Genomic DNA, 144179 nt, shown 5'->3' on the forward strand with positions numbered 1-144179 from the left:
ACATTAACATTTCTGAATTGCATCTACGAGAATAAGTTAGAAGCTGTTTGACCGGAATCAGTGAAACTATGCGAATTAATTGTACAATACAACAGCGGAAAGCAAGAGCTGTTTCTGCACAGTGAAAAGATTGAGTTTCACCAGAAATACAATGAGAGAATGACTGAGTGTGTTAGCTACGTGCTCTATAAAAAAAGAACTATTGAATGTGCATACTTTTAATAAGCTTGTAACTGATCGCTTTGCTGAAACGGTTCAAATGGCTCTGTGCACCATGGGACTTAACATCTGAGGTCATCAGTCGCATAGAATTTAGAACTACGTAAACCTAACTATCCTAAGGACATCACACGCATCCATGCCCGAGGCAGGATTCGAACCTGCGACCGTATCGTTCGCGTGCTTGCAGACTGAAGCGCCTAGAACCGCTCGGTCACAGTGGCCGGCTCGCTTTGCTGAAGGGAAGGACAGGAGAATAGACTTCGTCTTCAAACCTATTTATTAAGATAAGAACATCGTTTTAATTTTATGCCATGAATTAGTTTTGCCTGCAGAAAATATTGAAAACTGTATAATTGTGCCTATTATTTTATACATATATTGGTATCAGACCAAAATGTTGTGTTAGATGGAGATTTGACTCACGTCACTTGCCAGTACACTAAAATCTGTATTTTCGTCTTTCAAGAAACGTTCTGAAGAGATAAAATGTTGCATGCGATTGTTTGGACAGACGTGCCGAAGCTTTTACTCTACAGGCCACCGGTGCCCACTGCTGTGTAGACGAGGTTGCTAAGGCCGGTATTACGCTATCAAATTTCTTTGTCAAAGATTTGATCACAGATTTGTTCAAATATTCGTCATATATATTTGACAGAGATCTTTGACTTGGCGCTGAAAAGGGGTATTACACCGTCATCATATTTTTCGTCAAAGTTCAAGATGGCTGACAACAACAATTTGTTATTAACCGCAGCAGTTGCATGTACCACAATTGCACTGTGTGCATATGCGGAAGAGAAGCGGGGCGCAAAAAGGAAACATACCTGGGTGAAGCCATGGGTTTTAAGACGACACGATAAAAGCATTCAACGAAAGTTATTAGTGGAGGACGTCAAGTGGTACAGCAATTACTTAAGAATGGATGAGCATACATTTCATTGTGTTCTCAGTGTATCCTCACATCATAAAGCACAATACTCACTTAAGCACTCTGTATCTTCGGAAGACAGGATCATAGTAACACTCCGATTCCTTGCTACAGGAGAGTGTTAGGTTAGTTGAGGTTAGGTCAAGTCTCCAATCTTCTTAATCTGTTTTTGTATTCAGGGTACCTCATGTTGTAAAGTGCCTCATCAGCTTCATACATCTCTATTAATTTTGTAGTTGTCGGTACACACCAATTGTATTTACCGGCAATGTTCATAAAATCACTACAGACGACAGAACGCTGCAGCAATGCTAGGGCTCCACGTGGTTACATGTCACATTGCAGTGAACAGAAGAGAAGCGACTTCTTTGATTAAATCTACAGCGAGGTCCTTGATTTGATCAAATTTATTTGACGGCAGACGAGATTTAACAAAGTTCCCTATTACACCATCAAATTTCTTTGACAAAGATATTTGACAAAGAAATTTGATAGTATAAAACCGGCCTAAGGTACGGTAGTGTTTCAGCGATTTACTTGCAGATGGCTTTCTATTCTTGTGATTGATGACATTGTTTACTGCTAGTATTCGGTATGGAAGAACAGGAGAGGCGGCGGCATAAACTTCCTAATCATCAGTCTTTGCCCCAATGTCTTGGATTAAATGGCAAAACACTCCGCAGCGTCTCATGAAATGACAGTATGAGACAGTCTTTATAGTGATTTCTCCATCGTGTAGGGACATTAAGGTCGGCTGTCCCCACGGAGTTATTGGAGACGAGTAGGCTATGTGCTGGCACCGGGTTTTACCGTCTTCCTTCTTTCAATGTCGTCATACAACACCAACACGTCACTATACTATACATCCATCCATTACTCTCATCTATACTGTCAAAATACACATACATCACACCTCGCACATGTCTGCAAAAGAAGGGGTCACCGTATGCGGAGGAAGAGTACCCTTTCCGACAGGCGGCTGAAACCACCCCGAGGGACATCCCTGACAACAATATCGTACGACATATACTCATTTGTTTTCATATTCTACAAAACAAAAGAAACGTCTGATGACGAGCAAAACATATTTGAAACGTATATCACTGAATAAATTAATAAAAATTAACTGGTAGCAATATAAAACAATTAATTTAAACTTGCTAACAACTTCAGCGCCGTATTTCAAATGTAATCATTATTCATCTTCAACAACCCACTAAGACACGTCCGAATCTTAATCGAATGTCGCCTTAGATGTAAACTTTACATTTTTATTTAGGAGATTTTGCTTTTATCATAAAGCTATGAAATGCCACATACTGCCACGTTACCACAGGTCACCACACTGTCGGTTGCCATGGACCGTTATTCACACCAGTATCCAACTAGTGAAAGAGCTATTAATAGCAGGTTGTGGAATAATAAGTTCGCACATCCAAACGGCTACTATCAATTCAGTCGTCATCTCCCCGACACCAGTTGGGCATTTTATTTTACCCGTCAGCATCCTCAGTATAGTATATACTCTAACATCCCCACAGTAGACAATCTTACCAGACGTACAAGAGCCGACCGAAACAGAGCCAAACTTCCTTTAATGCTGGGCCTCGTACGGTGAAACCACGGATTTGCTGCCCAGAACGAACAGAGTTTGCAGGTGACGTACACTGTTAAGACTAAGGTGTTAGCAGTGTATAAGGGCTGAGAAAATTTCGCCAACCCCAAGAAAGGCCAAAAGGTCAGAACTGTAAGAAAACCAGCATAAGCCTCTCCACGGCGTTTTCTGTCACTGGTCACCTCTTACATTTCTTTCAGTTAACCCGAGAACCACAAGTTGACCTCCTCTTCTCCTGCCCGATCATTTATCTTACAGAGGGCGAAAAGAAAACTGGCCCAGAATCCATTTAATGTAGCTGGTGATAGGCAACTCAACCTACATCAGTCGCCCTACTTGTGCAACTCGGGCAGATAACGTAATTTGGGTCGCCTATACTTTCTGTGCCAGTTTTATTTTGCGCACAGTCAACAAAATTGAAATAAATAGTACAGGGTACAAATTAATAAAATGATAGATGATCCGAAAGTATAAATTTTGATATAAAGAACTGTAGATCGTAATGAATGACAAATTTTTTTTGTGATGTAAAGATCATACCACTAAAACAGTCGCTCATTTTCTGTGGTACGTTGCCTATCTAAAGGCTTCTAGTGGCAACAAATATGTGATTTTCAGCAATTTATATGGTTAATGACCGAATCTAAAAATTTGAATTGCTGTCATAATCCATTCATTAACAAATATAATCTTACGTTAGTGGTTTAACAAAATACAAGTAAATAAGTCAGAAACTGTGCATACGTCTTGATACAGCGTTAATCACGGCTCGTAAATTACACGGAATATATTCATCCAGTATTCGGTAATGAGAGCACTCAGTGTCATCAACACTCATTACATACAGTTTCAAACCATTCAGAATTGTTTCCCCTCACGGGGAGCAAAAAGTGTCCAAGAGAAAAAATGGTTTGTCGCATACTACATTTTATCTGGTCATGGAGTGAAACTTGAGCGTAAGGCGTGATGTTTCAATTAATCACTTCTTTACTACTAATTGTATTCGCAACCCCACTTTGCGAACAGTATCAACATATACCACTAAATGTACCTGCATAATTGTGTGGCTATACGTCACGTAGTTCAGGAGGAATAACGCGATAAACATTGAGGCGCGAGAAAGAACTAGTTTTCCTTAAAATGGTGTGCAAATTACCCAGACTACACTGTTTAATAATGAAAGCACTTAGCAAATTTCAACCAGTTTTGAACACAATTTGAAAATTTACATCCCCACGAGATAATGAAAGGAAATCGATTTATCCGTTTTTAACACAATTACTCTTGTGTAATGAGACGTTTGAAAGTGTTTTATACTTTCATGGGAGTTCGATTCTTAAAAGATTCTCTGGTGGGAGGGTATTGCCGGTTGCTTCCTAAATGACACATGATATTTCAGAGTAAAGCTCAAGTTCTGATTGTTGCGTTCCAAAGACACATTTCTTACCAGCCATCGCAAGAGCTTGGACACTTATATACGTCTCTGTTAAGATAAATCAGCCAACTGTTAACTTAAATACTGTGTTGTTCTCCTCGCTGTATGGCAGGTAAAGCCGTCGCACTGAAACATTCAGAGTATCCTAGGGAACTTCAAAATATTTCAGTTGATGTGTTACCAGAAAGTACTTATTTCGCAGCTGAGTGGTCACTATTCATCTTTAGAGACGCACGATCAAATTCACTTTTTCGGCACAAAATTCACTAAAATCTACTTTGAACATCCCTCTGCTCCACACACAGGGACGGCACACAGTAGGACAGTATTTGGGATGAGTGACTTTCGAATCTCCATTCTGCTGTCCACATGTACGTTGACCGAGATATCTCTAAATCACATAACCATTTCTCTATCCGTTTTATTCGTAATCAAAGACATTAATGTAAGGTTATTTTAACTAATGTCAAGATCAGAAGTAACAATATGCAAGAATATTTTTCCCCTCTGTTTTTCATAGTAGGAAGGGGTCGGCGGACAGGGTTAGTGATAGTTATTTCGGTGGTTTCAGAAGACTGCTGTGCACAAACAACAAGACACACAGGAAACAGACACGCATCAGTGGACAGAGATTCTCTCCAAGTTTATAACTGAAATTGCAGTTGCTCAATGTGGGCAGTGTTTGTGACTTCGAAAACGGCAGTACGTACACTATGCGACAAAAAGTATCCGGACACCTCCAAAAATATACAATTTTCATATAAGGTACATTGTGCTGCCACCCCTTGCCAGGTATTTCATATCAGTGGCCTCAGTAGTCATGAGACATCGTGAGAGAGCAGAATGGGGAGCTCCACGGAACTCGCGGACTTCGAACGTGGTCAGGTGATTGGGTGTCACTTGTGTCATACGTCTGTACGCGAGAATTCCACACTCCTAAATATCCCTAGATCCACTGTTTCCCATGTGATAGTGAAGTGGATACGTGAAGGGACACGTACAGCACAAAAGCCTACAGTCCGAACTCGTCTGTTCACTGAGAGATACCGCCGACAGTTGAAGAGGGTGGTAATGTGTAGTAGCCAGACATTTATCAGGGCTGTCACACAGGAATTCCAAACTGCATCAGGATCCACTGCAGGTAGTATGACAGTAAGGCGGGAGGTGACAAAACTTGGATTGCAAGTCGAGCGGCTGCTCATAAGTCACACATCACGCCGGTAAATGCCTAACGACGCCTTGCTTGGTGTAAGGAGCGTAAACATTGGACAATGAAAAGACGTTGTGTGAAGTGACGAATCACGGTACACAGTGTGGCCATCCGATGGCAGGTTGTGGGCAAGACGAATGCCTAGTGAACGTCATCTGCCAGCGTGTGTAGTGTCAGCAGTATAATTCGGAGGCGCTGGTGTTATGGTGTGGTCGTGGTTTTCATGGAGGGGGCTTGCAATCCTTCTGTTTTCGGTGGCACTATCACAGCAAAGGCCTACATTGATATTTTATTCACCTTCCTGCTTCCCACTGTAGAAGAGCAATTCGGGGATGGCGATTGCATGTTTCAACACAATCGAGCACCTGTTCATAATGCACGGCCTGTGGCGGAGAGGTTACACGACATAACATCCCTATAATGGAGTGGCCTGCACAGAGTCCTGACCTGAATCCTAAAGATCAACTCTGGGATGTTTTGGAACGCCGACTTCGTGTCAATCCTCACCGACCGACATCAGTACCTTTCCTCAGTGCTGCACTCCCCAAGAAACCTTCCAGCACCTGATTCAACGTATCCTGCGAAGATTGAATCTGTCATCAAGGCTAAGGATGGGCTTACACAATATTGAATTCTAGCGTTATCGATGGAGGGTGCCACGAACTTGTAAGTCATTTTCAGCCAGGTACCCGGATACTTTTGATCACATAGTATATGTGCAATACGTTGACACGAATTGTCCAAGGAGACGGAATAGTAACCCGCTTTGAAAATCTGTTCATAGTGAAGCCTATCTGTAGGTGGGAAATAATTCGGTGCTGGAATAAGGAGCAGATGGTAAGCAATGAAACTTGAAGACGGTGCAATCTGCAAGTGCAATGCGTGATTATAAGAATTGTGCAGACATCTAGCAGGCTTTCCTGTATGACTGGTACATAGCAAGAAAATGCAGCAAATTCTCACTGACACTCTGATAACCTGTCGTGAGACACCGAAAGGGCACATCCGATTTCCTTCGCCATCCTTGACGCAATCCGAGCTTGTGCTCCGTTTCTAATGACCTCGATGTCTACGGAACGTTAAATCAAATCTTCCTTCCTTCCTTTCGTGAGACACAGGAAACACCCGCAAAATCACGCTGGGCTAACAGGTAATTAGGACTGTGGAAAGGGCCAAGGGAGTTGCGGTCGGATACATTTTACAGTTGTAATATATTATCATTTAGTTCACAAATACACCTTTGAAAGAATTAAATTTGCTTCGCGGCTGAAGGCCTCCAAACACATGCTTCAGAATAAGTTCAATTTTGAAAAGACATAACACACAGCTAAATTTACGAATAAGATAAATCGTATACATATATGTGGTCAGCATGCGGAGCGGCTGAAGCCCGCCGCGTTAAATCTTCAAAATTACAAAAAATGGTTCAAATGGCTCTGAGCACTATGGGACTTAACTTCTAAGGTCATCAGTCCCCTAGAACTTAGAACTACTTAAACCTAACTAACCTAAGGACAGCACACACATCCATGCCCGAAGCAGGATTCGAACCTGCGACCGTAGCGGTCACGCGGTTCCAGACTGTAGCGCCTTTAACCGCTTGGCCATCCCGGCCGGCTCAAAATTACAAATACACCATGATGATTACTGAAGGTAGAAGGCCACAATGTTTTAAGATGCTAACAGTGCTGATGGCCTACAAGGTGCACAAAAGGAGATAAAGAAACGCAATAAGATGGTTGAAGGCCACAATGTTAAATTCTGCAAGTTAAGGTTCAAAATGGTTCAAATGGCTCTGAGCACTATGGGACTTACCTTCTGTGGTCATCAGTCCCCTAGAACTTACAACTACATAAACGTAACTAACCTAAGGACATCACACACATCCATGCCCGAGGCAGGATTCGAACCTGCGACCGTAGCAGTCCCGCGGTTCTGGACTGCGCGCCTAGAACCACTAGACCACCGCGGCCGGCGCAAATTAAGGAAATATATGTTACAACAACCGGTAAAACAGTACATTAAGTTTAAAAATTTCCTTTTTGCAACTCCAAAGGCGGAATTTTACAATAACTTGTAAAATTTTTCGGAGGAAATTACAGTAACCTTTCAAGAGCAGAAGGCGATAATGTTTGGACTTGAAGGAAACTCAGAGAACATGTTTCCAGGATTGAAGGCCCACAGCTAACCTTGACAAATTATAAATATAAAATAAAGTTAAATTACAACAACATTAACACTGCCAAAAGGATAATTAAGAGAACGACACTCAGGAGTCTCCAGTGGATCGGTCTGCCCTCCTTCACTTACGCGAGACAGGCGGTGATCCCAACTACACTCGTTTCATCTGAACCTAACGAAGGGACAGTCACGGAACGACCGACCAAACGCTTGCTTGCCACGGTGGAGTACACGAGAATTGAAAGCCCCAAAAGTTTACAAGTATCCCCAAAAAAACGCGTATGTGAACTGAGCTGCCAAAACTGCATATCACGTTGGGCAGCAACAACCGTTGAGGAAAATACACTCCCTAAAAATTACGTCAGCGGACAGGGCAGGTAACAAGAACACTAACGGCAACAAGGCAGAAAATTCCGCTGGTGCACTTAACTATGGATAAATTAATTTAATCAGTTCCACCTGACGGCGGCTATCTCGATCACTTCACTCATTGTCGCTCACAGGTAACTCCACAACAGCCACGCTGGAACCAACAACATAATGCTCAAAACCAGTTAACCTTCACGTCCTGGTTTGGCGAGCGACGATGCTCGTATTGATCGGACAACTCGAGACAGAGTCCGACACTCCGCCGAGAGCGCCAGCGGCCTAGTCGAATAAGGCGCAGAGAGATGTCCTCGGACCAATCGACCGACCAACAATCCACCAAAGGTTAGGCCCGGCTTAAGTGATGTGTTGCGGCAACGAACGGGCGGGCGATGTCCGCGCAGGGCTCACTTCTGCCACAAGCCGGTGACTGGCTGGTCCAGGCTGCGCTCCAGACGTCTTGCAACTCCCTGGCAGGGCCCAACTCACGACCCCAACTGCCGTCGTGAATTCCCCTCCTAGCACGTTCCGACTCACACCTCTGAGAATGCCGACAACATCTAAAATCGTCGTCAGTGGAACTAATGCCAACCACACACACAACCTGACAAACACTTGTACAAAGTGCCTATTGGCTTCTGTTTCGGGTTTTTCGGCCGACGTTCATCTAGTGATTTTACTGACGTTTCGACAGCACGAGAGGCTGGTATTCCCAAAGCCTCACCCTCCATTGCCAGTGGTAAACTGGAGCCGAGCTCGCGGCCGCAGACTGCATGTTCCTGGCGCGCCAACGCCCGAGGGTTTCTCCTCGGTCATTGCCGGAGCGGTTCTCCTCTTGCTACCTGCGACGGTCGTTCGCTGCAGTACGGGAAGCCAGGATCCGTTTACCATAAGACATTCTTCCTTCTTGTTGAAAATGTTCGCGTGTTTTTGTATTTCTACAGCGTCTCTGAACAAGCGCGTGTGATAGTGCTTCTCTACAGCCAGAACTTCCGTGTCGGCGAATTTTATTATGTGGTCGGTCTCACTCAGTGAGTGCACTGCCATTGCCGTTTTCTCCACCTGCCCCAACCTGCAATGTCGCTTATGTTCTTTGAACCTGGTGCCGATTAATGGTCCAGTCATTACGACATCAACTTTTCCGCATTTGGAAGGTATTCGGTATATTCCTGATATTGCAAGTGGGTCCCTTCTCTCTTTTGCCGATGTAAGGCACCCTTCGATGTTCCTTGTCGGTTTGAAAATCGTCTTTACGTCGTGTCTGCGCAATATACGGCCGAATCTGTCCGTCACTCTGGGAATATATGGCAGAAATTCCGTACCCGACATTTCTTTTTCTGATTCCTTAAGTCACCGAGTGTTTGATTCTGATACACTTGTAATATAACTTGTGGAGTACCCATTGCTCCTCAGAACACTTTCCAGGTGTTGTATTTCGCGTCTGAGGTGCTGCGGCTCACATATTCGTCCTGCTCGCGTTACGAGCGTATTAATCATGCCGCTTTTCTAGCTCAGGTGGTGGTCTGCTAGTTGGTGCAGGTATCGGTCCGAGTGTGTCCGTTTCCGATACACGCTGTGTCGGAAGTTTTTCACCATTCCTTGTGACCAGCACATCTAGAAATTGCAGTTTTTTGTCCTTTTCTACTTCCAAAGTAAATTTTATGTTGCCATGGAGACTGTTCAAGTGTCTTAGGAAGTCACCGATCTGTTCTTCACCATGGATCCACACCACGAAAGTAATATCGACGTACCTGTACCACACCTTAGGTTTGCAAGTCGTCCAGTCCAGTGCCTGAGCTTCGAACTGTTCCATGAAGAAGTGTACCACCACTAGACTAAGACAACGCCTTCCAGCTGTTCGTAGAAATTGAAATTCCATGTAAAATAGCTCGTGGTGAGACATGCGTGGAAGAGCTTTGTGGTGTCTTGCGGGAAAATGGAACCGAAGTGCTCCAGAGCGTCACTGAGTGGCACTTTCTTAAACAAAAAAACACCATGGAAGCTGACCAGGATGTCGTTTGATGCAAGTTTCAATTTATTCAGCTTCTCAATGAAACCTCCTGAGGTCTTTATGTATGTGGCTGTCTTCCCCACGTGTGGCTGGAGCAGAGAGGCCAAGTGTTTTGCCAGTTTATACGTCGGTGAGCCAAGAGCGCTAACAATCGGTCTTAGTGGAACGTTGTCCTTATGGATCTTGGGTAATCCATACAGCTGAGGTGATAGGGCTTCTGTGTTGCACAGGTTTCTCTGTATGTAGGCCGGCAGAGAAGACGCCTTGATTAATGGATTCGTATTCCGTGTGATACGCTTCTATTCGGACCCTTCCTTGTGAAAGGGCGGAGGAAATACGCACTGAAACAGCCAGGATACTGCGCCGAGCAAAACCACCAGCTTGCAACCTGAAGAAAGAAGAGCTACAAGCCATTAAGAATCTCAACGCCGACAAGAGTAAATTGGTAATGCCTGCCGATAAGGGGAATGCGACTGCCGTAATGAAGACACGAGATTATGAGCAAAAGATCCGAGACCTATTGGATCCGTCGACATACAAAAAACTAAGCGCAGATCCGACGCAGCGTATCAGACGGAATACGAATCGATTAATCAAGGTGTCTTCTCTGCCGGCCTACATACAGAGAAACCTGTGCAACACAGAAGCCCTAAACGCATGCAATGAATAAAAGCAAATTAACATTCAAACCGCTTAGTACGCATTTGTGATTGTGACTCATATTGCAGTTACTGCTACTAATTAATGTAAAATACTAATTTATGAAGGTTACTAATTAATAGTATGATAGGTAGAGGAAGGTGGTGGTAAAGCGACTACAAGGGGAAAAGTGGACATTCCATACATTTAGCCGTGAACAGTGCTGCTGCTTGCCGAAAGCACGTCAGACTAGTTCTAATATACGTCGCTATCGTTATCAATGAGACTGGCAGAAAAAGCTTGTTCCGTTGCTTTTTAGTAAAATCTTTTTTGCTTTTGAGTCATCTGATGTATTGCAAGACATTTATATTATTTTTTTACCTCACCTGTAAGTAGAGTAATAATGTTTTCACAATATCTGTTAAGGTGTAAAGTGAAGCGCTGGCCCGCTAGTCGGGAACGATAGAAAAGAGATGGCTGTGAGAAGACGTCAGCCAATCGCACGCTGACTGACCCATCTCCAGGACGACAACGCGACAGCAACGGCCCCTAAGTGAAGAGGAGATAAGCGCCGCGACCGACTGGTGACGCCCAGTTGAATAGGCAATTGCCAAGTTAAGTATTGTCTCTTTTCATTTTGTAATAAAACTCATTAATACGATTTATTTGCATGTTGTCTAGTGATCTGAGTAAGCAGGCTTCCTAGAAACCCCATATTTGACGACGAGCATAGAGACCTAATATTTGACTACAAGACGTAATGATATCAATATTTAAAAACAACGTCTTTTGACCTACAAATGTAGTTACTTGTTATTTGCTTGAGTCCGATAATTTCTTCTCTGGATCGCTAATGCTGATATGCATCCGATCGGGAAAAACAGACAAAGTACCCGTCGGGAAAAGCGGACGAGGTTTTCACTCCAATAGAGTTAGCTATGTTTTTCGAAAAAAAAAAAACAACAGGACAACAGGCACAACTGACTTCTAAACCCTTCAATATACAAACTGTTATCCGCCGTTCTATCCCTTTGTGACAATTACAACGTATGAATTAAGTCGTGTTGTTTAAAACAGTCTCTGTTCTCTTATCTTTGACCTAGTACAAAAGTCTGATTGAAAACGGTTTGCTACACCCGCTTGGTATTCTTTCAGGTACTAGATTATCAAAAGGCCTAGAAAATGTTTCCGGAAGTTAGAGAAATAAACGTGGGATCCTGCTGCGTTGGGAGTGGCCATACTCCCCGCTTGGATACAGAAATTGGTATCTATGTAAGCCTTTTGAAAAACGCATGTTGTTCCAGTGTGTCGTTTTCTTTTTCACTTAAAAATGTTTGGTGTGATACTTTAAGATGTACAAAATATGTAAGTGGCAAGCTGCTGCCAATAAGCGTGGTGTAGTGAAAATTGAAATAGTCTTTGAGCAGCCACATTAGCACACCTCCCAAAATCCCTCCCATCTCACACGGCCCGAGATGTCACCCTACAGTGCCAGCATTGGCTCTTAAGGAAAAACGTCTGACGATCATTGGTTTAAAGTGAATGCTGGGATAGTAGCTTTGGAATGTTCTCAGCTGATTTCCCATTCCTCCCTTATCCAAGCTGAATTTTTCCTCCCTATTTGTTGACCTTGTTATTGATGGCGTATGTAACCTCCCCCTCACTTACCGACCTTAATGACAGTGAAAAATGAAACCGCGTGTACCTAATGGGAGTTTTGGAAAAGCAATCGTCACCGAAGTTAACCTGTCGGTAAAGAGGGAGGAAAGGGTTACATCTAAATGAAAGGAAATGTGCTAATGAAACTGGTGGAAATTAATTTTGAAAAGGGGTAAAGTTAATAAAGAAAGTAAATGTGCAGCCGTTACGTTAACAATTAACTAGCGGTAATTAGGCATTTGAGATTTGGGGGAATCACGGTCGCCAGTCCTAAGGACAATTACTATAGTAACTGAAAAAGAAAGGTTATTACACATATAATTAGCACTAGAAGCGTGGCAACTGAAGGTTGACACGTGTAGTGTGAAAACTGAAAGTTTGTCAGAAGTAATAAATTTCGCTACACCCTGACTTAATTTAGCAAAAGAATTAATAAAACTGGAAAATCGAAAGTTAATTTAGTGACTGAATTTAATAGTGAGCTTCCTTTCTGAAGCACATCGAAATTCAGTAAAATACGGTTAGTATTGGACTACCTCAACAATCATTTAAAAAAAAACTACTTGAATCTACGCAATTTAGAAATAAGAGATTTAACTTTGAACTTGAATTAAATGATTCTGAACAATTAACAATAGTAAAATTTAGTACGTACCAAGCTGAGCTGCAGTCACATGTATGCTAAAATATGGTAACAAAACTCGCACTCTTAATTTGTGCTTGTGTAATCTGAGTATTGTAGCCAGCTAACTGAACTTTGAAATTAAAGCAGTGAAATAGAATTAGCTATATTACTTTAGTGCTGGCGTTTAAATTTCAACGACACTCGGGTTCATTTCGGAAAAGGAAGGGACTCTGCTTGGTAATGCAATTGGGACAATGAGCAACAAACGTTCATGCTAAGTTGCTGTAATTATAGTGACGAAAATGGAACAAGATTAAAAGCTGAGGTCTGCCATACAGCTCTAAAACTTTACGTGCTTCCAGTCTTCCTTGTTGGTTGATTGAAGGTTTGAAGCCGTCGATCGAGGAGGTGGCGACAGTCACTCATTGTCGGCCGTCGCTGTTGCAGATGCTGGATGTTGGCGCGCCTTCTTCTCGACACGGTCACCAGACGAAACGGGCTCTTGATGTGCACTAGTTAATGTTTCCCGTCCGCGACACCATGTCGGAAACTATCATCGCAAGTCGAGCGCAATTACATGCTGCCAAACCCCGAAAGCGCGGCAACTCACGGGAGCGTCACACAACACACCTGCTCCACTCGCTACTCCCGCCACACTCCTTCTCTCAGCCCGCGCTCCACGCGGCAGAGTTAACACTACCAAAGATCCTACACACTTTGATTCTTCACACGACCTATCGACGTAATCGTTCGATAGCAGTTTTCCCTAGGCAAGACCCAGCGTAAAAATACAAATAATATTTACGAAACAAACCAATTATACATCGACATAAATGCATAAATATACAAATAGTAAAACAATTACAATATACAAAGAGACAGAAATGTCATATCTTGAGGTAACAAAGCAAGGAAAAAAAATAGTACAATAGATGGAAATAGGAGGATATGCATTTCCGGCGTTACACGTATACTTACATTTATTACGAAAAAGATTACTTGTGATTAGTCGATACCTCAGTTACTAATTACGTAAGCTGACTGTACACACGAAAGATCGGAAAGCGGTGTATATTAATGCTTCTATGTTCACACGATTATTGGAAAATGATTAATTCGGTAAGTGAGAGATAAACGTGTAGAAGTTCCACGCATTTCAGGAAAACTTACTGGCGGTAGGTGGTGAAAATAATAATGAATTCCTTAAACGTTAAAGTAGGCTTCCGCGAGCGTCGTCACAGTCAATAAAATCCTTCTGAGTTTGAGGCCTCATTGGCAACTATAAAATTCCGACGTTTCGGCGACAATTGCACGAAGCCTTCCTCAGGATGTGTTGCTAACTGCTAATTCATTGGATTATCTCACTGGTAATCCTTCAGACACGGTAAGACAGCAGCTGGACATAAAGTACTTACATACTGAAAATTGACTGCAACAGATGTTTTGTAATTCAAACGTTGATTAATATATACGTGCCACCTGCATCTCCAGGTGCCAAGAGTAATATTCCAGCAACGTACGAACCACAATGACAATGACCAACGCAGTCTTCCAATCGACTTTGTTGGTTGCACATGCATGCGTAACATGCTTAACAAGTTGTACTGCTTCCATTTTAAGACTCCGTTGCTCTTTGTGTTTGTGGTCCGTACGTTGATAGCTTGGGACCTGAACATGACGCTTTTCGCGTCGAATCTAACAATTTTTCGAATAAACGATGTGTGAATTGCAATACAGTTAATAGTTTCAGTTTCCATTATTCACGTACTTCGCTGGATTGTCATGGCTCCAGGGCACACTAAACATTTTGAAGCCTCTGATAAGTAACCATGTCGTAACGAATAAGAAAACATTTATACAGTGCCTAGCTACTATCAACAAGAAAACTTATTTTTAGTTATTTTTTGAGCTAGGAATGTAGAGTGTTATCTAAGATTTTAGTACTGAGAGGAAAATTCAAAACGTAAATTAGAAAGTATTACGGCAGGCCAAGTAACTGTTACTGAATGCTGCACTGCTCCTCACAGTGACACAGATACATGAAACTGTTTTGCGACGAAGACACCGAGTGTTTGTTAACTTTGTAGCAAATGGAATTTCAGTATTTTGTGTATGGTTCTTATAGGGCAGTCGCATAATCTGCTTAACAGGGTTTAATTATGTGAAACATCAGATTTTAGTGGTTCTCATCTGTATCTACATCTTTACTACTGGAACCTCTGGGCTTTATGCTCCTTTCTGTTTCAGTCACTAATTATAAGTAGAATTAACAACTACCAGCAGTATATCTCTGTATTACAACGAGTTTCTCTAATTTTCCCTTCTTCGCCTTTTAGTGAGTTTTATGTGGGAGAAAATAATGTGTTGCCTTGCTATTCTTGGAACACCCGCTATCGAAATTTTAAAGGTAGATTCAGAGGGATACACGAAGACACTCTTGAAACGTCTGCTGTTGGAGTCTGATGATGGTACAGTTCCACTCTCGCTCTTATTAATTCAGCTCCTCACTGAATTTTCTCCAGCACCTCTATTAATCCTACCTGGTGATGCTCCCAGGTTGAATAGCTATACCGAAGAAATTGATGAATAAGTGATTTGTAAAGCGCTTCTTTTCTAGTTAAGTTGTTTTTTCTGCCATAACTGCGCTGCAGAGTGGACTACCCTGTCAGTGTAGACTTCCTGCTTTGCATCCAGAAGTCAGCACTTCAGTTTTTGACCTGCCACCCAGAGGAAAATAAAGATAAATGACTTGGTTGTGCCACACACACTTGGAGCTACTAACCAGCTTCAAAACGTACTACTAGAAATAGCTACAAATATTAGTTTGCAAATGAAGTAAATACAGATCTTATTAAGTATTTTATTATTTCTTGATATTTCTATACACAATGTGTTGTTGTTACGGTCTTCAGTTCAGAGACTGGTTTCATGCAACTCTCCATGCTACTCTATCCCGTGCGAGCTTCTTCATCTCCCAATACCTACTGCAAACTACATCCTTCTGAATCTGTTTAGTGTATTCATCTCTTGGTCTCCCTCTACGATTTTTACCCTCCAAGCTGCCCTCCAATACTAAATTGGTGATCCCTTGATGCGTCAGAATATGTCCTACCAAGTGATCCCTTCTTCTAGTCTAGCTGTGCAACAAATTTCTCCTCTCCCCAATTCTATTCAATACCTCATCATTAGTTATGCGATCTACTCATGTAATCTTCAGCATTCTTTTGTAGCACTACATTTCGAAAGATTCAATTCTCATCTTGTCTAAACTATTTATCGTCCACGTTTCACTTCAATAAATGGCTACACTCCATACAAATACTTTCAGAAAAGACTTTCTGACACTTAAAGCTATACTCGATGTTAACAAATTTCTCTTCTTCAGAAACGCTTTCCTTGCCATTGCCAGCCTACAATTTAATATCCTTTCTACTTCGACCTTCTTCAATTATTTTACTCCTCAAATAGCAAAACTCATTTACTACTTTGAGCGTCTCATTTCCTGATCTGATTCCCTCAGAATCACCCGATTTAATGCGTCTACATTCCATTATCCTCGTTTTGCTTTTGATGATGTCCATCTTATATCCTCCTTTCAAGACTCTGTCCATTCCGTTCAGCTGCTCTTCCAGGTCCTTCGCTGTCTCTGACAGAATTACAATGTGATCGGCGAACCTCAACGTTTTTATTTCTTCTCCATGAATTTTATAACTCCTACTTTTGTTTCCTTTACTGCTTGCTTAAAACACAGATTGAATAACATCGGGGATAGGGTACAACCCTGTCTCACTCCTTCCCAACCACAGCCTCCCTTTCATGCCCCTCGAATCTTATAACTGGCATCTGCTTTCTCTACAAATTAGAAACAGCCTTTCGCTCCCTGTATTTTACCCCTGCCACTTTCAGAATTTGAAAGAGAGTATTCCAGTCAAAATTGTCAAAAGTTTTCTGTAAGTCTACAAATGCTAGAAACGTAGGTTTTCTTTCCTTAATCTAATTTCTAAGGCAAGTTGAAGGGTTTGCACTGCATCACGTTTTCCAACATTTCTAGGAATCCAAACTGATCTTCCCCGAGGTGGGCATCTACCAGTTTTTCCCTTCATCTGTAACCGAGCGAGGTGGCGCAGTGGTTAGCACAATGAACTCGCATTCAGGAGGACGACGGTTCAATCCCGCATCCGGTGATCCTGATTCAGGTTTTCCGTGATTTCCCTAAATTGCTCCAGGCAAATGGCGGGATGGTTCCTTTGAAAGGGCACGGCCGACTTCCTTCCCCATCCTTACCTAATCCAATGAGACCGATGACCTCGCAGTTGGTCTCTTCCCCCAAACAACCCAACCCAACTTTCGTGTGTAAGGAATTCGCGTTAGTGTTTTGAGCCGTAGCTTATTACACTGATAGTTCGGTAGTTTTCACATCTGTCAACACCGGCTTCCTTTGGGTTTTAGATTATTATATTCTTCTTGAAGTCTGAGGTTATTTCTCCTGTCTCATACATCTTGCTCACCAGATGGTAGAGTTTGTCAGGGCTGGCTCTCCGAAGGTTATCCGTAGTTCTAATGGAATGTTGTCTGCTCCCGGGGCCTTGTTTCGACTTAGCACTTTCAGTGCTCTGTCAAACTCTTCACGCAGTATCATATCTCCCATTTCATCTTCATCTACATCCTCTTCCATTTCCATAATATTGTCCTCAAGAACATCGCCCTTGTATAGACCCTCTAAATACTCCTTCCACGTTTCTGCTTTGCCTTCTGTGCTTAGAACTGGGTCTCCATCTGAGCTCTTGATATCCATGGAAGTGGTCCTCTTTTCTCCAAAGGTCTCTTTAATTTTCCTGAGGCAAAATCTATCTTACTCTTAGCTTTATACGCCTCTACATCCTTACATTAGTCCTCTAGCCATCCCTGCTTAGCCATTTAGCACTTCCAGTCGCGATCATTTTTGAGACGTTTGTATTCCTTTTTCCTGCTTTATTTACTGCGTTTTTGTATTTGCTCCTTTCATCAATTGAATTCAATAGCTCTTACGTTACTTAAGGATTTCTATTAGCCCTCTTCTTTTTAGGTACTTGATGCTCTGCTGCCTTCACCTTTTCATTTCTCAAAGCTACCCATTCTTCTTCTACTGTACTTCTTTCCCCCATTTTTGTCAAAGGTTCCCTAATGCTCTTCCTGAAACTCTCTACAGCCTCTGGTTCTGTCATTTTATCCAGGTCCCATCTCCTTAAATTCCCACCTTTTTGCAGTTTCTTCAGTTTTAACCTACAGTTAATAACCAATAGATTGTGGTCAGAGTCCACATCTGTCCCTGGAAATGTCTCACAATTTAAAACATGGTTCCTAAATCTCTGTCTTACCATTATAAAATATATCTGATACCTTTTAGTATCTCCAGGGTTCTTCCATGTATACAACCTTCTTTCATGATTCTTAAACCAAGTGTTAGCTATGATTAACTTATGCTCTGCGCAAAATTCTACCAGGCGTCTTCCTCTTTCATTTCTTTGCCCCAATCCAAATTTACCTACTATGATTCCTAATCTCCCTTTTCCTACTCTTGAATTTAAGTCACCCATGACTATTAAATTTTCGTCTCTTTTCACTACCTGAATAATTTCTTTTATCTCATCATACATTTCATCAATTTCTTCGTCATCTGCAGAGCTAGTTGGCATATAAACTTCTACTACTGTTGTAGGCGTGGGCTTCGTATTTATCTTGGCCACAATAATGCGTTCACTATGCTGTTTGTACTAGCTTACCCACATTCCTATTTTTTTCCTCATTATTAAACCTACTCCTCCATTACCCCTATTTGAATATGTATTTATAACCCTGTATTCACCTGACCATAAGTCTTGTTCCTCCTGCAACCGAATACACTAATTCCCACTACATCTATCTAAAACCTATCCATTTTCCCTTTTTAAATTTTCTAACCTACCTGCCCGATTAAGAGATCTGACATTCCACGCTCCGATCCGTAGAACGCCAGTTTCTTACTCCTGATAACGATGTCCTCTTGAGTAGTCCCCGCCCGGAGAATATTTTACCTCCGGAATATTTTACCCAAGAGGACACCATCATCATTTAACCATACAGTAAAGCTGCATGCCCTCGGGAAAAATTACGGCCGTTGTTTCCCGTTGCTTTCAGCCGTTCGCAGAACCAGAACAGCAAGGCCGTTTTGGTTAGTGTTACAAGGCCAGATCAGTCAATCAGCCAGACTGTTGTCCCTGCAACTACTGAAAAGGCTGCTGCCCCTCTTCAGGAACCATACGTGTGTCTGGCATCTCAACAGATACCCCTCCGTTGTGGTTGCACCTACGGTACGGCTATCTGTATTGCCGAGGCACGCAAGACTCCCCACCAACGGCAAGGTGCATGGTTAATGTGTGTGCGTGTGCGTGTGGGCCGGCCAGAGTGGCCGAGCGGTTCTAGGCGCTACAGTCTGGAACCGTTCGAAGGCTACGGTCGCAGGTTCAAATCCTGCCTCGGGCATGGATGCGTGTGTTGTACTTAGGTTAGTTAAGCTTAAATAAATCTAAGTTCTAGGGGACTGATGACCTCAGTCCCATAGTGCTCAGGGCCATTTGAACAATTTTGTGTGTGTGTGTGGGGGGGACAATGCATTGGACCGTATTCTTTTAAGTGGAAAAGAGAGATGGTGGGAACAGCTTCACAGACCTGTTCCAACCAACTTATTAGCCTACTACTTCTCATACTGTCTATGTATCCCAAAAGTGGACTATTTTAATCTGGTCTTAAGCTGCTCGACAGTCGATTTTTAAATGATATGTTACTAAATTAGATTCTCACATCTTTTTAGTCGGCATAGTAACCCTGAAACCGCTGTCTGCATATGACCTTCCTCTCCCGAATTCATAGAGCTACTCCATAAAAAAATGCTTTCTTTCTTTATTAATGATGGAAAATATACCGTTTTATTGTTCATTATTCACACATCCTATATCGGAAGAGTCCTGAATGTGCAAGAGCGTTTAATTAGATCAGAGCGATGTTTCCCACTCCCTTTTAAATTTGGCATACATTATATTCGTGCTATTTAATCTATACATAGCCCTTTACAAAATTGGTATTTGTTTTAGAAACCTATTGGGGTTTGTTAAATGCATTTGACTTTTATATAGATGCCTTGGTTTCCCTTCCTATTTTTAGATGCGTAATTGTATTATCAATATTTGCTAGGAGAATTAAATTAAATTTCTGTTGGGTACATTGCAAATTATAGGGCTACTCACTGTAATTGATTTTTTAATATTTTCTACAGTAATTAGAAAAATTGTTTTGTATTTGTTGCAAATTGCTCCTGCAGTCACTACTCGACTATAGGTATTTGAAATAATCTGAACTTTAAGATTTCGGAAGTAATTAATTTTTCTCAAATTTTTTTTCTAATTTTGTAAGACTAGATTGAAATCCTCGCATGTAGTGTCTTATTTCACTGACAAGGGAAACCTAATTTTTTTTCTTTAAAATATTTAAGTTTTATTTAGTTTGTTGGTGACCTTCCCTGTTACTTAATCCAGCATTCAGTGTAGTTTGGGAAGCCAATATTTTCATGCACGCTTCTTTCTTTGGTTGATCATAGGATTGAGACGAAAACTAACAACCTCCTGAAGAAAACTTCCTTTATGGAACAAACTACAAAAAAATCTTAACACTTATTGTGCTGTCCCCCCAAGATTATATGATCTTCTAAAGCTCCACAAGAGAGAGATTCGTCTTAACCCTATTATAACATCGGTGCCTGGACGTAGGGAGCAGCAAAAGAAATTGTTACTCTGTTGAGACCACGAGTAGGTAGTTGTGTGGATCACTTTTCTAACTCTGGTGATTTCTTACTTCGTTCAGAGGGGTTGCATCTAAATTAATCTGATATTTTAGTAAGCTTTGATGTGGTCTCTCTTTGTATTCCTCTGCCTAATTTGTTACAGTCAGTAGAGGTTAAGTTTGTCGTTGAACTGACGAACCTGTTTCGAAATGGGCTGACTTCCATTGACTTTCTTTTCAAGGACCTAATGATTAACATTTTCATTATTGTTGATTGATCGTCATGTGTTTGCCATCACAATCATCAGATCTGTGGTACAAAACTGTAACATAAGACAGAATAGGGAAAAGGTTATTATAATAACGTAGTGCTGCTGAGTTACATACTTTACTTCGATATACAGTGTCTTGTCCATTCATAAAAATTTCTTCTTAGCGACTGTGCGCAAAACATCTAATGCTCTAGGGCATGTAACAAAGCAACATCGTTGTCACTAGGCAGAGTAACTGATATTTTCACTACCGGTAACCAAAGAACATAACTATGGAATGTAACTCGTTTAATGCAATTGTATGTAATTTTAAAAATCTATTTATATATATGGTACGTCAATTATATAACATACTGCGAACGAAAATCACATTGCAATATGTAACTCCTCATTATATTGACACTAAAATTTTATCAAGTGCAGTACATTTTTAACCAACGATAAGCCATGAAAACACACACATTTGTATAAACAAACGTAAAACATAATATTCAAAGTTATACGAACAACGTGTTTACAAATCGCAAAGTTTTAGTTCGTGACAGTGTACGCGAATCGTAGCAATATGAAATATAGGAAGAAGGGAGCAAACGCGTTTATTATGACATATCAGTTGGATACCGTCATTATTGATGGAGTGCACGCCTTCATGGAAAAATATTTGCAGTGCCTACGGAGCAATGATTCTATCCAGGTCAGCCCACTTGCTGCCAAGGTTCTTTCGAGTACGTTGCAGAAGTTTCAGTGGGAAGCCCTCACACATCCTCCATTCAGTCCAGTTCCCTCCAAATACGATTTCCATATTTTTCGAGCCTTGAAGAAAGACACTCGTGTGCGTCACTTTTTTCAGAGCCAGAGGAATATGCTGGGCGCAATCATGTTTCCGTAGGCAATCGCAAACATTTGTAGATGAGGACATTGATCGTCTGGTCTCACAGTGGGGTAAATGTATGAACGGTTATGGCGATTACTTTTTCAATAATAAACAGCTCACTTATTGTTTTCCCAAAAGTCTCTTTTTCATTTTATTACCCCTTACATATGGAAACGTGGCAACCATAGGACACACGGCGTTCTAGGGCGGTCATCATGATGCAGTTATTATCTAGATCTATAAAATATTGAAATGAATTAATTTATGTTGCATCAATTAAAAAACTGAAAGAGCTGTAAAAAGCGCTGTCAAAATATTACAGTGAGTTAATTTATGTTACATTAATTAAAAAACTGAAAGAACTATACATAGTGCTGTCACAAGGTATCACGTTACAGTTAGTAGCAAGGAAAAAAAATTTAAAGAATTTGAAGGGGGGAATCAGGACCATTTAATACAACAGCATGGAATGCCACTATTTCGTTTGAAAAGGGATGTGACGCACATAAAACACTGCTAAGTCTGAAATATTCTCTAACAGCACAAAATCAAAAGTAAAGCTGCGCGGGGTAGCCGAGCGGTCTTGGACACATTGTCACGGTTCGCGCAGTTCTCCCACGTCGGAGGTTCGAGATCTCCCTCGGGCCTGGGTATGTGTGTTTTCCTTAGTGTAAGTTAGTTTACGTTAGATTAAGTAGTGTGTAAGCTTAGGGACCGATGACCTCAGCCAGTTGGTCTCATAAGACCTTACCACAAATTTCGAAAAATTTGATAAGTAAAGTCAGTGTAAAAATATTACACACATTTTTGAGTACCAATGAAATATTAAAAAAAAAAAGAAAAAAGGGATATCTGCAACGTTTGTTACGACGCATAATGAGATGCGACTATTCCATTTGGAAAAGTGTGTGATGCGTACGAAACACTTCTCGGGGTAAAAATACTACATCACGTAATATAAAATCAGCAATCTAGGTACTTTAATATACAGCAGGAAGTAAAATGAGTTATTGACAAGTGTTATTATGATGACCGTCACTGTGCAGTACAACTTAATGACGATTAAAAATCTACAATGATAACATGTTTAAAAAGCAGTTCTATGTTCATACAGACGGAGTTGAGATGGGTAGCTGTTTGTCACTTCTCACTACCATTCTGCTTGCGGAAAATTTCAAGGAACGTGCCCTCATGTCGGCGGAAATGTGGCCTGTGTGGTCCTTCAGATATGTAGACGATACTTCCCTTGTTTAGCCTCATCGTAGTAAGAATATAAACAGTTTTGTAAAACATCTGTATTCATTCAACTTGAATATTCGTTTCACCATAGGCCTGTTGGTCGGGACTATGGTTGACAGTACTCTGCGACATGCAGTTTATAGGAAGACAGCTCACACTGATCTCTGTCTGCATGCTGCTAGCTGTCGCCATCTCGATCAGCGTGATAGGGTAAGTCAGATCTTGGTTCATGGGGCGAACGTCATCTCAGGCCCTGCAAGTTTATCAGCTGAGCTATACCACCTGAAAGTCACCTTCTACAGAATGATTATAGCTGGAAACAGAACAGACGCACGTAGCACCAGCGACCTATCATGAATCGTGCGAGTGATGGAAGTAACGAGGTGGCAGCAAAGTGTACAGCCTTTTCGTCTTACGTACGTTCCATTTCCAACAGCACTGGTAGTATTCCGCGGAAACATCACCTGAAATGTCCTTTCGGACCATTTTACAGGATTATGGCCCTCTGAGTTTCTATGTTCAATGATCTTGGTTTGTAAGAGGTAGACGTCTGCCGCACAGTATAAAAGTGGGGCCCTTTGTGTGTCTGTGATGGGTGATCTTGATTTGTGGATGGCCGGGTTTGCAATACCTTTAGCGGTTGTGGCATCTCGCTCGTTGGTCAAACCGTCAGAATCGAGGAGAACCCACGTATCGAGCATAAGCACTATAGAGGCCTAGAAGAGACGACTAGTCAGATATTCCAAGAGATTTTCTTGGCAAACGTCATCCTATGGAATATAACAACACAGAAATTCTGGCATGCGCTTCCAGCTAATCTGTTGGTTTTATTAAGGAAGTAGTTAAGATCAAATTAGCGAGTGACCGTCTAAACATGAATGGAACTTTTCGCTTGGTTCAAATGGTTCTGAGCACTATGGGTCTTAACATCTGAGGTCATCAGTCCCCTCGAACTAAAAACTACTTAAACCTAACTAACCAAAAGACATCACACAGCCATGCCCGATGCAGAATTCCAGACTGACGCGCCTAGAACAGCTCGGCCACACCGGTTGGCAGCTTTTTGCTTAAATTCTGCTTGGAAACCTACTGCCTCTATGGTCAGACAACAGAGTGACGGAGTTACTTACAAGTAACTCATCTGTTGGTTAATAATATTCACTATCAATAACTTCCCACGTTCGTTATCTGCGATTGTGTGTTGGCGCTAGTGTTTACAGTTTGTATGTATGTATTTTGTCTTTCGGCATGTAGCCCGCATACCGAGGATTTATATTTCTTTTCCCAGGGGTCTATCGACGCACTCGTGGCTTGAAAGTGACGAGGAGTGTACCTGTCGAAATTCCGGCGGTTGTCGAAGATGTATCCCGGCTGCATTAGCGTTAGGTGTTTCAGCATCTTATATGCCGGGAGAAATTCAGGTTTCACAAAGATCAGAATTTCGTGATTTTCTTTATACAGGGTGTTACAAAAAGGTACGACCAAACTTTCAGGAAACATTCCTTGAAACTAAACTGACACACAATATTCCGACCAGCCTCAGACTGCACACAGCACAGTCAGTGATTTCCATATAGAGCGCTACATGTCGTTACCAATATAAAAACCTAAACAGCCTACTTACATCCTCACACACAAAGAAAGAAAATATGTTAAGTGGACATGTGTCCGGAAACACTTACTTTCAATTTTAGAGCTCGTTTTATTATTTCTCTTCAAATCACATGAATCATGGAATGGAAACACACAGAAACAGAACGTACCAGCGTGACTTCAAACACTTTGTTACAGGAAATGTTCAAAATGTCCTCCGTTAGCGAGGATACATGCATCCACCCTTCGTCGCATGGAATCCCTGATGCGGTGATGCAGCCCTGGAGAATGGCGTATTGTATCACAGCCGTCCACAATACGAGCATGAAGAGTCTCTACATTTGGTACCGGGGTTGCGTAGACAAGAGCTTTCAGATGCCCCTATAAATGAAAATCAAGAGGGTTGAGGTCAAGAGAGCGTGGAGGTCATGGAATTGGTCCGCCTCTACCAATCCATCGGTCACCGAATCTGTTGTTGAGAAGCGTACGAACACTTCGACTGAAATGTACAGGAGCTCCATCGTGCATGAACCACATGTTGTGTCGTACTTGTAAAGGTACATGTTCTAGCAGCGCAGGTAGAGTTTTTCAAATGGCTCTGAGCACTATAGGACTTACCATCTGTGGTCATCAGTCCCTTAGAACTTAGAACTACTTAAACCTAACTAATCTAAGGACATCACACACATCCATGCCCGAAGCAGGATTCGAACCTGCGACCGTAGCGGTCACGCGGTTCCCGACTGAAGCACCTAGAACCGCACGGCCACACCGGCCGGCCACACAGGTGGAGTATCCCGCATGAAATCTTGGGGTTGAATTGAGGAAGTACAGTACATACTGACGAAACTAAAATGTGCTCTAACATGGAAATTAAGCTTTTCCGGACACATGTCCACATAACATCTTTTTTTTATTTGTGTGTGAGGAATGTTTCCTGAAAGTTTGGTCGTACCTTTTTGTAACACTCTGTAGGCTTGCACAAATCAATTGCAATAAAGCTACTTGTCAGCATGACTCGTATGGTATGGAGAAATGTCGAAGTAGAAAATGGTTACCTCATCACCTGCTTCCTTGATTTGTTACTGGTAGATTAATGAAGAGATGACATTTGATAAGTGTTATACATTGCATTAGAAGTCGTCGAAATAGACAATTGTTACTTACCTGATTGAACATCAGGTTATTTATTCAAGGTAAAAAGGTCGCGGAACAATAGCAACTTGCAGAGGTACGCTTTGAGTGTAGGTGTTTGAAAGCTGGCAGGTGGGGCGGATCATATGACGCATGCTTACGAGACTCGGGTTATCATCGTGCCCGGTGGAGCCTGCGGGATTGCCTGACGATGAAGGCTGCCTACTCGAGGCTATTAGCGCGGAGGGGGTGGGGGTGAGAGGCTACGCAAGACGTTGGGTTGGCTGTGGTGGGAGGTACGTCTAAGTGTCAAGGAGCTGCCATAACTTTAGGAAATTTACGCCATTAAAAGTTAACCGTGGCGGGGCGGGGTCACGTTAGGGTGGGTGGGCCGTGAAGGGGATGGGAGACTCCCAGGCGTCGTTATGGGAGTGGGAGGGCTGAGGGAAGCGCTGCCGCAGGGGACGACGAGTTTCTGAGGCATCGCATTGCTAGCCGGTAGCAGTCGTCAGTAGTAGTTACGGAAAACCAGGTGTCGTTGCACGGTTGTTGCTTGCACTTCGTAGAAGAACACGTTTACATGAAGGGTCAGTTAAACATGACTATTAAAGAAACCAACATATCTAAGCTGTTGTTTCAATTAACTTGGCGAAAAATTATTTATATCTGTATTAAAAATTCTCTGGGATCACTTTCAGACTCGTTTATTTATTTACACCTTTGTTATTTATGTCATCTACATCTACATCTACATGATTACTCTGCAATTCACACTTAAGTGCTTGGCAGAGGGTTCATCGAACCACAATCATACTATCTCTCTACCATTCCACTCCCGAACAGCGCGCGGGAAAAACCAACACCTAAACCTTTCTGTTCGAGATCTGATTTCTCTTATTTTATTTTGATGATCATTCCTACCTATGTAGGTTGGGCTCAACAAAATATTTTCCCATTCGGAAGAGAAAATTGGTGACTGAAATTTCGTAAATAGATCTCGCCGCGACGAAAAACGTCTTTGCTGTAATGACTTCCATCCCAACTCGCATATCATATCTGCCACAATCTCTCCCCTATTACGTGATAATACAAAACGATCTGCCCTATTTTACACCCTTTCGATGTCCTCCGTCAATCTCACCTGGTAAGGGTCCCACACCGCGCAGCAATATTCTAACAGAGGACGAACGAGTGTAGTGTAAGCTGTCTCTTAAGTGGACTTGTTGCATCTTCTAAGTGTCCTGCCAATGAAACGCAACCTTTGGCTCGCCTTCCCCACAATATTATCTATGTGGTCTTTCCATCTGAAATTGTTCGTAATTTTAACACCCAGGTACTTAGTTGAATTGACAGCCTTGAGAATTGTACTATTTATCAAGTAATCGAATTCCAACGGATTTATTTTGGAACTCATGTGGATCACCTCACACTTTTCGTTATTTATCGTCAACTGCCACCTGCCACACCATACAGCAATCTTTTCTAAATCGCTTTGCAACTGATTGTAGCCTGTTATCTGTAAGTTACACGCAGGCTGTATGCATTACTACACAAATCATTACTATCAGTATTAAATTTTTCCTATCACCATAACTAATTCTACTATTAACAAAAACTACACAGTACTACTTCCCATCGCCATAATTGCTTCTAATATTAATAATAACTACACCAACTACTAAATCTACATCTATTACAATCATAAGGGGCAGTCAAATGAAAACGAAACAGATGAAAAACAGGAAATAGTTCTCAAAGAGTACGTGATAAATTGTTCCAGTTTCCTCACTCTGTTCCTGGGGCAAGTGGTCGTTTGTGGCTATCGAATATGCTGTCACATTCAAACCAGACAATATGAACGTGACTACAGCTACTTACTGTTTAGATAATTTCAGTAGATGCCGGTGTGCATCTTGTAATATGCAGCATCTTCTACAAAATCAAAGCTCGATCTGTTTAAAGACAAATGTTGGTGTTGGGACCGCAACCAGCCACAAATTTACTTTCAGTTGCTTTATTCAAAGGGTACCGTTACCGGTTTCGAATTGTTATCATTCATCTTCAGACGGTTTACACGCTTTCCTTACAACATGTGGCACGTTTTTTACAGATTAATTGTCATAAAATATAAATAATACGCAATATGGGTTGCAAATGCATTAATCAATGATGTAAATACCTCCAAGACTCCCTACCGTAAATCAGGAATATACGAACTCAAACGTGATACATGCCCAAAATTCTACATTGGACAGACAGTCAGAAGCTTTAAAATTAGATACAAAGAAGACATTGATGCTTTAAAACTTGGAAACTTGAACCAATCTGCATTTGCAGCCCACATTGCTGAAGAAAACCATTCAGTGAGAAACACTGAGAATAACTTAAAAACTTTACATCTAGCAGAAAAAGGAGCCACTATGAATATATTAGAAGAAATAGAAATACACACACACAAAAACAGCACCTCCGACTATATCCTTAATGAACAAACAGAGTTAGCTAACACCCCTTTCCTGAAAAATTTGCAACAGTTGTTTTCCAACCTCCAAAGCAAATAATATTCCTACGCCTATCTGCAGATCAAGTAGAAAATTTATACGTTACTATAATCCTCATGATGCCAAATGTAATTAAATAATGTATTATTTTACCTATACAGTAGCAAAAAAACAGAGGAATAAGTTTGTAATTAATGTAACAGTGAATATATGATCCTTTTCCAAACATAGGACATCTTCAAATGTTACGATATATCATAGCATCTTTGATACTCTTATGTTTTTAAGCTCTTTGTATGTATAAGTATGTATCAAACATGTGGTGCGTAGTAGAAACCTTTTCAGTGACAAATCTAAAGTGTTCAGTGAGAAAAAATTACGTGTGCAACAATAAAAATGCAGTGGGAATGTATCCACATCTGTTGGACGAATGTCATGAATACAAACACTCCAAACCGACATTTCACGTAAGTCACATCCAACGAAAATCTGTAACGCAACCATCTGTGTGTGGCGTGCTTATAATTATGTATTATTTATATTTTAGGACAATTAATCTGTAAAAAACTAACCACATGTTATAAGGAATGCGAATAAACCGTCTGAAGATGAATCATAACGATTCGAAACCGGTAGCGGTAGCCTTTGAATAAAGGAACTGAAAGTAAATTTGTGGCTGGTTGCTGTCCAAACGTCAATATTTGTCTTCAAAGTACAGCCACGGTCTCCAACCATGTCATCATATGACAAAACTGCATCGATTTGTTTACTCTGTTTATTTCAAAAGTAATCACTGTACCTGTTAACACATTTATACCACTGTGATACAAGGCGGTGAAAGCCTTCGAGGAAAAACGTTTGCGGTTGCCTGCGGAACCGTGATTGCACCCAGGCGCGCACCTCTTCTTCCGAAGGAAATGGACGGCCGCGACTTTTTTCTTCGGGTCTCCGAAAATGTCGAAATGGCATAGAGAGAGATCGGGACTCTATAAAGGCAGTGTAGCGTCTGCCCAGAGGAATTTCTGGGACGTAGTCGAAAGAACATTGGCAACATGTGCGCGGACATTACAGTACAGCAGAATGATGCGGTCCATCAACATTGCTGTACAACTTGATCGTGCCCTTCAGTTTTTGGTAAGTGTCCACTGTGTGTCACCTGACACAGCGCGAAAAGCTCCCTTCAACCGAAGAAACACTTCACTTTGCACCCTGTTAGAAACACTTCAAAAGTCCGTACGCACAGTATACTATGATTGCAGTTACAATAGCGTTTTGTTACTTTCTTATCGTTTCCATTAATAGTTTATAATTGTAGTTGGCTAGACTTGTAACGTTTTTCGTCATGTTCCTGTCTATCTAGCTCATTTCTGCTATATTTACACTGTAGTTTTATCGCTCGCCCACGAAGATGCCTAAGTAGGTGGAAACTGACTTTCCATTAACAGAGTTGGTGACTGGTGATTCATTTCATGGTCGTGTTTTTTTTTAAAATGTTCCGTTTTAACAATATCTACGTCGTATTTTCAGGTTTTGACCCATTGGCACCACTGATGTGGGACTATGTTACATTTGTCTCTGAGCTTCCCTTTACAACCATCACCAGGTCGTCGGCGTATGCTACTTTTCTTACGACCTCTTTCTTATTCTACAGCTGTCTTAATTCCGGATCGAGTACCAGCTCAAAGTGCACAGGGCCAGTAATGGATCCCTGTGGGCAGCCTTTCGAAATTTCTTTTTTAAAGATCTGTCTTTGGCACTACAATGTTTCTTCCTGCTTCCATAGTATTTCTTAAAACAGTTATATAAAACTACAGGGTTACCCAAGTACCTCATGCGGTCAAAAGATGCTGACCACCATAACAGACTGACAGACCCTACTACATATTTATGCGGAGCGATTATCGCAAGTTTCATCGCCTCATTTACAGCGTCTTCGGTTAACTTCCCGCTTCCGAATCCTTATTGGTGCGAATTCGTTCCAAGAAGAGTTCGTTTCTCCTGTACCGCATAGCAGCTTCTTCAGCATTTTCCCTGAGATATCGAGAAGGCATTTTGGTTGTAGAACTTTAAATAAAGAGGCTCCTTGTCTGCACTTTTTACTGTCAAGACACATTTGCTTCCTTATATATCTAGTATTCTTCCCTGAACTTAAGAGGACCACACCCTGCTTATCTAACCCATGTTAATTTAGGCAAGTATTGACCCATTTCTGAAAAAAACTATTTGATGCAAGACCTTAATGTTTTTACTGTATGTTACATGATGCTAATAGAGTCATTTGTACTAACCATTTTATAGCTTTTAAGAAATAAGTTTTTAAATTTATTAACAAAAAATATTAACGTTTTTCTGCAGAAAATATTTTCGTGAACTTCCTAATGGGGGAATATGAATTAATGTAGTACCACAGGTGGCTTTTTGTGTTATACAGAGTCTCTGAAAATTACATTCATTTATCTATGGTAGTTTCTGATATAATGGGGCATATGTACTGAACATTTTAGTTTGCGGGAAACTGACTTTAAAGAAAAAACCTTTGAAATTTGTTACTTAGAGTTGATTAAAACTGTCCTGCTGCATATGATGGCCCTTCTTTGGCTTCTAGCAGGTCTTCCAACTTCTTTTTCACCTTCCTGGATGTTTTTCTTGCTTTCTTGGCCATATTAGACGCAGACCTGTCTGCTTCGGCTATTCTCATTTTGTCGCAGTGTTGCAGCCTAGTGATCATATATTCACCAGCATTAATTCCCAGCTTTTCCAGTACCCAACACTTTCCAATATTACCACAGTTGAATGTAATAACAGCATCATGAACTCCTTGTTTCATTGTATGCATGCCTACAAATACAGTTTTAAGAAGGCTGTTCCAAATTAAGCTGTTGTAACATTCATTTGGGTTCTGTGTCTGTCAATGCAGACATTTCCTTAGAATTTAAGGATGAGCTAAGTCTCTGAAAATAGGTTTAATTGCTGTAATAACAGCAGCAGGAAGAGAATGCTGGTGAGAATAAGATTCTCCAGTTGCCTGAGCCCTATTGTTATTGCACCACGAGTTTTCTCTTGATGGACACAATCCATGACATGGCTTATCATCAGCAGAGGACTTATGGAAGAGTGTACCTGCAAGTTTTCTATAACAACTACTCGCAATCACACTTGAACAAAACTAACCGTGTGTTTGAAAGCGTGTTCTTTACAAACAGCAGAAACAAAAGAGTACCGACCATTGCATTACAAGGATAGCCAACACACTCGAGATTTAAAAAAATCCCTAACGTGCAATGTAGGGGATATAAAAATCAAAAATGTATGCAGAAAAGTGGGTGACAGAAAAGTGGGCGTGGCACATAAACACACGTAGCAGGAAAATGCTCTTAAATGCTGAAAAAAAAAAGTTTTCTGCAAAATCCTTTTCAGAGTACTTAACTAAAAGCTCAATCTATCGAAATATGATGAAAACTGAAAATTGATTTTCTTTCGACCTGAACCACAGTGTGGTGCCCTTAACTTACGTGCATGTGAAAGGCATGTAAAACATGTTTGGCGATGTCGTTAGGACTAGGTGATTTATTTCTTTTCACATCAGGATTTCTTTCCTCTCTTTCTCTTCTTAAACTGGGTTAACTATCCCGTCTCCACACTTGCTTCCCTACTTTTGTTCCGAAATTCTATGTATTCATTAAATTCGTCCTCTCTAGTGTAATCTGCAAGGTGTGTGTCCATTAATAATAGTGCAAATTGCCTCCAGTTTTCTGTCATACTGCCATCTGTTCATTTAGAGAACCGGCATTTGAGACTGACTGCAGGACGATTCTGCTGCCGCCAACGTATATTTGGCTTGGGGCCCATTAAAGGTTAAGGTTCGTACAGAGGCATATAGACAGTCGCTTCCCTTTCGCTCTATTTGCGAGTGCAACAGGAAAGGAAATGTTTAATAGTGGTACCGGATACCCTCCGCCACGCACCATGGAGTATATATGTAGTTGTATATTTAACCAACATGTAAACAATGTCTGCGGAGATTTTGTCTTTCGTAGACGATTTTGTACCGTGTATGTCATGTATCAAGATATAGGTTCTGTGAAACGATTCAGTTTCAGCTTACTGTTCTTGCCTTCCGCATGCGATCTTTAAATTTCTGCTTGAGGTCTCATTATGTGCGCAGTGTGCGAGCTCTCTGCTCCGCAATGCAGCCATTCTGGTGGAATCTTTTTGCCCTTGTGACTTCTGTTCTGAGTCTTTGCAGACCCTCGTTCCATGGTACCTGTGGACTCCAGCCCATTTGTCTCATGACTGACGATGCAACTTTCATGACGTATTGTATTGTGGTGACGCGGCTTCAGCTATAGTACCTATGTTGTCACCCATTTCCATCTGATACGGATAGTGGAAAATACTCCTCAGATGGATTCAATTGTCCTTCCGTGTTTTTTTACAGTGTTTAACGCTTGGCTATAACGTTATGGTTAGACGTGGTGACGGTTTCAGCCTTCCACCTTCTGACCCACATGACCAGATTGTCATTAACTATTCCGAAGTCTACACTGGATTACGCACCAGCGCTCCCTTCACGCTTGTATGGATTTCTACTTCTGTTTTCTACTTCCATAATTAATTTCATTATGGTTTCCTGTAGTATAAAGTCTCTTTTATTCTGTACTGAACTGAACCATATCTAACTGGCTTAGCGATCTAGTGTATGGTATAGATTAATGGATTCTTTTGCTCTTGGTGCCTCAGCTCTTTGTCTGTTCTGCGTACTATTTTATGGTGGCACTGGGTAGGAAATACATTAAGACAAAATTCAAATTTCCCTGGACTGTCGGAACCTCAATATAGGTCACGTCTAAGAGTCAGTATTGTCCTATTTTCGTAGATGAGATGTTCCTGTTGTATATGGCATTGGCTGTCATCGGTTTACAACAGTATAGGAAGATCTGAGCTGTGACTGGCATTCCACGGATTTTTCCACCTTTTGTGTGCGGTTCCTGTCAGTACAGACTGTCGAACTGCAACTACTTTGCAAATTCCATGATCAATGCCATGAATTCTCATACAATTTAGATGGGCAAGTTTTAAACATCATCAGTCCATCTGTGATTAGTAATCAGTTCTGTTTCACTGACTGGCATCTGAATCCTAAGCCTCAAAAACTATTACTTACTACTTCTATTCAAATCTGCGTCATCGCCTTCGTGGTTCAGATCTACAAAATTATTACAGACCCTTTTTTTAGGGATGTTGCGATCTTTACTGTCTCATTGTGTGTTCCGCCACAAGCTTTGGCTGTTCTGGGTCTAGGTGATTCTGCAATTCTTGTAGTCATTCATCTACTTTTCAGTCCAGCACATCTTTGAAGAACTGGAAAACCGAATCTTCTCTAGTTTCTTAAATTCAAAACACTATCGACAGCACTATATCTCGGAAATCTATTAGTATTGTACTTGGTAATTTGAAGCATGAAGAGTGCTCTTTCCAAAAGTCCTCGCCGATGCTGATGGGAATGTCATATTCAAAACCAAGCTAGTGAACAAATGTCATGACAGGAGACCATTTTAGTTAACTGTTGGAGAATGAGTGGAACAGCTCCTTATGAAATTTCTTGGCAGCCATGCATTTGTGTGCTTGAGGAGCCGACTAGGCAGCTAGCATGTTTGCTACAGGTAACACTCTGGACACACGTGAGTTATCACTTGAAGGTCAGCCAGGGGCCAGAAAGTGGGTACCCCTTGCCGAAACGCCAAGTAAAGTGAAAGTCGAAACCATGCTCATGATAAGAAGCACTCAGTAACAATTCTTTGCTGTTAGACGGAAATTAAGATGATAACTTGTAGACAGAATTTTACAGAAAGATAATGAAGCAGATACGTGTGGAAAATGTTTCTTAATAAGATTACGAGCAGTTTAAAAGCAACAATGGAGTATCGAGCATTAGAGGAGTGCAGTGACGCACTGGAATGGCCTAGTATCTAAGAAGTATCCAGAAGGAGCCACGTACACTGATTGACAACAGCCGTTACTGATAGAGCGGTAATTGCTTCATCCACGAGAAGTGCCTTACATGTGTTTCATTGAATAATGATGAAGAGATATAGCCTATCTTTCTGTCAATAATCAGTGCAGAGCATTTCATTTGCTATTAGGAATTATTAGCTGCATAGTACATGTCCCCTGTGAATTAGGCCAACAGACGTGCGGGGTAGCCACGCGGGGTAGCTGCGCGGTCTAGTGCGTATTGCAGTCGGACGTTCGAGTTCTTCCTCGGGCATGGGTGTGTGTGTGTTGTCCTTAGCGTAAGTTAGTTAGTTAGTAAGTTAGATTAAGTAGTGTGTAAGCCTAGGGACCGATGACCTCAGCAGTTTGGTCCCATAGGAACGTACCACAAATTTCCAAATTAGGTCAAGGGGCCGTTGCTTTAATAGCTAGGCCAAGCTACCAATGATTCAGTGTACGGCGGAGGTAGTGGGAACAATTGCTCTTATCTTTGAGATACGCACCCAAGATAGTACACGTAATAGTGACTAGTACAAGAAACCAGGTGACTCTTGATAGTGGAGAAGCTATACAAAACACGTTTAAGGGTTTTTGATAGTAAACATTTGGTACCAAGTGTGGTAAATAAACCTGTTTAAAGAGTTCACATCATTTTGTTACTTGGCGGATAACCATCCCTGTCAAAGACCCATCTCTGATCCCAACACCAACCCTGAACAACTTACGACTAATTAGTGGTACTGCAACAGAACAACATTGTCGTTAACATCCTGATTGACCACTCAGGCCACACCAACTCTATGTTGGCAATCTGGACCTGTCCTGGGACCAACTTGAAGTGCTAATGTCAGATGTGAGGCGTGTGTTAAAATAGGTGGGTGGAACATAAGAGAAAATGTATCACTTGTGTGCTTGGGTAGTACTGCAAGAAGAATAAGCCCACACTAGAAGCAGTGCCCAAGAAACAAATGATCGGAAGAGACCATGAACTAGCTGAAGCGTGTCAAGACTCCAGAAAAGACAAGGCAACCCATCGAATTACGTATAAGATCTCTTCTGATTTTGTGAAACGTCATTCTCCAGTCGTGGTAAGAGTCGTATAAGGGCTAAGGATAACATTTCGAGAATATTTGAGGATAACGAAAGGAAATGCTGGTATACATTGAGAACGTGAGTGTCATATTTGAGGTTGTTAACGCTGAGTACATATAATTATTATTCTGCATTGTAAAATCGGTAATTACTGGAAATACAGTGTGCAAGTTGATACAGAAAATACGAGCAGTTGCCTGGATGTACGAAATATTTGAGGAGAAAACTATTAAAGTAAGCGGATGCCTGGCTTTAACGCATGTCAACTGTCTCCAGCCAAATCGTTTGCCTTAACATGATGTCAAAATGACAATTAAAAGGAGTGACAGAACTGATTTATGTGGTTGAATTTACCTGTTTCATTCTGGGAGTTGCAAACAACAGAATAAAGACTAATGTGCATAGCAGAGTTGAGAACATCAGAACCCTTTCACCTGTCACACATAGGCTCTCCATTATCAAGGGCCATCTGGTTTCTTGTTCTAGTCCTTATTGAATGCGCTTCCTTGGGTGCTTAGCCCAAAGACAAGAGCAATAGTAGCCACTTGTTCTGCCGTCTATTGAATCATTCCTAACCTGACGTAGCTACTAAATCAATGGCCCCTTGGCCTAATCCACTGGGGACAAGTACTATGCAGCTACTTATTCCTAATAGTAAATTAAATGTGCTACACTGACCCTTGACAGAAAGATAAGCTATCTCTTATCACCACTATTCAATGAAATTTGTAAAACTGCTACTCATATATCAGCCGTAGCTGCGCCATTTGTGGGAAACTGGGGCGTGTATTCAGACAGTGTGATAAGCACCGAAATAACGCCAAAATAAGATGGATGCAAACAGCCACCAGTGCAGAAGAAGCTAGGAAATTTTACAACATTTTGTTACCACTGCGATGAATCATGACAGGCACATGCGTAATATACTAAAATAATAATCTGTGAAAAATGTCAGAAAAAGGAGTATTGCTCACTTGGCACAGCGAGCATGCTTGGAACCATGAGGCTGACGCTGAAGAGAGCTGGAAACGTATTAGGAGCGTACAAACTCCACATTTTGAGGAAGGGAACAGATGTCTGTTATAATGGTTTGGTGGGACGTGTTGTCCTCACAAGTCAGAGAGCGGTCATTGACTGTAGAAACAGTTGCACGTGAACAGGCGTGCCACCTGAAGGTGAAATGCTGAGAGAACAAACCATCCAGAAAAAGTTATAGTACAGATGGATGTACGAAAAGACCTTAAGAGTAGAGGATACACGTATAATGGAAAGAACAAATGGGTCGAGCGGGACAAAAAGAATTTGAAGTGGCAGAATATTGGCAGTGAAAGTGACAGATCAAAGCTGTTATCAATTGACAGGGAATCATCCTATATGGCGCGCAGATAGGAAAACAAACCTTACGGGCCGGCCGCGGTGGTCGAGCGTTTCTAGGCGCTTCAGTCCGGAACCACGCGACTGCTATGGTCGCAGGTTCGAATCCTGCCTCGGGCATGTATGTGTGTGATGCCCTTAGGCTAGTTAGGTTTAAGTAGTTCTAAGTTCTAGGGGACGGATGACCTCCGATATTAAGTCCCATAGTGCTCAGAGCCATTTGAAATCTTACGGCGAAGAGACAACGTTCGGACCAAGGGAAGAGATGGTAATGAAAATTCTAACAAAGAAACACGTGATAATTCCGGACGTCGATTTGAAGTGGTAATGGTGGCAAACATTTCAGAAACTCTAGTACGAAATATACGTGAAGAATGTACTACCAGTATTATAAAAACAAATGGAAAAGAGTGTAACGTAAGTTCTCTACGGTAATTATTGAAGCACTATGCAGAGAATCAACTGTAAGGGGCGTAAGAGAAACGCCAAAACTGTGAAGCACACACTTCCGATAATATCGGAACATACAGGCAAAGTTATAATAGCTTTCTATTTGTGTCGGTTAATGTATGTAATCAAGTACATTGTTGTATTGTTTTTGTGCCTCGTGCACAGGAATACGGTGTATACATCTACATCTACATCTACATCTACATCTACATGAGTACTCTGCAATTCACATTTAAGTGCTTGGCGGAGGGTTCATTGAACCACAATCATACTATCTCTCTACCATTCCACTCCCGAACAGCGCGCGGGAAAAACCAACACCTAAATCTTTCTGTTCGAGCCCTGATTTCTCTTATTTTATTTTGATGATCATTCCTACCTATGTAGGTTGGGCTCAACAAAATATTTTCGCATTCGGAAGAGAAAGTCGCTGACTGACATTTCGTAAATAGATCTCGCTGCAACGAAAAACGTCTTTGCTGTAATGACTTCCATCCCAACTCGCGTATCATATCTGCCACCCTCTCTCCCCTATTACGTGATAATACTAAACGAGCTGCCCTTTTTTGCACTCTTTCGATGTCCTCCGTCAATCCCACCTGGCAAGGATCCCACACCGCGCAGAAATATTCTAACAGAGGACGAACGAGTGTAGTGTATTCTGTCTCTTTAGTGGACTTGTTGCATCTTCTAAGTGTCCTGCCAACAACCTTTGGCTCGTCTTCCCCACAATATTATCTATGTGGGCTTTCCAACTGAAATTGTTCGTAATTTTAACACCCAGGTACTTAGTTGAATTGACAGCCTTGAGAATTGTACTATTTATCAAGTAATCGAAATCCAACGGATTTATTTTGGAACTCATGTGGATCACCTCACACTTTTCGTTATTTATCGTCAACTGCCACCTGCCACACCATACAGCAATCTTTTCTAAATCGCTTTGCAACCGATACTGGTCTTCGGATGACCTTACTAGACGGCAAAATTACAGCATCATCTGCGAACAACGTAAGAGAACTGCTCAGATTGTCACCCAGGTCATTTATATAGATCAGGAACAGCAGAGGTCCCACGACGCTTCCCTGGGGAACACCTGATATCACTTCAGTTTTACTCAATGATTTGCCGTCTATTAGTACGAACTGCGACCTTCCTGACAGGAAATCACGAATCCAGTCGCACAACTGAGACGATATCCCATAGGCCCGCAGCTTGATTAGAAGTCGCTTGTGAGGAAAGGTGTCAAAAGCTTTCCGGAAATCCAGAAATACGGAATCAACCTGAGATCCCCTGTCGATAGCGGCCATTACTTCGTGCGAATAAAGAGCTAGCTGCGTTGCACAAGAACGATGTTTTCTGAAACCATGCTGATTACGTATCAATAGATCGTTCCCTTCGAGGTGATTCATAATGTTTGAATGCAGTATATGCTCCAAAACCCTACTGCAAACTGACGTCAATGATATAGGTCTGTAGTTCGATGGATTACTCCTACTACCCTTATTAAACACTGGTGCGACCTGCGCAATTTTCCAATCTGTAGGCACAGATCTATCGGTGAGCGAGCAGTTGTATATGATTGCTAAGTAGGGAGCTATTGTATCAGCGTAATCTGAAAGGAACCTAATCGGTATACAATCTGGACCTGCAGACTTGCCCGTATCAAGCGATTTGAGTTGCTTCGCAACCCCTAAGGTATCTACTTCTAAGAAACATGCTAGCAGCTCTTCGTGTTTCAAATTCTGGAATATTCCATTCGTCTTCCCTGGTGAAGGAATTTCGGAAAACTGCGTTCAATAACTCCGCTTTAGCAGCACAGTCGTCGGTAACAGTACCATCGGCACTGCGCAGCGAAGGTATTGACTGAGTCTTGCCGCTTGTGTACTTTACATACGAGCAGAATTTCTTCGGATTTTCTACCAAATTTCGAGACAATGTTTCGTTGTGGAACCTATTAAAGGCATCTCGCATTGAAGTCCGTGCCAAATTTTGCGCTTCTGTAAATTTTAGCCAACCTTCGGGATTTCGCGTTCTTCTGAACTTCGCATGCTTTTTCCGTTGCATCTGCAACAGCGTTCGGACCTGTTTTGTGTACCATGGGGGTCAGTTCCATCTCTTACCAATTTAAGAGTTATGAATCTCTCAATTGCTGTTGCTACTATATCTTTGAATTTGAGCCACATCTCGTCTACATTTGCATAGTTAGTTCGGAAGGAATGGAGATTATCTCTTAGGAAGGCTTCTAGTGACACTTAATCCACTTTTTTAAATAAAATTATTTTGCGTTTGTTTCTGGTGGATTTGGAAGAAACGGTATTGAGCCTAGCTACAACGACCTTGTGATCACTAATCCCTGTATCAGTCATGATGCCCTCTATTAGCTCTGGATTGTTTGTGGCTAAGAAGTCAAGTGTGTTTTCGCAACCATTTACAATTCGCGTGGGTTCGTGGACTAACTGTTCGAAATAATTTTCGGAGAAAGCATTTAGGACAATCTCGGAAGATGTTTTCTGCCTACCACCGGTTTTGAACAAGTATTTTTGCCAACATATCGAGGGAAAGTTGAAGTCCCCACCAACTATAACCGTATGAGTGGGGTATTTATTTGTTACGACACTCAAATTTTCTCTGAACTGTTCAGCAACTATATCATCGGAGTCTGGGGTCGGTAGAAGGAGCCAATTATTAACTTATTTCGGCTGTTAAGTATAACATCCACCCATACCAATTCGCACTGAGTATCTACTTCGACTCCACTACAACCTTAGAGAACATGTCCAATTGTACTAGCGGTGTATTAGAATATGAGATGAAGCTGGAAGCTTAAGATATTATTACGGGGGTTTGCAAATGACCCACAGTTGAAATTGGCCTTTTTTACGGGTGTTGAGAAGAACAAAGGCTACCCGGACCTTGTTTTCATTCTCAAAACACGTTGAGCCTGTGGACACTTATAAAAATAAAATTTTTAATTAGTTTGTCATTTTATGATTAGATACAGTAACCATCACGCTAAAACGTCAAGGCGCCGATACAGTAGCGAGAAAGTTTATAGAAAAAAATTATGTTAAGGTACTGTGTTCCGTCAGTGGTGTTAACGGAGAAATTCTGTAATTCTGCAAATAAGGTATTTAAGACAGTATATAAAATATTACGGTAAAGAAGATATGGAAATAATCTTCCAATCCCCTAACGATTGGAGCGTTGGAGGGTACTCATAGGGCGTTTGTAGAATGTTTGAGCGACTGGCTTTTAAGGGTTCCCTGTAGCACCTTTCTTTTCAATACCACATCACGTAATAGTACAGGATATACACATTTGTAGTTGTAGTTTGGGAGACTAGTAAATCTACCAAAAGACAGCTGCAGTAAGAGTCAGTTATGGTGATTATATGTATCAGTTCAGAACTAGGATACAGAAAGAGCATAGAGTGGTAAGAAGAATAGTAAAAGAGATCAAGAAGCCAGAAAAGCCCATTACAACAAGACAGAGCACTCAGGAACATTTCAGATAGGTGACAAAATATTGCTGCATGATGAGACAGTAGGGCGAGAGTGACTAAAGAAGCTTGACTCCCAATTTAGAGGATCATAATTATGAAGTTGTAAGGGTAGTGTTGTCTCATGTAATTGTGGTATCGTCCGAAGGGCGAAATGCCAAGGCAAGGTTGGTACCGCGCGACGGAACCACGAGAAAACATAGTCACTGCGAGAAGCAAAGACGAATGATAGACGGTGCCACCCAGAAGAGTATCCATACGCCACTGCATCAGCTCGCTCGCTCACGTCTGAGCGGAGTGCCGCTCATCCAGTTATCAGTCATTGACGATGAGATTAGCATCGACTCTTCACCGATCCAGTAGTGGGACAATTATATTTAACAGAACTCTGCATGAAAGTTCATAGCCCACTGTACTCTGTGGGAAGAGGCTAGTTCCTTGCTTGGTATCAAGTGGTAGAGCAATGGTCACTGACTGTAATGAAGACTCATGACGTTCCTGTGAACATGAATTGAAACAGAGTTAAGTATTTCACCTTGATCATGTTATAATAAAGTGATTTAATATTTTATGGGTTATAGTATCACAGGTGCCCTCCAGGAGGAAAGGTAAAAACCCACCACTGTACCGACGGGTGTTATTTCGCCCGTTACAACAGTAATAATAAAAAGAAGTAGGAGGCTAGTGTTAAAGGTACACGCAACAGGTTGAAGCCATATTATAAATGAAGTAAAGAGGAAACAAATTACAAGAGCGACACAGAAGTTCGTAGCATATATAAATCTGAAACAATGGATGAAAAATTTAGTAGGGTCTGAGTGTACTTAAACGAGGTAAGCGTAAAGTAATTGATTGATGAAAGTTGTCTCACTCAGTGAAGAGGAACTACAATCAAAGAAGTGCCTAAATAATCAGTTAACAACGTATGATGACAGAATAAACTGATGTAGTCTTGATTTTGTAGAAGAAATTAGAAAACTACTGTTTGGAACCTTGGATGTTGCAGATGCTGCGTGTTATGATACGCACACTGACATGATGGAGTCTAGATCAGAATAACTATTGAAATTATCTAAAGAGCAAATGGCTATAATCAGGATCAATTCGATTTGCTTTGAATGAGACGGTATATTCGATCGCATCAAACGACCACTTGCTCAAGAACGGAGTGACGAAACTGGAGCAATTCGTCACATACTCTTTGAGAACTTCATATGTGGATTTGAAGAGACTTGCAGCTTTCATGAAAAGCAGCGAACAGCTCTTACAGTCAGATATCCTATTTAGAGAATTAATTGTAAAATATGAACTAATAGTGAGAGCAATAATTCATGCAGAAAAAGGCATTCTGACACAACTTATTGTGAATGGAGCACAATTTGTTATATACCCAAGGCTAATCAAAGCTGAAGTAACAGATTAAGATTTCCAATACCTCTAATGGTAGAATATGGACATATACTACTGCGAGTCATGACTAGACGTATTTGTAAACAATGGAGTGTTAGGCAACGTATTAATATTCCATTAATTGGGAGTAAATAGTTCGGTCTACATAAAATGTTACCTTTACCAGTCAAAGTGAGGACTGACAAGATGCAGTATGTATATATAGAACTAGAGTGATTATTTGAAGATAGCTCTACAAAGTTATTTGCATAGTTGCCAACGGATCAAATTGAATGGAAGGAGATAGAAGAAAGAGAATATGTAAACAAAATCGCATATTTATTTCGAGGTACGGCCAAGAAGACTATAAAGTAAGTTTATTGTAAGATAAGTACATACTTAATAACTGTATAAAAATGATTTCATTACTTAAGAGTTTATTGACACACTTAAGTGCAGCGAATAGTTGTATGTAGTCCCTATATAGGAAGCTATGAGGGTATTATGTAATACATATTGATATCGAGATATTAAAGCAACTGTAATGAGAATCATTAAATTCTGGAAGAATTACAAAGGCGACAAAGTGGTCCAGCCCAATTACACTAAGAGAGATGTAACACCAAATGTGGATTTCAATATAGATTTTTGCGAGGACCCGCAAACAAACATAAATACTTAAACAAGAACCCTAAATTTATCAATGAAACATGTAACATCAAATCAAGAGTACTTAAGAAGAGCTGTTAAGAGACTAGAGGAAATTGACAAGTTCAGAGAAACAGAAAAACTAGAAATGGAATGTGAAAGAAAGAACCAAATATGTTCCAGTGCTACGCATGTATAAATACGTTTAATTAGTTACTCCATTTCTGTATTTATCCTAATGTAATTTTTGCAAATATTTGTATAATAATTTATCTGACATACCTGTAGGAGGTAACTAAGGTCATTCTCTTCATGAGAGGACAGCTGCAGTGAGTTCACCAGAGACATCTACACTATCTCAGCAACAGCTTACTACAAAATGTATGGCTAGTATGTATGAATGTATGTGAAGAGACAGCCAAGTGGCCAAGAAGTTTACAACAGATAACGCAACAAACAGATATATTTTAGAAGCACCTGTAATACTGGAAAGTGTATCATTTATATAAATAAGGAACAGGTGTGGCCTCAGCACTGATCCCTGAGGCATCCTCCATTTAACTTTTAACCCCACTTCACAGGCATTCGCAATACCTTCTGCTGTCTGTTCTTAAAGCAAGAGACGAACCAATTGTGAGCTACTCCCTGTATTCCATAATGGTCCCACTTCTGGGGCTATATTTTGTGATTAACACAAACAAATGCCTTAGTTAAATAAGAAAAATGCTTAGCTTTCGAAACCTTTTGTTTAATCCATCCAGTATCTCACAGAGAAAAGAGAATATAGCATTTTCAGCTGTTAAACCACTTCTATAACTAAATTGTACAATTGATAGCAAATTATGTGAAGTCAAATGATAAATTATCCTTACATATACAGCATTTACAAAAGCTTTAGCGAATATTAACGGTGTGGAAATAGATGTAAAATTTATACATTATGCCTGTTATAGAGGTCACCCCTTTTTATAGAGTTGCTTTAATACTGAGCATTTTAATTGTTCAGAAAACTGGTCATTCGTAAAGGAAAATTTACAAATATGGCAAACTAGAGGGCTACCATGTGAAACACAGTACTTAAGTATTCTGCTAGATGCTCCAACATATCCATGAGAGTCCTTAGTCTCCAGTGATTTCTTTGTTGACTCAATCTCCCCCTTGTCAGTATCACAGAGGAGTATTTCAGATATCAGTCTGCGAAAGGCATTTTCAAAGAGATTTATATGATTCCCTGCAGATACTAAATGTTCAGATGTGTGTGAATTCCTAAGGGACCAAACTGCTTAAGTCATCGGTTCCTAGACTTACACACTACTTAAAATAACTTATGCTAAGAACAACACACACCCATGCCCGTAAGAGGACTCGAACCTACAGCGTGACGGGCCGTGCAGTCCGTGACATGACGCCTGAAACCGCGCGGCCACTCGGCGCGGCGTAGATACTATTTTTTGGCTTAATTCACCAGCTATGTACAGGAAGTGTCGATTAAATACTGTACATATAGCAGACTTATCAGTAACTGAAACATTTTCACTATGCACTAGTTTTATAACCTCGACCTTATGCTGCTGGCCAGACACTTCCTTCAAGATTGACCATATGGTTTTAATTTTATCCTTTGAATTAGCTATTGTATTTGTGTGCCACATACTATTTGCCTTCCTAATAATATTTTTAAGCACCTCACAGTGCTGTTTGTAATGGGCTACTGCAGGTCAATAGCGACTACTTTTACCGTTTTGATATAATGCCCTCTTTTTTCCCCATGATATCCTTATCCTACTAGTCAGCCACACAGAGAGCCTTTTACTGTTAGTACCCTATCTTGGACGTTGTAATGGAAAGCAACTTTCAAAGAGTAAGAAAAATGTGTTAAGGAAAGCATTATATTTGTGATCTATGTTACCAGTACTGTAAACATCCTGCCACTCTTGTTCCTTAATGAGGCTTAAAATCTCTCTTGCCGTTGGATTACCTTTTCTACATAGTTTGCAATTAAATTTAACATTTGTTTGGGTACAAAAACCTTTTACTGTTAAAATTTATGCATCATTATCTGAAAGGCCATTCACAATTTTGTTAAGAGAATGTCCATATAGTAATGAAGAAGCAATAGAAGTATTCCCTGTGGTTGTGCTACTGTTCACTTGCACCATGATTGGAAATCACAATTATGTACAAAATTAATACTGAAATCATCGCATACAACTAATTTTTGGTGTTTACTATAAAGAGAACCAAAAACCCTCTGTAGCTTGAGCAGAATTACTCTGAAGTCAGAGTTAGGAGGCTTCTAAACAACAAGCATTAAAAGCTTAGTTTCACTAAATTCAACTTCCCCTGCACAACATTCAGATACCTGTTCAGTGCAGTGTTAATACATCTGTGAACTCAAATGCAATACTGTTTTTAAGTACATGGTCACTCTCCCATTCCACAAAGAACTCCTTGAGAAACAATCAGCTAATGTGTATCCTCGCAAAGGAATCATTAGAATTGTCAAATTATTTAAGTGGTGTTTTGGTGTAATAATGTTGGAGTGAATGTCTATAAGCAGATCACTAACTTTATCTCTACTATTTCTTATATTTTGATGAAATATGTTACATATATATGTATACTGCGAATGAGAAGTGTCGAAAAAACGACTGCTTAAAACCATCTGTGCGCAAGTAATTATTCCAGTCACGTCTTCGCAGTCCCTATGACAGCGTTACATAGGAGCTGCAGTATATTCCTAGATTCTCCACAATTAGTTCTTGAATCGTTATACGTAGATTTTCCTGGCGTAGATGGCGTCAGTGTTCAAGTGTCTGCCAGGTCTGTTTTCTTAGCATTTCCGTGACACTCACCCTTGAGTAAACAAACAAGTGACCACTCGTCCTGCCCTTCATTGACTGTGTTTATTATCCGCTAGTATGTAGTATGAGTCGCACGAGTGTTTATTACGTAAAGGCCTTTGTAGAGTGACTGAATTTTCAAAGTATCCTACAAATCACTGATCTTTCACCTGCTTTACCTATGACTAAACCCATGTGTTCATACCATTTCATATTCCCACCAACTGTAACACACAGTTACTTTTATGAAGTGTCTGATTCTATCTCTGATAGACTGATATTGTAAGCGTCGGGTAATACATTTAATTGTTTGGTAATGTGAATATCTTTACTTTACATTGTTGGATATGCAAAGGAAATTGCAAATCAGTGCGCCAGTTTGAAACCACATCAAGACCTGACGGTATTTATGAACCTCCGTCTCAAATAATACCTCGTTATGGGTCACAACACCCTCTGCAAAAAGTTCTACGGCTACTGTTAATATTATCTGAGACGTCATTAATATTCCACGTGAACAGTAAGGGTTTCAACACACATTCCTGTCAAACACCTGTATTTACTCCCGGATCTGTCGTTGACTCTCAGCCTAAAATAACATGTGGGGCAATGAGAAGCAAGTGCAATGACAGCATTTAGTTTGATATCCAACAATATCGCACATTCGTCAGTAATTCTTCTGGAAGTCAGAAAATACTACATTCACTGGCTGCTTTGGTCGATGACTTCAGGGATGTCGCGTGAGACAAGCACGAGCTGGATTTTGCATGACCAGTGGTCTTGGAATCCATGCTAATTGGTATAAAGGATGTCATATAATTTGAGATACCCCGTTACGTTTGAGCTCAGAACATATATTTTAAGATTTTACAAGAAATGTACGTCATTTGGTACTGGACATGAAGTTAACGATGACAAGAAAATGAGGGAAATGGGAACAGAGAAAGTCAGCGATCTCTGCCACTTACTGCTACGATTTACTTACATATATAAAATCTACTGTCTAGAGCGTAATTCATTTAAGCTGCGTCTTTGAAGAATTTCTAAAACTATGTATTCCACAAGAAAACACTAAAGACTAAATCTGTACTAATTACACTGACCTACAAGACTATAAAAGAATTTCCATTATACGAAGATTGCCCAGAAATTAATGCGCCTCATTTTTTTCTGAGGTGAAAACAATGTTTCGAATGCGAAACATTACGTGTGTGTTATTTTAAGTCCCCTAAATGAGCGCATCAAATTTCCGTCACTTCCGACAGATAGCGTAGCTGCAGGAGAGTTTCGAAATGGCGTCTATAGGTGATGTACGTTACAAGCAGCGTGCCATCATTGAATTTCTAACTGAAGAGAAAGAAACTGTGAGGAACATTCGAAAATGCTTGTGCAAAGTGTATGGAGCACCTGCTGTCGACAGATGTACAGTTAGTCGCTGGGCTAGGAATCTGAGGTCATCAGAAGGCGGTTCGGCGGAGCTCCACGACTTGCAGCGGTCGGGGAGACCATCCAGGGCTGTCACACCTGACTTGTTTCAGCAAGTTGATGTTGTCAATTGCCATTAAAGGATGACACTCGTGGAAGACATTGTTAGGACGATGTGGAGGTGATTTACACTGTGGAGCACTGGCTCCGCCACCAGGAAAAGGGTTGGTACCGACAGAGCATACAGGCCCTTGGTCGCGCTGGAGGAAGGCCATAGAAAGGGATGGAGATTGCGTGGAAAGTTGAGTGTGTAGATAAAACACCACTATTTCGTTGCATAATTCTCATTATGTTCAATGCAGAATTGCTGAAGAAAAAAATTCGGTGCATTACTTTCTGGGTAACTCTTTGTTGGATTCGATTTATGTAAAAAAATCGGTTTTTACACAACAGGAGTGTTGCACAGAGCACAATTATGCTAATAGATGGTCAAAGTAGTGATTTGCAATCTCGGCGCATTTCTAGATCTTTCTTTTAAAAGATGGATAAATGGAACACTACTTCATTATTGTATCAGCAAGTGGTTGTTATACGTATAGAACTAATATCTTCGAAACGATGACATATAAAAATAATTTATATACAAGTTGATATTTAAGTAACTTTCTTCAGAACTGTAGAATCAACTTCTGTAATACTTTGAAGGGCTTATTTCAATAGTGGTACAAGTCTATTTTTATTTATTTTGAGATACAGAGCCCTAAAGTTAAATGAGCGCTGAAAAATCTGCAGTTGAGATACCAGAAATATTCGCGCAAATGGCTTCTTGCTAGAGATGAACCTTTCTTTCTCTTTGTTTGGATTATGAATTTCAGAAGCATTATAGGCAGAAAAGTGGAGGTAATAGACTTGTACCACTATTGAAATAAGCCCTTCATTTGAAATTTTGCAAAACACCTCAATACCGATAATTAATTTTGAAAAATAAAAAAATTGTTACAACATAAATATTTCTGTTATTCCTGTAATAAAGTGAACTATATTTCATAGGTAGTACTTCCAGTCAGCCATCTTGCATAGCAATCAAAGTAACCACGGCTGTGGCCGGACGACTGTAGTTTCGTCTGCTCATAACGAAGTGTACATGTATCGACAGGGTAACAACCAGAAACCAGAGGTCCCTCGTACCAGAGTAACCAGAAAATAGAACTTAACAAAAATCAAAAATTTTCTCTGTGGAGTTCCAGTTAAAGCTGTATAGGAACACAGACATGACTGTTCTACAGATGGCAACGATGGAAGTGTACAGGTCGCTAAATGTAAAATAGATGATTTCCTGGAAGTGCGTCTCCTCGATTTGCAATCATATTGCAGTGATGCACCAGCTGCGAGATTTGGCCCGCCCGTAGCGCTAAAGTCATTTGGCAAAGGATCGGGGGTTTGCATATCGCCGCGCTGGCTTCGTGGCTCCTCTGGGAGGGGAGGGGGAGCCCGCAGTGAGGCGAGCGGCCCGCCTAATTGACGGAGCGGATTATGCATTCGCATGCGGGACACGGCAGTAAACGGCAGCTGACGTCGATGGGATTATTTCGACCCATCGTGGGCTGCTGTTTGCAGCCAAAACCTCTCTGTCACATGCTGGCCACGAACGGAATTATCTCCACGCTGCACCTCACCGCAGAATGTGAGAGGGAACAGAAGTTTCAGCGTTGTCTCACGGGAAGGAATTGTTTCTAATATTATTATCTATAGTCTGAACAATTTTCTTTGTTAAGAAACCGGTTTTGCCATTTCGTTATTGAACCATAATGGACTAGACTGTAACAAAAATAAAGTGAGGCACTTTTACGAAGGCGTGCGGAAAAGTAATGCTTCCGAATTTTTTATGTGGAAACTATTAAAGCTTTATCAGGTTACCTTCCATTCAGAAAACTGTTACACTCAGTGAGTGTTACATTGACCCGTAAATTATAGATTGCAGCGATCAGTCGTCCTTTTTAAATTTTATTGTGCAGATCTAGATTTTGGCTAGAATCTAGCCATTCTCAATGCTAAGGATACAAGAAGTACATAGTTAGACGATGTAATAAAAAGTTACAGGTAATGGCTTGAATCATATGGTTTGTATATTACATACCAGTATTATTTTCGCTCAGTGCATGTAATTCCCTGTTGGTCGGCCTTCATCCACAGTTAATTGAGTACAACTGGTTGCGGAAGGCAGGCTGTATTTAGAACACATCGGATGGGTACATGGCACCATTTACGTGAACTACGTACATCAACTTCAAGGGAAGTAAACCACTTCAAATTTGCATGAGAATTACCTAAAATGAAACATAAATAAAATTCTTACTCACAAGGAGTGAACATGCAAATTTTATTACTTGCTGGCAAATATGAAATAAGGCGGACGACTATGTAAGAATTTTACTTATGTTCTATTTTATGTAAATCTCATGCAAATTTGAAGTGGTTTACTTCCCTTAAAGTTTATATGCGTAGTTCGCGTAGATGGCGCCATGTACCCATCCGATGTGTTCTTCATACAGCCTGCCTTCCGCAAACTGTAGTATTCAATGAACTGTGGATGAAGCCTGAACAACAGGAAAAATTACATGCATTGCGCAAAAATAATAGTGGTATGTATTATACGAACAATAGGAGTTAAGCCATTACCTGTAATTTTTTATGACATTATCTAACTATGTACTTCTAGTATTCTTATCATTTAGAATGGCTAGATTCTAGCCGGAATCTAGATCTGCACAATAAAATTTAAAAAGGACGACTGATCGCTGCAATCTATAATTTACAAGTATTAAACCTTTGTAAATAAAATAAAAACTACTCACATTCTACATATATACTTCTGTGGCAATGAACACATTTCACCAAAAGAGAATCAGTTTAATGATACTATCACTGTAGAAAGTATGACTTTGTTGACCGTGATGGCTGGGTGTTGTGTGCTGTCCTTAGGTTAGTTAGGTTTAAGTAGTTCTAAGTTCTAGGGGACTGATGACCATAGATGTTAAGTCCCATAGTGCTCAGAGCCATTTTTGAACTTCGTTGACGGAGCCATAACTTTGTTTGTGGTTGCACTGCTTCACTAGTGTCAAAATGACGCCATCGAAGGCGTTCTTTATGTTTCAGAAATACATGAAAATCGGACGTGGTTTAGTCGGTAGTGTATAATGATCGATGACAGTGAACACAAGGGGTCAGATTACTGTCTTACTGCTCGTGTGTGTCATTATGCTGAAGGAGAGGGTGCTCCATGTATGGAGAAATCTTCGAATTTGAAATTCTAATTCTATTACAGATCAGTGTTTCTCATGCAGTGACGTATTTGAATTAAACACCTCCATGTTACGTAATCGGCAGAGGGGTACAAATAGAATGATGGAAAAAATGGCATCACCAGAAAACAGTTAACGTGGAGCAGTGAAATTACGCCGAAACATGTGTCTAGATGACATATTTAATTGATTAACATTGCAAGACCACAGGTTGAAATAAGCACGGAATAAAACGTTGCAAATGTGTCATGCTGATACATTAGTAACCGATGTATCCGCGAAAATATTTAATCCAAGCATATATACGTGAATGCATTGTGTTCTACTGGTGCCAAACTTCAGTTCGTGGGACAGAGTTCCATGGCTGTTGCACTTGGTCGGTCAGTACAGAGATGGCTAATGGATGACGCTGGAACTGTCATCCGATGAAGTCCTACCAGTTCTCGATTGTAGTCGAATCTGGTGATCGAGCAGGCCAAGACAACATCTCGACATTGTGTAGAGTATATTATTTTACATGAGAAGTATTTTGGCGAGCATTATATCACTGGAATACAGCCCCTGGAATGGTGTCCATGAACGACAGCACAATATATCGAATAGCTTACTTACGTACAGTTTGGTAGTCAGGATGTGTGGCAAAACCTCAGCCCACATCATAGCTCCAGGTGTAGATCCAGTGTGACTAGTATGCAGGCAGGTTGGTTAGAGGCTCTCAACTGGCCTCCGTCTAATCAACGTCTGGCTATCACTGGCACTGACGCAAAACCTCCACTACTACAGGTACTACTTGTACTCCCTACATGAGGACTGGAATGCAAAGGTAATGGATGGGCTCAAGAAGAATACTTGGCAGCAAATAATGGTGATGGGCTGAAGACGCATTTCACAAGCTGCGCACATGACTGCTTATGCTATGACGCTCTATATTTTTTAAAATTCCCTATCAATAAGTCTAAAAGAGATGGATGTGACATCTTCACCGAAAATCCCATACTGACTGAGCTAGTTTACAGAAATGCCACAGCGAGTACCTGAGGTGGGATTTTCTCCCCGACCACGTCCTCTCAGGGAGCCAATAGGAACACAGAATTTCCCCTTTCTTACTCGAAAATTGGTGGAAGCCAACAGGAATGCAGGAACGCTACATCCAATTACTTGATTGTGATGACAGGGGTGATATAAGGCGAACATGGCACTCCACCAGTGTCAGTCAATGGAAAAGTAGCTACGAAGCGTCAACGGCATCTGAGATCTCCATTCACCTCCATCTCGCATAAAAAGTGGAAGTTTAAGTACTAATCACATGTCTTTGCAACTATTACTGCACATAATTTTTTGTTCAACTCTGTACCTTTGTTTTTGGAAGCTTATTGTTTCTTATTTTTCTTTATTCAGTGGATTTCTGCATGTCCAGACCAGCAGCGGCACCCACCGGGTTGTCAGAACCAACAACGACCTCCATGTGCAGTCTGACCAGTAGCAGTGGCAGCCAGCAGAGTGTCAGGACTTGCAGCAACAAAAGCCTCTTAGGATCTGCAGCACTGTGGGATGCTCTAGCACACCTGGCTACCATGTTGGAGCGGGATAACAAGTTGTTATCCATCCCTATCATCGTTGATAAAACCATGCATGGTAAAATTAAGTTGGCTTGGGAGTGAATTTCAAACAAGTTATGAACTCTGCACGTCATGCACTGAAGAAGAAGAGGAAGAAGAAGAATATGACAGCGATGAAGAAGAAGCAGCGAGGGCAGAGGTGTTTAAAAAACTGTGTTCTAAGAGCGATGAATGCAGCTAAAAGTGACCTGAAGCATAAAGAACTGGTTAAAGCACCCTGGATTCTGCCAATACGCAAGACGTTTGGCTGAATTATCTCCTTCCTCATTCCTGCCCTCGCAACTCTCTCAGCGATGGGTTCACTGGCTGGTGCTGCTGTGGCTATTGCCAGAACTCACCGAACTCAGAGGAGCAGCTAGAGAAGCAAGGAGACGTACCCGCATGATGAAAGCGGCAGCCATCGAAAAAAGACTACACCTGAATCCGTACAAGAGAGGACTAGGTCTCTTTATAAATGAAAAAAGCCCCTTAGCCGTCATATCGGATAGACAGCTTACAAACGGAAAAAATCAGTATTCCAAGCTTCTGAGGTGTGTTTATGTGGGATACATCACTGAAGACTATGTTGGAGTCCAAAGAATGTGGTATTGTCAATTTGAATGTTGCTGGAGGACGTGGAACACACTGTGTGGCGTAAGTTAAGCAAAATACAAATAACGTCTACTATTTCGACTTATTTGAAGACCTGCAACCACCAGTAGAGTTACAACGATCCTTCACCAATAAAAGGCGTGTATTTCACAATTTTCAGCGCTACCAAGACATTGATAATTACCTGTGCAGACGTAAATGCATCATGTTCCTCCTAATATTTACAAATAAGGTATACAAAGAGATTCATTATGTACCCACTTGTCTACATCAGATGAAATGTCCTATACCTTAACTTTAAAAAAAAACCGATCGTCTGCATTATGCGCAAATTTTTTTCATCGATTGATTTAAGCAATGGAGAGTCGATTATGGAGTTGATTGGACTGGAGACGTACAAAAGCATTCTTATTATAACAGAGGCTAACAATACACTTTATCTGGAAGTTAATGGTAGAAAAGAAATTGTGGAAATAAAACCTGGAGTGTTAGATAATCATGATTTCAATGAAGTTTTAAAATAGTCTGGAAAAGGAATTGCGCTATGTCCAAACATCAATACACTTACATCTAAAATAAAGACAGAAAATGCAACGATTCACTTTAACGAGATAGGTTCAGTAAGATGACTACTGGGTCTTGCGAAAGGACAGATTTGATGAAACGTTGAAATTTTACAGATCTGATTAGTCAGTGGATATACTTCCTATGAGTACAACATTTGTCCATTGTGACATTACACCAAACTCCTATGTCAACGGGTGATTGATTCATACAATTTAAAGATTCTTCCAATTAGTTGGACCTGGTTACAAGATTACTGAGGTTCCTACCAACGCTAATACCTCCCATTAACGGTCCAAGTATTGGACTATCTGTAGCTGCTTATTGTGGAACAAGATAATCAGTTTGTCGACTTTTGTGTTGAGGAAATCATTGCATGACTCCATCTAAAGTGGGACCATCAGTGACCTAGAACATGCAGAGATCATCATTGGCCGTCAAATAGTCGGGAATTGCAGTGGACCCACTGGCAACCTCTTGGTGAGAACTTAGACACCACTTTTCTGGGAGACCGGAAGCGGCAGTGGTGAACTTCAACCAGCCAGTACTAGAGGCTTGCAAGCGGTCAGAAAGTAACTATGTGAATATGATACAAAATCGATGTGCTGCACAGTGTAACACCTCACAATAGAACTGCAAGGTGATGTCATGTGTGACTTATGAGTTTCTCAAATCAGTAGGCCTGAGAGCTGTCAATGAAATCATTCAATATAACTATGATGAGCATGTTATACATCAGGAATACATCTCGCTTAAACCTTATGCTTCATCCAAATTTAACAAGAACGATGAAATCAGGATTTTAATCACACACCAAAATACCCTAACACTCCCATGCACGGATTTTGTATTTCTTGATGGGTCATTTACAAAAACGGATGGTACTGCTACAGTGGGATCAAAGATTATGTTTTAGCATTCCTGTTTCATGATATACAGTATGATCGAGATTGACCATACACACAATATAGGCATAGCATCTATTCTTAAAACTTATTTCTGTGCTACCCCCTCGGATGTTAAGGATTTACAGAATGCTGGACAGGTCGTAGGTGAGCCATGGGTAGAACAGCGGAGGAGTACTGGAAATTTACTGCATGTACACAACTCAAACCACTAATGGGACACTTTGAAGATGTGCAATGACTTATTCTCGATGCTAAAGAGGAACTTATTATGGTACAGGGTGCAACAGATAACAGCTCTTACAATCAGGAAGCACAAGAGTTGAACAAGATTACCATCAATAAAATAATATGGGAAATGTCACACGTCACTGTAATAGACTAGCAGCCTTAACGATTTTATAAGTTTTGAGTGCAGGTGTATTTCTACCGTTATCTCCCCATTAATGGGACCTTTTTGAATACCCAGTTCTACCGAATGCAGGCAGAAAATCATGGGCTATTAAAATCTGTGGTCAATTGGAGGCATCTAGACCCATCATACTTCCGTTCCAGAAAAACAGAAGAGGGAATATAGCAAATCATTAAACCTAATTGTAACTGTGGGTTGATCAATGCCACAGTCTACATGAACTCTGAATACTACTCACATGATGATTTACAACTGCAGTGGATTAAAATGTATACAGTCTAGCGTTTCGCAAGTATGTACAGTTTCGTGCTTCTTACTATGATGAGCCCACGTAAATTCAAGGAGCTGGCACCAATCATCGTAATATTGCTCAAAACAGAAGGAGATTCTTAAATCAGGGGCTACAAATGTGAGAAATGCATTTCAGTCTTCGGAAAATTTCGCTGAACACACTGCTGTGTTACGCTCAAGTGCAACATGACCATGTGATTAACGGTTACCTACTGACTGGTGTTGTGCAACAACCTGTGTAAATGAACAAGTGCTGTGCCATACTCAAAGCATTTCACAGTAGTTTCTCATGGTGTAAACATTATTGTGGACGTTCAGGGCTTCCATGATGAAGAGCATGGACAGTTCACATTTAAAAATGTTGCTTTCATAGAGTATACAGAAGATACTGGTATAATACATTCTCAGCATGCATTACTACGTCACCAAAGTGTTTCAAGGATGTGAAGTGTTTTAAAATACAGAGGAGTGCAAAGTGGCTATTACATTTCTACCATGGAATTCACTGAGATGATCATGGTATACCATATAAAGAGATGATAATATCGCTTCGATTATTTGCTCACACAGATACCATCATCTACGTTAAAGGTCAGGAGAAGGTCACCTGGATGTTTGCTGCTACTCAAGACCTCGAATTCTATGGGGCCATCGACACAATAAAAACTTGGTGTTCCTATGTCTGCTTATGAAAATGTAAAATTAAATTACTTTTAAGTTACAGGAGAAACAAATGTATTTTCCCCTCATAATCTGTGTGTACTTTGTTTCTTTCACAGTTTTTCAGCATGTCACTTTACCTATATACCACGTCTGCGGTTCTCCTGAAGCACGAGATATAATTTTAGACATGTTCGCTACACATCCTTGGAAGTGGATATGGTTAAGTGAAACATGCTCAAACAATTCAACATGTGAAACACGATAGGCGTAGTCCCATGCAATCATTACATATATTTCGTTATTCTCCATCTGAAGTGGCCGAGCGGGTCTAGGCGCTTCAGTCTGGAACCGCAGACTGTTACGGTCGCAGGTTCGAATCCTGCCTCGGGCATGGATGTGTGTGATGTCCTTAGATTAGTTAGGTTTAAGTTCTAGGGGACTGATGACCTCGAATGTTAAGTCCCATAGTGCTCAGAGCCATTAAAACCATTTTTTTCCTTCTTAAACTTCGCCTCCTTAATAGGACTCCTCCTCGAAACTAATATCACTTTTCTCCTGCACATCCTGTTACATATACAAATGGATAAGTTTTCTGTAAATAACAGCAGCAAAGATATACGTTAATGAATTTTTTCGTTTATTCAAATCTCACAGATACGATTTCATTCTTGAGGTACAATAGTTTTCTGGAGATACAAATCGGCTTTCAACACAGACGCAGATGCATGTCTATGTTAAGTGATACAATTTGGTTCTTTGTTCACAGTGGTTCCTGAGATACACTTCATAGATAGAATTTGTTTCACGTGATACAATTTGATTCTTTTAGAAAACAAATACATTTCTGATACTTTGCAAAATAGTTACAATTTGGTTTTTTTAGAGAGCAGATATTTTTATATTTTATAATGAGATTCAGTAGTCAAGCAGAACCACTTTTTTGTTTCATTAAGCCATTACTATTACGAATAATAACTACAACCTACAGTCCGAGAATTTTTAAGCAAATGAGAATTTTTTACAATGGGCTATATTACACTAGTAACACTGGATGTATCCGAAATATCTACAAGCTGCATTAGACTGGGAAAAGGAAATACTTAAAAACTAGTTGTACCGACATGGCTAGTAGCAGGTGAAACTTAAAAGTTAGGCTATTTAGATATGTACCTGATACATATTTTATATGACATATTGCCAGATAGTTCACGAAAATAAAATACGTTATAGTTCAATTTTTCGCACAACTTATTTCTTTAGCAATATTTTTATAATTTCATATTTTTTTCTTAGACACACCAAAACTATACAGGGTGTTTGGCGAGTAAAGGTCTATAATTTATAAAGTGATAGTATAGGTAATTCTAAACAAAAAATGTGGTATGAACATAGGTCCGCAAATGCTTCGTTAGGGAGGTTTAGATATTGAAAGGAACTTTAATTCTGCAAAATTGATGTGCACAACGTGAACATATACGCAATAAAACTGGACCGTAACGTGATTTTCTTGCAAACAATTCACTGGTATATGCCATGTTTACACTATGGAACGTACCACGTATTATGGTCATGTGACGTACGTAGTACAATCACCCGTTGTCTGCGCAAATGTACCGTGTAAGCCTCATTCTGTAATGTACCGGCGACCGTTCGGTTATCTGTATAGTGTATGATGTTAACTGTGTTCATACAAGCGCTGCTGACAGTGCCACAAGTCTACAGTAATGAGGAATACGCAGATATGGGGTATGTTTTGGCTTCTGGGACGGTAGTGCTACCTCTGCAAGAGAAGAGTACAATAGGCGCTTTCTGACTCGACGATACCCCATCGCAGTGTGTTTACCAAAGTGTATCACTTTGTATGCAACAGGCTCTCTTCCAAGTAGGCGTTATTCGACCTAGAGTGCACATCAAGAAACTTTGCAACAACTGGAAGAAATTATCGCAAGTGTTGAGCGAAGTCCCAATACGAGCATACGAAGAATGCCTCTGCGTATGAATCTCCCACAGACCCGTGTATGGGAAACATTACATGCGGAAAATCTGTATCCATTTCACATACAGCATGTCCAAAATCTCCATGTTGGCAACAATGCCCAACGATTACAATTCTGTCATTTGTTTCCATACATACTGTTTACTGACGAAGTCCAGTTTCCACGACTTGGAATAAACAACACACGCAATAATCATCGATGCTCACGGGAACATACACACGCGTCAGTGGATAGCACTTTCGAAGTTCGTTTTGCCATAATTGTTTGGTGCGGCATGATAGGTCCATTTTTGATAAGTCCATTCATTATCAATCAACGATTGACGGAAGAGAGGTATCGGCATTTTTTGGAAAATTCATTTTTGGAACTATTGGAAGAAGTTCCTTTAACCAAGCGAACTGGAATATATGACGGTGCCCCTACACATGTCACTTTATGGGTGAGTGACCATCACTACCTCACCTACTGTAATCGCTGAATTGGCCATAGCGGTGCTATTAACTGGCCTTCATCATCATCTGACCTTAAACCTTTACATTTCTGCTTATGGGGTTGGATGAAATCAGAAGTGCACAAAGTGAAGGTAAATACATGAGATGAACTGGTTCGTCGCATCATGGACGCTGCTGAATTGATTAGGAACCAACCACAGGCAACTGAAGAAACAACACAACACGTTATCGCTAGAGCTCAAAGACGCATTGACGTTCATGGTGGGATATTCGAAGCTCTTTTTAAAAGACGTAGACCGTCTTTTTCAACTGGATACATGTAACATGCATGTAATGCATTATGTACTAAATGCAAAGTTAAAAAACATTATGTAAAAATGTGTAACGTAACTGTACTTCTCTGTAACACTGTTTTCAAGAAAATCACGTTACGGTCCAATTGTATTGGGTATACGTTCACGTTGTGCACATCAATTTGCATAATTAAAGTTCCTTTCAATACCCATACCTCCCTCACGAAGCATCTGCGGACTTATGTTCATATAACATTTTTTGTTCAGAATTACTTATACTGTCACTGTGTAAAATATTGACCTTCCCGCCCCAAACACCCTGTATACACCCATCAAAAAAAGTTTTTTATCACCTTGGTTCCGACACTTCTGGAACCTGTACAGGGAATTAGTATAGAGCTCAACATAAACATCATTTCCGCCCTTTTTATTACTCATGAAAACCACACATTGCATGTTGCACCACCATACAGCGAAACCTTCAGAGGTGGTCGCCCAGACTGTTGTAAAATTGTTCAAATGTGTGTGAAATCTTATGGGACTTAACTGCTAAGGTCGTCAGTCCCTAAGCTTACACACTACTTAACCTCAATTATCCCAAGGACAAACACACACACCCATGCCCAAGGGAGGACTCGAACCTCCGCCGGGACCAGCGGCACAGTCCACGACTGCAGCGCCGTAGACCGCTCGGCTAACCCCGCGCGGCAGACTGCTGTACACAGTGGTTCCTCCAATACCCAGTAGCACGCCCTCTTTCATTGATGCATGCCTCTATTCGTCTTGGCACACTAATCGCAAATTCATCAAGGAACTGTTGGTCCAGATTGTCTAACTCCTCAATGGCGATTCGGCGTAGCTCCCTCACAGTGGATGGTGGGTCACATCGTTCATAAACAGCCCTTTTCAGTCTATCCCTGGCACGTTCTGTAGGGTTCATGTCTGGAGAACATGCTGGCCACTCTAGTCGAGCGATGTCGTTATCCTGAAGGAAGTCATTCACAAGATGTGCACGATGGGGTCGCGAATTGTCGTCCATAAAGACGAATGACTCACCAATATGCTGACGATATGGTCGCACTATTGGTCGGAGGATCGCATTCACGTATCATACAGCCGTTACGGCGCCTTCCATGACCATCAGCGGGGTACGTCGGCCCCACGTAACGCCACCCCAAAACAGCAGGGAACCTCCACCTTGCTGCACTCTCTGGCCAGTGTGTCTAAGGCGTTCAGCCTGAACGGGTTGCCTTCAAACAGGTCTCCAACGATTGTCTGGATGAAGGCATATGCGACACTAATCGGTGAAGAGACCGTTATGCCAATTCTGAGGGGTCCATTCGGCATGTTATTGGGTCCATCTGCACCGCGCTGCATGGTGTCGTGGTTGCAAAGATGGACCTCGCCATGGACGTCGGGAGTGAAGTTGCTCGGCATGCAGCCTATTGCGCACAGTTGGAGTCATAATACGACGTCCTGTGGCTGCACGGAAAACATTATTCAACATGGTGGCGTTGCTGTCAGGGTTCCTCCGAACCATAATCCATAGGTAGCGGTCATCCACTGCAGTAGTAGCCCTTGGGCGACGTGAGGGAGGCACGTCATCGATAGTTCCCGTTTCCCTGTATCTCCTCCATGTCCGAACATCATCGCTTTGGTTCACCCTGAGACGACTGGACACTTCCTTTGTTGACAGCCCTTCGTGGCACAAAGTAACAATGTGGACGGGATAGAGTCGCCGTATTGACCGTGTAGGCGCGATTGAACTACAGACAACACGCGCTGTGTATCTCCTTCATGGTGGAATGACTGGAAATGTTCGGCTGTTGGACCTCGTCCTTCTAATAGGTGCTGCTCATGCATGGTTGTTTACATCTTTGGATAGGTTTAGTGACATATATGAACAGTCAAAGAGACTGTGTCTGTGGTACAATGTCCACGTCTACTTTCAGCAGTTCTGGGAACTGGGGTGATGCAAAACATTTTTTCGTTCAAATGGGTGTGAGCACTATGGGACTTAACATCTGAGGTCATCAGTCCCCTAGAACTTAGAACTACTTAAACCTAACTAACCTACGGACATCTCACACATCCATTCCCAAGGCAAGATTCGAACCTGCGTCCGTAGCGGCCGCGCGGTTCCAGACCGAAGCGCCTAGAACCGCTTGGCCACACCGGCCGGCCAAAACACTTTTTGATGTGAGTACAAGACACACATAGCGTGGAAGCAAATTGTGACACCCATGGTGTGCATAAGAAAAGAAATATTCACATGGTATGGTGTGCATGAAAAAAAAAGTATTTACACTACAGCACGACTATTTATTCCCTACGATCAATGGGTCATACTATCCCACATACATACATTCCTCTTACACCATGATTCACTCACTTTCGTTCCCTAAAGCCATGTCATGAAATGAATAGTACAGGTACAGGAGAGTTTCTATTCTATCCTCCTTATCATCATGAGGTGACAGGTGATTTTAGACTACCACACAGTGTATACCTCGTGGCCTCAAGACTGAATACTAGTTTGCCACACCATATGCCTCAGCTGTGGCAGAGCACCAGACGTCGGACATCAGGCAGTCCATTCACTTTCATTAGGTCAATAACCTTCTTCTTCTTCTGCAGAACAATATTTTAAGCATTAAAGGCCGTGTATGAATAAATGTTGAATTCATCTTTTTGGTGCCTAATTACTTTATATGGCTTGCAGTTCTTCACCCAGTATGTGAAACTATTTGTATCCATGTAAAGTAACTTTGGACTGTCGAAATAAGTTTTTGCGAATGTGCAATGAAAGTAATACATGTGGAGTTTGTATAGGTCTAATACACACATTCCCATATAGAGCGGTTTTGTGAACTCTACTGCAACTTTCGCTATCTCTACAGTGACAAACTTCTTATTGAAAATAGTGACCAGTATGAAATTTTGTATGGTAATGTTTTTTCTTCCAGCATATCACCCATCCCATTCGGTTCTTAGTAGGTTCTTAAATTATCCATAGTTCTGCAGAAAAGTTGCATCATTAATTAATTCAAAAATATTTTTCAAAGTCACACCCTGTGGAATCCCTCTCTCTCGTGTTCAAAGCAATATATGCCTTCAACCAGGTATCCTCCCTGAAGGGGACAGCATTCCCAATTCCAATCGGAACCACCATAACTGAAGACACTGCTGGAGGTTGGTGCAATGTATAACATACCTCTGCTTGTACGCCAGCATTGTCATCAGCTTTGGTACGAAACCTGTGCCTAACCAACTAGTTGAACTGGACAGATCTGCAAATAATTGGCATGTGCATCATTCAGACTAATAGGGCATGCAAGGTCTGCCTCCACATCATGTCCTACATCACGTTCATCTGCCACACCACTTTTTTTAAGTACCTAACTTAATCCTTTGAGATTTCTTCGGGCACCCACTGAAACATGCCAATCGGCAAGGATTGTTGCATGTCGTGCCTGTGTAAGTCATTGAGATTCAAATACATCATATTACTAAACTCATCGGATTTGTTGAACAACTTACCCATCTGTGGGTTATTTGCCTTGGTGTCGTGCCTATGGAAACACTGGCAAAGAAACACGTCTACATTAGTCAATAGGTCGGACATTTTCTTCGTTTTCGTGGACATGGCATCCCAAGGCAACCAGAGTGCAGTGTAATGAAAGGCAGAATAGATTTAGTATGTGGCCATGCACACAGTCTGGAATTTTTCGAAAACGCCCACAAGCAGACATATATCAATGTACATGTACAGTTTTGCTTAATGGCCCAAAGATGAGAAATTAAATTCCTGCCTAACATTGACAGTATTCTCATACTCTGTATCCAGTATGGTATCACCCGTGAGATTACTGAAGAATGCAGCAATGTTGGGTAGTCTTCTCTTGTTGAGTTTTGCAGTACTATCCACACACTAGTAAGAGAAACTCCTTCCTAGTTACAAGTTGAAATTTTTTCCCATCGGAAAATTCAGATCAGGTGATGTGCATTTACTTTGGAGATAGAGTTTCAGCAAGTTTCTGGAATGGTGCTTGCATAAAATGTAGTGATTCGAGGAAGCACAGCGTATTTCTAGGTATCGTTCGTTTGGAGAGTGAAATACATTTCCCAGCGCTCTTAGAGTGGACACCAACTTTATCCTTCCTCTTACCGAATTTAAGACAACTGCCCAACAAGAAATTGAGTATCATATCCGCTCAAATTGTGGAGAAAAACGGCTATATGTCGTGGCAATTCATGCTACACGTTGCTTTCACTGTAAGGTGCACCACAGAATTTCCCCATAATACGACAATGGTCCCTATGTAGAGTTTCATCTTTTCAGTCTAACGGAACACACATATGTGACAGTCAACCACTTTGCTGTACATATCCTGCAATTCAGCCATGGGAACATAGATATTGTAAATCTTATCTACCTCCCATGAAAGTTCCTTGAGCTCAGTGACCAACCAAATTGCAGGATTATCACCGACATATGACTTGTGGTTGCTGAGACTGGAATCATAATTACACACCACCTTGTACGCCACTGTTTACAGTACATGTTTCTCAGTGAAGGTCGTATGAATCTAGGATCTACTTCACATCGCGTCACAGGCTCTCAGAGTCAGCATACACTATAAAGGGATATTACTCCTGGTGTAGATGGTCCATAATTAATAGTATGCTTTGAAAATGACGCGCTTGAGGTAAAGTAGTTATGGCACCTATAGAAAATATAATTTTTATTATTGTGTTTATCCTGTTGGGAGGAAAGGAGTTGGGACATAGAATGATGATTTTCATTCCCATCTGAGATTAGCAGCATGCTGACCTGCAGCTTGCGCTGACCTACAAAATCGGATAAATGTAGTGGTATGGTGACTTTGTGGATGATTTCACAATTGTTATATCATCATCATCATCAGGCTTGTTTTTCTTCAGGCCGAAAATGTTAACCGAAATATACACAATTTACCTCTCGAATTTGGGTTTGTCCTGAAGTTTTATAGGGAAATCAATGCCATGAAAGTTATAATGCCCATGAATATTATCACCTACACTGTATTTTTAGGACGCTCCAAATGTTGATTATAATTTTTTTTTCAAAAGCCAGGATTGACTGTGGGAAAAAGCACTTTCTGTTATATTTTCGAGTGTAGTACACACTTTCTTGTCAGTTATACCTTTCGGTAGCTTGATATAGCTGGACCGTCCATTTATTGAGTCATGGAAAACAATGTGTGTGAATTCCTAAGGCATCGAACTGCTAAGGTTATCGGTCCCTAGACTTGTGAAATGAAATGAAGTCCCATGCTTCTTTACAGAGCGTAGGGGAACGATGCGGGAGACCCGCACCGCCTTACTAGGCATGGTCCTATTGGAGGTGGTTTGCCGTTGCCTTCCTCCGACCGTAATGGGAATGAATGATGATGATGAAGACGACACAACAACACCCAGTCATCTCGAGGCAGGAAAAATCCCTGACCCCGCCGGGAATCGAACCCGGGACCCCGTGTTCGGGAAGCGAGAACGCTACCGCGAGACCACGAGGCTAGACTTACACACTACTTAAACTAATTTATACTGAGAACAACACGCACACCCGTTCCCGATGGAGAACTTGAACCTCCAGAGGGAGGGGCCACGCAATTCGTTACATGTCGCCTCTAACCTCACGGCCACTCCGCGTGGCTTGGGTCATGGAAATATGAATGTATGTCGACATGTAGAACATGGCTGAGTGCTTTACTGGATCCTCTACCAGCCATCCCTGAAAGCTTGATCCTAATAGCATCCGAGGTGAGGTCATAGAACCACTCAGTTGTCGAGGTGCTCCTCAGTATCACACCTTTCCTCCCCCCCCCCCCCCCCTCCAGATGTGCGATACTTTTGTCTTCAGGAGTGCCTTCCACTTTTTTTGGGGGGGGGGGGGGGAGGGGTGATAGTTCGCAACCTAGTAGAGTACTGCATTTCAAGGAGGGATTCATGGGCCATTTACAAGTTTGTTGAGCTGTTTTTCCATGACAGGGTGGCACGCCAACAGGAAACTTGTAACGTCCTTATACCACACTGCTGTAGTTTACAAGGATCGAGATCCTCGTAAACTACAGGGTTATTACAAATGATTGAAGCGATTTCACAGCTCTACAATAACTTTATTATTTGAGATATTTTCACAATGCTTTGCACACACATACAAAAACTCAAAAAGTTTTTTTAGGCATTCACAAATATTCGATATGTACCCCTTTAGTGATTCGGCAGACATCAAGCCGATAATCCTCCCACACTTAGCGCAGCATGTCCCCATCAATGAGTTCGAAAGCATCGTTGATGTGACCTCGCAGTTCTGGCACGTTTCTTGGTAGAGGAGGTTTAAACACTGAATCTTTCACATAACCCCACAGAAAGAAATCGCATGGGGTTAAGTCGGGAGAGCGTGGAGGCCATGACATGAATTGCTGATCATGATCTCCACCATGACCGATCCATCGGTTTTCCAATCTCCTGTTTAAGAAATGCCGAACATCATGATGGAAGTGCGGTGGAGCACCATCCTGTTGAAAGATGAAGTCGGCGCTGTCAGTCTCCAGTTGTGGCATTAGCCAATTTTCCAGCATGTTCAGATACACGTGTTCAACCGTTTCTTCGCTCACTGCAGGCCGACCCGTTGATTTCCCTTTACAGAGGCATCCAGAAGCTTTAAACTGCGCCTACCATCGCCGAATGGAGTTAGCAGTTGGTGGATCTTTGTTGAACTTCGTCCTGAAGTGTCGTTGCACTGTTATGACTGACTGATGTGAGTGCATTTCAAGCACGACATACGCTTTCTCGGCTCCTGTCGCCATTTTGTCTCACTGCGCTCTCGAGCGCTCTGGCGGCAGAAACCTGAAGTGCGCTTCAGCCGGACAAAACTTTATGAGTTTTTCTACGTATCTGTAGTGTGTCGTGACCATTAGTCAATGAATGGAGCTACAGTGAATTTATGAAATCGCTTCAATCATTTGTAATAGCCCTGTACAGTACATAGTCTAGTTCTTGCATGGGGTTTGTAATCTGACGTCCTGTAAAAGAATGAGGGAGGACTGCTACTAGCCATTACTTCTGCTGCTACTACTACTACTACAATTACAACTAATCGAAGACGATGGTAGTGGCGGTGACATAGAACGCAGGGGCGGAGCACCAGCCCCCTGGCCAGGCCAGAACAAACAGCCACGTTGAGGAGATGTGGGTTGTGTCGCCGCTGTTTCTCTGGGTGAAGGCAGGCTTGGTGCAGTGCAGTGCAGTGCAGAGGTAGCCTGCCTCCTGATACTTCGGAAACTTCCCGCTGACTAGCTGTAGAATGAAAAGGTTCATTAATTAAACACATACATGTCGGCTGTAGAGTGAGGATTAAAAATAAATTAATTAAAAAAAGCACAGATGCCGCAGACAGAGAAAACATGTGAATATATTAATTTACCTGGATCAGCCGCGCTGATACTGCCATCGTTTTGATGCCAGGAAGCGATCATCTTCCTTAAATCCTCAGGCACTTCTTGGACCCATTCAACTATGCCAAAATTGGGGATAGGAAAATTATACCGATTTGTTAGAGAAAGACACTCTCCTCTACTAGGAACAAAACCGAAATATATTTTAACACTACAGATATCTTATTATTTCTAATTAGAAGGCTGCTCCGACGTTTCATTGTCTGCTGGATGCTGTTCCAGCACCTGTTGTTGAGAATGAACTGTCTCCAGTTTTTTGGGCCAGATACGTAGATGACATCATTCTACTATACAAGGATTCATTTCAAGACTGATACCTTCTTAGGTAAATTGAACAAACTGCATGACATTATCCAATTAACTATGGAATAAACTTATAATGGGGCATCGCCTTTTTGGATCCATCTGCCAAAATTATTGGTGATTTGATTAGTTATGATATATTTAGGAAGCCGACCACTTCTGACATCGTTATACACAAGACATCTAAGCACCCAAAGCAGTTCAAAACGGCAGTGTTCAGGGCTCTTCTCCACAGATTTAATAGTGGCCCATTATCCCGAGAAGCTCACGACTGGGAATTCAAAGCAATACAGCTCAAAACAAATTCAAATGGGAGTGGCACTCACTTTGTTGGTAAGATTAAAAAAAAGTATTACATAAGTTGAACGCAATGCCATTGTATTACTGCTCCTGCTCCACTGACTTCTGGAGCATAAACCCTCCTTTCCCCAAAAAATAGCGTATCATTTGGTGATAATAAATACCATAGGATATCATTTCAAGGGTAATATTTATATCAGAATCGGCAAATCTTTTACTAGGAAGGATATAACTCCTGCCTCCTTCAGCCCAAAGAATAATGGCGAAAAATTCAGGTACAGGTTGACAGCAACACGGGAAAAATTTATGTCAGCAAGGATATGCAGTATCACTTGCGATAATTGCACTGCTACACACACAGAGCAAACGAGAAGAAATTTCGGAACCCGCTTTAAAGAACACGTCTACGATTCCAGCTCTTAAGTTGCCAATAAGCGCGCATTGCGCGAAACTCGTCGCCTTATCACCGGCGTCCGAAGGAATATACCGATACTGCAGTACGAAAGCAAGGCAATACCTGTAACATTTCGGAAGAAGTAGATATTTATCGTGTTCTAAAAAGATTCCCTGACTCTACCTTGAAAGCGCAGACATATCTGCGACACAAGTATCTTTTGGCAATCCTGTCTGTCTAAACAGATAGGCTTTACTCCTATAGCCCACTATATTATTATCACCAGTCTTCAGTTTCCCAGACTAGCCCTTTGCATTTGTCCACAACAGCACTGCAGTTGTGAAAGAGAGAATTTGTACCACAACACTGGCCTTATTAATATTTAAATTTTAGATAGCCATTTTCGGTATTTTATAAATTGTATTTGTGAAAGAGAGAATTTATGTCATCACTCAGGTTTTAGTAATATGTTGCATTTTAATCGTCCACTTTCAGTATTTTTATAAATCGGACACATCTTTTCAAATATTTTATTAGTAGTTTAGCATATGTACAGCAGCCCTCTATGGCGTCGGTTTTGTTCCCGTCGCCTCTGAGGTCACCTGCAAACATCTTCCCCATTACAAAGCGGTCAGCACTGCATCGCCTGCTACCTCTCAACCGCCGTCCTGCTTGTGGCGCGGTAAGGCTCTTCTCATTCACTAGGTACGTACGTTGATACCGTCTCGATGCATTATCAGTTACAGTTTGGCTTGGTCCGATTAATTTTCATCCCGATATTATTTTTACAGGTTCTGCTACCCTTTCGTTTTAAATAAGGACTACTTATTTTAGCGCACTATTTTTTACATGGCGTGAATGAGAGGTAGTGGCTTTAAGACGTTACCTTTCGAAGATCACCTATTAAAAAGAATCTTTGTCAGTGCCCTTCAAGCATAGCTCTATAATACTACTTTTCATTATCCCTTTACCGAGCGAGGTGGCGCAGTGGTTAGACACTGGAGTCGCATTCGCGAGGACGACGGTTCAATCCCGCGTCCGGCCATCCTGATTTGGATTTTCCGTGATTTCCCTAAATCGCTCCAGGCAAATGCCGGGATGGTTCCTTTCAAAGGGCACGGCCGACTTCCTTCCCCGTCCCTCCCTAATCCGATGAGACCGATGACCACGCTGTCTGGTCTCCTTCCCCGAAGCAACCAACCAACCAACCAACCAACCATTATCCCTTTGTTATTTACACCATCGTTAAGGATTCTTTGGAAGAGAATTTTTCCTTATTATTTCTACAGATCTCCCGAGGATGCGTCTTCTAGTGGCACAAAGCCGATCGTGACTTTTAATAAAAAGTATTCTACAGCCAGTGCGGATTATTTCTTTCAAAATGCTGGTCTGCGCGCAAGTGCTGCGATACGCGGGGCGCTGGTGTTAGACATGTAGCGTGCGGCAATGCTCCACGTGTAAGAATAATGGAGAATACGCTATTACTGTCTCCTCTCACTGCTTCCCAGGCACGAACACGACGGCACTACAGCCCCTGAAAATGTCTTCAATTCCAGTATAATTGGGTTCATTAGTCAACAGCGATTGTTTACGACCTGAGCTTTCCGTTCACTTACTCAGGCCTTGAACTGCGCAATCTACAGTTCATCAAATTGCATGCCATTTATCAATTTAACTGCAGTGCAGATGCACTTACACAAAAGAGGAGCCATCAATTAATTGAAGCCGTGGCCTAATTTCTTTTATGATACCTATCTTAGATGTTCACCCTCTAAAATCGGTGCAACCAGAAACTGCAATTTCGCAGTTAAAATTTTGAAATAGTCAGCAACCAATATCCCGCTAGTAATTCGGCTACCTAATTAGGGTGTTAAATACTACAACGTACATGTAACGCACATATTTAATGTAGCCTGTTCCAGAAAAATACTAATTTTTTGTGAGTCATCTGTCCTCTGACTCCAGGCGGAGGTTCGAGTCCTCCCTCTGGCATGGGTGTGTGCGTTTGTCCTTAGGGTACTTTAGGTTAAGTAGTGTGTAAGCTTAAGCACTGATGACCTTAGCAGTTAAGTCCCATAACATTTCACACACATTTGAACATTTGTCCTCTTGACTGTTTTGATGTGGCTCGCCGCGAATTACACTCCCCTGCTCACTTCTTCATCTCGGACTACTATTTGCATCATACATTCCCAGTGTTGATGTTGAATGCAAATTATTGTTTGCTGTTGCAATCTTATGAAATTACAAAATATATATAGAAATATTCATTGGTTCAAATGTCTGTGAGCGCTATGGGACTTAACATCTGAGGTCCCCTAGACTTAGAACTACTTAAACCTAAGGACATCACACACACCCATGCCGGAGCAGGATTCGAAGCTACGACCGGAGCGATCGCGCGGTTCCAGGCTGTAGCGTCTAGAATCGCTCGGCCACACCGGCAGGCTGACTTACATTTTTCAGCAATGAGTTTAACACTGGAAGAAATCTTTTCTTCTGTTGTAAATAACTACATAAAATATCTTTCATGGTAGCAGACAACCTCATGGAAGCAAACATACTCCTACAGGGGCAGTTCGCTACTTTTACAGAAGGACAACACGAAGACCATCCTGTTGTATTTATTAATGCTTTTACAGGAGTTTATTTATTTAATCGTATGCCTAGGGACCCCCGTCAGGTAGCCCGTACGCCGGGTGCCCATCTTCCAATTTGACGCCACTTTGGCGACCTGCAGTCGATGAGGATGTTAGGATGATGAGGAGGACAGCGTAACACCCAGTCCCTGAGAGGAGAAAATTCCTCGACGCAGCCTTTAATCGAACCCGGACCCAGAGGTGTGACAATCTATCATGCATTTAGAGGAGTCATTTCGTCGGGTGAAACGAAATATTCAGATTGTATTAGATTAATGCAGGGCGACCCAGCACTTCGGGCCATCAGAGTCTCAGAGGAGTGTTCAGAATATGACAGTTTCTAAAAGCCATTCCTAGCTAAATACTGCTTTAAGGGTCGTCAGGAAAGGTTAAGAACAGAAGTGTTAAAGCAAACTGCATACAATGCGAAGCAAGGCACATTGTACGCCTAGTTTGATAAACAGGATTTTTACGAGGGTTATTCAGTAAGCAATGCAACGCATTTCTTCACGGTTCTTTTCGATTGCAAAAAGGAGGAATATGTTGTGCGACGTCGTGGAACTTTCCCGCTTCAACCCCCATAGCTTCATGAATTTACAACAGGTGGCGGCACTATACGTAGGCTTCAAAGTGGCATCTGTAACGAAGGTGCGTTCCCAACAGTGAGCTATCATTGAGTTTCTTATGACGGAAAACGAGACTATTACAAGATAATCATAGACGCTTGCATAATGTCTACGGAGACCTGGCAGTGAACGAGAGCACGGTGAGTCTTTGGGCGAGGCCCTTGTCATCATCGCAACAACGTTGCGTAAACCTGTCCGATTTCCTGCGAGCCCGACAGCTGGACACAGCTGCGACTTCTGCAGTTTTGGAACGTGCGGACACTCTCACTCGAAATGATCTACGGATCACAATCAAAAACCTCGCGACTCAGTTGGACGTCTGTGTTGGCAGTGCCGAAACACTCATCCACCAGATGGGGTGTTTCAAAGAGTGTGCCCGTAGGGTTCCTCGCCACCTAACGAAAAACCGTAAAGAACAATGAAGCACCATTTGTGCAGAATAACTTGGGCGTTACGAGGCTGATCATGACAAATTTTACCGAACAACGTCTCATGTGACGAAACATCCTGAAACAAAACGGCAATCCATTGAGTGGCACCACACCACCTCACATCTGAAGGAAGAATTCGAATCCAGACCCTCAGCCAGTTAAATCATGGTGACGGTCTTCTGAGGCTCTGAAGGGGTTACTCTGTATGGTGTCCTCTCTCTTGCTGTGAAGACGACTCGGAATTGTATTGTGCTATCATCAGGAAACTGAATAAAGGACTTAAGCGTGTTAGTCACCATCAAAATGCAAAGGACCTTCTCTTTGAAAACCCCGGTAAGCCCTCACAAAACTTCGTTGGACTGTTCTTCCCCATCCATCCTGCAACCCAGAGCTCTCAACTTCCGTATTCTATCTGCTTAGCCTAGTGAATGATGCACTCCATGGATAATGGGGAGGTTACTGATGCAGCAAGACGATGTCTCTGGCGCCGACCGAAACACCGGCCTCTACCCACATGAAGCAGCCGATACATGGAGCGAATGTTATATTGAAAAATAGAATTTTATAGCCAAAAGAGTGGGGAATAATATGGTGTCCTGGAATCCTGAATGAAACAGACCAGCTTTCGGAAAAAAGGGTGTTCAATTACTTATCGAACGTTCTTCGTGTAAATAAAAAAAAGACCAAGTACTTGGGTTAAGAAATGGCACCCATTGATGTGTTAAAAACTCTAAAGAGAACGCTACCACTGAACATCACAAGAAAGCTAATTACTGTTCCTGACATATTGGGGACGAATTTTTATCTGCTGATAATGACGTAATAATTCATAACATCGATGGTCGTCGCCAACGTGATAAAGTATGCAGAGCGACTGTAACAAAATGATAATGAAAATGAAAAGAAGTCAAGGAAAAAAAACAACAGAAGCTGGAAAAATAAGTACAATGGCTGTTACCAACCCAGCTGTGACAATAGAGAGCACGACCAGGATCGTGGGTTAAATGAAATGATGGGTTGTGAGCACCAACAAAACTAACGTCGACCATAAAAAAACTAGCCCCAATGTAAATGTCGAAAGAGAGGCGATGGGCGCAGACGCTGAAGTCCACTTACTACAATAATATTGGCAGTGTGGACATACGTAATGATTTACAAGATATTACTGAAAGTTGTCTACATTTGCAACCAAATAATAAGTGATCGTTAGTACCTGTACAAATTGAAGGAATAGATATAACACAGTTATTGATTCTGGTCTGGAAATGACAAATTTCTTCCAAACTGTTGAGACAAGTCGCTAGGCCTAATACGCTGCTACCGACAGAGGTGGTGCAATGGTTATCACACTGGACACACATTCGGTAGGACGACGGTTCAAACCCGCGTCTGGCCATCCTGATTTAGGTTTTGCGTGGCTTCCCTAAATCGCTTTAGGCTATTGCAGGGATCGTTCGATTGAAAGAGCAGAGCCGACTACCTTAAAGTCGATTTCTTCCCCCACCCTTCCCTAATCCCTGTTTGATTCCCTACCCAAATCAACCAAACACCAACCTAAGAAACTGCTGGCATTACACGTCAGCACATACAGAATTATTGTTAGTGTAGGCACATGTGCTAAGGCTTTCAAGTTGCAGATGTGTTTGCTCGTAAAACCTAAGGGGTGTGAAGTCCCAATAGTCGACAACCAGGTTGAAAACTGCATATTCAACGCCGATTTCCTTGCAGAAACGATGCTATAATAGATTTTTCTGCAGGAATGTTGGTTTTATGTCCCAGAGGCTTATCGTCGGGATACCACTGTTAACCACAGCTGAAAGCTATGAGCGATTCTGTCCATAGGTGATGAAGCACATAGAGGGTACTAATCGTAGTCTAACATGCCTTAGCACCAGAGATGCTTGGAATGACAAGGATTCAACATAAACCATTGAAGACAATGTTAATGACTCAGCGCAGATTAATAACCAACAAAGAGCCAGTCTGCCCAAAGTCATCACTAGTTATGCTGAAATTTTCGAACTAGACGTTGTGCCTCCTCATCTGTTTAATCTGACATCATTCTCGAGCCCTACGTTAAACAGAGCTGCAACAACTGAAGAAATAAACCAAATGCTTAATTGGGGCATTACGGATTATCTAAGGAAAATTCATAGCAAACCTTTACGAAATCGTTGGTCCTGATTTACTGCAACCAGTCACTCTTTATGTAGATGATTTATTGACTGCCATTTCCAGTTTGACTGAACATGTTACCCCAATTCATAAGATTTTGCAAGTATTTAGGTAAGTGTGTGATGCTCCTGTACTGCAGAAGCTAAATTTGGACAACCTGATCTCAGATTTCTTGGCCATACGGTAAAACAGCAGGGCGTATTACCTGATATGGAAAAAACATAAGCCGTCACTAATTTTCCACAGCCACAGAAACAGTTTAAACCATTCCTAGGATTATGTTTATCTTATAGATATTTGGATGACACTAGACTCTAAAGAGAGACATTCTAACCAACCCTTCATTGAAGTATGTACTGTGTTATTGGTCATCTGAGTGACCAGCGACCTCTGACTTAATTAACACTAGTTTGTCAGGAGAATTTTATTCCACCATAATATGAAATTAAATTTTTGTCTCACCACTGATGCTTCGCAACTTGAATTAGGTTATTGTCTTTTCCAGTCTAAACAAGTGTACGATAAAGCTATGATGAGAACCACTGGTTTCGCGAATCACATTCAAATAATTGTGAATGCACCTACTCCACCACAGAATTAGTAGAATCAGCAGTTGTGTGGCCATTGAATCACATCCGCTATTACATGTGTGATATCATATCAATGTTTATTGTGACAACAAAGTCTTAAGCTGTCTACCAAATTTGAAACGTCCCCTTAGAACAATTGTACACGACTGTGCTTAACCTGACACACAATATTATTTAGCGCAACGCAATCTGACTTTCAAAAATCCCTACAAAAGAATGGCCCTGACTAACATTAAACTATACCTTTCAGAAATCACTTACCTCACAAAAATCTTCGTTACTCGAACTACTGCAATACAGCGAGCACCACTACTGCCAGCTAAATAAAAGATTCAAACTACGGAAGGCACTAACTACTGATAGGGATAGTTAGCAAATGAAAGATTTTAATAGAGAACAAACACTGTATTTACCTTAATATCATCACAAGTCATAATATATGTAATTTCAAAACTCCGCCATCTCTCTCCTCACATCCACCACTGCTGGCGGCTCACCTCCAACTGCAATATATGTAATTTCAAAACTCCGCCATCTCTCTCCTCACATCCACCACTGCTGGTGGCTCACCTCCAACTGCGCAACGCTACGCGCTGTTAACATCCAGCTGCCCCTCTACAATGGCAGACAACAATGCAAACTAGCCACAGACTGCACACAGCACAGCCAGTGATTTTCATACAGAGAGCGCTACGTGGCGGCGGCGTTACCAATATAAGAACCTAAACAGCCTACTTACAAATTGTACACCATCATAGCCTAGAGCGGTGCCCACTGTCCTTACAAAGACATTATTTTAAAATAATATTCGTAAAAGGAATTGATAATAGTTCCTGACACATTATTAAGTTTGCCTTGAGTATTAAACAATGTCAAGCATCACTTGGCCGACAAATGTGAAATACAAATGCCAGTTACCCAGAATACAGCCCACCAAAAATATTCTGTTGACACTTGCTGCAAAGTGTCAGATATGTAACATACCAATCCTATGTGCAGAACCATAAAGGAAAAGTTAACAGAAGGGAATCAACCATGCACAATCCGTATCGCATTACTTAATAGAAGAATTATAATATTGGGGAGTCTAAATAGTGAATTGCGGCGAGTTTGTATTTCCCAAAGAGCAGTTGAGTAACGAATTTGAGACATGTTTTGTACGGGGCCATTTTGGTGTATTAAAATACGCTAGCTGTGTTAGTATTGCTATTTCAAAAATATGTGCCAAAAGGGTCTATGGACATTTAAGACTTGTCCTATCTGTTAAAATACTCAACTGCTGCCTTCTGGTTATTTATATCCAATTATTCCAAAAAAAAAAAAAAAACACTGGAGCTTCTGGGAATCCCCACAAGCAAAAGCGGGAGTGACTGATGGTAAGCCTGTACGATGTTTTCTTTAAATATTTGCATTTTTTGCTGCTATTTCAAATCATTTCACCCTCTCAAACTGCAACCAGTCATACAGCAGCGTAAAGTGTGTGACCTACACAGCAACACAGCAGCCGGCAGCCAGAAGGTTCCAGGCGTCCAACAGGCCAGCAGGACTTAGCACGAACGCCACAAGAGATCACCAGCCCTGTGGACCTAGTTGCCTCTGCGGGCTCACATGGCCACAAATACACCTGGCAGTACCCTGGCATCTTCACGGTATTTAGGACAATGTCCTGCCTGTGCTACACCAGTTAGTTCCTAACGAGTTTTTCGGTCAAGGCAACGACTGCAGTAGCATTTTGTCAATCATAGTCTCACTAAGGAACCATCAGCAGCAGCCAGTGCTGTCACCAGGCTTTCGGGGGGTATTGCCTCTGCAGTGGGGACATATGGTCGACTCAGGTGTTGTCCACTGTAGTACTTCAAGTCATTAACGTTTTTTCAATCCAAAGTGAAATCAGAATCTAAATTTAATATTAATAGGTGCCATCAGCCCAATAAACAGTTAGAGTGCCATTCAAGAGCGGCTCTGACTTCACTTCGTACTGTCAATGCATAAACTTACTTCAAGGAGGAGATGAGTTCATCTGTTTACTAATAAACTTGTCTTGCATTGTTTACCTGTGCTGTGTTCTTATTGCACCTCCAGGGCCGCGATACATACCAGTTGCTGCGCTTAATGTGATGACGGTGTCTATCATTTGACACATACAATCGGGTTACTTAGTGAGAGTTGGCAAGCCTGAGAAGTTGCTATTTGATAATGGCAGTCATTATACTAGACATAAGTGGAAAAATTGTTTAAGGGACAATAGCAGCAACCAAATTTTCATCTCTAAGTACCATCTGGAAAATAATCCTGTAGTTTGATGCTTTCAAGAATTACCTCACTTTATGCGAATGCACGTGTCATGTTAGAACATCCACGATATATATATATATATATATATATATATATATATATATATATATATATATATATATATATATATATATATATATATTATTCATTCAATTATATAACCATTTCTTAAAAAGATGATAATATTGTAAAACAGACAATATTTGTCTCACATTCTTTGTTAATCTGTGTCATTGTTTTCTTTTGTTTTGTACCCTTTTATCATCTTCTTCTGATGTGCATCGCCGACGCAAAACGCGAATCGATTTGAGGTCTGTTAAATGAAAATCATTTAATGTAAAATTATTGTACTTTTATGTTCATTTGCTGGTAAAACAAATAGAGCCAAATGCGTTAAAACTATTTATGATTAATTATTGAAAATTCACTTCCTCTTTTAATTATAATTTTGTATTAATTGTTTCATCATAGCTGCAAGAAGCGCAGCCATTGTTAGTTGCGATTAAATAGCAACTTCGTCTGTACTGCTAGTTGAAAATAGCATGGGTTCGTGACAAACTAATTTGCAAAAAATTTAATATTTTTTTTTATTGGTGGCATCAGTTTAAATGATTAAATAGTTATTGGGAAAATGAAAATCTTAATTAAAAAGAAATCCTCTATCTTTTGTTGGCTGCCATCTTAACTTTTATCACAGTGGCAAATTTAAATTACTTGAAACAGCAAACTTTCAATATTACGATGTGTAAGAAATAAATGTGCACCGGTGGTACTGAAGTCTATTTATAAAAGAAAAATTAATCGAATCAGACTGCATTTTCTAAGAACAGTGCTGATGGTATTTATTGTTGAACAAGATTTCATTGCTGATGTATGGGCCAAAATTAAACTACGCACGAATCACAGAGAAAAATATTTTTTGGTAGCATACGTCAGTGTTATCTGCGGGTGGTATTCTGTGGTTCCTTTTCATGATCAATTTGCTAAGAATAATTAAATCCACTGAAGACAAAAAAATTATAAAAGCTCTGATGTACTACCTGTAATTTTAGTGATATGAACACAGCTTACAGTCAACATTATTACACTACCTCAGGTGGAATTCTTGTGCAATTTGAACAAAATAATTATCCGGGAGAAGTTGTAGTTTGAATAATGCATTATACATGTGTATAATATTGTCAGTGTCATTTACAAAATAAAATCAATGCAACTGCTAAAAAAACTGTATAATATTGTCAGTGTCATTTAAAAAATCAAATCAATCCACCTGTAAAAAAAATAAAAAAAGAGGGAATTCAAACCGCAGAATACCATAGAGTATCGTATCATCCATATTCAGTGCACTTGTCGATGTTGATGATACACAAAAACCGCCACAATGTGCGTAGCAGATGGCCTGAGTATTTAGTACCATTTCAGGAAACTGTACATCAGCCGGAAACCACACTCAATGTGAATTGTTTTTTGACGACATGGAAGATAACAAATAGTGCAAACCCATTCTGTAGGTCGACAGAGGCAGACATGTGCAGAAAGCTAGACAGCCTGTGATTAACTTATCCACAAAATCGATTGATATGGTTACAAATATATTTATTGCTCTCTGGACTTCCATCTATCTTCCTCATATGGAGCCGAAGACGACGCCAGAGAGATACGTTAGGTCAGCTTACTCCTTTAATTAACAAGACGCAATAACGATTTGTTCTGCCACTATGCATGATCGATTCTATTGCAGTTTGGTGGCTATTTGAGTGGTTATTATGATCACATATTAAAAATAACCGTTCATGGTTTCAGAGGTACTGCCAGAGGTAAAGCCGTGAGGAGGGGCCTAAGTCGTGCTTGGGTAGCTCAGATGCTGTAGCACTTGCCCGAGAAAGGCAAAGGTCCCGAGTTCGAGTCTCGGTCCGGCACACAGTTTTAATCTGCCAGGAAGTTTCAACTAATCATGGTGTTGCAAAAAAAAAAAAAAAGTACGAAAGCTAAAGGACAATCTACATTTATTGTTTTTTCTATATAATTAATCAAAAGACCTTTCATGCTCCATAGTAAAAATACACTCCTGGAAATTGAAATAAGAACACCGTGAATTCATTGTCCCAGGAAGGGGAAACTTTATTGACACATTCCTGGGGTCAGATACATCACATGATCACACTGACAGAACCACAGGCACATAGACACAGGCAACAGAGCATGCACAATGTCGGCACTAGTACAGTGTATATCCACCTTTCGCAGCAATGCAGGCTGCTATTCTCCCATGGAGACGATCGTAGAGATGCTGGATGTAGTCCTGTGGAACGGCTTGCCATGCCATTTCCACCTGGCGCCTCAGTTGGACCAGCGTTCGTGCTAGACGTGCAGACCGCGTGAGACGACGCTTCATCCAGTCCCAAACATGCTCAATGGGGGACAGATCCGGAGATCTTGCTGGCCAGGGTAGTTGACTTACACCTTCTAGAGCACGTTGGGTGGCACGGGATACATGCGGACGTGCATTGTCCTGTTGGAACAGCAAGTTCCCTTGCCGGTCTAGGAATGGTAGAACGATGGGTTCGATGACGGTTTGGATGTACCGTGCACTATTCAGTGTCCCCTCGACGATCACCAGTGGTGTACGGCCAATGTAGGAGATCGCTCCCCACACCATGATGCCGGGTGTTGGTCCTGTGTGCCTCGGTCGTATGCAGTCCTGATTGTGGCGCTCACCTGCACGGCGCCAAACACGCATACGACCATCATTGGCACCAAGGCAGAAACGACTCTCATCGCTGAAGACGACACGTCTCCATTCGTCCCTCCATTCACGCCTGTCGCGACACCACTGGAGGCGGGCTGCACGATGTTGGGGCGTGAGCGGAAGACGGCGTAACGGTGTGCGGGACCGTAGCCCAGCTTCATGGAGACGGTTGCGAATGGTCCTCGCCGATACCCCAGGAGCAACAGTGTCCCTAATTTGCTGGGAAGTGGCGGTGCGGTCCCCTACGGCACTGCGTAGGATCCTACGGTCTTGGCGTGCATCCGTGCGTCGCTACGGTCCGGTCCCAGGTCGACGGGCACGTGCACCTTCCGCTGACCACTGGCGACAACATCGATGTACTGTGGAGACCTCACGCCCCACGTGTTGAGCAATTCGGCGGTACGTCCACCCGGCCTCCCGCATGCCCACTATACGCCCTCGCTCAAAGTCCGTCAACTGCACATACGGTTCACGTCCACGCTGTCGCGGCATGCTACCAGTGTTAAAGACTGCGATGGAGCTCCGTATGCCACGGCAAACTGGCTGACACTGACGGCGGCGGTGCACAAATGCTGCGCAGCTAGCGCCATTCGACGGCCAACACCGCGGTTCCAGGTGTGTCCGCTGTGCCGTGCGTGTGATCATTGCTTGTACAGCCCTCTCGCAGTGTCCGGAGCAAGTATGGTGGGTCTGACACACCGGTGTCAATGTGTTCTTTTTTCCATTTCCAGGAGTGTATACATTACCAGGACTCGTAAACGAGATATACAAAATATTCGGTGCCAGCGACAGTAAAAGCCATTGACGCCGAAATTATACGTCACACCCAGAGACGTACTCAGAACGCGCTCAGGTACGTTTTGTACATAAATCTTTGTACTATTTGAAGGAGACTTGCCAACAGTGGACTTTGAAATTGAATAACCTAATGTTGAAATATGACTCACAAGGTCGAGAACTGTTTCCTGTATATATTATTTAGTTCACAAATGATACTATTCCTTGTTGTGTGTGTAGATCATATATTAATTTTTGCCGTCTGTCAGCGAAACAAACTAAAAACCAAAGAAGGACTAAACGGAAAATATTGCTTGAGAGATTTGGTGGTATAATGCAGTTGATTGGGATGAACATAGCCGAAAATCGCGATACAGGTTTGATTAAGTTAGGTCAAATGAGCACATCAATCAGAATCAGTTCTTTTTAATATTTCAGAGCGCAGATCTGTTCAAACTCCCAGTGAAGTGAATGCAAATTTTTATAAAAATTCTGTAAAAAAAGAGACAGCATACCCAGCAGACAAGCGACAGGTCTTCTGTATCTTGGACAAAAAACGAGACTGGATACTACTTGTGCTGCAAAGAAGCTAAATAATTAAGTCAATGCTCCACAGAACCAACACTGACTCGGTGTTTTGACGTGTCTTCAAGGAATCAAGGATCTGTAACTACGTGTCACTGAAGAAGGAGCCACTGAAATAACTGTAGATCGTGGTGTAGACTGGGTCAGTAATCCGGTAAATAGAAGGTCCAGTACTGAATACGTTTTTATGTTTCAGAAACATAATGGAATTCTGCTTTCGCAGCGTACAATAGCACTTTCTCCGACAGAGGCAGAATAGGCAAATAGCGAGAGCAGCTCAAGAAGCTTTGTTGTTTTAGTAGCTACAAACTAAGCTCCTTCAACAAGGAAATAACCAGATGGTCATATACCAAGACAATCAAAGCTCAATAAGCTGGTACCTGCAGATTGCTGTCTTCCAAAGATGGAACAGATATCCATCTACAGTTTGCGAGGGAAAAGGTTACGATGATAAGAACCAAGTTTATGTCCATTAAAGGATGTGATATGGTGGCTGACAGCTTGGCGGAAGGAACTATATACGAAAAGCAGCTACTAATATCGATATAATGGATTTGCATTTTGGTGGCGTGTTAGATATTAGAATGCAAATTATTGTATGCTCTCGCCGCCTTATGAAATTACACTGTACATATTACAAATGTTTGCTTAATGCGATACTGTGCTCTGTATAATTTTTGTCGTTAATAAATTTTCATTATTCTGTTGTTGCGTTAGGAGTTAAACAAGGCTTATCCTTTATTGCAAATAACCGCATAAAATTTTCCTCATGAACAACAAAATTCATAAATAAATAACTATACCGCACGGAGATTAGTCGTACACAAACTCACTCACCAACACACATTTTTTCAATAATATTGTTCGGTACTGCCATTGAAAGCGTGAAATTATCAAAGTTTAACAGTACTTAGTCAGAACTCTCGCAATATTCACAACAGCCTCGGAGTCGGTGTAAATAATTTCGAATAAATGTAAACGGTTGCCTGGTGCAACGCAACTAATTGATTAATTCACGCGTTTTCGCTTCAAAGTTTGCTGCAGATTACGTAATGAATAATTCATTCGAATTAATTACTACATACACAGTTGGTTTGAAGTTGATAAGGAGCAGAGGAGAGGGACAATTAAATAGGAGAATAACATTTGGAGCGTGAATTAAATTTTGATTGCTACGCATTATACTCTAAATAAAGCTGAGTAAATTTAAACAAGAACGTACAAAGCTATTTCCGAAAGCTGTAGAACTGCTGTGCTATTAGCTTGGTTTGATGCGTTAGGTCAGAGCCGTTATTTTGCTTACGCGTAAATGTGCAAGGATTCGCAGTTTTATGTTTTATGATGAATAATGTTTCGAGCATATACTTCTGATAACTAAACAATGCCCTGTATACACTTCCCAACGCTGTAATAAGGCTGGAATGAATTGTGCTGCTAGCAGTCCTAGCGCCTTGGTGTGTATCAGCCTTTACATTGCCTGTTCGGAACAGAAAAATTTCGTAGCGTTTTTCTAGAAGTTTCAGCAAATACACAGAACAGAGTCTTTAGTCATCAATAATATATTATCCTTCATTATTTACTACAGACTGCCAACACTAGGAGAGACGAAGAACTAGTCTCACCATTTTTGGAGCGTATTTCCATGCGGGAAGGAAGTTCCTTAAAGGTTGTTCGATAGAGAGCGGAAAACGTAATAATCTACGACGCACGATCAGGTGAATAAGGTGGGTGCATAATGACTTCTCAGGCCAACTCCTGTACAGTGTTTTTTGTCAGTCTAGCAGAATGCGGGCTGACGTTATCATGGAGTAGTATCAATTTACGCGGTCTTCCTGGTCGCAGTTCTTGGACTGCTTCTGTAAAACGTCTCAGTTGTTGACAGTAAATGTCAGCAGTGATGGTTACACATCGGGGAAACAGTTCATAGTGCAGCACACCACCGCCCCTCCACCAGATGCGTAACATTATATGCTTTAGGTGCACGCATGTCTTTGTACGAGGATCTGCTGCTTTGCATGGGCTCAATTATTCCTTTCTTCTCCTTAAAATAGCATAAAGATACCATTTCTCCTCACCAGTACCGATAAAGGATAGGAATGGCCGGTGTTGTTCACGAGCCAGTAAATGACGAGAAAGCACAGACGCACGTATGGCAAACGTGCTGATTTTTGGGATTTTGGCTTTGAGCGTGTGGTACGTATGCGCCCGATTATTGAACTTTCCCCATGGCATTCAAATTTGCACGATGGTTATATGGTCACAGTTCATCACATTTGCCAGTTTTCGAGAACGCTGAAGTGGATCATTGTGGATTTGTGCTTTTAAAAGTCCTTCATCAAACCCTGAACGTGGAGAGTCACTAATGTCAAAACGATCTTGCTTAAAACGGGAAAACCATTTTCCTGCCGTGCTCTGCCCAATGACTTTATCCCCATACACCGTGTATATGTTTCTCGCTGCCTCCGCTTCTGTTACCCCTCTTCAGAACTCACCCTGAAGAGTATGTTGGAAATGTTCAGATTTCTCCACTTGGCTCTTCATTTTCTAGCTTCCACAGCTCCACTCATTACCTTCCAAATGACAAAATCACAATAGTAAAACTCAGACAGTAACAGTGAAATGAAAACAAAAATGGTGGTTGATAAGTAAACCCACAGAAACCAGAATACCAACACACGAAACCGAAACGCTAAGAGCTTGTACACCTACCCGATACATTTACAATGTTTTCACTTGCAATATCTACTACCTGTCACTCCAGCTGTAGAAAAATTACTAACATTTGATATACCAAATGCGAGATTTTGTTTTTACGATACGATGGCAAACAACAAAAATCTGTAAAATCGGAATTGCCACTATGAAACCTATGACAACAGGGAATTAACTGAAAAGCAACAATTTTCAAAAATCCCAAACAACCAGCTCGCGTACGTTCGCCGCCCGCAGACGTCATGCGATGGTGTATGGGGCATGGGCTACCAAGTGGCGTCATCAGTTTACGTCACAAAAAGCGATGTCGCTATAATCTTGCGCCGTAGAGTGCCAGCCTATCTCCAGCCAGTGTAGATCATGGGAGGCCCCATTCTAAGATCCTCGCACGGTCCTGCACTGCGAAATACACTATGTGATAAAACGTGTCCGGACACCTGGCTGAAAATGACATTTAAATCTGGTTTCGCAGGACAGAGCGGATCAGGTTGTGGAAACGGGAAAAGATCAGTTACTGTTAGTTACACAAGAACACACAACTTTATTCCTCGAAAACACAGTTTTCTCCTTAAAACAACAAGGATCAAAAATGTTCAAATGTGTGTGAAATCTTATGGGACTTAACTGCTAAGGTCATCAGTCCCAAAGCTTACACACTACTTAACCTAAATTAGCCAAAGGACAAACACACACACCCATGCCCGAGGGAGGACTCGAACCTTCGCCGGGACAAGCCGCACAGCAAGAAGGATCAATTCAAGGTTGAGGGCCCTAGTAACTTCTCAATAATTAAATTTAAATAATTCCTTTTAAAGCACAAGGATTTAGAGAAACGGCTGAAGGCCTTACTTAAGTAAAATTACAATATCTACTCGGCTAAAGGCCTAAATAATGTTTCAGATCATCAAAGGAAGCACTTACCAATTTTGGCTACAAGCCATATTTAGGAAAATTTAACTGAATTTCTCGGCTGAAAGCCCAATAATATTTCAACATAATAAAAGGCAACCATTAAAGACAAGCATTTACACAGTACAACAGAAAACCATCTTAATAAAACTTGAAATACGAGTATCTTGACAGCTGAAGGCCCAAACAATTGTTCAAAATAATTAAAGACAAACCTTAAGAAAAGCAATTACACAGTATGGCTGAAGGCCATTTTAAGAATTAAAGATAATTAAAGAAAGGAATTTGCACATTACAGCTGAAAGCCACAGATTTTAAAACAAACGCTGCTGAAGGCGTAAATACAGAGCAAACAAGAATTTCTAAATAAAACACGGCTGAAGGCCTAATCTTCACACAAGGTTCGGCTGAAGGCCATATACTGAACACAGAACAGACAAAATTGATACATGGCGGAAGGTCTGGCACAGTACTTGCAACAAAGAAAAATCACAATCACAAACAACAGAACAGTGGTGCACAGAACTGTTCCAAGGGACGGCCTGGGTTCAAATGGTTCTAATGGCTCTGAGCACTATGGGACTGAACATCTAAAATCATCAGTCCCCTATAACTTAGAACTACTTAAACCTAACTAACCTAAGGACATCACACAACACCCAGTGGTCGGCCTGGAGAGGAAACACTAACAACTTGAAACGCGTACGTTTCATAGGCAGCGATGGCGAGCCGCAGAATCTCTGACCAGAGAGCATGTATTCAATTCTGTTGCGAGGCAGTAGTGGTACGTAGCGAGTCGCGAGAGCATGTAGTGCAGTTGCGAGTTAGCTGTTGTGTGAGGAGTCGGCGGGCGTCGACATGGCATTCTGGTCGGGATTCAGGACGAGGTATATTTTTTAAATAAGGTAATGAAGCAGCTTTGCGCACATCTGATAATGTAATGTAAATTAACTGTAACTAATTTGTTCAAGAATCGCCCCAATAATAATTTTGTTTTCAAACCAACCATTTTAACAAACAATGCTTTTTGCAATAATATTTCCCTTGCATTTCCTTAAAGAAAAGTTTCCCTTAAATTCAAAAAAGAAAATATATTTGCGATGCATTTCCTCCAAGCTATGGCGAAAAATAAGAGCAGATGCAGTTTTACTGAAATAGAATTTGAGTTTAGTCAGGGCCTAAAGATCGAGATTTCGGTCTATTTGCATTTCCATTGTCACTGAGATTTTATTCATTTCTTATTAAATTGACTTTCATTTTTGTGGGGAGGTTACACTTTGGCTCAGATTGCTAGTTGTAACATTTAAATATTGTCTTTAGAAATTTTGCGGGGAGGTTACACTTGGTTCCACTTATATTTAATTATTGTCCTTTTTACGTTTATCTTGGGAGGTTACACCATGGTTTTTTTTCATACTGTAACCTCCCAAGAAAAACGTAAAAAGGACATTAATTAAATATAAGTGGAACCAAGTGGAACCTCCCCGCAAAATTTCTAAAGACAATATTTAAATGTTACAACTAGCAATCTGAGCCAAAGTGTAACCTCCCCACAAAAATGAAAGTCAATTTAATAAGAAATGAATAAAATCTCAGTGACAATGGAAATGCAAATAGACCGAAATCTCGATCTTTAGGCCCTGACTAAACTCAAATTCTATTTCAGTAAAACTGCATCTGCTCTTATTTTTCGCCATAGCTTGGAGGAAATGCATCGCAAATATATTTTCTTTTTTGAATTTAAGGGAAACTTTTCTTTAAGAAAATGCAAGGGAAATATTATTGCAAAAAGGATTGTTTGTTAAAATGGTTGGTTTGAAAACAAAATTATTATTGGGGCGATTCTTGAACAAATTAGTTACAGTTAATTTACATTACATTATCAGATGTGCGCAAAGCTGCTTCATTACCTTATTTAAAAAATATACCTCGTCCTGAATCCCGACCAGAATGCCATGTCGACGCCCGCCGACTCCTCACACAACAGCTAACTCGCAACTGCACTACATGCTCTCGCGACTCGCTACGTACCACTACTGCCTCGCAACAGAACTGAATACATGCTCTCTGGTCAGAGATTCTGCGGCTCGCCATCGCTGCCTATGAAACGTACGCGTTTCAAACTGTTTGTGTGAGACAGACAGCCAAGCGCAACACTAAATAATCGGGTGGCAGCACGACCCAGGGACGGCTGACGAACGAACCAACAACCTAATCAATTCCCTTCCACCTGACCAACGGCAGGAAAACCGAAAATATCAGTGGGGATGAAGATCCCAGAAGCACTAAGTCTTAACAATTGGCGACTAAACTCAATAAAGGCAGAATAACAACTCAAAGACTAAAATGGAAAACATGAAAGCTGTCGAACTACACGCCATACCGGACAGCATCAAAACGGCGAGGAAAACACATTGCCGGAAACTACGCTAACGACCAGGGCAGGAAACCGGAGCGTTAACGGCCACAATGCAGAACATACCGCTGGTGCACTTCACTAGTAAGTTACAATCATTTCAATAGTTAAACAAAATACAGAAAGATGGCTGCAAAATTTGCCGACTCCAGCACACCATACGTTGCTGCTTCCGAGAACGGCCCAGGAAGCTACAACCGGCAATGAACGAAGAGATGTCACGGCAGTCGAGGTTTCATAACAGGTTAACTTATTACGCAACTCCAGTATCCGGGTTTGATGGGCGACGAACTTCGCAGCTTTCGCGGCTAGTGCGTCGGAACTCCGCCCACGCGTTCACGCCATCAGCGACCCCAGTCGGAGCTCACGCCGCGGAGACTTCCTCGCTGCTCTGTCGCAACCGACCGACTGGCTACTCCAGTAGGGAGTTTTTTTTCCCTTTATTGTTATTTTCATCACCTGATACAGGCGGGCTGTCAGCAGCATAGTACGCTGCTCTTCAGCCTTAAGTGGAACAATAATAAGACATATAGGTGATACAGACACTACAGTAAAAACGGCGGTCAAAAAAAAGGAGATTTAAAAAACAATAAACATGAAGCCGTTCACGCTGGACTCGAAAAAACAGGAAACACTTGGTGACACGGCGCACAGAACACGGATGATGGCGACGGCACACGTGAACAGTTGATGCGTGACGGTGACAGAACACTAAACACAAATCGAGGCACACACGCGACACACAGATGGCGATGATCTCCGGCGCGCGAAAGTCCACTGAGCGTGTACGAGTCCGGGGACCTGCCAAGAGAGGAGGAGGAGGAAGGGGAGTGGGAGAGCGAGAGGGGAGAGCAGAGATGCCATGGACAGGGGAGATAGGGGGGAAGGAGGAAGGGGGAGGGGAAGCCCGGGGGTAGAGGGGTGGAGGGAGGGGACGGGGGAAAAGGAAAAAAGAAGGGAAGAGAAGAGAAGGTAGGGAGGGTGCCGAAAGGAAAGGATACCGGAAGTGGAGGGTGGGGCAGGGTCAAAGTTGATAGGAGGGGTAGATGGAGGGGACGAGGACATCATCAGGGAGGGGGAGCTGGCGGAAGCCACCTTGGGAGAGGGTAAGGAGGGTGGAAAAGATGCGGACCAGGTGGGACGTGGGAATACAGGCGCGGCAGCGGGCGGGGGTGGGAGAGGATCGGGGACACGAGCGGGTGAGGAGGATCAAGTTTACGGGAGGTCCCAGTAGGCAGACAGCATTCATCTATTTAGCGGAAATCACAGAAGCTAAACCCAGTTCCACGTAAACACTTGCACCAAGAGCTCCGACAATCCTAACCAATCACCGTGGAACAACAAGGAGAAATGACAAGTCACACACAGATGTTCCATAAGCGGTCGGCGCCCAAATACACGTCGTTCGATGAGACTACCGACCGAACGACCAACCGGCGGTCGTTCCCGCTCCAACCTCCTTCCGTCGGACAGTTCATGTGCGTGGCCAACGGTCGCAAATACTGGCTGTCCGCGCCTCACTGGCGCTACGTCCCGACTGAACTCCCGACAGACGACGACCCGGAAATACTACCGGTCGCGCCAGAGATAATACGACAGCGCACTTATCGATAAGCGCTGCTGTTGGCACTCACGGGCAAGCAAACCAGCAACTAAGTGATGCGAAAAAAATTGAATAAGAAAGAGGCGACAGAACCATAAAAACAAGATGACTAGCAATAAACAACATAGCTCTACAGATTCCTTAGGCAAATTCAAATCTGACATGAGAGCATTAAGTTAATTTGAGACAACAGTTGTGCAATAAAGTGGCATTCAGGCTGGTGGACATCACTATCGTCTTTGGTAATTGAATCAACTTCATTTTCGTCATCATCTTATGCCGCTTTCTCTAAAACAGCTGGAGGAAGGGGAACAATCTGCAACTGGCCTAATGGCTGAATCAATGATTAGATACCCAATTTGTTTCTTACTTTTCAAATTGCAACCCTGAACATTAAGTAAACAGATATAGCAGTCATTAAAGTGATTTTTAGTCTCCTTCCACACCACTGGAATCGCAAACGGCATACATGTTATCTTTCCTTTTGTCCACAGTCTTAACCTGTGAGTACCATAGTGGCAAACTGTCTTTGGTAGCAATGCCGTTTCCTAGTTACTAAGTCCCATTTTAAAATAAGTATGGTAAGCCTTTTTCACAAAGTCTGTTCTAACCATTCTCTGGTTAGGCACTGTACAATATTCACATATGTCAAAGAGAACAATTTGACAGTTCACCCACTTGCGTGTTGACTCTAGTAACTACAAACAATAGGGGAACTGTTTTATTAATACTGCCTTGTATATACGGCATAATCACGATGTAGTACTGGTAATGCAAGCCTATGAGATAAACAACACTTTCAAGGTCATACAATAACCAGAAGCATAATCAAAAACCGTAACAACCTAAAGGTATGCATGGCTGTATTGAGAATTTTCCTTCAACAACACACATAAACTACTGCCACAGCAATATATTTTTGAAGTCAAATTGCAGCAAAACTGTATGTGTTAGGAAACAGCTGAAAACGGATTTGAAATCGGCACAGAAAGCTGAGGCAGTATCACATATTAGTTTTCAGTCACCTGATACCATGCAGACTAAAGTTATCAACCACAACGTCAAAACAACGTCTCTGGTGCATTTACGTTTCCTACTGTGAAACTGATCGTCATCTATCACATCGACAATTTTCTTTTCCATTCTTCTGTATATATTCCTAGTCAGCAAGCAGGGTGCATGAGCGGTTAACTTAAAATTGTGCTATAATGTTCGCACTTGTCGGCTAATACATTATTCAGACCAACATATATAGTAGATTAATTGTCTCTTCCCCCAATGGTCTTCGAAATTTCTGTGGACTGTTAACTACCACTTTCACCTTATTCGATCTTAAATCTTCAAAAGCTCTTTTTAAATTCTGACTCTAATACTAGAACCTCTATCTCTTCCCCATCGACTCCTGTGTCTTCTTCTATCGTGCCGTCAGACAACACTTACCATTCATCGAGGCTTTCAGGGTACTCTTTCCGTTTGTGGGCTCTCTCCTCTACACTTAACAGTGGAATTCTCACTGCAATGTTAGTTCCCGCCTTTGCTTTTTATTATCATGGAACATTATTTTAACTGTTTTGCATGCTGTATTTGTGACCTGTATTCCTGTATTCCTGAATTTCCCTGAACATTGTACTTCCCTCTTTTGTCGATAATTTGAAGTATTTCTCCTGTTATCCATCGTTTCTTCGCAGTTACCTTCTTTGTACCGACGGTTTTCTTTCCAATTTCTGTGATTGTCCTTTTTAGAGATGTCCATTCCTCTTTCATCCAAACTCCCTCCTGAGCAATTCATTATCGCAGTTTCTACAGCCTCAGAGAACTTCAGTACTTCCGTATCCCACTTCCTTCAGCATCGATTCTTCCTGTCTAGTCTCTTAATTTTCAGCCTACTCTGCATCATTACTAAATTGTGATCTGAGTCTGTATCTGCATACAATCCAGTATCTAATTTCCGAATCTCTGCTAGACCATGATGTAATCTAAGAAGAATCCTCCTGCATCTCCAGCCTTTTCCAGATGTACATCCTCTCTTGTGATTGTTGAACGGAGTATTCGCTATCACTACCTGAAATTTATTATAGAACACAATTTGTCTTCCTCCTCCATCAATCCTACTACCAAGCCAATATTCTCTCACAACATTTTCTTCAGCTACTTCCCCTAAAACCGCTTTCAAATCCTCCACAACTATTAGATGTTAATCTCCCTTTACGTAGTGAAGTAACCTTTCAGTACCCTCATATAGTTTCTCCCTCTTCATTTTCTGCTTGCGACGTCGGCATGTACGCCTGAACTATTGTTGCCGATTTTTGTTTGCTGGCAATTCTAATGAGAACAACCCTGTCACTGAACCGATAGCAATAGCTCATTCTCTCCCTACCGTCCCATTCATAGCGAATCCTATCCCCGTTATAAGTTTTTCTGCTGCTGTTGATATTGCCCTACACTGGTCTGAACAGAAATCCTCGTCTTCTTTGCATTCCATTTCACTGATCCCCAGTAAATCTACATTGAGCCTTAGCATTCACTAATTTATATTTATTAGCTTCTCTACCACTTTCGAACGCTTAACATTCGACGCCCCGACATATAGAACGTTGTCATTTCTTTGGATATTCAATCTCTTTCTCATGGTCATCTCCCCCATGGCGGTCCCTTGCCAGAGTTACGAATGGGAGAGTACTCGTAATCCGGAATCTTATGTCAATAGAGAGATTATCACGGCGCATTTCAATTACAGGCCACATATCCTCTGGACATACACTCCTGGAAACTGAAATAAGAACACCGTGAATTCATTGTCCCAGGAAGGGGAAACTTTATTAACACATTCCTGGGGTCAGATACATCACATGATCACACAGACAGAACCACAGGCAAATAGACACAGGCAACAGAGCATGCACAATGTCGGCACTAGTACAGTGTATATCCACTTTCGCAGCAATGCAGGCCGCTATTCTCCCATGGAGACGATCGTAGAGATGGTGAATGTAGTCCTGTGGAACGGCTTGCCATGCCATTTCCACCTGGCGCCTCAGTTGGACCAGCGTTCGTGCCGGACGTGCAGACCGCGTGAGACGACGCTTCATCAAGTCCCAAACATGCTCAATGGGGGACAGATCCGGAGGTCTTGCTGGCCAGGGTAGTTGACTTACACCTTCTAGAGCACGTTGGGTGGCACGGGATACATGCGGACGTGCATTGTCCTGTTGGAACAGCAAGTTCCCTTGCCGGTCTAGGAATGGTAGAACGATGGGTTCGATGACGGTTTGGATGTACCGTGCACTATTCAGTGTCCCCTCGACGATCACCAGTGGTGTACGGCCAGTGTAGGAGATCGCTCCCCACACCATGATGCCGGGTGTTGGCCCTGTGTGCCTCGGTCGTATGCAGTCCTGATTGTGGCGCTCACCTGCACGGCGCCAAACACGCATACGACCATCATTGGCACCAAGGCAGAAGCGACTCTCATCGCTGAAGACGACACGTCTCCATTCGTCCCTCCATTCACGCCTGTCGCGACACCACTGGAGGCGGGCTGCACGATGTTGGGGCGTGAGCGGAAGACGGCCTAACGGTGTGCGGGACCGTAGCCCAGCTTCATGGAGACGGTTGCGAATGGTCGTCGCCGATACCCCAGGAGCAACAGTGTCCCTAATTTGCTGGGAAGTGGCGGTGCGGTCCCCTACGGCACTGTGTAGGATCCTACGGTCTTGGCGTGCATCCGTGCGTCGCTGCGGTCCGGTCCCAGGACGACGGGCACGTGCACCTTCCGCCGACCACTGGCGACAACATCGATGTACTGTGAAGACCTCACGCCCCACGTGTTGAGCAATTCGGCAGTACGTCCACCCGGCCTCCCGCATGCCCACTATACGCCCTCGCTCAAAGTCCGTCAACTGCACATACGGTTCACGTCCACGCTGTCGCGGCATGCTACCAGTGTTAAAGACTGCGATGGAGCTCCGTATGCCACGGCAAACTGGCTGACACTGACGGCGGCGGTGCACAAATGCTGCGCAGCTAGCGCCATTCGACGGCCAACACCGCGGTTCCTGGTGTGTCCGCTGTGCCGTGCGTGTGATCATTGCTTGTACAGCCCTCTCGCAGTGTCCGGAGCAAGTATGGTGGGTCTGACACACCGGTGTCAATGTGTTCTTTTTTCGATTTCCAGGAGTGTACATTATTTGTCTTAATGCAGTGGTTTCCATTGCCTTCTGTATCCTCATACCATAATGTGCTAATAAAATGACCAGAAGTGAGGACAAGCTGGAACAACACAAAGCGCTTCATCTGTGCAAATCCAGAGACAAAAATGGTTGCCATCTAACGAGAAGAGCGAACGCCCGCGTGCATGACGAACGTGACAGGACGCTAAGGTTTCTACGTCAAGGGGGCATAGATCCATTTAATATTTTTGTAGCCATCAATCTTCGACTAGTTTGATTTCTGTTATTCAATCATAGTACCAGATTTTATATTTTGTTTCACCTGCAGACAATACTATGTTCCAGAACCTTTAAACCGGAACTTTTTAGTCATTTGGGTATCAATGTCTATCTGTACAGCTCTATTTCTGAAGAAGGCTTTCTTCACATACGCCAATCTGACATCTTTTTTGTTTCCGTCGTCCTAAGCAACAGGGAACCAAATTATATGACACGCTTTTCCTACGGTCATTATTGCTAAAGCGCAGCGACGTGCAATGAAAAGACTGAACGTCCTATAGAGGAAGATACGAACAGTTCAGGCTCTTTGTCCCGCAAACAGTGCGTCCGGTTATTTTCGGGCAAAAGCGTTTTAGGAAAGCGAAATTGGGCAAATATAATGGTGAACTTTTCTTTGCGTGCGAGCTGCTGGAAAATCAAGATAATAGCCTCAGCTTCAGAGTTTCATACAGGAATACGGTAAAATATAAGTACTATAGGAAAGACTACATAACAAAGAACGTTTCTTCTAAAATGTTGTATTCTTAATTTTGTTGTTTGCGTCGTTTCGTTAACAGCATACAAATCTTCATGGAGCTGACAATTTTTGAAACGCTTCAGGAAAGAAAAAGGGAGTCTAAAGGATAATGGTTCAAGTGGCTCGAAGCACTATGGGACTTAACATCTGAGGTCATCAGTCTCCTAGACTTAGAACTACTTAAACGTAACTAACATAAGGACATCACACACATCCATGCAAGAGGCAGGATCGAACCTGCGACCGTAGCAGCTGCGTGGTTCCGGACTGAAGCGCCTAGGACCGCTCGGTCACAGGAGCCGGCAAAGGATAATGGATATGTTTTATAATGTTGCAGAGAGGGAAAAAATTTTGTCTCATTTTTAACTTAAAAAAACCACTTGTTTGCCATTTTATCACATGTGGAATTATTAGAAAGAGCAATATTTTTATATTTGATTGCGTTAAAACATGTTCAAAATTATTTCTTTCTTGTTCCAAGCACAGTCTTTCGTGTCTTTGTGCACTCTGAGTATGCCGAAGAACATCTGCATCATGTAACGATAGACATGTTTAATATCATCGTCTTGTGCCCAGGTGATTCGTGTGAGAAGGTGTCCGACACGATGATGGCCTCACGACGGGAATTAACAAACTTCAAACGCCGAATGCTAGTTGGAGGCGTGAGACATTCCATTTCGGGAATTCAGTATTCCGAGTCAAGAGCGTGCCGAGAATACGAAATTTCAGGCATAACTTCTCACTAAAGACAACGCAGTGGCCGACAGCCTTTACTTAACCACCAAGGGCAGTGGCGGTTTCAAAGAGGTGTCAGTGATAACAGACAAGGAATGCTGCCTAAAATAACAGCAGAAATCAGTATGTTATGTACGTCGAACGTATCCGTTAGGACAGTGCGGCGAGATTTGGCGCTAATAAGCCATGGCGGCAGCCGACCGTCGCGTGAACCTTTGCTAACAGCACGACATAGCATGCAGCTCGTCTCTAGGGCTCGTAACCTTATATGTCAGACCCTAGGCGACTGGAAATCCGTGGTCTGGTCAGATAAGTTGCGATTTCAACTGGTAAGAGCTGATACTAGCGTTCGCGTGTGGCACAGACCCCATGAAGCCATGGATCCAAGTTGTCGACAAAGCAGTGTGTAAGCTTATGGTGGCTCCATAATGGTGTGGGCTGTGTTTCCATGGAATGGACTGGGTCCTATGGTCCAACTGAACCAGTCATTGACTATAAATGGTTATGTTCGGGTACGGGTACTTGGACACCATTTTCAGCTTTTCATGAGGTTCATGTTCCCAAACGACAATGGAAACTTTATGGAGGACAACGCGCCATGTCACCGGCCAAAAAATGTTCGCGATTAGTTTGAAGAAACTTGTGGACAATCCGAGTGAATGGTTAGGCAACCCAGATCGCCTGACATGAATCCCACCGAACACTTGTGGGACAAAAGCGAGATGTAATCTCGTGCACGAAAGCCTGCACCGGCAATACGTTCGCTGTAGAGACAGCATGGCTCAATGTACACTCCTGGAAATTGAAATAAGAACACCGTGAATTCATTGTCCCAGGAAGGGGAAACTTTATTGACACATTCCTGGGGTCAGATACATCACATGATCACACTGACAGAACCACAGGCACATAGACACAGGCAACAGAGCATGCACAATGTCGGCACTAGTACAGTGTATATCCACCTTTCGCAGCAATGCAGGCTGCTATTCTCCCATGGAGACGATCGTAGAGATGCTAGATGTAGTCCTGTGGAACGGCTTGCCATGCCATTTCCACCTGGCACCTCAGTTGGACCAGCGTTCGTGCTGGACGTGCAGACCGCGTGAGACGACGCTTCATCCAGTCCCAAACATGCTCAATGGGGGACAGATCCGGAGATCTTGCTGGCCAGGGTAGTTGACTTACACCTTCTAGAGCACGTTGGGTGGCACGGGATACATGCGGACGTGCATTGTCCTGTTGGAACAGCAAGTTCCCTTGCCGGTCTAGGAATGGTAGAACGATGGGTTCGATGACGGTTTGGATGTACCGTGCACTATTCAGTGTCCCCTCGACGATCACCAGTGGTGTACGGCCAGTGTAGGAGATCGCTCCCCACACCATGATGCCGGGTGTTGGCCCTGTGTGCCTCGGTCGTATGCAGTCCTGATTGTGGCGCTCACCTGCACGGCGCCAAACATGCATACGACCATCATTGGCACCAAGGCAGAAGCGACTCTCATCGCTGAAGACGACACGTCTCCATTCGTCCCTCCATTCACGCCTGTCGCGACACCACTGGAGGGGGGCTGCACGATGTTGGGGCGTGAGCGGAAGACGGCCTAACGGTGTGCGGGACCGTAGCCCAGCTTCATGGAGACGGTTGCGAATGGTCGTCGCCGATACCCCAGGAGCAACAGTGTCCCTAATTTGCTGGGAAGTGGCGGTGCGGTCCCCTACGGCACTGCGTAGGATCCTACGGTCTTGGCGTGCATCCGTGCGTCGCTGCGGTCCGGTCCCAGGTCGACGGGCACGTGCACCTTCCGCCGACCACTGGCGACAACATCGATGTACTGTGGAGACCTCACGCCCCACGTGTTGAGCAATTCGGCGGTACGTCCACCCGGCCTCCCGCATGCCCACTATACGCCCTCGCTCAAAGTCCGTCAACTGCATATACGGTTCACGTCCACGCTGTCGCGGCATGCTAGCAGTGTTAAAGACTGCGATGGAGCTCCGTATGCCACGGCAAACTGGCTGACACTGACGACGGCGGTGCACAAATGCTGCGCAGCTAGCGCCATTCGACGGCCAACACCGCGGTTGCTGGTGTGTCCGCTGTGCCGTGCGTGTGGTCATTGCTTGTACAGCCCTCTCGCAGTGTCCGGAGCAAGTATGGTGGGTCTGACACACCGGTGTCAATGTGTTCTTTTTTCCATTTCCAGGAGTGTATCTTCAGGGACTTCCTATTATTTGATGAGTCCATGCCACGTCGAGTTGCTGCACTACTCCGTGTAGAAGTAGGTACAATACGATATTATGAGGTACAGCATGACTTGCGTCAACTCGGAGGAAAAAAAAATTAATGCCACGTCTATTATCTGTCAAAAATTCGACTAAAGACGATGCCTGGGGCACGCTAACATTATAGTGACAGCCATGCAAGGGTGTTAACGAAATCTTGCATTACCTAACGTTTGTATGGTGATAACGCTAAGTAATGTTGTCACATAGTGACATCAGAGTTGTTCTGGTATCTTTGTAGAAATTACCAGCACTTTTTATTGACACCCTATTTTTACAGCTTGAATCATCTGATGCTCTTCATACCTGAAAATCTTCAATTCCTTTTCTTTCCCCACCTCAAATTACAGTTGTAAAATGGAAATAAATTAATATGGTATGCAGGAAAGACTATAGTAGCTATCACAAACAAAGAGACGTTCAGAACTGAAATAGTGTTGCAACATGACAGCGAGTGACAGCCACTGGATCTTAAAACATTATTGTAACACCAGAAGCGGATAATATGTGTGCGCATTGTGTGTCAGCTACTTAATTTTAAAACTGTATTCTACCACTAGTAGCTCTCAGTGAGTATGTGAGAGTGTGTGAGTGTATGTGTGTGTGTGTGTGTGTGTGTGTGTGTGTGTGTGTGTGTGCATGCGCGCATTGGTCGTCGGTTGGACTGTCTTTGGCTGTGATGAGTATAGTGGAGCATTATAATTAGTTCTTGGGTGTAGAACATTATGCATTGAATCCTCTCTCCTAAAATGGTGTGTAGTCAGATCGTTTGTCGTTGGCTATGTTGTGTTGTTACATCCTGCATTCTGGAGAATTAAGATTAGAGTTTGGTATTATTTACTTCCTGCTAATGGTGTGGAATGGAAATTCAGTTAGTAAACTTTTTAGGAAGCCCTGGGACTAGAGGTTCGATCAGTAAATGTAAATGTTGCTGCATTCTTCTATACTTCTTTGTACATACCTCCATTTATGCCTGGTAGCAAATGTCAGCAACCTAATAAGCATGCTATTTTTATCGACATGTATTTTTTACTGTTACAGAAAGTAACCATTACATAGAGAGATGATATTTACTGATGAGACAGCATTGTATTTGACATGAACGTTATCTTAGTAGTTATAAAACAGAGAGAGAGAGAGCGGGAGAAAGAGAAAGTGGGAGATGTAGAATATTAAGTGCTTATGTACCTTTTATAAATAAAACAAGTATGTAAATACTTTAAGTCGCAATCATAATGTGTTTTTTGACACTGTTTGCACACATGTGAGATGATAGGTACTGTATTTGACATAAACATTGGTTTTTCGTACAGTGATGCAGACCATTCGGCTATTTTGGAATGTGGCGCATAATTAAGACAGTTTGGATACTTTTGAACGTGATGTCAATTTACGTAACTCAGGTGAAACTTATGGTTTTTTTAACCACGAAAGCCGTACGTTATTGTTGTCACTCTCTTTACATAGTTTTTATTAATTCAGGTCATTCGGATACTTTTGAATATGACGCATGATTCCGGTGTGTTTTTATGTGTACTTTTGTGTGTTTATATGTATGTATGTGTTAGAGTTTTTGCCGAGTAGCTCCAGTTTGCATGATGCAGGTGAAGCTTACGTATTTTTGAAATACTTTACTATTGGCGAATTTATGTGATATGAGAGAAAGTTACATATTTTTGGAAGTGCACTAGTATTGCCAATATGTTTTTTTTTTAAATTAGTGTCATTTTACACAATACAAACGAAGACTTGTTTAGATTAGTGTTCACATGCAAGACGATAGGCACAGTATTTGAGATAAACATTTCAACATGGAACCACCTCGGATTGTAGTTACAGAGCAGAAGGAGGGAGTGTTACATGGCGTAACTGGGCTAGTTCCACAATCTTTGACTATTTTATTTTCTGCCAGTGCGATATTGAATGTTTGTTAATTTTCCAACAATGTCATTTTGCCAATTAGAAATTGCAGCGATCGCCTTCTAAAATTTTCTAGCGAGTTAAGTGCCGACTATTAGTAAATGCCTGGCCTATAACCATACTACTCACAATAAAAGCTTCTTTGTTGGAGTAAGCCATTACCGAGATTAAGACTGCCACAGAAAACTTTGATAATCCACAAAAAGTGGACCTTGCTCGAAGCAAGCAATTGAAATGGGAGTGAGGAAACGCAAATTTCTGTATCTAGTATGATGTTTGTTCTTGCTACGGTTGAATGGCGTGAGATGACGCATTTCCTGCAACTTTCGCTTATAATGACATAGATATGACGAAAACACAAACAACTGATTGAATAAAATGCTCAGAACTGTGAGATCGTTCTTGCTTCCCACGCCCGGGTTCCCGGGTTCGATTCCCGGCGGGGTCAGGGATTTTCTCTGCCTCGTGATGACTGGGTGTTGTGTGATGTCCTTAGGTTAGTTAGGTTTAAGTAGTTCTATGTTCTAGGGGACTGATGACCATAGCTGTTAAGTCCCATAGTGCTCAGAGCCATTTGCACCATTTTAACTGTGAGATCTTTTCAGCGGTTCTAATTTTATCAAAGTACTCATTTGTATTTATGATATGAAGTTCGACGTTTCCGTTCCTCAACGGCTTGCAAGCAGTTTCACCATTTCATTCCACCTTATCGACGTTCTTGGAATATACACTCCTGGAAATGGAAAAAAGAACACATTGACACCAGTGTGTCAGACCCACCATACATGCTCCGGACACTGCGAGAGGGCTGTACAAGCAATGATCACACGCACGGCACAGCGGACACACCAGGAACCGCGGTGTTGGCCGTCGAATGGCGCTAGCTGCGCAGCGTTTGTGCACCGCCGCCGTCAGTGTCAGCCAGTTTGCCGTAGCATACGGAGATCCATCGCAGTCTTTAACACTGGTAGCATGCCGCGACAGCGTGGACGTGAACCGTATGTGCAGTTGACGGACTTTGAGCGAGAGCGTATAGTGGGCATGCGGGAGGCCGGGTGGTCGTACCGCCGAATTGCTCAACACGTGGGGCGTGAGGTCTCCACAGTACATCGATGTTGTCGCCAGTGGTCGGCGGAAGGTGCACGTGACCGTCGACCTGGGACCGGACCGCAGTGACGAACGGATGCACGCCAAGACCGTAGGATCCTACGCAGTGCCGTAGGGGACCGCACCGCCACTTCCCAGCAAATTAGGGACACTGTTGCTCCTGGGGTATCGGCGACGACCATTCGCAACCGTCTCCATGAAGCTGGGCTACGGTCCCGCACACCGTTAGGCCGTCTTCCGCTCACGCCCCAACATCGTGCAGCCCGCCTCCAGTGGTGTCGCGACAGGCGTGAATGGAGGGACGAATGGAGACGTGTCGTCTTCAGCGATGAGAGTCGCTTCTGCCTTGGTGCCAATGATGGTCGTATGCGTGTTTGGCGCCGTGCAGGTGAGCGCCACAATCAGGACTGCATACGACCGAGGCACACAGGGCCAACACCCGGCATCATGGTGTGGGGAGCGATCTCCTACACTGGCCGTACACCACTGGTGATCGTCGAGGGGACACTGAATAGTGCACGGTACATCCAAACCGTCATCGAACGCATTGTTCTACCATTCCTAGACCGGCAAGGGAACTTGCTGTTCCAACAGGACAATGCACGTCCGCATGTATCCCGTGCCACCCAACGTGCTCTAGAAGCTGTAAGTCAACTACCCTGGCCAGCAAGATCTCCGGATCTGTCCCCCATTGAGCATGTTTGGGACTGGATGAAGCGTCGTCTCACGCGGTCTGCACGTCCAGCACGAACGCTGGTCCAACTGAGGCGCCAGGTGGAAATGGCATGGCAAGCCGTTCCACAGGACTACATCCAGCATCTCTACGATCGTCTCCATGGGAGAATAGCAGCCTGCATTGCTGCGAAAGGTGGATATACACTGTACTAGTGCCGACATTGTGCATGCTCTGTTGCCTGTGTCTATGTGCCTGTGGTTCTGTCAGTGTGATCATGTGATGTATCTGACCCCAGGAATGTGTCAATAAAGTTTCCCCTTCCTGGGACAATGAATTCACGGTGTTCTTATTTCAATTTCCAGGAGTGTAATTCATCCGGAATGGTCCAAAGGCAATACAATAAATAGTGAAGGTGAGGCCTAAAGACAAAAACTTTTGGCACTTAGGAAACCACTTACAATCTCTAGAGGGCTAAAAGAGGCCACCAGGACAGCAAATCCGCTACAAAATATAGTCGTCCTGCACGCCAGCGAGCGACTAACAAGGGCTTGAGCGTACCTGCTGAGCTGGAACGTCGCATGCTGTAGTAAACACCAAACCAATAGGAACACAGTCCACTGATAGTTTCCTGATGTAAGCTAGAATTATGAATGCTGCACTACGGTTACGAAGACAGTTTCCATCAAAATTGTTAATTAAAGTGAGATACTTCTTGCAATAGACACCTTCTTCCCTGCTGATCTCGACATCCAGTTAGATACGTAATGCCAAACCAGAGGGATACACATTTCATGGAACATACACAACAGCAACACAAGATCGTAGTAGTTATTCTGATGAAGTGTGACTGTTACAGCAGACTAAATGTTGGTAACTTTATTAACTTGATGACGCAGTTACAAAAACATAGGAATTTAATTCCAGTTTCCATTTCCCGTAGTTTTTTAAAGGGTAGATAAGTGTGCGGTACATCGAAAGGTTTCTGCTACAAAACAGTGTCACAACATTTTAGAGGAACAACGCGAGACATCTGTTCTTCGTATCAGCGAATGTCACCTTGGGTGATGTTTAGTCAACTATTATCATAAAATATCAGCTTAGTAATAAAACAACATTATAGTTAATCCTTAACAGTATTTCTTTTCTATGTCGAAAACGGCGTTATAGCGTTGGGAACTCGTAAATTTTCATACCAATGTTGGTGCAAATAAATTTTTCGCCCTTACGTTTATCGGATATTATGTTACCAATGCATACTATAATCCAATTTTAGAAATAAAATGTTATGAAGTACAAAGCACTTACCAAACACAAGAACACCAGACAAAGTAGTAGTGAAAGCTCCCCCCCCCCCCCCCCCCGACCCCCTGGGCCATCACCCTTATACCATATTATAACCGCCTTTAGACTTTACAATTGGCTCAGATCTGTGAGCGAGAGAGTCCACAAGTTTCTTCAGTGATGCCATTCTCCGATGAGGCCACGCGTTGTTGGTCAATGGCTAAAATCTGTGCTCAGGTTCTACAACTTGTTTAGTAGTAGTTGGTGACTGATGGTGTCATACACTGCTAGTAAGCCGACAAATAGCACTGCTGTCACCTTACGAGCTTCAAACCCTTCTTCTATAAAGTGTGCGAGATTTAGCATCTGTCCGGTACATGTCAACATCCAGACTTCTGAGGTAAAAATAAAGGTTAATTACAGCTGGTAGGTGATTTGAAATCAATCATTCCCACAATTTGTAAAGATGCATAGTTTTGTGCGACTGTTCTAAAATTCTTTGGATTACTTCCTTCTCTGCAGGTTTCAGCAAAGCAATCACTCTACTCTTCCACCTTATCTTTCGAATTTGGCTTCTGTTCACACCGTTGCTGAAGAGTTGGAGAATTCATTTCATTGGTGTTAAGAGAAAAAACGTTTAATTTTCTCGGTTCGAATATCATCCAAGCCAGCAAATTTTCCATTCTTGCTCTGTCTGAATAACTTCTCTATTTTTCCCATGTTGAATGATGTTGCGGGGTCACTACACACCTCTTGCTCTTTGCACTTTCGGTTGTTGTGGTTTGTGAGATGCCATCCCGTTCAGCAGTAACTGCTATTTGATTGAGGGTGGTACTACCACCCGCAGTGGTTTCATTGGGATCATGTCTCAGCCGTCTCAAAAGTGTCCAAGCCTTATTGTTGCCCCTTTTCAGACCCATGTTATCCGTACTTTTTATTCACTTATCTTCCTACTAGATGTCTATTTCCAAGGTCGCTTCACTAAAAGAATTTCCTTAAAATTAAGTACATGTGTTCTGCGAGTAGGGTAACTTGGTCTGATGTAAGCCCAGTCATATGAGGTGTTCGATTGCCGCGAGGGATTGACAATCTCGACTGTCTCTTTGCAACAGTAGTAAATGTGTCATTGTATACAAGCTCTGTAGAAGATACTTCACGTCGAACAACTATGCAAATATTGAACAATCTGCCTTCCTAAATTAAACCAACTCCATAAAGATACATGAGGTCTTATGGCAGCAAATAACTGATATATTATTGGTCTATGCAGTGGATTGAGTACTGGGGAACATACATGTTTTACACAATGTTGGCTAATGTCGCTGCTGGTAAATATGAGGTCAGAATTGTAGTCCCACCTCCACCAGCCGTCATGGATTAGGCGCAGGTGGCTCATTTCTTGTACTGTTGTCTCATTCTCACCTTCATAATCATAACCCCAGACAGTACTATGGCTGTTGAAACCGCCGATCACAACCCGCAAAGGTTTATTTTGATAACAGTGTGGTTTGTTTAAGGGAATGGTCTTAAAGGTTGGTAATTTAGCCAGCCAGTAGACGTTCTACACTGTGCAAAACTGTTATTCAGACCTGGAAAGTAAGCGCGCAGTCCTGCAAATGCGGATTTTATGATTTTGGAAGACGGGAATGTTGACTGGTCACATGCACTTCGTGCTGTGCAAGAAATCTACAAATCAAATGGTTCAAATGGCTCTGAGCACTATGGGACTTAACATCTGAGGTCATCAGTCCCATAGAACTTAGAACTACTTAAACCTAAGTAACCTAAGGACATCACACACATCCATTCCCGAGGCAGGATTCGAACCTGCGGCCGTAGCGGTCGCGCGGTTACAGACTGAAGCGCCTAGAACCACTCGGCTACATCGGCCTCCAGAAATCTACAGTTCGAGATCAATTTCACACGTTGGTTATACTTATTAATTAGTTAATTCCTTTTCGTGTTCTTTAAATTCTTTATAGTTAAATCAGGAACCATTTCCCAATTTCAGTTGCTTCTTTTTATTATTTCTTTGTGTTCAATATTCATTAATCTTTTCATTTAAGTTTTCTATCTCTTCGGTAAGGTTCTAGTATACACCGACGGGAGAAAATCGTAAAACCAAGAAAGAACTGCGTAACATAAACGAAAGTTGGTAGGCGTATTTCTTCTTATGGAAGGTGATGTCTGTTCGAATTTCGTGCCAGTCTCGTAACAGTGCTAGCAACGCCTCTCTGAAGAGGGAAATGAAGTTATCTTTAAATACAAGTCGTAAAGGCCATAAGCGTTATTTATCTTTGAGATTAGACGTGGTGCTTTCGTATTAGTCAAGAATGCCTTTAAGGCAACGAAGAAGCCGTTATCGACGCCTCACTGAGTTTGAGAGGTGTAGTAGCGCTACGAGAAGCTGGATGTTCCTTCTGTGTCACTGTAGAAAGGCTTGGCAGAAATGTAATCACTGTACATGGTCACGAGAACGTATTATCGCAAGAAGACTGAGCTCCAGACGGCGACTTGGTCTTACTGAGAGGGAAACCACCGTGTGTAGCTTATGGCTCTGGCGCATCGTACTGCATCTGCAGCAGCTATTTGAGCAGCAGTGACACAATGAACTGTTGCAAATTGTTGCGTCAAGGACAGCTCCGAATCAGATATCCTGTAGCTTGCATTCTACTTACCCCAAATCACAGCTATTTGCGATTTCAGCAGTGTCATGAGAGTTATTGTAGGGTATGGTGGACGTTTAGTGCATTTTCGGATGACAGCTTCCTCTGCCCTGGTGCCACTGATTGTCATTTGTTGGTTAGCATTAGTTAAGTTGTGGGCCTGCGTGCTAGAGACACTGGACTTACACCGGGAGTTAAGGTCTGGGATGCGAATTCGTATGACAGCAGGAACACTCACTTGGTTAACCCATGCATCCCCACTACAGATTTGTAGGTCAGTCTGGTGATTCTAATGTTGTGTTGCCACTCATTAACAGCATTCTAAGAGGTGTTTTTCAAGTGGATAACGCTCGTTCACATGCCGCAGCTGTAACCCAACATGCTCTACAGAGTGTCGACATGTTGCCTTGGTCTGCTTTGTAACCAGATCTGTCTCCAGTCCATCCTATATGAGACACCATGGTACGACAAACTGTACCGTCGTCCACAAACAGCATTCATTGTCCCTGTATTCACAGACCAAGTTCAACAAGTGTGGAACTTCATCCCACAAACTGACATCTGACACCTGTACAACACAATACATGCACGCTTGCATTCAAATTTCTTACGATTATATGGGCTATTAACGTACCAGCGTTTCAAATTTTCAGTGATTTATCTCACGCTTATATTCACCTGCAATCTTCCAATGTTAATTACTCAAACATATTATCTAGACAAATACTGCAAATACATCGTATGTATCGGATACTCCAGTCCGTGACGAAAGTAGCTCTAGTGACCAGTCACATTATGTGCACTTATTATTACACGTAAGATTTTCTTCTCTCTCTAAGCTATTTTATTATTTCATATTTGTTCCACAAGTTTTATTGAGAAATTTGTGGCGGAATGTGTTTTTAAGAATTTTTAACATCGTGCAGCCCCGTCAGCAACTGTGATAATTAAACATATTACACATCAGCCTCAGCTGCAAATAGAAGCCAATCTTTACCTAGGTTTCAGCCAAAATAATTTGGCCTTCTTCAGAAGCTATTGACACTAAACTATTGCGTGCCAAAGTTTGGCCATGTTAGGTATAAAAATATAGCACCGTAGTACCCAGTCATAAATCTACATTACTTGGGCTGAAGAGAAACAGAAGGCCCCACTGCGCGGACGAGGTCGGTAGGCCGCGAGAGCTGCGCCGGAACTAATCGCGGCGAGCAGCTATGTACCAAGCACAGCTGATGGTCATGATAAATAGACTAAATAGACTAAACGTGCTGTAACCAGCGTCACCGAAGTTGAGTAATGTATTTTTCTATTCACTAGTCCATGTTACTTTCACTGTGTGTGTATGTGTGTGTGTGTGTGTGTGTGTGTGTGTCTGCTGTCCTAGGATCCACGCATCCGTCCTACTACGACGTTTTTACACGGTGTTTAAAAAATGACCGGTATATTTGAAACGGCAATAAAAACTAAACGAGCAGCGATATAAATACACCGTTTGTTGCAATATGCTTGGGACAACAGTACATTTTAAGGCGGACAAACTTTCGAAATTACAGTAGTTACAATTTTCAACAACAGAGGGCGCTGCAAGTGATGTGAAAGATATAGAAGACAACGCAGTCTGTGGGTGCGCCATTCTGTACGTCGTCTTTCTGCTGTAAGCGTGTGCTGTTCACAACGTGCAAATGTGCTGTAGACAACATGGTTTATTCCTTAGAACAGAGGATTTTTCTGGTGTTGGAATTCCGCCGCCTAGAACACAGAGTTGTTGCAACAAGACGAAGTTTTCAACGGAGGTTTAATGTAACCAAAGGACCGAAAAGCGATACAATAAAGGATCTGTTTGAAAAATTTCAACGGACTGGGAACGTGACGGATGAACGTGCTGGAAAGGTAGGGCGACCGCGTACGGCAACCACAGAGGGCAACGCGCAGCTAGTGCAGCAGGTGATCCAACAGCGGCCTCGGGTTTCCGTTCGCCGTGTTGCAGCTGCGGTCCAAATGACGCCAACGTCCACGTATCGTCTCATGCGCCAGAGTTAACACCTCTATCCATACAAAATTCAAACACGGCAACCCCTCAGCGCCGCTACCATTGCTGCACGAGAGACATTCGCTATCGATATAGTGCACAGGATTGATGACGGCGATATGCATGTGGGCAGCATTTGGTTTACTGACGAAGCTTATTTTTACCTGGACGGCTTCGTCAATAAACAGAACTGGCGCGTACTGGGAACCGAAAAGCCCCATGTTGCAGTCCCATCGTCCCTGCATCCTCAAAAAGTACTGGGCTGGGCCGCCATTTCTTCCAAAGGAATCATTGGCCCATTTTTCAGATTCGAAACGATTACTGCATCACGCTATCTGGACATTCTTCGTGAATTTGTGGCGCTACAAACTGCCTTAGACGACACTGCGAACACCTCGTGGTTTATGCAAGATGGTGCCCGGCCACATCGCACGGCCGACGTCTTTAATTTCCTGAATGAATATTTCGATGATCGTGTGATTTCTTTGGGCTATCCGAACCATACAGGAGGGGGCGTGGATTGGCCTCCCTATTCGTCAGACATGAACCCCTGTGACTTCTTTCTGTGGGGACACTTGAAAGACCAGGTGTACCGCCAGAATCCAGAAAGAATTGAACAGCTGAAGCAGTACATCTCATCTGCATGTGAAGCCATTCCGCCAGACACGTTGTCAAAGGTTTCGGATAATTTGATTCAGAGACTACGCCATATTATTGCTACGCATGGTGGATATGTGGAAAATATCGTACTATAGAGTTTCCCAGACCGCAGCGCCATCTGTTGTTGAAAATTGTAACTACTGTAATTTCGAAAGTTTGTCCGCCTTAAAATGTACTGTTGTCCCAAGCATATTGCAACAAACGGTGTATTTCTATCGCTGCTCGTTTAGTTTTTATTGCCGTTTCAAATATACCGGTCATTTTTGAAACACCCTGTATTAGTCTTTTTCAGCATCAGCGAGGTTTCCATCGAAGTGGACGTCGTCAGCCCGCAGATTTCCAACGACTTACTGAGTACGTGTCACGTTGAGCTGATGCACTACGCAGGGAAAAAGAAGGTCAGGTGGTAAATTAGGAGACATCGCATGACTCTTGTCACCTCAGTGTATATGTGTAGTAATTTCAGCGCGACAGTGTTCTGAAACACCACTCGTAGGCATGAGTAACGTTGCAGTCCGATGAGGTTAGTTCGTTTACGGACCTTCATTACCCAGAGTTTGTGTAGATGGTTGGTTGTAGTTTGTCCATGAACCGCGCGGCAGGTGGGTGGCGATGCGCCTGCAGTCTTGCGGCGGGGGCCCAGCGAGGGTGACCGTACTGTCGGACTGCAGTGGAAGCTGGAGGCGGCTGCGGCTGCGGTCGGCGCGGGGGGCGGCGGCGCCGTGCCTGCGGCGGCGGCGGCGGCGGGGGCGGCCGTGTCCGGCTAATGCCCGCCTCGCGCGGCATCCGCGGGCCCGCACCGCAGCACCTCCTGGTCTCGCCGGATTACGCTCATCCCGCCGGCGACAACCTCTGGACTCTGCTGCTGGAATCCCCACACGTGCGTACGTGGCATTACCGAAAGCTGTGCGCGGCCGAATACCGGCCGGTCCTTGTTGAAGCAACCTCACTGTTGCGGAAACAAGGTTTGTCGTTCACCTGTTACAGCGTCGACGACGGTGCTGCTGGTGGGACTTAGAATGACGACGAATTCAAATATGACAAGTGCGATTAGGACTAGCGCTGATGCACTAAGCAGTGCAAAAGTGGCCATGTTCAAGTCATCTACACTCCTGGAAATTGAAATAAGAACACCGTGAATTCATTGTCCCATGAAGGGGAAACTTTATTGACACATTCCTGGGGTCAGATACATCACATGATCACACTGACAGAACCACAGGCACATAGACACAGGCAACAGAGCATGCACAATGTCGGCACTAGTACAGTGTATATCCACCTTTCGCAGCAATGCAGGCTGCGATTCGCCCATGGAGACGATCGTAGAGATGCTGGATGTAGTCCTGTGGAACAGCTTGCCATGCCATTTCCACCTGGCGCCTCAGTTGGACCAGCGTTCGTGCTGGACGTGCAGACCGCGTGAGACGACGCTTCATCTAGTCCCAAACATGCTCAATGGGGGACAGATCCGGAGATCCTGCTGGCCAGGGTAGTTGACTTACACCTTCTAGAGCACGTTGGGTGGCACGGGATACATGCGGACGTGCATTGTCCTGTTGGAACAGCAAGTTCCCTTGCCGGTCTAGGAATGGTAGAACGATGGGTTCGATGACGGTTTGGATGTACCGTGCACTATTCAGTGTCCCCTCGACGATCACCAGTGGTGTACGGCCAGTGTAGGAGATCGCTCCCCACACCATGATGCCAGGTGTTGGCCCTGTGTGCCTCGGTCGTATGCAGTCCTGATTGTAGCGCTCACCTGCACGGCGCCAAACACGCATACGACCATCATTGGCACCAAGGCAGAAGCGACTCTCATCGCTGAAGACGACACGTCTCCATTCGTCCCACCATTCACGCCTGTCGCGACACCACTGGAGGCGGGCTGCACGATGTTGGGGCGTGAGCGGAAGACGGCCTAACGGTGTGCGGGACCGTAGCCCAGCTTCATGGAGACGGTTCCGAATGGTCCTCGCCGATACCCCAGGAGCAACAGTGTCCCTAATTTGCTGGGAAGTGGCGGTGCGGTCCCCTACGGCACTGCGTAGGATCCTACGGTCTTGGCGTGCATCCGTGCGTCGCTGCGGTCCGGTCCCAGGTCGACGGGCACGTGCACCTTCCGCCGACCACTGGCGACAACATCGATGTACTGTGGAGACCTCACGCCCCACGTGTTGAGCAATTCGGCGGTACGTCCACCCGGCCTCCCGCATGCCCACTATACGTCCCCGCTCAAAGTCCGTCAACTGCACATACGGTTCACGTCCACGTTGTCGCGGCATGCTACCAGTGTTAAAGACTGCGATGGAGCTCCGTATGCCACGGCAAACTGGCTGACACTGACGGCGGCGGTGCACAAATGCTGCGCAGCTAGCGCCATTCGACGGCCAACACCGCGGTTCCTGGTGTGTCCGCTGTGCCGTGCGTGTGATCATTGCTTGTACAACCCTCTCGCAGTGTCCGGAGCAAGTATGGTGGGTCTGACACACCGGTGTCAATGTGTTCTTTTTTCCATTTCCAGGAGTGTATATCTTCACGTAAGTGCGTAAGGAATCGTACATATCCAAACGATTCATGTGAAACAAAATTGTTAAGGCTTTCATGGCCACTTGTTGATTCATGTGAAGTTTTGTGTATAGCAGATACTTAATTATACCACTGCATGAGTTTAAAGTAAGATTATTTTCAGTCTCGGCATCTAAATAAAACAGTTAGAAACGGGTAATCGCCCCATCGATTGCTTAGAGAATCCAACTCCCAGTATCAAACACTGGATTGGTGTAGCATAGGTAATTTCCACACCATTAACTGTATAGCTAGATAATAATAATAACAACATGGCCTGGCCACTGGACGCCACTTCGGCGTCATCCGTGTCCCTAACGTACCACCGTTATCCATCCGGGAAAGGAGGACCTGTAGCATAACGTGGAATTCGAACCACATATTGATTCTGGCGTCTCCTCGCGTCGTTGGGAGAGAGTGAGAAACACACTGTACGAATGAGATTCGATCCCTCGACATCTTGGTTTCCATGCGCGCGCTTTAATCCTAAATAAACACCCTCGACCTGTGCATAAATATTTATATTTCATCTATAGATTCTAATAAGTGAGTCTGATATTATCTAAATACGTACATTAATGGCCAAATCTTTTGATTGAATTGACTTAGAGGATTAAATTACATTCACCATCAGTGCATCTAGACTTAAGTAACTGACATAAATTTCATCTTGATACGTCTCCCGTTCCTGAAAAAAGGAAGAGCCTTTACAGTATGACAGGCAGATAGGCTACAAAGTGATTCCAAAAAAGTTGCATTTTCAACGATTTAGTTACGGAACCCTAAAGACGCCAACGCGAAACCATCAACGCCGGCCGGAGTGGCCGAGTGGTTCTAGGCGCTACAGTCTGGAACCGCGCGACAGCTACGGTCGCAGGTTCGAATCCTGCCTCGGGCATGGATGTGTGTAATGTCCTTAGGTCAGTTGGGTTTAAGTAGTTCTAAGTTCTAGGGGACTGATGACCTCAGAAGTTAAGTCCCGTAGTGCCCAGAGCCATTTGAATCATTTTTTTTTTGAACCATCAACAGCTGCCGTAGTGTATATTTATTTACCGACAACGACTTTTGCTCAGGCGGCCACCTTCAAGACATCTATAACTTCACTTATGTGCGTAAGGAATCGTTCATGTCCAAACGGTTCATGTGAAGTTTTGTGTATAGCAGATACTTACGTATACCACTGCATGAATTTAAAGTAAGGTTCCTGGGTGTCAAGTACACGATTTTTGTTAGTTTCGGGCATCTAAATGAAATATAAACAAGTAATAACCATCCTCTCGCCCCACCGATTGCTTAGAGAATCCAACTCCGAGTATCAAAAAATGGATTGGTGTAGCATAGGTAATTTTCACACCATTTTAAGAAAAGCTGGTTTTTCCTGAATCTCTGTGTTTACGAACAGAATTAGCAACAAATAACTAATCAATTACAACGTCATGCGTGATGCTGAAGTTCTGCTGCATGAACAGCCAAAACGAGGTAAAAAATTAATTTTCTTCCTTTCATTGTTTGTGATTGGGGACTGGGAGGGGTGTCGCCGAGAAAAAGTTTCGAATAGGTTGGTAGCTCCAAGGTGCTCTCACTGTCAAATACTGGATGTAGAAAGTCTGGTTAATCCCAGCGCCGTGAGTTACCCTATCTTAAGACCTCCACACAGTACGTAATATTATGTTCAGTCTTTAACATATGATTGTCTTTTAGTCAGTAAATTATGAGAGTACTTTAAATTTTTAATACGTTCGATAATTACAGTAAATTTTCAAAATCCTATTTCTGTTGCCCCTATAAGCTATAGACATGAGGGTGACCGTTTTAGCCGTTTGCTAATACAGATACCACATGCGCAACGACATCAGATACTGGATTGCAAGGCGGAGCCAGGAACAGATATAAACTCACATGACAATGTAGTAGTGAGGAATAGTATTCTGAAGTTTATGAGATTAGTCAGGAAGCATCAATACTCATAGAAGTGGGATACGGAAGTATTAAGAAATGACGAGATACGCTTGAAGTTCTCAAAGGCTGTAGACAGGGCAATGAAGAATATTTCAGTAGGCAGTACAGTGGAAGAGGAATGGACATCGCTAAAAAGGAAAAAGACACAAGATGAAAAGGAAAACATAGGTAGAAAGAAGGTAACTGGAAGGAAACCATGAGTAGCAGAATAAATACTTCAGTTGATACATGAAAGAAGGAAGTACAAAAATGTTTGGGGAAATTCAGCAGCCCAGAAATACAAATTGCTGAGGAATGAAATAAATAGGAAGTGTAGGGAAACGAAGATGAAATGGGTGCATGAAAATGTGAAGAAATCGGAAAAGAAATGTTTGTCGGAAGGACCGACTCATCACACGGGAAAGTCAAAACAAGGGCGGTAAGATTAACAGTGCAACTGGATTTCTACAGTTAAACGTAGAGGAGAGAGTGCATAAAAAATGGCTCTGAGCACTATGGGACTTAACTTCTGAGGTCATCAGTCCCCTAGAACTTAGAACTACTTAAACCTAACGAACCTAAGGACATCACACACACCCATGCCCGGGGCAGGATTCGAACCTGCGACCGTAGCAGTCGCGCGGTTCCGGACTGTAGTGCATAGAGCCGCTCGGCCACCGCGACCGGCGCGAGAGTGCATAGGTGGAAAGAGTACATTGAAGACCTCTATGAGAGTGAAGATTTGTCTATTGTGATAGAAGAAGAAACAGAACGACTATTCGCGTTGGTGTGCAGAATGTAAGAGTCTGGCGACATACCGTCTTACTTCTGAAAAATATGATCCAACACTGAAAGAGCTGAAAAGTGCGAGAATTATCGCGCAGTCAGCTTTACAGCTGATGCATCCAAGTTGCATACAACAATATTATACAGAAGAATGGGAAAGAAAATTGAGAGTTTAGTAGATGACGGTCACTTTGGCTTTAGGGAAGGTAAAGCCACCAGAAAAGCAATTCTGACGTTGCGATTGGAAATGGAAGCGAGACTACAGAAAAATCAAGACACATTAATAGGATTTGTCGACCTGGAAAAAGCGTTCTACAGGGTAAAATGATGCAAGGTGTTCGAAATTCTGAGAAAACCAGGGGCAAGCTACAGGGAGACACGGGTAATATTCAATATGTACAAGAGCCAAGAGGGAGTGGACGACGAAGAACTAAGTGCACGAGTTAAAAAGGGTGTAAGACAGGAGTGTAGTCTTTCACCCTTACTGTTCAATCTGCACATCGAAGAAGCAATGATGGAAATAAAAGGAAGATTGAGGAGTGGAATCAAAATTGAAGGTGAAAGGATATCAATGATACGATTCGCTGATGACATTGCTACTGAGAGAAAGTGAAGAATAATTGCAGGATCTGCTAAATGGAACGAACAGTCTAATGAGTAAAGATTAAGGATTTAGAGTAAATCGAAGAAAGGCGAAAGCATTGAGAAGTATCAGAAATGAGAACAGCGAGAAACAACATCAGGCTGGTCACGAAGTAGATGACGTTCAGGAATTCTACTGCCTGGGCAGCAAAATAACCAATGGCGGATGGAGCAAGGAGGACATCAAAAACAAATTAGGACTGGCAAAAAGGGAATTCCAGACCAAGAGAATTCTACTAGTGGCAAACATAGACCTTAATTTGAGGAAGAAATTTCTGAGAATTTGGGTTTGGAGCGCAGCATTGTATGGATATGAAACATGGTCTGTTGGAAAACCAGAATAGAAGAGAATCGAAGCATTTGAGATGTGATGCTACAGACGAATACTGAAAATCGGGTGAGCTGATAAGATAAGGAATGTGGAGGTTCTGTGCAGAATCGGAGAAGAAGCGAATATGTAGAAAACACTGACAAGGAGAAGGGACAGGATGACAGGACATCTGTTATCACATCAGGGAATTACTTCCATGGTACTAGAGGGAGCTGTACTCGGCAAAAACTGTCGAGAATGACAGAGATTGGAATACATCCAGGAAGTAATTCAGGACGTCGGTTGCAAATGCTACTCTGAGATGAAGAGGTTAGCACGGGAGAGAATTTCGTGGCGGACCACGTCAAGCCAGTCAGAAGACTGAAGACTCAATTTAAAAAAAAAATACAAGTCAAGCCACCTCATGGTGTGTGCTGCAGGGAACTTTGCATACCACTGCTACTTAGTGCCTCCCCTGTCCCACTCACGAGTGGTCCATAGGAGGAAGTTTTGGTAGCCTCAGTGTGAGCTAGAATCTCGTTATTTTACCTTCATGGTTTTTTTGTGAGATATATACTTAGAGAAACAGATATTTTGGTTGACTCTTTTGCGATTGCACACTGTCAGGATTTTAACAGTGAACCGGACTACAATGTACAATACCTTCCAAGTAGCATCTGCTATTCTGTACGGCTTCAGACACAATGAGATGGAGAGGTGGGCTATAGTGGTGTGTGGTAATTGTCATCGTAAGAAAGATAGACAAGAGCAGAAATGATTAACAAACAAGTTATCACAGTAAACAGAAGATGTACTTAACTTGTATTTCTCCAGTTGTTGAAGACTTACTACAAATAACGGAGCAAGAGGTAGATTCCAGCTCATACAATAGCGACTAAGTTAAAATGGTTCAAATGGCTCTGAGCACTATGGGACGCAACTGCTGTGGTCATAAGTCCCCTAGAACTTAGAACTACTTAAACCTAACTAACCTAAGGACAGCACACAACACCCAGCCATCACGAGGCAGAGAAAATCCCTGATCCCGCCGGGAATCGAACCCGGGAACCCGGGCGTGGGAAGCGAGAACGCTACCGCACGACCACGAGATGCGGGCAATATCGACTAAGATGGGGCTCACTGTATTAAGGATGAAACAATGGTGTCGTAGCGACGAATGAAAGCTGTCGAGCGGCTGCTGCCAGCCATCCTGTATTGTGGCAGCAAAGGACGCTAGCAGTACAGAACTGCTGGACGTGTAGCTCAGTAGGTGCGCACCGTTGGGTCCGTCAGATCCTACATAACATCTGTCGGCGTCTAATGGAAACTTGCTATTCCGTTACCACCCTAATGGCGCGAGTGGGATGATACTGATGAGTGATATAACTCTGTCACCGTAGTTGATTAATCAACTCTGTGATGCTCTGTGCTAACTAAAGGAACCCATGACGAAATGAATCTTCTCCGTTACCTCTGTCACTCACATTTGGTCCAGATACCACAATGACTAACCAGATACTGGTTGAAATAGTGTTATGGAAGCTACCCCGTTCGTACATAATCTGCATTTTCTGTGGATAGTGACTCACTGGTATTCTCCAACGAGTATCGCCTGTCATCACCTATTGATAAGCAAGCTATTATAATTTATTTACGTTCCAGGTCAACTTCCGATCTCGTGCACCATCGTGGATCCTCTGCGGGTATTCCTCCATCTCGCTGCAGTCTTCTTGCGTCAAACATCAAATAGACAACAACGTCTTCCACAATCAGCCTCAGGCAGCTTCTGACATTATCCACTAGTTCTGTAACATTCCCTTGGGGTCTCACGAGTGATGTGTTTACTTCTATCTGTAGAGACAGACTACTTATCTATTTCAACATAAAGACGTCACGTTTTCGGAGGAAAGAGGTCCATGAAGTTGAATTACTCCATTTCTTGGTTTTTTGATTGATCTCAATTTGAAAATTGTGAATCAAAACCTCATAGTCTATAACATTTGTCAACTTTTTATGTCAGGTTCTAAACCACAGAGACTGTGAAATGTTTCCTCCAGATAAAGGAAGAACTGAAGGCATTTGTCTAATAACGTACAGAGCGATGTGGAAAATCGTCTTTTGCCTTTTGCTGTACATACATGAGAATGAAAACTGCAATCAAAAGATGGTGACATAGTTTGTATTAAAGATAACATCAAAATGAAACTTATGACACCTACAGGCAGAAGCAAATGAATTCGGAATGTTGTACACCGTAATTGCGAAATGGACTGAACATCAGGATAAAGCGTTATGGTCATGATGCATATTCAGGCGGTACGTTGTTGATCCAGGGTAATGGATAAGCAAAGAAAGAGGTGAACAAAAGCTTAGAAAACTATTGGATGTAGGAAAAAGAAGTGGTAAGGTTAATGTTTGCTGACGTTATACATAAGTAAGTAAACTTGGAACACTAGGTGAATGCAACGGACACTCTGTATGCAACACACAATACAGGTTATGCGTAAACAAAAGGCAAAACAGATGAATAATTGTATTATGGTGTGTAATGGAGAGCTATACTGTCGCAACATCAAAATGAAAGACGACAGGTGAATCAGAGCTTGAAACAGTGTGGATATTATTAGAAAAGACTGTGCACCCGATAGTCGATATCACGCAGCTACGTGGGCAGCTGGCAGGATTGATTGCTTCCTTTTTTGGAAAATCGTCTTAGGCTATACGATCGTTCTCACAGCACTTCAAAACTTCGGCGAAGGTGGGTCATTGGACGGATAGTCACATCTCCAGGGTAACAATACTGGTACTAGAGGGAGAACCACAAACGCACGAGAATTGTGCGGAAGCATCAAAGTACGCAGCAAGATTTGAACCATGAAAGAAAGAGCTTTTGCAAAGGTATAAGAAACAGAACAGTCTGAGGTATTTTCAGGAACAGTTGAGCACTATTGTGAAGAGAGATGGGAAACTGCAGAAAATACTGTGCATAGAGAGAGGAAATGTAATGAACATGGGTTAGGGCAGAGCGATACAGCAAGGAGCTAAACAAAGGGCGCTCGATGCGTTTTGAGGGGATTGCTGACTGAAATGTTAATGAGGATGCGCACAGATACACCAGGGGAGCTATATTCTGCAATTGGGCCAGTGATGGAGTGCGCAGAAATTCGTAATCAACAGGGGTTAGATGACTGTGGGGTATTTTCTGAGAACAATTTAGTGTTATACCGTGTGGGTAGAAAACTTTTGTAATGGACAGAGGGTGGACGATGAGGTGGTAAGCAGCCGTTAAACGCAAGAGAGAACCTGAAATCCACCTAAAGGCCTTCCCGTTAAAATTAGATGCAAGAAATTCGTATGCAGCGGTGAAGCGTGCAGTAAGAGGTGTTGCAAGAGGCAATAAGAGGTGTTGTAGGCGGGGAGAGTGTGAGTTATTGTTGGACAAAGGGTATCATGTGTTATTGTCAGTAGAGAGTGAGTCGAATAAAATGGAAACCGCCGCACTATAGGTTTTCTGGGTTCGGAGATAACGATGTAATGTGAGATTGTTGATGTCGGCTAATCCCGCGCGGCCTTTAATGGCCCTAACAAGTGGAAGTCCGAGGAGGCTAGGTCAGGGCTGTGCGGCGGATGGGGTAGCACTGTCCAACCCTGTCTTTCGATGTGTTAAGCAGTCCTCACTTGTGTCGGGCCGAGCGTTATCGTGTTGCAGCAAACGTATCCTCGGTTCTGTGACGCTGAAGTCGCCGGAAGAGCGTCTTGATTTTTGTTAATTTTTTGGAAATATGCTTCTGAATTAATGGCACCGCCTCTTGGCATCACATCAATGAGAATCACACCTTCACAGTCCCAGAAAACGGTGATAATGACCTTACCGGCGGAAGCAGATGCTTTGAATTTTTTTCTTCTGTGGGGAGTGGTAATGCTGCCATTCCGTCGACTGTCGTTTTGTTTAGGGCTCAAAATGATGAACCCAGCTTTCATCACCTGTCACAATCTGGGACAAGAAGGCCTCCCCCTCATCTTCAAAACATTGCAACAAATCAAGACAACTGTTTTTACTGTGCGATTTGTGATCCACCGTTAGGCACCGCGGGATCCATCTTGCACACACTTTTGAATGTCGAAGAGTGCGAGTAATTTCATCCACACTTCCTTTGCTGACTGACAGAAAAGCGACAACCGCCGATTCGTAATGCGTCTGTTGTCGCGGATGACAACATCAGCTCGCTGAAGCATGTCAGGTGTGATAGATGTGGATGGTCTGTCCGACCGCTTCAGATCATGGAGCTCCGCCGAACCGCCTTTTGATGACGTCACCCTCCGTGCCCAGCGACTAACTGTATATCTGTCAACAGTACATGCTCCGTAGACTTTTCACAAGCGTTTGTAAATATTTCCCACAATTTCTTTCTCTGCAGTGAGAAATTCAATAACGGCACGTTGCTTGTAACGTGCATCACCTACGGACTCCATCTTGAAACTATCCTGCAGCTACGTTATCTGTTGGAAGTGACGAAAACTTGGCGCGTTCACTCAAGAGACTTCACATAATACAAACGTAACGTTTCGCATTCGTAGCACTGTTTTCGGTTCAGAGAAAGAAATGTGGCGCGTTACTTCCTGAGCAACCCTTGTATATAACGGATGCCTCTGTCTTAGGAAAAGTTTTTACTGTGTGTTATTGATGCCCACTTTGGAAGTCAGATTTTCTTACTGCGGAACAGATAACTGTTTGCTATTTTGCAATCTCCACTGCTGTCTCTAGTTAATTATTGCAAGAGGTTGAGTGCGAGGAATCTTGTTCGCTCTGTTATTGTAAATTGTTGTTTAGTGAAACAAAGACATTAAAAGCCCATGGTTGCACAGCTCCCATTCAGATTCCATTCCCACCCAAATGCTGTACCACAAACTGCACTGCAAATGTGTGATATCATAATACTTCGTGAAACACTCACAAATTTCCGCTTTTTTCTATGTTCCTTTGAGGATAGTTACATTGTTGGATCACTTCTGAATGAATTATAAAGGTATGCTTAGAAGAAGACTGTAATTTCCTAAAATGTTATTTGCTATTTTGACGTCATTGGAGTCCTGAAACTGACCCTGCTGCAGGGACATCTGGAAGTGAATTTACGTTCCATCAGTAATGCAAAAATTTCATTTATTTTGCACGTCAGCGAATCCTTATTTTTATTAATGAAGTGGCTGTTAAGCGTACAGTACATACCCAATAATGTTTAAAATTACATCGTTCTTGGATGTTTTTTCTTTTACTCTGATAGTGTCTACCTTTAACGACCTCGTCGTCAACGGAAATGTTAAAAAAAAGAAAGCATTTCGTTTCTTTCATTCTGTTAATTTCGTAATGCCACATTACTATGGACAAAGTTTAACTTTAGCCAATACAAGAACATAAATTTCATTTCTCTTTCTATAAAATGTGTAGAAGTTATAAAGTAGCGACATCGGAAAACATCGAGAGGTTGTGTAGGGTGTCTTCAGGAACAAATTAAGAATAAAAACCTATGTCCAGAAACGCTATCAACACCTCGGCTAGACACCCGTACGACAAAAATAGTGAGTTTCTACGCTTTACAATTTTGAGAATTTTGTGAACACTTTCAACGCAGTCTAACCTGATGAACACTGTCGGACAGATTGCCTGGAGATCCGTCAGCTACAAGCTCATTTGTTCCTAACGACATCCCCTAGAATGGTTTATAGGTTGTCGGTATCTTTTTGTAACATCTCATATACACTGAATCCCCAAAGAAACTTGCATAGGCGTGTGCATTCAAATACAGGGATACATAAACAGAGAGGGTACGGCGCTGAAGTCGGCAACACCTATATAACACAACAAGCGTCTGGCGCAGTTTTTAGATCGGTTACTGCTGCTACAATGGCAGGTTATAAAGATTTAAGTGAGTTTCAACATTGTGTTATAGTCGGCGCACGAGCAATGTGATACAGCATCTCTGAGGTAACGATGAAGCGGGGATTTTCCCGTATGACCATTTCACGAGCGTACCGTGAATATCAGGATTCCAATAAAACATCAGATCTCCGGCACCGCTGCCGCCGGAAAGAGATCCTGCAAGAATAGGATCAACGACGACTGAAGATAATCGTTCAACGTGACAGAAATGCAATCCATCCGCAGATTGCTGTAGATTTCAATGCTACGCCATCAACAAGTGTCAGCGTGTGAACCATTCAACGAAAATTAATCGATATGGGCGTTGGGAACAGAAGGCCCACTCGTGTACCCTTGATGACTGCACGAGACAAAAGTTTTATGCCTCACCTGGGTCCGTCCACATCAACACTCGATTGTTGATGACTGTAAACATGTTGCCTGGTCGGATGAGTCTCGCATCAGATTTTATCGAGCGGATGGAATTGTGATGGCCACCGTGGCGGAGCGGTTCTAGGCGCTTCAGTCTGCAACCACGCGACAGCTACAATCGCAGGTTCGAATCCTGCCTCGAACACGGATATGTGTGATGTTCTTAGGTTAGTTAGGTTTAAGTAGTTCTAAGTTCTAGGGGACTGATGACCTTAGATGTTAAGTTCCATAGTGCTCAGAGCCAGTTGAACCATTTGATGGAATTGTACGGGCATGGAGAGAACCTCACGAATCCATGTACCTTGAATGTCAGCAGGAGACTGTTCAAGCTGGTGGAGGCTCTGTAATGTTGTGGGGCGTGTGCAGTTGGAGTGATATGGGACCCCTGATACGTCTATGTACATCTCTGACAGGTGACACGTATGAAAGCATCCGTGTATGATCACCTGCATCTATTCGTGTCCATTGTGCTTTCTGACGGACTATGGCAATTCTAGCAGGACATTACGACACCCCACAAGTCCAGAATTGCAACAGAGTGTCTCCAGGAACACTCTTCCGAGTTTTCAATACTGGTCAGAAAACTTCCCAGACATGAACATTATTGAGGATGCCTTGCAACGTGCTGTTCAGAAGTGATCTCAACCCCCTCGTACTCTTACGGACTTATGGAAAGCCCTCCAGGTTTCATGGTGTCAGGTACCTCCAGCACTACTTCAGACATTAGTGGAGTCCTGCCACATCGTGTTGCGGCATTGCTGCGTGCTCTCGGGGGTTCTATACGATATTAAGTAGGTGTGGCACTTTCTTTGGCTCTTATATATATATATATATATATATATATATATATATATATATATATATATATATATATATATATATATGAACGCCTTTTTAAGGGGGTAGCTCTCTCTGAAAATTTCAAAGAAATCGATGTTTTATGCTTAAAATATTGTAATGAGAGGTCTTATCTATTATAGCGTTCATACCAAGTTCACCAGAAACTACATTATTGGATTATAAGGCGATTTCCAAAAAATACGTCGCCGGCCGGGGTGGCCAAGCGGTTCTAGGCACTACAGTCTGGAACCGCGCGACCACTACGGTCGCAGGTTCGAATCCTGCCTCCGGCATTGACGTGTGTGATGTCCTTAGGTTAGTTAGGTTTAAGTAGTTCTAAGTTCTAGGGGATTGATGACCTCAGAAGTTAAGTCCCATAGTGCTCAGAGCCATTTTTTTTATAAAAATGCGTCTTTCAAAGTCGGTGATAGTGGGAAAAAAGTAATCGACACCGCGGCTAATGTGGCTGCATTTAATTTCAACTACGGCATATCAAGCAGTATGGAAATTATGTACGTGCTCAAAATCGAGATCGTACCAGACTGTTACAACTTCCGCACAAATGTGGGCGAAAACCGAATCGAGCGAGAAGATCAGCGGATGACAGGAGATGGGAAAGAGACCGTCAGGACCACAAAGGCCACGAAGAGGATGCAGGAGGATCTCCTTACCTGTATAGTTCAGGGATCGCCGACTAGAGGCATTTTTGACTTAACTGCAGAAACTGTTACGCATAAATTTAAATGCGTTTTTCTCGAAACCATATTTTTCTAGTTCGACGTAAAAACAACCTGAGAACGGTCGATACGTTTTTAATAGGAATCTGATGCCGGCATTCTAAATTTGATACTCTATCAGCATATGAAGCCGTTATGCGATATCTTCAAAGTCTGTTTTCAGTACATCTTTTTTTCTCAAATTTGTGGGCGATGACAATTACGTTTCTTTCAAGACGTCACCATTTTGTTAAATTCTTCATATTTTTAATTATCCTATGTATGCTGACAGAGGATAAGAGGGCTACTCGGAAAGTAAGTTCCGATCGGTCGCGAAATGGAAATCAATGTGAAAATAAAAAAAAGTTTCATTTGTATCAGTTAGCTACACTTTCCAACTACTGCTCTACACAGCCTCCGCTCCGACTTAGACATCTATCGTAGCGTTGTGCGATATTTTCAATATCCTCGTCAGAAAAGTCAGTCGCCTCTGCTATTGTGGGTGGTCAGACCCTTCCCATCGAAAACGCTGCAGAGTACGGCCTTGAATTGTCACGAAGAAGGAACTGCACGACTGTTAAATTATGTGGGCTGCATGGCATCAGGTGAAATCTCTCACCAGAACCTCATACTTGGTTCGAGACACCATTCTTCTAGGCATCTTTACTTGCTCATCGTGCGCTCAGAACTGAATAGGGCGACGCGACGCGATCGACGGGCGTATTAGAGATACTGTCCAACGCTTAAGTGCAGAGCGTCATCGGACTTTGCACTGGTATCCATTTCATCACCGATTGGAACTTACTTTCCTAATAGCCCTTGTATATTGAAAATTACTTATAGATAATTGTAACGGTACAGGTCTAGTAGGGGGGCTTCGGAAATCGACGACGATGACCAATGTTCTGCCTGCAAGGGGTCTTCCCGCCTGGCGCAGTGGTTACACGGAGCATCCGATGTGGGCGTAAAATGATTTATTAAAGAGAAAAGTGTCAGAAATAAAATGGTTTCATTAGATTCAGCATTACTTTTTTATTTTTCTTTACAGAAAAACTACGAAGAACATCTACTTTTCTTTTGATCGAAGAGAAATAAACCCTTACCATCATGTTCGCCTACTTTTGAAACGCAATACAGCATCGATTCCGAATAGCATGGATACAAAAAGGCCTTGCTATTTTTCCAGAACTAGATGGCACCAAATAACGTACGAACAGTTCACGCGATTTCCCTAAGATACTGGTCGGTGTTTCAAGTGTGTTGATATGACGCGTGATAACATCCCTAAGGTTTTTCATTACGCTCAAATCAGTCTGATTTTGCGAACAATACAACAACGTGCAGTTACTGCAATGCTCCTAAAACTGCAGTAGCATGATCCAGACATTGCGTCAATGCGAGTTATCCTGTTGGAAGACAATCAGTATCGGAAAGAGATGAAGTGTGAAGGGATGGGGGTAGTCGGCAACTCATAGTTCCGACCGCAGTTGTCGCAATTCGTACGATTGCTGCCACATGCCACACGGTATCGCAGGTATATCTTCCTTATACCATAAAGCTGTCCCCATCGGCTGGTGTCCTTGGCGCGAGCAGCCGATCGCCTGGACTACATTGTATGTGGACGCATCGACTTGTCTTACAAGAAAAATTTATCTGTGACCCACATCGGTGTTCCCGTGTCCGCTGTACTCATAATTATTTGAACATTAAAAAAAAATTATAATTTTTTGTTATTGTCTAGAACGCAAATAATATATACATCTTTTTACAGTTCTTTCTATAACTGTCCAGACCGCAAATAATACTTTCTTTTTCTTAGTCATCAGTCTTTTGACTGCATTGATCTGACCCGTCACGAATTCCTCTCCTGTGTCATTCTCTTCATGTCAGAGCAGCAATTGCACCCTACTTCCTCAATTATTTGCTAGACTCTCTGTCTTCCTCTACAGTTTTTACCCTCTGCTACTCCCTCTAGTACCACGGCAGTTATTCCCTGATGTCTCAAGAGATGTCCTATCAACCACTCCCTTCTTCTTGTCGGTGTTTTCGATATGTTCCTTTTCTCGCCGATTCTGTCGAGAACCTCCTCATCCCTTACCATACACTGCTGTGCTCCATACGTGCATTCTCAGTAATTTCTTCCTCAGAGTAACACCCATGTTTGATAGTAGAATTCTCTTGGCCAGGAGTGTCCTTTTTCCAAGTGCTAGTCTGCTTTTGATGTCCTCCATTTCTCTATGCTTCATCCGCCAGGGGCTAAATTTCTGCCTAGGTATCACAATTCCTTCTTCGTGAAACCCCAATCATGATGTTAAGCTTCTCTCTGTCTTCATTTCTGCTGTAGCTATATCTACATCTATACTCCTCAAGCCACCTCACGGTGTGTGGCGGAGGGTACCTTGAGTACCTCTATCGGTTCTCCCTTCTATTCCAGTCTCGTATTGTTCATGGAAAGGAATATTGTCTGTATGCCTCTGTGTGGGCTCTAATCTCTCTGATTTTATCCTGATGTTATTCACGAGATATACGTAGGACGGAGCAATATACTGTTTGACTCCTCGGTGAAGGTATGTTCTCCAAACTTCAACAAAAGCCCGTACCGAGCTACTGAGCGTCTCTCGTGCAGAGTCTTCCTCTGGACTTTATCTATCATCTCCGTAACGCTTTCGCGTATACTGAATGATCCTGTAACGAAGCGCGCTGCTCTTCGTTGGATCTTTTCTATCTTTTATATCAACCCTGTCTGATACGGATCCCACACCGGTGACCAGTATTCAAGCAGTGGGCGAACAAGTGTACTGTAACCTACTTCTTTTGTTTTTGGACTGCATTTCCTTAGGATTCTTCCAACGAATCTCAGTCTGGCATCTGCTTTACTGACGATTAATTTTATATGGTCATTCCATTTTTAGATCACTTCTAATATCTACACCCAGATAATTTATGGAATTAACTGCTTCCAGTTGCTGCTTCTTATTGCTTTCGTCTTTCTTGCATTTACTGTCAATTCCTACTCTGTACTCATTAGACTGTTCATACCATTCCATAAATCCTCTAATTCTTCCTCATTTTCACTGAGGACAGCCTTCTCATCAGATAATCTTAACATTAACATCCTTTCACCATGAACTGCAATCCCTGTCATGAACCTTTCTTTTATTTCCCTAATTGTTTCTTCGGTGTAAAGTTTAACAATAGCTTGAGAAAAATTACATAACTTCGTTACACCCTTCTTGATCCGAGCACCTCGTTGTTTCTCTTCCAGTCTTATTGCTCCGTCTTGTTTCTTGTCCATACTGTATATCACCAATCTTACCCTATAGCTTCCCCCAATTTTTCTCAGAATGTAGAACATCTTGTATCATTTGACACTGTCGGACGCTCTCTCCACGTCGACAGATCTTACGAATGTGTCATGGTTTTTCTTTAGTCTGTCTTGCATTATCATTCGCGACGTCAAATTTTCAGCTCTGGTAGCTTTACCTTTTTTAAAGCCAAACCTTCATTTAACAGATTATCAATTTCCTCTTTCATTCTTCCGTATTCTATTCTTGTCAGAAACTTCTACGCATGAGGTCTCAAGTTTATTGTGCCACAATTGTCACACTTGTCTGCTCTTGCTGTCTTCGGAATTGTGAGGATAATCTTTTTCCGAAAGTCTGATGGTACATCGTCAGTCACATGCATTCTACGCACGACAGTCGTTGTTGCCCTTTCCCGCAATCACTTTAGAGACTCCGATACAATGTTATCTATCCTTTCTGACCTTTTTGATCTTAAGCCTTCCAAAGTACATTTAAATTCGGATTCTAACAATGAATCCCAATCCATTTCCTGACGACTCCTGTTTCTTCTTCTTTCACATCACTATACAAGTTTTCCCTTCGTAGAAGCCTTAAGTGGTGTACTCTTCCCATCTATCCGCTCCCTCCTCTGCATTTAACCACGGAATTTCCATTCCACTCTTAATGTTATAGTCCTTGCTTTTAATTTCACCGAAGGTTGTTTTGACTTTTACATGTGCTAAGTCCGTCCTTCCGACGATGATTCTTTTTCGATTTCTTCACATATTTCATGCAGCCATTTGTCTTACCTGCTCTGCTCACGCTATTTATTTCGGATGTAAGTGATTTGTATTTTTGTACTGCTGAAGTCCGTCAGTAATTTTGTACCTTCTTCTTTCGTCGATCAGCTGAAGAATTTCATCTATTATCCACGGTTTCTTCGCAGTTGCCTTTCTTGTACCTACAGTTTTGTTTCCAACTTCTGTGATTTCTCTTTTTCGAAACGTCTATTCCTCTCTAATTGAACTGCGTTCTGAGCCATTCATTATCGCAGTATCTATAACTTCGTCATTCCTTAGTACTTCCATCTTCCACTGACTAAACTCTTAAACTTCACCATTCTCTTCATCATAACTAACCATGGATCTGTGTCTATAACTATTGTTCTCAGTGTTGGTTTGCTGTCGATTGTGACGTGAACAATCCTATCACTGAACTTTCCACAATCATTCAAGCACTGCCCTCCCTTTCTGTTTATAACCAATCCTACTTTCGTTGTACCACTTTACGCTGCTGTTGGTATTACTCTACACCTGCGTGACCAGAAATCCTTGTCCTTTCCACATCACTTCATTGAGCCCCGCTGCATCAAGATTGAGCCTTGGCATTTCCCTCTTCAGATTCTGTAGCTTTCGTACCACTTTCAGGCTTCTGACATTGCACGCCCCAACTCGTAGAAAATTATCCTCTCGTGGGTTATTCAAACTTTTTCTCGTATCCACCTACCCATTGGCAGTCCCCTCCCAGAGATAAGATTGGGGGACTAGCCCGGAATCTTTTGCCAGTGGAAATATCATCATGGCACTTTTTTTTTTCAATTACAGGCCGTTTGTCCTGTGGGTACACACTTGTTGCGTTGTGGTCTTCAGTCCTGAGACTGGTTTGATGCAGTTCTCCATGCTCCTCCATCCTGTGCAAGCTTCTTCATCTCCCAGTACTTACTGCAACCTACATCCTTCTGAATCTGCTTAGTGTATTCATCTCTTGGTCTCCCTCTACGACTTTTACCCTCCACGCTGCCCTCCAATGCTAAATTTGTGGTCGATTGACGCCTCAGAACATGTCCTACATGTGGTGTCACCGCCAGACACCACACTTGCTAGGTGGTAGCCTTTAAATCGGCCGCGGTCAGTAGTATACGTCGGACCCGCATGTCGCCACTATCAGTGATTGCAGACCGAGCGCCGCCACACGGCAGGTCTAGAGACACTTCCTAGCACTCGCCCCAGTTGTACAGCCGACTTTGCTAGCGATGGTTCACTGACAAAATACGCTCTCATTTGCCGAGACGATAGTTAGCATAGCCTTCAGCTACGACATTTGCTACGACCTAGCAAGGCGCCATTACCAGTTACTATTGATGCTGTAAAACATGTACCGTCAAGAGCGATGTTCACCATTTATGGATTAAAGTTAAGTATTCCACAGCTACGTCCTTTTTTGCTCGTCTAATTTTCTTGACCTGTTCCAGACCTCACGCCAGCCTGCGTGAGCTAAAACGCGTGCCTTTCGGCTTCCTCTCACATCGGGTTGGCTCTCTTGCCAATCCACAACACTACCAACCGGTCCCTTCTTCTTGTCACGTTGTGCCAAAAACTCCTCTCCTCCCCAATTCTGTTCAATACCTCCTCATTAGTTATGTGTTCTACCCATCTAATCTTTAGCATTCTTCTGTAGCACCACCATGTGTCATTAATGCAGTGGTTTCTATTGCCTTCTGTATCCTCATGTCGTTTATAGGAGCAGTTTCCCACCATAAGGGCAGAAGAATGCCCTGAACCGTAGTCCGCTCCTCCGCCCTCTTTGGCAATGCTGTTGGTGGAATGAGGGTGAATTCTTATTCTGAATGGCATCGGCCACCATTGCTGATGCTTTTTATTTTAAATTTAAGCAGTGGTGAGGTTAGAACCAGAGCTCTATCACGTTCGATTACTTGCTCATACAATCATCTTGAGATCACTCATGGTGAAATACACTGCCGATGACATCATATGGCGCCTGGGAAGTAGTAGATAGTCTGATTATCGTTTCAGCGCCGTTCGCCAACAGACACCGCAGTGGCATAGCTACCGCAGCGCTGTCTGCGTCTAACGTTTGAAAGCGAATGCTCACAGCTAGAAGACTGAGTGTGGTGCAAACGCGTGAAGCAAGCAGATAACCCTTCAACAGAGACGCACTCTTGTATCCTAAAGTAAACTGAGCTAGTTTGAAAAGGGGTCTTCCGAGTGGTAGGATGCCCTTTCGGAGTATTGCCTCACCAGTACATCTACATCTACATGGATACTCTGCAAATCACATTTAAGTGCTTTGCAGAGGGTTCATCGAACCACCTTCACAATTCTCTATTATTCCAATCTCGTATAGGGCGCGGAAGGAATGAACACCTATATCTTTCCGTACGAGCTCCGATTTACCTTATTTTATCGTGGTGATAGTTCCGCCATATGTAGGTCGGTGTCAACAAAATATTTTCACATTCGGAGGAGAAAGTTGGTGATTGGAATTTCGTGAGAAGATTTCGTCGCAACGAAAAACGCCTTTCTTTTAATGATTTCCAGCCCAAATCCTGTATCATTTCTATGACACTCTCTCCCATATTTCGCGATAATACAAAACGTGCTGTCTTTCTTTGAACTTTTTTTATGTACTCCGTCAGACCTACCTGATAACCTGATAAGGATCCCACACCGCGCAGCAGTATTCTAAAAGAGGACGGACAAGCGTAGTGTAGGCAGTCTCCTTAGTAGGTCTGTTACATTTTGTAAGTGTGCTGCCAATAAAACGCAGCCTTTGGTTAGCCTTCCCCACAAGATTTTCTATGTGTTCCTTCCAATTTAAGTTTTTCGTAACTGAAATACCTAGGTATTTAGTTGAATTTACAACTTTTAGGTGAGACTGATTTATCGTGTAACCGAAGTTTAACGAGTTCTTATTAGTATTCATGCGGATGACCTCACACTTTTCGTTATTTAGGGTCAACTGCCACTTTTCGCACCATTCAGATATTTTTTCTAAATCGTTTTGCAGTTTGTTTTGATCTTCTGATGATTTTTTTAGTCGATAAACGACAGCGTCATCTGCAAACAACCGAAGACGGGTGCTCAGATTGTCTCCCAAATCGTTTATACAGATAAGTAACAGGAAAGGGCCTATAACACTACCTTGGGGAACGCCAGAAACCACTTCTGTTTTACGCGATGACTTTCCGTCAGTTACTACGAACTGTGACCTCTATGACAGGAAATCGTGAAACCAGTCACATAACTGAGACGTTATTCCGTAAGCACGGAATTTTACTGCGACCAGGTTGTGTGGTACAGTTGGACGTACCGCGTTGGTAGTGGAATGATGATAATGTCAGTGGTCGCGAGACCATCCTCACACACGCAGACGAGATTCTGGACGTCCACGTAACAAAGACGCCGGTTAGGACCATCGTCTTGTAAGGGAAGCAGTGGCAGACTGTGTAACTATCGCAGGCCGATAAGAGGGCTTGTGAGCTCAGACATTCTGAACGAACTGTTGCAAACCACTTACCGGCTGTGAGACTACGAGCATACACATCTCTAACCCGTCTTCCACTCACACCAAAGCATCGGCGGGAACGGCTCGGCTGGCACCGTTAGAGGACCACTTGGAAGATGGAATGGCGCGCCGTGGTCTTGAACGATGAAAGTAAAGTCTACCTGCACGCAAGTGGTGGTCGTTTACGCGTACGAGATAGGCCTGGTGAGCATAGGCATTTTCGTCTTGTGTGCGATAAATTACAAATTTGGTTCACTTTTGGTGTTTCAGGAGGGTATGCTAACCAGTGAACCAGTGCTCGGTATGTGTAGAATGTTGTTAGACGCGTTATTTTGGCGTTCTTGCAACTGGAACGTGATATGTTGTTACCACAACAGTCTTTCACACACTACCCATTAAACTCAACGTGGTCTGCAAAATGTGCAGTAAATTCCCTGGCTAGCACAAATTCCGGATTTATTTCCAGTCAAGCATGTGTAGGACGTAATGAGACGGAAAGTGACATGTGCGACTCGTCAACCAACTATTCTCACAGAACTACGCGATCAGTTCGAGCAGGGGTGGAATAACGTATCGCAGGACAGTATTCGGCATCTGAACAATCGACTGGTGCCAAGGTCAGCGCCTGAATTGCCATCCTTGGTTTCTAGACCACATATTAATATGGTGTTTCACCATGGATCGATAACTGATACCGAAGATCCTCTTATGCTTTTCATCTGCCGGCCGGGGGGGCCCGGCGGTTCTAGGCGCTACAGTCTGGAACCGCGCGACCGCTACGGTCGCAGGTTCGAATCCTGCCTTGGTCATGGATGTGTGTGATGTCCTTAGGTTAGTTAGGTTTAAGTAGTTCTAAGTTCTAGGGGACTGATGACCTCGGAAGTTAAGTCCCATAGTGATCATAGCCATTTTAACCATTTGAACTGGATAATATTGTGTAGAAACGTATTCAAAGAAATGCTGATACATTTGAACAATTTTTGCTTTTGATCTGTAATTGTAATCATTTCATTTTCCAATATACGCAGTTGCAACCATAAATCGTTGGTGAACTGGTAACCTGTGACAGAGTGCATTAATTTTTTTTCCGGCTGTGTATTATGTAAGTGTATGGAATCCGAACGAACTGTATCTTCTGTATGAATTTGTACATGTCCATATAAGGGGCAACTTCAGTAAAGTGCTAGCTATACCAACGAAATAAAAATGGCTAATTCTAAACCTCTCTTATTAAAGTTACAACCAAATATAACAAATTTACGCTTCGTTGCTACAAAACGTAACATATCAAAGCCAAGAAGATAAAATATAAGTTCGTCTAACTTGACTGTGACCTGTACGAATCCGTGGCAAGACTCAGCTTCCCTCCGAACTGGGCCGTTATGTGTCGGCTGTAATATTTCTTGTTACTGAGCTGTGGTGCTAATCTCTATGCCTTTCTTGTAGTAGCTGTAAGGTAACATACAACGGCAAACTCTGGCTGCCCATCAGCTCGACGTAGGATTTATGATACAATGTGTCTGTCACGCCAGCCAGTGGATCCGATTATCAATTGAATCATCCACTCCATCTTGCACTACATTCGCGTGTTGTCCTCTCGCAAGGGCACGACGAAAGGGACGCCGAGTATCATTCACATATGGGGAGTACAGTGTCGTGAGCGACAGAGAGCGCCTTAGCAGACATGCACCATAAGCACCAAGTGAACACAAAGGAGCACGTGTCTCTTGAACGCTGTGTGGTCCAAAGGCCCATGCTATACCACTCCCTGTTCCAACAACTGCAACAATTCATTGGTCATGGCGAAGCGATTTTTGAGCTCACGCCGCTTGCGGTTCTGAAAATAAAAGGTGGACTGGCATTTGTACCATCATGGGTAAATCCATACGACAAGATGTGGCTGTACACCTTTTCAGTCTGCTTACTCTCTCGCAGGATAGTCTTCCACGTACCCTAGAGTAATTATCTAATTCTGCCACTGCATCATATTATCTTTACATTCCATTTTGGACTGGGAATGGTACTTAACCAGTTGAACCTCACATAAAATGTTTCCAAACCATTTTCATGTGCTTGCATTCTATTTTCGTTTCCGAAGTGTTTGCAATGACGAATAAACCAACGTAGATACAGTTGCTAGCAAAGTTGCCCATACTGTATGACATTCCGAAACAGATTTCTCTGTACAACGTGACCTGTCGAGAATTAACCCGTTTCGCTTTGTACCTGCGCTCTCCCATCAATCAGAGGCTTTGATATTCGAAGGGTAATGATAGTAATTAAGAGTGTATCACGTTGCAAGCACTGCTGCTGAGCAACACGTGACGCGTAACAATGCTCCAGTACTGGACTTGTCAGCGCGTACGATTATCGACTGTGTATTTCAGCCACGTCTAAATGGCGTTATTGATAGCTTCTCGCAGTCTGGCTGCAGATAAGACAAAACACTCGCGCGCTACTGACAGCAGGAGAGCGTATTGAACGGTATAACGAACTGTGTTGTCTGTGGTTACTAGCGACCAATGCTGATGTATGTGGAAACGGATAGAACGCAAGTGAGTCTTCAACTGCACGCTGCCATATGTATATCGGAGAGTAGAATGATTAGAATGCACATTCCATTGACCCCTTCAGAATCCAGTATAGTTCGCAGCGATTCAGAACCATCGAAGAACTACGAGCACACTGTCGCTGGACTCACAGTTCCTCACGTTCCAACTCCAGTCATTCACAGATAATCGATCACTTAATAGTAGGGGCACTAAAGTACCAATACGAGAATAATTTACTGGTCCCACGTCATCACTGTTGTTTCAAGTAAAAGATTGGGAACAGAGTCTTGGAATCGTTATTTTTCTTTACGTTATCGGTCTTTCCATTGTTTCCATGCTATTCTCAACATTATTCTATCTTCTGCAAAACTTTTTATCTCTACTCAACTATCAGACTAAATATCTTTTGCAAACTGTTTTGCATATTCTAGTTTTTGTCTGCTCTCTTACATAGTTTAGCGTTAAAAGAAGGCCATGGAGGCGGCTAGCAACAAATATGAAATTGGCTTGACTTATGGTAATACTGCCATGAAGATACTACCAATAGCGCTACATTATTATTCTGCACATCGATTTCTGGGAATCAGGCAATCATACATAGTATTTAGAGCACATTATGTTTATTATATTAATTAGTGACAGGTAATAGTAAATAATATGAAGTGTTAGAATATAGAATCTTCACAGTTTACTGCATACTTCAGTATGGAAATGATTAGCAGCGATTGTGGTATCGTCTAACAACCACAGTGCGACTTCAAAGTCGGCAATGCACATCGGTACCACAGACGTTAGCGATGTCTAGCTGTAATACGCAACGACGGACGGAGAGCATTCCTGAAGACCACACCTCTCTCTCAGCACTGCATCGTTCTCACACAGAGGTAAATATAGAGCTGAGCATGGAAGTGCAGTTGTAACTCCATGTCTCAAGAGAAGCTTTAACATCAATGACAATAGTAAATTATCAAGCACTCATGTGGCAAAGGACTGTATCAAGACAGAAAATCCTTACATCATGCTTGTAATAAAACGAATTAATATTTCATACGTTATTCTTCAGATGAGCCATTCCACAGAGCAATCAAAGAACCCATAGTTAGCGCTGGACGATTGTAGTTTCGTCTTGTCGTTACAGGAATCTTCACTATCTACACTACTGGCCACTCTAACACCTATGGGTTGCACACCGGAAGGAAGGAAGATCAAGATCTAACGCCCCGCCGACATCGAGGTCATTAGAGATGGAGCAGAAACTCAAAGATTGGAAAGGAAAAAGATTTAGGAAATCACCGAAAAACCTAAATCTTGATGGTCGATTCGGATTTGAACCTTCATCCTCTTGCACACGAGTCTAGTTTGCCGACCACTGCGTCATCTCACTTGGTGCACCCCCGATGTTTAATGGAGTACTCCTCTGTTTTCACATTTTTCCTCAACTGCATTCTTCGGTAACGTGATAATAACACTTTTCTGGAAATCTGAAGGGAAGTCACCCGTTTCATATACGCTGCAGTCAAGAAGTCGCACACATGAAAATAAGCGTACCTGTAATGTGATGGGTATGCCATTCGTTCGATCAGCCACAGCGAGACAGACCACAGGTATTGCCCACAATGAACAAGAATGACAATGCAATGGTTGCTGGTGACTTGAAGTTTATAGGGATGTGCACTTCACTGTTTAGTAAACATTTCTTTTTTTCTGACAGCAATGTGTTTCCATTTTTGAAAAGTGTTTTACCAGTCGTACGTAAGTAGTTCTAGTGAGAAATATCCAGAAGTCGCACTGTTGAGCAGGTCGATAATAACGAGACTAATCAACTATTTCTGGAAATGCAGATCACTTGCAGACAAGATCGGCCGTTCTAACAGATGCTAAAGAGGGTGAGGAGAGGGGTAAGATGTTGCGCTCTTCTTTAAAACGTTTGAGGAAACTATCTGTCCTATACCAGATTTCGCATGTTCAGAAAACGATGCAGAGATAAAATTCCGTGAAAATCATGTTCTTAGTGTACGGAAACTGAAGGAAAAGTGTCTAGCGTATTGCTCACGGTTTCGGTCGTTTACTAACATCCATTTTTTTTCATAGATGAGACGATGTTTCGATTTAGTAGACACGTGAACAACCAAACTTCATTAATTTCGTCAACTGTAAAATCCACATTAAAAACTGCTAATTTTTTATGAAATATTGATATTGTCTAAATTTTAGTAACTGATTTTTCTGTGGGACGACTCTCTGCCTTATGACGTTGACTTTTGCATAGTTGCCTGTTTCCTTTTGTCAAAAAGTGTTTATCGTTCTGTAACTTACACTGAATGGCAAGTCCGCTGATGTCGCGCGAAATATTAATAAAATTTGCCTCTAAGTTTAATAATAATTTGCGCAACGGGAATTCTGACAATTAGGCTCCAGAACAGCCGATCAAAGGATAAAATTTCGATATGTGCCTTCTCAGACATTTTCATTACAAGACAGGTGGTTTTAATGAGATCAGGAACATTGGATTATGCGGCAAATGCACTTTAGGGTGAAGTTTATTCCATTGATTCAAGTAACATTTATTAATAAAATGGAGCAAAGTCCTCAACTTCAGTAAACATTTAATACTTACAAAATCCTATCACTATGATTCATTAAGTTGTACCTGTTTTCCATAAGGTTTGTCACCAGTAATCAGTAAGATTAGGATACATAAAACAAAAACAATATGGACATTCAAATGCTACAAAAATTCGCTCTAAGATAACGAAAGACTAAGTTCATCATCATTGGAGGAGGTAGAGTTGTTAAATCTGGCTTGCGACCAACAGTGGAAAAAAAATCACGATACTTGATCGGGATCACGATGCTTAAAGTGAATTGTGACCGGATAAGGAACGAAGTCAACCCTAACTGAATATAGTTAAACGATGGGAAAATTATAACTCACAAGATTCTCGTAAAAGTGCTTCTGACAAGTGAGTTAAGAGCTATGGAGTCTTCCTAACGCGAATAATCTGATTAACTTTCATTCAAAATCACATTCCATGTGCACACAGCAGTGGCAGGTCTTTCTCACCACACCGCCGAACAGCGAGTACTGGCTCTGAGCAAAAATCCATCCTACCCCAAGCTCATGAAGAGAGAGAGAGAGAGAGAGAGCCTTTAGCCTTTACGATGTCGAACTGACCATCCGACACCGCGTATTTTCAGTGCTATACCATGCGTCTTCTCCAATAAGGGGACAGCAGAGGCAACGTCTGCTTCCTCTGTTCAGAATTTCCCCACCGACTTAGCGTCAACCGTTTTCTTGAAGGATTTGAAGGAGCCAATCGCAGTGCTGGACGGGGGGACAGACGACTCGACTGAATCCCAACGGCTATTCCCGGGTTGTGTTGTAAGAAGAAACCAAGAAAGTCCACCTGTATTCAACCACACGCAAGTGTTTGTAGTTACAGCCACATGCATACAATCAAGCAATCATCCACGTTAGGAAAGGTAGGTTAAGGTACATGGTATGCCGAATATCAAGCGTAGTAAAAATTAGAATAAAAACCAACCAGTTGGGTTCCTAGAGTAGTGTTTTCCTCTGAAGTGACAAAAAAATCTTAGAAAACACAGGCAGAGAAAAGACCCTCTATAGAACTTCGTAAAATTACAAAAATCACAAGAAAGTTTGATTGAGTGCCGTCTTTCAACTTGTATTTCACGAAAATACTTTGCACTTTCAAAAATTTGGAGCGTGGTGTACCGTATTTCGTTGTCGTATAGTATGCCCCATTTTCCTTGAAAAGAGAGTAAACAGTGTTATGGACCAAGACGTACTGCACAGTTTATTTCTCTTCTCGAGGCAGACGAACTTTATTGCGGGTTGCTGCAGGTCGGTGTTATTTGTCACATGCATAATGAAGCAATGTCTAAAGGATTACCGTATTTTACGGACTAGAAGACGCTACGGAATGTAAGACGCACCTTAATTTTTAAGCAATAAAAAACAATTTTACCATTTTAATTATTAAATTAAAAAAAATTCTTATTTTATAAAACCTAACTGACTTTTAAAGTCTCTGAAAATCGTCATCTGAACATTTTTCTTCTTCTTCTTCTTCTTCTTCTTCGTCTTCCTCTTCGTCATCATCGTTGCCCTCTTCATATATAAGATCGCCTCCACTACCATCGAAAGCGTTATTTATGCCGCAGTTGTTGAAGGTTTTAACAATAGTGTCTTCTCTCACTCTAGACCACGACTGTTTTATCCAATGACACACTTTTTTATTGTAGGTCGTTTCAAAGCGCCCTTTCAGCGCGATTTCATGTTGAGTTTTATTTATAATCTATTTGTTTCAAACATTCCTCTTATACACTTCAGATAGTTTATTGATCGAGACATCAAGAGGTTGCCGTTATGAAGTAAGTCCTCTCAGAATAACAGCAAGTTCATTATTCACTTTCATTAAAATTATCATGGAAATGAAGAATGTAAGTGTATCTGGAACCCAGAAAGATGGAACAAACATTGAAGTGGAAGAACAGACAGTTGTAAAAGATTATAATGAACTCGTAGGTATTGTAGATAAAGCTGACATGGTAAAGTCTCTCTATGAATAAGAAAGTAAAAAAAGTATTCGTACATACTGTTTTATGCAGTGCTGGAAATGACCCTTGTGATTACCTATAGTTAACACTGGGACGTAAAAGGGACTCTTCCGTCGATTGATTTCAAACGTAGGACTACAGCCGCGCGGTTTTGGGCGCCATGTCACGGATTGCGCGGCCTCTCCCGTCGGAGGTTCCAGTCCTCTCTCGGGCATGGGTGTGTGTGTGTTGTTCTTAGCATAAGTTAGTTTAAGTAGTGTGTAAGTCTAGGGACCGATGACCTCAGCAGCATTGTCCGTTAGGAATTCACACACATTTGAACATTTTGACTACAGTTGGTCTACTCACAATTGGGAAGCAAACGTCTAAAAACGGGAATAGCACAAATAGGGTCAAAAGTCTCGTCTTTACCTGCAAGGAGAAGAAATACTGCATCGTCGGTACCAAACAACGCACGTTTTCAGAATGTGGGATCTTACCGGTCAACAATTGTCAATTCAAGATTCAGATGTGAACTTTTCTCTTCATTCAAATTGGAATCTAGACGCCATTCAATGTGTAGAGAGCATAATGGCTTTGCGTGCGTTAATGAAAAAAGAAGTGTTTTTATAAGTACCACCAGAAGCAATAATACCAGGTGTATGATTTTTGCGGACTTTTCAGTCCCTCAGTACATTTCACCTTCATAATCCTGTAGGGATTTACAAGTCCTCTGAAAATTATATGCGTTTTAATGACATTGTACCTTGTTGGCCGGCAAGTGTGGACGAGCGGTTCTTGGCGCTTTAGTCTGAAACAGCGCGACCGCTACGGTCGCAGGTTCGACTCCTACCTCGGGAATGGATTTGTTTGATGTCCTTAGGTTAGTTAGTTTTAAGTAGTTCTAAGTTCTAGGGGACTGATGACCTCAGATGTTAAGTTCCATAGTGCTGAGAGCCATTTGTACCCTGTTGAAATAAAAGAATTTGCTACTAATTCAATGAGAGTTCATCATGCATTAAAATAAAAATATTGGACCTTGATTCTATAATTTTTACAGTTTGTAAGAGGTATGCGCTATATGCGCTGCCTGCAACAGGCAAGACTTAGGAGAGTCTCTGACCAGAGAGCAGTATGTAGTTAGTTGTTGCTTGTCGCTAGTCGGCAGTAGTCGAGAGTAGTCTGCGTGAGTCGGCAGTAGTCGACGGTAGTCTGCGCGTGTCGGCGCGTGTCGGCAGTCTGCTCTGGTCGGGACTCTGGAGGATGAGTATTATTGTAGAAGGTAAAGAAGCAGCCTTGCGCATATCTAGTAATGTGTATGTTAATTGTCATCCAATTTCTTTCAAAAATGCCCCAATAATAATTTTTATAATACAAATTAATTTTTTAAAAAAAAAGCATTCATTTCAATTTAAAGTTTTTATTCAATGGATTATCTTTCCTTTCATGAATCACAAAGCATAGGCTAGCATTGCACGGAGCTGTGCCGAAAATTTTTTATGTAAGAGCAGATAAATTCGCAGTTTTTATTGAGGTAAGAATTTTTGCTTCTTTATTCAGAGTGCAGGGCCGTGGCGCAGCGTTGCTGTCGTCATAAAATTTATTATTTCCGGGTTTAGGAATTGAATTTTGTGGTTACATTAAATGTGAATGCATTTCTGCACGGAGACTATAAATGGGAACCAATTTTGTTCAGAGGTTGCAATATTTAAAATTCATTTAATTCTTATTTCCGGGGGAGGTTACACTTGGTTCATATTCATTTTAATATTTTTGTGGGGAGGTTGCACTTGGCGACATCTGGCGAGGATCGTATTTCTTTGTGAATCTTCTGATAAGTAGTCATATATCTGCTCTTATTTACTTAAACATAGTTTGCATCTGGCGCAACGCATTTACTAATTTGTCACTCTCGCTTTCACAGATCATCGGCAATTTGTTGCTCTTTGTTGTAATTGTGTTTGTTGCATTTTTGCATTGTCCTTGCTTCATTTGTGCTTAATTTTGTTTTGTGAAAAATGCCGCGAAAAACTGTTAACAGTACATCGCGATGTGTCATGAGTGAAATAGCCAACTCTAAAAATTTGACCGATAATACTTGCGACACTCAGTGTCTTAATGATAGTCCTCCATTTACAGACAATCAGTGCCTACCGACCACTAGTAATGATTTTAATGCTAATGATGAGCAAACAAATTCAATTGTGTCCTCTGTTAATTTAACGACAATTGAAGACGCGGGACGTTCTGTTACAATGAACGCTGCCCAGCTTGACACACCCCGTTTGCAAAATTTACGTAACGAACAGATAAATTTTTCTAACGAAAATGAACACTGTAGTAAGAATAATTCAGATTTATTTGATTCCGAGGTAGTGACTAACAGTGCACATCCGATTAGCAAATATTTTGAAGAATTACAGAATATCCAAATGGATACACAAAACGTGACAATTGCAGATACACCATCACACAGTACAGAGAATAGAGCCGCTAATTTTGGCTGGGATCAAGTTATGGCATTATTGTTACAAATAAATCAATCGAACAAACAACTTAATGAAAAACCAAGACAACCTTAATGAAGATTTAAAACAACTTAGTGAACAGAATAAACAACAGAGTGAAAATTCCAAACAGTTGAAGAAAGAACAAGACAACAATTGTAAACAACTTAATGAAAATTTCAAACAACTTAGTGAACAGAACAAACAACTTAATGAAAAACTAGATAACAATTCCAAACAGTTTAGTGAACAGATTACAGCCGTTGCCGCGCAATGTCATGATACTAAAGAACAATTACGTGAGGAAGTTGAGGCTTGTGCTAGGAAAAGTAGTGAAGAAATTAGATCTGTTGCTCAAGAATTAAGAAATACGCAAGCAGCAGCAACATAATCACTTAGAGATGAAATTAGTGCAGTCGCTAAACAATGCTCGGAAAGCGCAACACAGTTACGCGACGAGTTTAAATTAATGTCAGCAGAACTTTCGCGCACACTTGATGCAAAAGTAGACGCGAAATTCGACCAACAGAACAGTCAAATTGACGAACGTTTTAATCACCACCTACAAAACAGTGAAACGCGTTACCGTAAATTCATACAGGAACAAAATAAAGTAAAACGACAAGTCATGGAATCAATTACCGCACAGAGACAGGAAGATAAACGTAAATTGTTTACGAAAGCAAAAACATACGTAGACAACAATATTGCTACAGTATCAGACGAAATTAATACTATCAAACAGTTGAACACCGAATTGCGTGATGAAATTTCCGATCTTAAATCAAAAACAGATACACACACAGTAGACTTTCAGACAGTGACCGACAGACTCGAACAATTAGAACTAATACAGGATTCCGATGTCATCAGAGCAGACGTTAAAAAATTGAACGAAACCACACGTAAAATACAGAAACAAATTAATGCTTGTGACATTAAAAACGATGATCAGGTAAAAATACTGACTGAAAAATATTATGAATTGGCCAGTCGTATAGACGTTATTGAAAGTAATAATGACAGCAAATCAGACGATACTTCACCGATTTCGTTTAATCAAACACCTGAATTCCAAAATTTACAGCAGACGATCAGTGAGATAGATTCGTCCAATAATACATTACGTAGAAAATTGTCAACTTTACAGCAAGAAGTGACAGAGATGAAAAATGTTTCAGTCAATAACGCGTCACAGCATACGGCACATTCCGAACATTTGTCACACTCACACAGCCAGTATAATTTAGGTAATTTACAGAGAGTACGTGACTTAGATTCCGAACAATCACAGACAAATAGATTCTCATACAATCCCGAACCTGTTCAGACGTACAGAGACGATAGTTTTGATTACAAACATTTTCTATCAGTGAGAAAATTTAAAGTATTTAAAAATGACAGAACACAGATTCACCCATTGGATTGGATACAACAATTTAGCTTTGCTTTTCCACCGGCTTGGCCTGTAACACACAAACTTGAATTTATTTGCAGTGTTTTGGAATGCGAACCGGCAACTCGTATGAGACCGATCGCGAGACAATGTTACTCTGTAGAAGAATTTCAGAATGCTTTTCTGTCAGCGTATTGGTCGAAGACGACACAGCGCGGAATTAAGGATCAATGAATTAGTTTACCGAATTATGAGAACTCAAATTTTCCCAGTGTCACGCAATTTTTTGAACACATGGTCCAACAAAACCAGTACTTAAGTGAACCATACAGTGAATCTGCACTTACTCAATTATGTATTTCTAAATTACCACGCTCATTAAGAGTGTCACTTTTAACGGGTCAGAAAATATTTCGGCATTCAGAGATCTGTTACGGCTTTTGGAAGTGCAGCAATCGGATTACTCCTTCATAAACAAAACTTTTTCATATATTAACCAAGGTCAACAAACATACAGCAATTACGATCAGCCACGCAATTTGAATAGCAAAGGTAATAGACGCTTTAGGAACGACAACCACCAGAACTTTAATAACAGACAAAATTTTAATTATCAGTATCGTCAAGATTATCAGCAACAGCGAACGCATTTTGGTAACAATAGAGGCTTTTCTCCGCAACAGCAACAAAACCAGCCGGTTAGCATACTTAACCAACAATGTAATGTACAAGGTCAACCAAGCTTTAACGTTTCGCCGCGTACGCGTATAGCGTCGACCCCAACAAATAGTAATGCACAGCCACAAGGAAACCAGTACGTACAGAAAACACACCATTTCAATTCCTATCGCAATGCACCGTATAGAAACGACTATCATGATAGACGTAAAAGTAGTGAGCACAATTTTCAGCGTACGTTTGATAACAGTCGATCTTATCAGCAGCAAAATCATCCGCAACAACATATTATCATGAATGAAGCAGACAGTAGATATCATCCCGAACGTTATACGTCAGGAAGAAATAACAGAACAGTTCAAATAGTGGAAATGCCACAGCATCCTCCCGAAAATAATAATTTATTCCACATTAGATTTCAAATCGGGATTTTGGCAAATTCAACTCCATCCGGACTGCAGAAAGTACACGGCTTTTCTTTGTTTTGGTGTCTGTTATCAATTTTGTAAATTACCGTTCAGTTTAACTATTTCTTCTGCAGCTTTTATTCGCGGTTTGAATACAATACTTCCGACAGAACTTAAAGACAGAATCACAACGTATGTAGACGACATACTTATTGCAGAAGCTAACTGGTCTGAACACAATCTCATTCTTGAACAACTGTTACTAACTTTTCGTGCGCAAAGACTCACAGTTAATCTCAGTAAATCGCACTTTGGTAAAACGTCTATAAAATTTCTTGGACATGTAATTTCAGCAGAGGGCATTGCGCCTGACCCGGAAAAACTTCAAGCTTTACGTGACATTACTGTTCCTACGACGAAGAAGCAACTACGCAGCTTTTTGGCTTTAATAAACTTTTTTCGTAAATTTATTCTTTACTCTGCTTTAGACACCCCTAGATTATTTCAATTGACAGGTAAAAGCACTATTTGGTCCTGGGATAAGCAAGCACATTCTGAATTTATGAACCTGAAAGAAGCCTTGTTGAATGCACCACTTTTATCACATCCAGATCTTACTAGAAATTTTTCCATTGCCATTGACAGTTCTAACACCACTTTAGGCGTACACATTTTTCAGGAAATTTAAGAAGATGGCACTACAGTAATTAAAAACATCGCCTTTGCGAGTCGCATTCTGTCACCTGCTGAACGTAATTATTCTGTTACAGAACTTGAAACATTATGTGTTGTATGAGCATTTACGAGATTTCGGCATTTTCTTTATGGAAGACATACCACCGTTTACACAGACCATAGACCTATACAGTTTTTACTTTCCGCTAAATTTACACATGACAGATTAAGTAGACGGAAACTTTATTTACAAGAATTTAATTTTACAATTGTTCACATTCCCGGTACACAAAATATTGTAGCAGACGCACTATCCCGTTCTCTCAGCAACAATCAGCAAGACATCGCAACCAACTTCTGCAAAGGAAATTTCAGCGTCATGTACATTCAACAAGTTGCATTTGAGAATTTCATTTCGTCGTCATTACAAGACATAGCACAAGAGCAGAGTAAAGACAACGTATGGAAAGAAATTAAACACCTTTGGCGAGATAGGAATAATGTTACCATTAGAAACCATTACACTGTACGCAATGACATTCTGTTTCGCCGCTCTCACCCTGACAGCAACAATTGGTTATTATGCATTCCTGACGAGCTTATTAACATATTAATCTGGTATACTCATATAAGTTACGCACATTACGGAGCCAGAAAATGTTTTCTTATACTGAGACAGAACTGTCATTTTACCAACATGGAGAAATGTATTCGACGAGTTTTAGCGTCATGGAAAATCTGCCAGAAAGCTAAGTCAGATACGACTTCACATATTCCTCCATTACATCCCATTGTAGCTGTTAAATTGAGATATATGGCCGCTGTAGACATTTTTGGTCCGATTCCCAGAACTAATAGAGGTTTTGCTACATCTTTGTCGCTGATGAACTCACTTCAAAATTTGTTACCTTCACTCCGTTACGCAAAGCTACTGCTAAAACTGTTTCGAAAGCATTTGTAAAACATTTTCTATTTCATGTAGGGCATGTATTGAAAGTAATTTCCGACAATGGATCACAGTTTCGATCTGCTATATGGACACGTATGTTACGAGCAAGAAACATTTCTCCGATTTATAAATCCAGGTACGATGCTTCTTCGAACCCTTGTGAACGATTAATGAAAGTAATTGGTAAACTGTGTAGAATATACTGCCATAAAAAACATATTGATTGGGACACACACATACTCTCATTCCAGGATGTAATTAATTCCATACCAAATGAATCTCCTATGCTATCTCCGACTGTTATACTGAAAAATGTTGAACCACCTAACAAAATTAAAGAATTAGTAACCTTTCCTACATCTCGTCGACTACGACACCATGAAATAATTGACATTGCGCTGAACAACATCAAACGTGCCGCAGAGCGCCGAAGAAGACAGCAAAAACAGATTTGTACACGCCGTGACTTTCACATTGTACAGAAGATATTGGTACGCACACGTTATTTATCTAACAGAGGAAAAAGTAGAAGTAGTAAATTTGAGCTTCTATATGCAGGTCCATATCGAATTCGCAGCATTCCTGACCCCAATGTAGTACACGTCGAGACTTTGAGAACCAGAAAAACCAAAGGGAATCACCATATCTCCAACATCAAACCCTTTATTGAATGAACATACTTTATGATTTATCACACTGTAATGCCATTTCCTGATTTTTTTATGACCACTTATGCAATTATATTCACATGAACACTTACTTGTGTTTATCGTATTTTTTCATGGGAAGTGCCCGGCAAGGTAAGGTTAACAGGTCGCTTTTCTAGTCGTTACACATCAGACTGTGCACATTTTCCATTTTTCATGTATGTATGATTGTTTTCCTGTTTTGTTTGTATGCACTATGAAATATTTAAGATGTAACAAACACCAGTTGATTTTGACATTTGCCTTATGATATCTCAACATCGTGACTATTTTAAATTTTTTTGCTGCTACATTGTGATACTCTGTGTACATTTTTGCACCTGCACACTGTCTATTTTTTTTGACATATTACGTTTTCTGTCATGCTATGCAGTATGCTCAATTACATCACTAGAAACCAGCTTTTATTTGATGGGTATATGATTTAAATGCAAGACTTTAATCATTGTTCATGATTTTCAGAAAAAAATAACGTGTAAATATAAATTAAACAGAAATGGGAATTTCACTTTCGGAATGAACGAAAGAAGATGCAATACCTCGTCACGAAGAGTAAATCGATCAGAATTAACAAGCATTAACAAGAATATACTGTACACATCGTATGATAGCAGTCTTAACTAATTTTTTCTTTCAGAAAACGAGGCGATTGATGCAGGTTGTCAGACGGAACTACACATCTTATTTTTAGTGATGAAATATGCTAGAAACAATGAACTTTATACTATGATTAGTTGTATGATGAAGTGTCTTTTTGCAGATGATAATGAATGATGATGAATAGTGATGCAGAATATTCTGATATGGATAATGAAGTTTTTCTTTGCAGGTGATGATAGTAATGATAATGATGTTTTTCTTTGCAGATGAAAATAATGATGAAGTTTATATATTTACGGTTAGTTAAGAAATGCTATGTAGTTCTTTAGGTATTTGTTGCAGTTCGTTTTGACAGTATGTCTTATGTCGCATGGTATGATGACTGAAGGTTTTGGAATGGACAGCTAGAGAACATGTATATTTAATACACATTTCATTACCTGTTAATTCGAAGTTCACTACTTTTCAGCATAATATGCGTTTCTTCTTTCAGTTTAATAATCCATTTTGTATTTTTTGCAGAAGAAATTATTCATGAAATTAATGTGCTATAAGCAGTTGGTCATTAAACCTGTGTCATTCATGAATGTGATCACATATATTCTATTTGTTTCATAACCTTGCTACAGCTGACTCATGACGAATGACATTACACATCTTCATTTGCAGCAATTAGTCAAATGCAAATATTATTATGCCCCAGCAATTAATTATCGATCCCAACGCAATGCATTGCTAGCACAAAAAATAATGTATTACCAGTCCCAAATAATGCTACCAATTTAAAAGAGTTATGAGTAATACTGAATGATGTTTTCTAATCACAGACTTTGAGTAATAGTTAGAGAGTGCTACATTTTAATTATGTCATATGTCACTTGAATGATGGAAAATGCTGTGTAATACTCAATACTTGCTGGCCAATGAATGCCACTGTTTCTTATATTTTAAATTTATATTATGTCACTCTCATGCTATATATATGAATACCAGTAGCTTGATGCTACACTCTTTAACTCCTGTTTTGAATGATAACTTCTGATGGTTTGTAACTGGCCACTGAGTGCCAATAATTATTTTTAAATATGTCATATGTCACTTGAATAATGAAAAATGTTTTGTAATACTCAATACTTGCAGGCCAACGAATGCCACTGTTTCTTATATTTTTAAATTTGTATTATGTCACTTTTGTGCTATATATATGAATACTAGTAGCTTGAGGCTACACTAATTAGCTCCTGTTTTGAATGATGACTTCTGATGTTTAGTAACTGATCAATGAGTGCCAATAATTACTTTAAAGATGTCATATGTCACTTGAATGATGAAAAATGTTTTGTCATATTCAATACTTGCTGGCCAATGAATGCCACTGTTTCTTATACTTTAAATTTATATTATGTCACTTTCATGCTATATATATATGAATACCAGCAGCTTGATGCTACACTCATTAGCTCCTGTTTTGAATGATGACTTCTGATGGTTTGTAACTGGTCAATGAATGCCAATGTTCTCTGTAAATAGATAACTTATGAACATTATTCTGTAATACTTCATACAGGGTACAGAAATGTTCAGTAACTGGGCGATGAGTTCCACCAATTAATCAAATCAGTTGATAGACTAGTAATTATCAATGATGACTGGCATAAGACTTAATGTCCTTCAACTTCTGATCTAATTACCAGAAATTACTGTAATATCTGTTTGTTCTGTCTATCCTCATGCTCATGGAGCACTATATTTGGTTTTTGCACTAATTCTACGTTGGTGTACCTTACAAGAACGTGGTGTTGACACGACATGCTGTCCACCACCTTGAGCGATGGAGATGTTGTTATGGTCCCACTGTTTGGTGTACCTAATGTACTACCAAAATGGTAACATGGAATATTACTACGACATTTCAGTGTCTTGGCTACACTGATTAATACTTCAAGGAAAAGAACTTCAGTTTGTCTCACTTGGTGTT

This window comes from Schistocerca cancellata, chromosome 6 (assembly GCF_023864275.1).
Source record: "Schistocerca cancellata isolate TAMUIC-IGC-003103 chromosome 6, iqSchCanc2.1, whole genome shotgun sequence".
Classification (NCBI taxonomy): domain Eukaryota; kingdom Metazoa; phylum Arthropoda; class Insecta; order Orthoptera; family Acrididae; genus Schistocerca; species Schistocerca cancellata.